The 129433-nt window shown below is 43.7% G+C and overlaps 1 protein-coding gene, 1 long non-coding RNA gene and 1 pseudogene across 5 annotated transcripts; 2 read left to right on the top strand and 1 right to left on the bottom strand.

The window, feature by feature from the left end:
• Window positions 1–39169: 39169 nt before the first annotated feature.
• AGPAT5 (1-acylglycerol-3-phosphate O-acyltransferase 5) lies at window positions 39170–101773 on the bottom strand. 4 transcript variants are annotated; one of them, XM_067721998.1, is made up of 8 exons: window positions 101177–101765; window positions 83737–83806; window positions 78237–78352; window positions 75003–75092; window positions 64731–64821; window positions 50476–50637; window positions 44094–44217; window positions 39170–41699 (listed from the first exon to the last, which is right to left on the bottom strand). In XM_067721998.1, the coding sequence occupies exons 1-8, from the start codon at window positions 101393–101395 to the stop codon at window positions 41474–41476; spliced, it is 1098 nt and encodes a 365-aa protein (XP_067578099.1). In that variant the 5' UTR covers window positions 101396–101765; the 3' UTR covers window positions 39170–41473. The 4 variants fall into 4 exon arrangements, with proteins under 4 accessions (XP_067578099.1, XP_067578102.1, XP_067578101.1 ...); XM_067722001.1 differs by lacking the exon at window positions 50476–50637 and having other exon boundaries at window positions 101177–101768; XM_067722000.1 differs by lacking the exon at window positions 75003–75092 and having other exon boundaries at window positions 101177–101767.
• On the top strand, window positions 67307–69407 carry LOC137216189 (protein SEC13 homolog pseudogene; annotated as a pseudogene).
• Window positions 75725–100508, top strand: LOC137216128 (uncharacterized). Its single transcript, XR_010939601.1, has 3 exons — window positions 75725–75827; window positions 99562–99689; window positions 100090–100508. It is a non-coding gene; the product is annotated as an uncharacterized lncRNA (long non-coding RNA).
• Window positions 101774–129433: the final 27660 nt, after the last annotated feature.

Here is a 129433-nt window from a genome sequence, read left to right as displayed (position 1 = left end):
CGGCCTTTGCAGGCACAGTGACAAAGTTCATTGCAAGTTCTTCTGTTAATAAGTAGGAAAAGCAAGAGAAAAATGTGGAACTGTGTGTGGTGACGGGGGGGTATCACTGTGGTGGTCAGCTGGCAATATGTACAAATAGCGAATCGTGATGTTGTACACCTGAAACGAATATAACGTTATATGTCAGTTATACCTCAATAAAAAAAACAGAAGCAGATAAATAAGAATGGAAGCTTTACATCTCCTGCCACCTCTGACATTAGAAGAGACCCTAGAATGAAGACAGCTTTGAAGACCTGACACACACGGGCTGGTCCGAGGGGAAGAGAATCAGACGTGACGTAATGAGGCAACACCTCCTTTAAAAGCAGGTGTATTCGTCAGCTTTGGATGCAAAGCAAACAGCATAACATCTCAGTGGCATAAAACAACAAGCACTTATCTGTCACTCAGGTCTGTGGGTCATCTATGGGTCCCCCCTTCAGGCTGCAGGTCAAGGTCACGTGTGCTCCACATCCTGGGGTTGAGGGGCAGTGGGCACACCGGCCAGGAACTCCCAGAGGGGCAGGGCCTCCACAGGCCACACGGCCAAACCCAAGTTCTGTGGGGCGAGGGTTGAGTAGCCATCTCCCCAGTAGGTCAAAACCCTCCCTACACTCCTGTCCCGTTTCTCCATCTCACGATCCTGGACCTCATAGCTACAGAATCTGTAACAGCAGAAAGAGTTAACACACACCTTCCAAAGGCTCTGAAATGATAAATCCAGAAACAGCTTCTATTCATAGAAGTCTTGGCACTTATAACTCCAAAGATGGATTTAATATTCGTGCCCTGAGACATCTGTTTTTACAAGTCCAAAAAGAGCTTTGACGCACACTTCCCCTCACCCCTGTGCAGAAGTGTCTAATGTTTGGGGGTTTTGTGTTGGCCATTTTTGCCTTAGTTTTGATTCCATACTCATTCCTTTCTTCCTACCGCAGTCAGCCTACCAGTTCCTGAAAGTCGGAGGTTTCCACTCTGATGGCCATCAGAGTGACCAAAGAGAAGACCTAGAAAACCACCCTCTGGGGCAGGGCACTGTCACCCCAGCTCACATCTTGGCCCCTGTGCTCCTCTCCTGCATCTTTTTTGTCTTCCAGCAGAGAGAAGGGTGTTTGCCAAGCAGTTGAGGGCCTTCAGGACAGGCTTAGAGGAGAGGGGCCCCAGCAGCAGCTCCTGGGAAAGCCTGCACACCAGGAACTGCCTTGTTCTGTTCACGCCTCAAGAGACCTGAGGATAGACTAGCGTAAGAAATTGCTAGACAGAGCAGCAGTGTCTTTGGTTTTTCATATTATATTCTGCTATGCCAAGCGTGAGATTTCTACATTCCTTCTGAGACTGCCCTGAATCAGTTCTCAAGCTAAAGGCTGATGACACTGAAGTGTTTTCTTTTTTTTTATGGTTTATACTTTTGTTTTTTAAAACATCTTTATTGGAGTCTAATTGCTTTGCAATGGTGTGTTAGTTTCTGCTGTATAACAAAGTGAATCAGCTATACGTATACATATATCCCCATATCCCCTCCCTCTTGCATCTCCCTCCCACCCTCCCAATCCCACCCCTCTAGGGGTTAAGTTCTTTTAAGCACCAAGAAAGGACTTTACTTTAAAACTCAGTCTGGTTGTTCTCTTTAAAATAGACTATAGGGACTTCCCTGGTTGTCCAGTGGTTAAAACTCCACCCTTCCGCTGCAGGGGGTGCGGGCTCGTTCCTTGGTTGGAGGACGAAGGTCCCACATGCTGCGCGGCGCGGCTAAAGACTAAAAAAGTTAAAAAATAAAATAGGCTGTTAACTTTTCTGTCCTCCAGAGTTTGATTCAATTTTCCATACTTTTTAAGATGACCAACCATCCTTGTTTCCCTAAGACAGGGAGTTTCCTGGGATCTGAGATTTTAGGGCTAAAACCCGATAGTCCCAGGCTGACCAGGATGGCTGGTCACCCTGATACCTGTTCACCCTAGTCACTTTTTCTATTTTATGTAGCCACTCAGAGAGCAGAGAAAACATTCCCTGGTGAAAAATCTGGGCGACAATGCAAGTTTGCCGAAATAAGGTCCTCCAGCACCAAACCCCTAACCCACACCCCCATCAATCTTGCAAAAATCAATTTGACTACTGTCCCCCTTGCTCATCATGAGTACCAAAGCCAACATAATGGTCAACTTTAATCTCTACCAATGCCAGGAGACGTCCTGCTCTGAGGTCAAAGCTCTAATCCAGATTTTAATTTAACATCTCTCAGGAAGGAAATCTCCAGTGGAAAAATACTATGGAAAAATCCATTGACTTTGACCACTTCATTATGGCAAGACTATACTTACAACACTGCCCATCAGGGTTTCCATCATAAATGGGGTCTAAATCTTGGTGGAACGCAAAGCCTTCTAGCTGGAGCAAACCGTGGACAGGTTTCCAGCCCATTGGGGATTTTTCTGATTTGTTTACAAATTGGCTGGGGATGGGGGAAGGGAGAGAGAGGAACAGAATAAGCAACATGGATTTGTGTTTTTAGTGTGTCCTTTCAGCTGAAACTAGGAGAACAGAGACCAACGAGGAAATAACCACCCAGTGTCAACTGAGGAGGTCATCCAGATCTGAAAATTCTGGATTTCAAGGTGACATTTTGTCTTTAGTTCACCTTAAAAGATGGAGCATTCGATAAGAGAATAGAGATTTGCTTTTTTTTTTCTTCTTATACCTGAAGTTTGGTCAGTCGCTGAAGAGACGCGCTTTGGCCGACTGTGCCTTTGAGGGAAGCATTGAGCTGGGGAGATGGCGGTGGGGGCATGAGACCTGGCTCTCTTTCCAGCTAACTCTCTGACTGTACGGAAATCAGTTCATCATTCTGAGGCTTAGCTTCCTCTTCTGTAAATCGGGGATACTGTCTGTTGGTCTGGCTAACTTACAGAGTTCTTGTGTATGGCCTCAAAGCCAATGGGAGATGAACTCTCTTACCCAAGGGACAGGGTCCTTCTGTTTGCTTGTCCCATTTCCCAAGCCGAGTGTCCCAGCCACCCTCCAGAGAGAGTGGAGCCTGAGTCACCCTGTGTGGGTGGAGGTCCTCTGTCCCTCAGACCGTGGAAGGAGGGAGACACCACCACCCCTGGGATACTGTGTTACCCCAGAGCCAATGCATCCCGGATCCTGATGGAGGCTTACGCTTGTTTTTACTAAAAAGTTTTGCAGTACTTGCTCCAAAGCCATAAACTCATCTCGGGGCATCTTGCCACGGTTTTGTGACCTTGCAAGGCACAAGGGGCAAAAATTTCCTCCACAGAGTCCTGCTGGTTGGGGGCCGAGACCCTTCTCAGGCCTTGTAGGCTCATAGGGTTATCGTCAGGACCAATGATAAAATGGCCCTTAGGAAACGACTAACAAACAAAACAGGAATTCCCAAAATGTTAGGTCCCAGCCTTCCCCTCTTATAACCCCAGAACTTCTAGGAATACTGGAGGGAAAGAGATTGATTCTGGCTTCCAATCCTGTGTTTGCTTTAAATCACAGCGATGGCAAAGTGAAAAAGTTTTCCTTAGATATTCAGACCCTACCTTCCTTTCTCAAACGTCTGAAGAATTTGGAGGTCAATATTTTTTTTCCCCAACAGTCAGGAAGCAATGTGATTAATCTGAGTAACGGAGTGAGGTGGACAGAGGTCCAAGTTGCATTTTGTAAGGTTATAAAAACTTGCAGGATCTGGGTCATTTATTTTAAATAACTATCAGCTAAAAGGCTTAATTTGGCTTAGTTTTGACTTGGGTTTGAAATAAATGGCCAACTGCCTTCTTCTCTCACTTAATTCATGACAAAGCTTACCCATAATTCTAAGTTGCAAGCAGCCCGTTCTATGCAGAGATCAACATCCCATGACATGTTAATGCATTAAGCGGCCATAGATCTTACCGACTTTTGCAATGAACGCGTGCTGTGCCGGGCTGTTTCAATAGGTGTATGTTATGAATTTAAGCATACTGTACATCCATGTTCTGTTTTAAGAGTGAACGCTCTTGTAATCTCACATGATCCTCAACGCTGGGTAGAAGGGGCAGCGGACAGAGGACATGTTAACTGCAGCTGCAGGCTGGCTCCCCGCACCTGCAGGGCAGCCTGGGCTCAGTAGGTGGCGCCCTTGCCCCTCCATCAGCCCGCATCCTGGCCTGGAGACCCTGTTCTGTTTAATGCTCCATCTTTCATCCCTTAAGGATAAGGTTAGTTGGTTGATTTTTTAATCCATTGCTTTCAGTCAGGCACACAAACGCCCCGCCTGGATGGTACCAGCAGCTCTGAAAGGCTATGCGGGACCTTTGCATTTCCCAGCCGGCTGGGGCCCTGCCCTTGTAAGTTGTAGGCCTGAGGGTTTATTGAGATAATTGAGTGTTAAGGGCAGAGCCATTCCCCATAGAAGGAGTACAATAAATGTCCATTGTCAATAGCAAGTGGTCTTAACTTAGAAGTCAGCACTTACGAAATGACTTATTCACGGAGTTCATTCATGGGACAGACGTACACAATTCCCCACCCGCATTTCATATAACAGGGCCAAAGGGGTGGTTTTTTTATCATGGGGACCCATGAGTCAGGCTCCCACTGCTACGGTCATTAAGGAAAAAGAAGTCATTTCTGTGTCTCTTCAGGGACAGTGAGTTCTGTGGCATGCCATCGGTTCTGTGGTGTCCCCAGCTCCCAGGTTCAGGCTGAATCCCATGGACCTAGAAAGGACATTTCATTTCTATGCAGTGAAAAGTATGCTTTTCTCAGGCAATGGAATACTGTTCAGCACTAAAAAGAAATGAGCTATCAAGCCATGAAAAGACACGGAGGAACCTTAAATGCGGATGACTAAGTGAAAGAAGCCAGCCTGAAAAGGGTACCTACTGTGTGATTCCAACTACGTGACATTCTCGAAAAGGCAAAACTACGGAGACAGTAAAACCATGGAGATCAGTGGTTGCCAAGGGAGGGGGGCAGAGGGAGGGATGGATAGGTGGAGCGCAGAGGATTTTTAGGGCAGTGAAACTATTCTGCATGATATCATGATGATGGATACACGTCACTATACATTTGTCCAAACCCATAGAATGTACAAGACCAAGAGTGAACCTAATGGAAACTATAGACTTTGATTATAATGTGCCCGCGTAGTTGTAACAAACGTATCATCTGGTGGGGATGTTGATAACACGGGGGGCTGTACATGGGTGGGGGCCGGAGTTAAATAGAAACTCTCTATACCTTCTTCTCAGTTTTGTTGTGAATCTAAAACTGCTCTTTAAAAGAAGTCTATCTTTTTCAGTTTTAATACTTTTTATCTACAAAAGTTGATTTACAATGTTGCAGTAATTTATACTGCACAGCAAAGTGATTCAGTTATACGTACATAGACATTCTTTCTTTACATTCTTTTCCATGATGGTTTATCACAGGATATTGAATATAGTGCCCTGTGCTCTACAGTAGGACCTTGTCGTTTATCCATTCCGTATATAAAAGCTCACATCTGCTGACCCCAAACTCCCAGTCCATCTCTCCAAGTCTACATTTTAAAAATTCTTAATTATTCTCTCTTCTCAGCCATGAAGCAGAACCTATTTTTATCTCTCGAAACGTTTCCTCAAGTACCTGTATGTGCCAGGCCCTCCACCAAGTGCTCGAGTACTGGAGTCAGGCGAAGAGGGTCACCAAAAAGGCGGAGGGCTTGTCTCCTTTGCAGGCTGTGAGCATCACACGCAGCCCACCCGTGGATAGGTCAGCAACATTTTTAACCGATTACAGATGCTTTGCAACTGTTAGATCTGAAAACCTGCCGGTTTGTTTAAAGAGGACCTTGGGACAAGTAGGATAAAACCTGGAAAGTGTCCCAGGAGTCATGCCATCTCCTTGGTGGGCATCCCCCCCAAGTCCAGTCTGGTGGTTAGCGGTCAGCGTTGCAGTCAGCCTAGCTGGGTTCTAGTCTCTGCTCCATCCCAGAGAGCGTGTGATCCCTGCAACGTAACCTTTCTGTGTGACGTTCCCTCGCTCTGAAACGAGGGTGATAGTAACAGCCCGTGTTAAAGGATCGTGTGTAGAATCGGGTGGGGTAAGACCCGTCAAGCTTCTGGCCGAGTATTTGGCACAGATGAAAAACACAAGGTTATTAAAGATTACTTTCCCAGGTGGTAGGCATGTGGGGAGAGCTGAGTAAGCTACGAACTCATTATTTTCTTGCCTACGTTTAAAATTACATCTTTTCTCTGAGACGTTTGAAATCCCTAGAAATGTGCAATATCCACTTGGCAGACTTTGTCTGCCGTGTGCTCCCAGGAGGGGTGCCCTGGAGGGATGCCCCAGGAAGGAAGCCCCAGGAGAGGTGACCCAGGAGGGATGCCCCAGGATGGGTGGCCCACGAGGGATGCCCCATGGTAGGGAAAGGACACCAAGACTCCACCTTGTGCCTTGCAGGCTCCCTGTCAACCATTCAGACTCCCATAAGGCCAAGGTGAAACTCCTACAAGGTCTCTTGGGCCAAAGATAAAGGCCAGGAGTAGCTCACATAGAACTTTCTTTAGGGGGAAAAGAAAGATTACAATTTTTTCATGGTTCAGAGTTTTTGACGTGCTTCTTCTTGTTTTTCTTCATACTTGGGGACAGCAGAAATGACACACGGCCACCCCATAACCGTGGTGTGCTCTCCAGTGGACCATGATATATTTACTGAGAAATTTTTAATAAATAAACCACAGGCTTGAACCCATGTGCCCTTATAAACCAGCTGGTTCTCATGGGGAGAGTTCAGGAGTTTTTATGGAGCGATACTATGTTCTCATGAGAATTTTATTAGAAATCAGAGACTTGAAATGCATCAGGCAGGGAATTTATGAGGTTACATGGGAACCATCCTTTCATTTTGTCATTCTGGGTTAATTTACTTCTTTGCAGTGTGTTGATTTACTTTGTAAATTTCAGTCATGAATTCTGAACTTTTCAGCAACTTTAAGCCAGCTCGTTGATTTCTTGAACTTTTCAATTCCCATTTTTATCCTTAAAATAAGATAGGTAATTATTGATAGCCTATATAAGAAAGTCCCAGCATCTATGGGAAACACATATTCCTGGTCAGAAGTATGTCCAAGCAGGTCTTTCCAGACGCCAAGAAATAAACAGAGCTTAGAGAAAAACATTTTTATAACTGCATGCAATTCTTTACGTCTCGAACTTTTCCACTTCATAGTTTCTCCAAATAATTTTTTAAATTGTGTTTTGCAAAGTACCCAGTTAAAGTTTCACTCACCAAAAAAAAAAAAAAAAACTTGTTTATTATCATGTAACCTAACTTGGAAAATAGCCCATACCCAGAATAGATGTTTGTACTGGTGAAGTGGGGAGGAAGTGTTCTAAACAAGTTTTTGTCTGGGCCTGTTCCAGCATTTCATTAATTGCGTGTTGATGGTGTGAGGAAAGACGCCAGGCCAGGACTGGCCTTGGCTGGAGTCGAGAAAGTGAGCGAGGGATGCGGGAACTAGTCTTCTATTAACCAGCTATTAACCCCTTCTATTAGCCCCTTTACTGATATCTGAGCTTGACTCCTGGGTGAAGTCCCCAATAGGTATTTTCTCTTAATCTCTAGCTTTCATTCTCAAGTCATAACTGTGTTTTTCCATCCAAATATGTGCTTCAGGAGTTGGAGTTTACTGAGCTGTGGCCACGGCATAACTATGCTTTGTCTTAACCTTTTCTATCTACTCATCACCCCCAAACTCCTAGGCACACATTTTAGAACAAAATATTCATAATGAAACAACACAAGAAGACACCCTGGTTTCTGGCTTCAGATTTCCTGGAAAATGATTTCAGCTCCCTTATCGCAGCTCAGCTATTATTTGGACTAATGGAATCCGGTCATTCCTCCAAAATGCAAACTGAACAATCCTCATCACCGTCCACTGATCTTTCCTAGGGTCGCCCATGTGCCAGGCTCCGAGCTACGCTACATACATCAGCAGGTTTACCACTGGAAACAACCCTCTAAAGAAGGTCCTAGGGGTTTCCCTGGTGGCGCAGTGGTTCAGAATCTGCCTGCCAATGCAGGGGGCACAGGTTCGAGCCCTGGTCTGGGAATATCCCACATGCCGTGGAGCAACTAAGCCCGTGCGCCACAACTACTGAGCTTGCGCTCTAGAGCGCGCGAGCCACAACTACTGAAGCCCTTGTGCCACAACTACTGAAGCCCGTGTGCCTAGAGCCCATGCTCTGCAACAAGAGAAGCCGCTGCAATGAGAAGCCCGCGCACCGCAACGAAGAGTAGCCCCCACTCACCGCAACTAGAGAAAGCCCACGCGCAGCAAAAAAAAAGGAAAAAAAAGAAGGTCCTAGGCTTCTCCCAGGCTCAGGTGGGTGAAGTAGCTTCTCTGTGATCACACAAGCAGACATGCTCTTACTTGCCCTGAGGTGCCTAGACTCTTCGGGACCAAGCTCCGACCTAGGAGACGTAGACTCTGCCCTCAGTCAGCTCTCTTCCTAATTTCAGGAACAAGGAACATGAGACCAAGGCCAGTGCTCAGATCCCAGTGACTGCCCAGTACGATGCTGTCATTGTGTGGGAGAAACGAAGCTCTGATGGCAAATAAGCACATGAAAGAAGATGCTCTGCACATCATATGGGAAGTGCAAGTTAAAACAGCAGCGAGAGACCCCACACACCCATGAAAATGGCCGGATCCAGACACTGGCATCACCACATGCTGACGGGGATGCGAAGCGGCAGGAACTCTCATTCATTGCCGGTGGGAATGCAACATTTCTTTCTTACAAATTAAACACACTCTTACCTTGTGATCCAGCAGTCACACTCCTTGGTATCTACCCAAAGGAGTTGAAAACTTACATCCACCCAAAAATCTGCACGTAGATGTTTATATCAGCTTGTTCATAGTTGCCCAAACTTGGAAGCAACCGAGATGTCTCTCAGTATGTGAATGGATACATAAACCGTGGTCCATCCAGACAACGGGATATTATTTAGTGATAAAAAGAAATGAGCCGTCAAGCCATGAAAAGGCATGGGGAACCTTAAATGCATAGGACAGAGTGAAAGAAGCCAATCTGAAAAGGGTTCATACCGTCTGGTTCCACCTCTGTGACATTCTGGAAAAGGCCAAACTATAGAGATGGTAAAGATCCTCACAGGTTGGGGGTTGGAAAGGATGAAGGGGTGAAACATAGAGGGTTTTAGGGTGATGAAAACACTCTGTAGGATGCTATGGTGGTGGAAACGCAGCGTCATCTATTTGTCCGAACCTATAGGATGTACAACCCCAAGAGTGAAGCCTAATGTAAACTATGGACTCTGGGTCATGGTGATCTATCTGTCAGTGGAGGCTCATTGATTGAAACAAGGGTAGCACGTGGCTCAGGGTGTAGCTGGTGAGAAAGGCTGTGTGTGGTTGGGGCAGGGGATCTGGGGGGAATCTCTGCACCTTCCACTCAATTTTGCTGTGAACTTAAAACTGCTCTCAAAAAATAAAGACTATTAAGAAAAAGAAAACAAATGATCAAAGGTGCCCTGGACTCAGGGAACGGTGACCCCAGTGGCCTGAGAGCAGGCACCCTGAAGCAGGGTTTCACCATCTTAACAAGCATCAAAGTACATCAAAATGAGCAATCCGGCTCATTGCTGTGGAGGACGCGTCCGGCAGGGCAAAGAGTGTTGGTCACAAGATGGAGACAGGCAGGAAGCCTTCCTGGTGGAGGAGGCCTTGCAGGGCGTGAGGGCCCATGGCTGGATAGGAGGGAAAAGCCAGGCCTGGACCAGGGCCTCTCACTCATCTGGCTGTGGTCTTTGCCCTGGGATTTTGCCTTGAGATTCCTCTGCTATCTGCCCTGGCCTCTTTTTTTCTGAGAATTGTTAACAAATTGGTTTCTTCCACCTCCAGGCAAGCTGTGTTTTGGAGACGAGCCAAGGAAAATACCCACTGAATACAAACCAGTCTCACAGAACATGCCCAGCACAGTGCACAGGAAACGCTTTGTTCTCAGCCAGCACTGCAGATGGTCTCTCCTCCCTCCTTCCTCAGAGGCCTGAGGGCCTGGGTGGCAGGTATCGAGGGACCACACTCTCCACGGGTCTGCAAGGAAGGACAAACGGGCCCTGGGGGGGGACTCCTCCCGCCTCAGTTGGGATGTTTCCAGCATCACACACAGAGGAAAGTCTTCCAGCCCTGGGAGAAAGCTCGGTCTCCTGGGAGCTGCTCCAGAGAGCACAGCCTGCAGATTACAGGCTTCCAGGGGTGGGGACCACAGCGGGGTTAGAGGAAAACATGATAAGTCCAAGTGGCCCCGGCTGGGGCTGCAGCCTACCCCGTGTCCCCGCTCCCAGCTTGGCTGGCACTGCTGCTGCCCAGACAAAGGGGTCTCGGGCATCACAGTTGAGATTCCAAACCGGCTTCCACCGGGGCTCTCTCTGCGGCCCGTCCCCAAGGCCCTGCTCCAGTCTGGGCGGGAAGGTGACCCCCTGTCCACTGTCTCCTGCTTTTAACCAATTGCCCTGTCAGGGGTTATGGTGATGAGGGTGCCTGGTGTCTTCCTTTCTTTCCTCCTCCAGAGAGTTCCCCAGCATTTGGAGAGGCTCTGCGCCCGAAGCAAAGGCACTGAGGCCGGGCAATGGTCCCCTTTCTTCAAGGGAAGGCGTGGACACCCCCGGTGGCGTGTCTGTGCCAACAGCTGTGACCCACCACCTGCCTGTCGTCCTCACCTACAAGGCTGAGCTCAAAGCAGGACGCAGGGCAAAGCCGCTGCACCTGCACGTTCGGGAGCCCCACCCGCCGGGAAACAGCTTCGCCTGGGGTGAGAGCAGAGCCTGGCCAGAGCCCAGCTGCCGAGCGAGGGACCTGCTGGCCTCCTGGAATCTGTTCCTCCTGCACACGGAACGGTAACCAGCTCTCAGTGCAGGGCCGGGGGGCGCGGCGGGTGAAGGAGATCCGCTGGAGGTTCTCCTTCCTGTGAGCTGTTTCCCTGCACAGGTGGTGACCGTGGCCTCTGATCGCTCCCATCAGACGTCGGCCCGGGGTGGCTTCGCCCAGCACTGCACCCCGGGGCTTAGAACCCTGCCTGGCTCTAATACCTTAAGTACTCAATATGCATTTATTGAATAAATGACTTTTCGATGTCTTTGTCTGTGCAGTGAAATAGCAAGGAGACCCTAGCTGGTCCTCTTTGGCGTGGTGAGTCTGGAGTGAGGGGCATCTCCAGAGCCTGAGGAGACAAGGCCCTCATCAGCAGCTGTTGAGGGGCCCCTGTGCTCCCCTCTCCAGAGGATGCGTGTGCAGCTGCTGAGGGCCCCGAGCCCCTCCCCTTGGTCCCCACAGGCCGGACCGTCGCCCAGAAGTTCGAGAGGTTTGACGGCAACTTTAACTCACCCTCCAACACTGATAGCCGTTACCCAGGCTCTGGGAGGAAACCCGCAAAGCAGGAAACCAGCTTCACTGTAAATCCCCCCTCTTCACTCTGAGGGGGGCTCTTTGTGCTTCTTCTTCGGAAATGCGTGACCCACCTCCCCTTCTCCCCTGCGACGTCACCCACGGCACTGACACTGACACCCTCCCCTGTGCCTCAATCTAACCGAGCTGGGAAGATGGACCCCATCAGGGGAGGCTCTTAACTTCGCATATTTTCCCCTGGAAAGTGGTTGGGTGTTTCACGCACCCTCTCTTCTATCTCCTGTCCTCTTCCTTATAGGATCCCGTCTCCCACCCTGGCACCTCCATCCCTTCCTGTTTCCCCCGACCTCCCTCCATGAGTTATCCTCACCACCTCTCTCTCTAGATGCTTCTGCTAAGACTCAAAACACACCTGAGTGTCCACACAAAGAAATACTGCTTCTAACCCTTCCCCGGCCCTGCCGCCTCCTCAGGCCACCTTCTCTCCCTTCCCTGCTGTGTCTCCAAGTCCAGCTCAGCCCCTGAGGCTGCCCCCATCCTCAGGCTCTCCCTGAGGCTAACCCTAACCCTAACCCTAACCCTAACCCTAACCCATCCTCGGGCTCTCCCTGAGGCTAACCCTAACCCTAACCCTAACCCTAACTCTAACACTAACCCTAACCCTAACCCTAACCCTAACCCTATCCCTAACCCTAACCCTAACTCTAAACCTAACCCTAACCCTAACCCTAACCCTAACCCTAACTCTAAACCTAACCCTAACCCTAACCCTAGCCCCCATCCTCGGTACCTCCCTGAGGCTAACCCTAACCCTAACCCTAACTCTAACCCTAACCCTAACCCTAACTCTAAACCTAACCCTAACCTTAACCCTAACCCTAACCCTAACCCTAACCCTAACTCTAACCCTAACCCTAACCCTAACCCTAACCCTAACCGTAGCTCCCATCCTCGGGATCTCCCTGAGGCTAACCCTAACCCTAACCCTAACCCTAACCCTAACCCTAAACCTAACCGTAGCTCCCATCCTCGGGATCTCCCTGAGGCTAACCCTAACCCTAACCCTAACCCTAACCCTAACCCTAACCGTAGCTCCCATCCTCGGGATCTCCCTGAGGCTAACCCTAACCCTAACCCGATGCATGGCCTCCAGCTGACACAGAGAAAGTATTTGGTCTCGAAGAAGCCTCAGGGGCCATCGAACCTGACCCTCTCCTTTCAAGGCTGAAAGACAACAGAGGTGACGTTACTGGCCCAGAGTCGCAGGAGTTAAGGTGGACTCAGGAGCTGGACCCTGACCTCCCCTTTTCCGTTCGGAGCGCTCTCCACTCTCACTCAGCTCCGCATCCCGGGACCGCGCACATTTCAGCACAGCAGACTTCCCACTCCACAGCTCACCGGCTTCTCTTCCTGCCTCTCCGAAGGCTCCTGCTTGGGCTGGTTCCCTCCCCCGCCTGCCCCTCCCCCACTGGCCCACAGATGCTGCCATCTGGACACTAACTCTTCCCTAACCTCCTAGCTCCCCCTTAGCCAGCCCTTCCAACCCTACACTTCATCCTGATGCCAGCACTCCTCTCCTCCTGTGATTTAACACAGGGAACCAATTCTCTGCATTTACTTCTCCAGGCTCTGCTCTTGAGGTGGGGAGTCTCTCCCATCTCATTGCGTTTCTGCAATAATGATGAAGACAGTGTACACAGACAGAGCCCGTGTTCCTTGAACAGTGGGGAAAAGGGTTGAGGCAAAAGACATTTTAAAATAATTTACTATCCAATGATCAGTTTGTTAAGTGTGAATATTTTCATAATTTCCTTTAAACAGAACATAGTTCCCTTTCCAGAGGGCAGATTTACATCCTCAACAAATTCTTTTCGCATCTGTCTCAAGTCCTGAGTTAAAGCACCACCGTACGTTTGTCCGGTAGAAGATATGCTGGATGCAGTACCACTGTACCTGCTGCATAAGACTTCGACATCCTCTGTTTAGAGAGCTAATCAGGGAAATGTTTGTTTTATTTTTTTCTTTCCCTCCCCACATATCCCCAAGACAGTCCTGCTGAAAAAAAAAAGAAAGAAGAATTCTAGAACTTGTCCACTGCACCCTAATAATAGAAACAATAACACTTTGTGCAGAAATGTATAATGAGGTTGTTTAAAATACCTTCTTTGTAACACTTGGCAATTTTCAAGATACTTTCTCATCATGCTTTGGCCATCTCCCAGAAAGATTCTATTTTTATCTGAAAATGTACACAACATCTATAAACTCAGGGTGGAAAATAAATGCATCATTGAGCAGCAAGACCTGGACCTCCAGGAGGGGCAGGCAAATGCAAAGGGCAGTGCTCGGCTCTGTGTCAAGCGGGCCTGCCGTGACCTCAGCCGGGGTCCCTGCCTCCTGCCTCAGTCTGCTCCTCCAGGAAGTGGGCTGAACGCTAGTGCCTGTTTTGCAGGGAGGTTGTAAGCCGTTTTGAGGTCACACAAGGAATGGGCCTACCGTGGTGTTTGGCATGTGAGGCTCTCAATACATACTAATTACCAAAAAAAGGAAGCAAGAGAGAACCTAAATTGAAATACTGTAGCGTAAACCTCCACGAGGTTAGTTTCTTCCTCTCTCTGGATTGTCAGCCCTTAACTTGGTTCCATGTCCCCCGCGCTCACCGCCACCAGCTCCCGTCGCCCCGTCCTACACGGCAGGAAAGTCTGCCCTGTCTGGTTGGGTTTTAGCTTGTCCTTCACCCCAGCCAGACGCTTGCTGCAAAACACAGCTTCCACAGTGATGCCCGCCCCAGCGGCCCTGACTGCTGCAGCCCCACCTGGTCAGCATCAAGACCAGGTGTAAATGGATTTGTATGTTTCGTTCTCTAATCAACTGGTCTCACTCTCTGCCAGTAGGTAATTGCTTTCAGTGCTTCATTTCCCGCCAAGTCCCCAGTTTAAAAGGCCTCCCTGGGGCCTGGGATCTTTGCCAGAGAACCACACAGACAGGCCTTCGAATTCGCCTCACAAAACCTAACCAAAAATTCCTGCTGGTGGGGGTCTGTGTGTCTGCTGGAGCACAGCCCTGCATGAGCTGGGAACATGGCAGCTTCTAGAAAGAATGGCATCAGCTGGAGGGGCCGTCGCGTTGCCTGCATTAAAACCTTACAGCAGTTTTTATCATAAATGGGGGTTGAATTTTGTCAAAAGCTTTTTCTGCATCTACTGAGATTATCGTATGGTTTTTTATCCTTCAATTTGTTAGTATGGTGTATCACATTGATTGATCGAGATATACTGCAGAATCCTAAAGTAGGCATAGAGGGAAACTACCTCAACATAATAAAGGCCATATATAACAAACCCACAGCCAACATCGTCCTCAATGGTGAAAAACCGAAACCATTTCCTCTAAGATCAGGAATGAGACAAGGTTGCTCACTCTCACCACTATTATTTAACATAGTTTTGGAAGTTTTTGCTATGGCAATCAGAGAAGAAAAAGAAATAAAAGGAATCCAAATCTGAAAAGAAGTAAAACGGTCACTGTTTGCAGATGACATGATACTATACATAGAGAATCCTAAAGATGCTATCAGAAAACTACTAGAGCTAATCAGTGAATTTGGTAGAGTAGCAGGATACAAAATTAATGCACAGAAATCTCTTGCATTCCTATACACTTATGATAAAAAATCTGAAAGGGAAATTAAGGAAACACTCCCATTTACCATTGCAACAAAAAGAATACAATACCTAGGAATAAACCTACCTAAGGAGGCAAAAGACCTGTATGCAGAAAACTATAAGACACTGATGAAAGAAATTAAAGATGATACAGAGAGATATACCATGTTCTTGGATTGGAAGAATCAACATTGTGAAAATGACTATACTACCCAAAGCAATCTACAGATTCAATGCAATCCCTATGAAACTACCAATGGCATTTTTCACAGAACTAGAACAAAAAATTTCACAATTTGTATGGAAACACAAAAGACCCCAAATAGCCAAAGCAGTCTTGAGAAAGAAAAACAGAGCTGGAGGAATCAGGCTCCCTGACTTCAGAGTACACAACAAAGCTACAGTAATCAAGACAGTATGGTACTGGCACAAAAACAGAAATATAGATCAATGGAACAGGATAAAAATCCCAGAGATAAACCCATGCACATATGGTCGCCCTATCTTTGATAAAGGAGGTAAGAGTATACAATGGTGAAAAGACAGCCTCTTCAATAAGTGGTGCTGGGAAAACTGGACAGCTATATGTAAAAGAATGAAATTAGAACATTTCCTAACACTATACACAAAATAAACTCAAAATGGATTAAAGAGCTAAATGTAAGGCTAGACACTATAAAACTCTTAGAGGAAAACATAGGCAGATCACTTAATGACATAAATCACAGCAAGATCTTTTTTGACCCACCTCCTAGAGAAAGGGAAATAAAAACAAAAATAAACAAATGGGACCTAATGAAACTTAAAAGCTTTTGCATAGCAAAGGAAACCATAAACAAAATGAAAAACAACACTCAGAATGGGAGAAAATATTTGCAAATGAAGCAACTGACAAAGGATTAATCTCCAAAATTTATAAGCAGCTCATGCAGCTCAATATCAAAAACAAACAAACAAACAACCCAATCCAAAGACGGGCAGAAGACCTAAATAGACATTTCTCCAAAGAAGATATATAGATTGCCAACAAACACATGAAAGGATGCTCAATGTCACTAATCATTAGAGAAATGCAAATCAAAACTACAATGAGGTATCACCTCACACCAGTCAGAATGGCCATCACCAAAAAATCTACAAACAAGAAATGCTGGAGAGGGTGTGGAGAAAAGGGAACCCTCTTGCACTGCTGGTGGGAATGTAAATTGATACAAACACTATGGAGAAGTGTATAGAGGTCCCTTAAAAAACTAAAAATAGAACTACCACATGACCCAGCAATCCCACTACTGGGCATATACGCTGAGAAAACCATAATTCAAAAAGAGTCATGTACCACAATGTTCATTGCAGCTCTATTTACAATAGCCAGGACATGGAAGCAACCAAAGTGTCCATCGACAGATGAATGGATAAAGAAGATGTGGCACATATATACAATGGAGTATTACTCAGCCATAAAAAGGAATGAAATTGAGTTATTTGTAGTGAGGTGGATGGACCTAGAGTCTGTCATACAGAGTGAAGTAAATTAGAAAGAGAAAAACAAATACCGTATGCTAACACATATATATGGAATCTAAAAAAAAAAAAGGCTCTGATGAACCCAGGGGCAGGACAGGAATAAAGGCACAGACGTAGAGAATGGACTTGAGGACACGGGGTGGGGGAAGGGTAAGCTGGGACGAAGTGAGAGAGTGGCATGGACATATATACACTACCAAATGTAAAATAGATAGCTAGTGGGAAGCAGCCGCATAGCACAGGGAGATTGACTCCGTGCTTTGTGTCCACCTAGAGGGGTGCGATAGGGAGGGTTGGAGGGAGACGCAAGAAAGAGGGGATATAAGGATATATGTATACGTATAGCTGATTCACTTTGTTATATAGCAGAAACTAACACAACGTTGTAAAGCAATTATACTCCAATAAAGATGTTTAAGAAAAAAAACCTTACGGCAGGAGAAGTGAGGAAGCAGCCGCTCGGAACTCGCTGAGTCCAGGGGCAGGGGATGTATGGAAACCCTCTGCACCTTCCCCTCAATTTCGCTGTGAATCTAAAGCTGCTCTAAAATATAAAGTCTATTTAAAAGGGGAAGAAAGGCTGGAGATGGATGGTGGTCATTGAAGTAGAACAACGTGAATGTATTTAATGCCACTGAACTGTACCCTTAAAATGTTTGAGAGGGAACTCATACAACTCAATAGCAAAAAAACCAGACAATCTGATTTTTAAAATGGGCAGAGGACCTGAATAGACATTTTTCCAATGAAGACATACAGATATCCAACATGTGTAAAAAAGGTGCTCAATATCACTAATCATCAGGGAAACGCAAATCAAATTCACAACGATATCACCTCACACCTGTCAGAATGGGGATCATCAAAGAGACAAGGGAGAACAAGCATTGGTGAGGATGTGTAGAAAAGCGAACCTTGTACGCTGTTGCTGGAAATGGAAATTGGTGCGTCCACTATGGAGAACGGTATGGAGTTCCCTCAAAAAACTAAATACAGCACCATACGTACCAGCAATCCCACTTCTGGGTATTTCTCCCAAGGAAAGGAAAACACGACCTTGAAAAGATACACGCACCCCCATGTTCATTGCAACATTCAAGACGTGGAAACAACCTAAGGGTCCGTCAGTGGATGAATGGAGGAAGAAACGTATCTATCCTTCTATCTATAGATATGTACAGAGATGGTACCCAACTCTACTTAAAAGGTTTTGACTTTACGATGATGCAATAGCCATAGGTATTGAGCACAAACCGCGCCTCGTATTTTGAACTGTAGTCTTTTCCCAGGCGAATGATAAGCTGTCCGATAACCTCTTATGACCCCCGGCATCACCAATTAGTCACTAGGAATAACTATTTCGTCCTAATGATGACAGCATCTGTGAGAATAAAGGAGTTAAGGCATCAGACTGAATTGTGGTTTTAAAAATCTGTTTGATGACAGCATCTGTGAGAATAAAGGAGTTAAGGCATCAGACTGAATTGTGGTTTTAAAAATCTGTTTGACGAGAAGAGTTCTAGCGGGATTGGCAAATCACAGTTTTCCCGGCAGGTGAGGGACATGTGTTGACTCTGAAACAGGGAGAGAAGAGTGTGTGAAGAAGTGAGGTAATGGTTAGTGCGTGTGAGAGTGACTGGGAGTGTGTCTGTGTGTGTACATGTTAGTGTGTGCATGAGAGAGTGTGTGTGTGTGTGAGTGTGCATGGCGGAGATAGTCCAAAGCACAGCCCAACGATGAGTGAAGAGGAGGGACTGATTTTTTTTTAACTTTTATTTTATATTGGGATAGAGGTGATTAACAATGTTGTGTTAGTTTCAGGTGTATAGCAAAGTGATTCAGTTATACATATACATGTATCTATTCTTTTTCAGATTCGTTTGCCATTTAGGTTATTACAGAATATTGAGCAGAGTCCCCTGTGCTACATAACCAACAAGGAGGGACTGATTTTTTTTATTTTTTAAAATGTATTGGAATAGAGTTGATTTACAATGTTGTGTTAGTTTCAGGCATACAGCAAAATGAATCAGTTATACATAAACATATATCTGCTCTTTTTTAGATTCTTTTCCCATATAGGCCATTACAGAGTATTGAGTAGAGTTCCCTGTGTTATGCAGCAGGTCCTTATTAGTTATCTATTTTGTATATAGTAGTGTGTATGTGTCAATCCCAATCTAAGGAGGGACTGGTTTTTGAAGGAAGACGGAGTGACTAGATCTGCAGAATTTCACTACACTGGGACTGAGGGGGCAGGGCATGTGCTAACAGCCCACAGATATGGGAAAGGTATAGCAAGCAGGAGGCATCACTGTACAAGGAGCTGGAAGCAGGAGTAAAGAGTGTCCTCAAGGAGAAAACTTCCTGCCAGCATCACACCTGCCCACTGGCCGGCACGTGAGCTGCAGAGGAAGACAGGGCTGGAGACCATGTGCTCATCCCAGCACTACCCAGGGCCATGGCGGTCCCGCTTGTCTCCTGAGGCCAAGAACACAGGGTGAGAGGGATGGGACTGAGGGATGCCGGGGCCGTGCGGACGCTCATGAGGTGGGCGCTGGTGACCCCAGAGGCCACCCTCCGGAGCCAACAGAGACTGGAGCTGACCTTCCGGAGGACTCCAGCCTACGACTGAACCTGAACCTGGCCACACGGGTCCTGGAGGCTCAACGGTCCCCAGGGGAGAGACAGCTGGGAGGGAAGAGACCCCACAGACCTCCCTGCTCCACCCACCTGCCACTGAACTCGGGGTGGTCCCTTCCCGAAGCAAAACTAGGTGAACTTCAGCCAAGTCCGCCAGTCATCTGTACCATTTACATCTCACCTCAGAGCCAATGTGGAAAATTACTAGGCTGGAGAAAAATTTCCTATATTACTGCTTTTGTGTTTGATAGCGAAGACAAGGGTGTGCACATAATAGCGATCGTGGGGAGACCACTGCTTCACCTGAGAACTAGGTCATCACTACCCACTAACACCCATCCCACTGCCCCCCACCCACACAGGACTCCACTCACAAATGCTGGGTTTATCATTCTCTTGCTTTGCATCTGTTTCTAGTTTCACGAGCTAAAGTCATTTCTAAGGAAAAAGCATTGTTTATAAATGGCAAGTTGACTAGTAACTATACGTGATGATTTGTGAAAAGGATGACATACCCTAGAGCCCTTGGTCCTGGGGTGAGTGAGGTCTTTAAGGAAGATACACCACAGCCAAGAGGTGGAAACAACTCAAGCGTCCACCAAACGATGGGCAGATGAACGAATATGGTCTATCCATACACTGCAATATTAATGAGGCTTAAAGAGGAAGAAGATTCTCACCCACGCTACAACACGGATGAACCTCGAGGGCATTAAGCTAAATGAAATAAGCCAGACAGAAAAGGACAAATACTGTATGATGCTACTTACGAGAGGTCCCGAGAGGAATCAGATGCACAGGGACAGGAAGCAGAGTGGTGGGGGCCAGGGGCTGGGGGGGGGGGAGGGCAGTTCGTGTTTCATGGGGACAGAGATTCTGTTCGGGAAGATGAAAAAGTTCTGGAGAGGGATGGTGGTGGTGATGGTCGCACAACAATGTGAATCTAACTGATGCCACTGAGCTGTACACTTAGAAATGGTTAAAAGAGTGAATCTTATGTTATGTATGTCTTACCATAATTTCTTTCAAGTAAGTAAGGAAAGAAAGGTACATGGTTACTGGTCTTTGGGGAAGGCCTCCTCCCATTCCCAGAGCAGGTACCACAGGCGGAAGGCTGTGCAAAGTTCAAAGTGGTACCAGCCCCAGCTCACCTCACACCACCCTCTACCTGGCTCTGGGTACCACGCCTCCCCCGGGCGGGTGTATGCCCTGTGGTCCCTCCCCTCCCAACCCCCTTCCTCCCTACTGAGCCATTCCTCCCCGCCCCGGGAAACGGAGCAAAGAGGGGGACACTGGAAGTTTTATTCAGGGTATGCACTAGATGCCAGCCGGCTCTGCACACCGCTGCCTGAGGTCTGTGCAGCAGTGGTTTCTGAGTCCTTTCTACCACCCTCTCCGGACAAATGCTTTTAGGTATATGGTTGGATGTGAGTTGGGGTAAAAACTGGGAAATTGTTTCACCTGTTACCCTCCCTTTACACTAAAATGCAAAGGGCTTTGGCAGCTCCAAGAGTTGGTAACAGTGTGATTCTGTGCAAGGTCTTTAATCTCTCACAGCTTCTCTGATGTCATTTACTTAAAACAATGGGGGGAGGGGGAAATGAGGTGCTGGCCAAGGGGTACAAAGTTTCAGTTATGCAGGGGGAAGGAGTTATGCAGGGGGAAGGAGTTCTTGAGATCCTCCAGCATGGTGACAATGGTTAGGATGGACCTTACATCATCTCTCCTCACGCGCACACACACACGGTAACTATGCAGAGGTGATGGATAAATTATTTAGCCAATTTCGAACGTTTTCAAAATTCATACATATGTCAAAACATCAAGTTGTACACCTTAAATATTCACAATTTTTATATGTAAATGACATGTCAATAAAGTTATTTAACAATAAAGTAATAAAATAAAAACGATGGGGGAAAGAGTAGCAAATACTAAGATAATTGAATGAGATAACCTATACCACTTGCGGGGAGCGCTAAAGAAATGAGTTTTTAAAAAAGTTTCTGCTGTTGTGTGAAGTCCAGTCTATCCTCTGTACACTGGCTTATATCATAAGAAAATATGATCTCCTTTGGGTCAAAACAGCAGCATCAAAAGGCACATCAAGAGGGTCCTGGAAGCAACATGGCAGGGTCTCTATAGCACTCAAGACACCAGGAGACCTGCTTCCAAGAGAGCTGGACCCCAGCCTTGTCTCAGCTTCCATCAGCTTCTCTCTGAGAAAGTTTCCTGCACGGAGCAACACTCCTGTCACGCTCCAGGATGGCACTATCTCTCTGATCTTCCTCTAGACCATCTTTCCATAACAGTTGCATCTCCTCCTGAGCCGCCTCATAAAAAATGTTGTGGCCTTTGGTGCCTTCCTTGGGAGACAAGTAGTCTGGAAGCAGTTTGACAAGCCTCTTCCGACACTTAGAGAACCTTGCCAGACACCTTTGGAGGACCCCGTAAGGGGTTCCATTTTTCTTCATCCAGACAGAATTATTTAAGGTGGTGAGTGGAGAACTTGAGGAAAAAACATCTCTGCTGAAGCTGGCTGGTCCAGAGTGGGCAGGCAACTCAGTGGCCAAAAGACAGTTCACTCTTGTCCACAGGTGCCCAGCAAGGACTTCCTCCATGCTGACGAAGAGAAAGAAATCATCTGATGGTAAGAAAGTACCAGGCACAATAGAGAAATTGCTTAAGAAATGCCAACTGGATGGATGAATGGATGGATGGATGGATGGATGGATGGGTGGATGGATGGATGGATGGATGGATGAATGGATGGTCAGATGAATGGATGGATGGATGGATGGATGAGTGAATGGATAGATGGATGGATGAATGATTGGATGAGTGGATGAATGTCAGGTGAACATATCAATAGACTCACATCATTAGCAACTTCCCAAAGCAGAGACAGTACGGCTTTCCACCCCAAATCCTCTCCTAGTGTTTGCTCAGTTATCAGCACATGACGCAGGTGGAAAGAGCAGACATCTGGCTTCATAATCTTCTCTTTCAACTTTTCTCTCCACATGGACACAGATAAGAACAGGCAAGGCTGAGTCTCCTCAGTTTGCTTTAGACGACGAAAAAGAAATGGACGCATCGTGATCACTTTTGTCTCCAGGTATGGAACCACTTCACAGCCTGTACAAAGCACGCTTGAGATCTGGGGGCGGGGGGGCTACTTCCAAGGGGTTTCCTGCTACACATTGGCAAATTCTGGTCTAGCACAAGGATCCTGTGTTCACAGAAAAAGTCATAACTGGGTGATAAAGCGTTCTGTTCTCTGCGATTTATAGGAAAGGATTCAACACGCCAGCTGGAAGTTCAAGCAGTTCTACTGCCTGTCCTAATGTAATTTCTTCTCAGGCTGTATCAAATGCTTTTAAAAATGAAGTTTTATGATTATTGGTACTCGTAATAACTGGCACAATTACATGTTTCCTGAGATAAACACTTAATAGATACAGAAAAATTTAGAGTTACCATATTGAGTGAATTCTGCTTTTTTCTCTAGATGAGAGCAGGTGGAAGAGTCCCCAGACACATTTGAGGGCTACAACAGATCCCTGCTGCACTGAATCACTGATATCCAGCACTTAATATACTAGACATGTACCACAATGTCCATTGCAGCTCTATTTACAATAGCCAGGACATGGAAGCAACCTAAGTGCCCATCGACAGCTGAATGGATAAAGAAGATGTGGCACATATATACAGTGGGATATTACTCAGCCATAAAAAGGAACGAAATTGAGTTATTTGTAATGAGGTAGATGGACCTAGAGTCTGTCATACAGAGTGAGGTTAAGTTAGAAAGAGAAAAACAAATACCGTATGCTAACACATATATATGGAATCTAAAAAACAAAGAAAAAAAACAGGTTCTGAAGAACCTAAGGGCAGGACAGGAATAAAGATGCAGACGTAGAGAATGGACTCGAGGACACTCAAGTGTATGGGGAGGGGAAAGGGTAAGCTGGGACGAAGTGAGAGAGTGGCATGGACATATACACACTACCAAACGTAAAATCAATAGCTAGTGGGAAGCAGCCGCATAGCACAGGGAGATCAGCTCGGTGCTTTGTGACCACCTAGAGGGGTGGGATAGGGAGGGTGGGAGGGAGACGCAAGAGGGAGGGGATATGGAGATATATGTATATGTATAGCTGATTCACTTTGTTATACAGCAGAGACTAACACACCACTGTAAAGCAATTATACTCCAATAAAGATGTTAAAAAAATATACTAGACATGCAACCCAAATATTGTATAAAGATAAAATACTATTTGTAACAAGGTAATATTGATTCTTTAGCAAACTTATGTCTAAAGGCATCCTTTATATCTTTTAAGCGGGCTGGCTAGTATTTTGAAAGCAAACAATAATTTTCTAATTTATCAGTTTTACTTCATCTAGAAAACTATGTATGTTCTAATCCTGTCCCCTCATAGATATTGGTCTGCCCAGCCAGCTTGCATGTTTATCTGCGTTTGGAAACTTCACCTGCAAGTAGGGTTAACTGTGTTTGGCAGTAGGTTTTTTCTTTGGTCCAACAACTTTGCTACGTATAAGAATGGTTGATCAGACCCAAGGGAACCTCAACTTCTCCACCTAATTTTATTCTGAGTTAGAATTCCTCATTAAATCAGTTAAACCTCCCACCCCAAACCTGTATGCATTTCCTAGGGCTCCCATAACCAAGAACCACAGACTGGGGGCTTAACCAGGAGAAATGTAGTGTCTCTCAGCTCTGGAGGCTGGACATCCAAACTCAAGGTGTCAGCAGGGCCACGTCCCCTCTGAAACCCCTCCTGATGGTTTGCTGGTGAGCTCTGGCGTCCCTTGGCTTGTGGATGCCAGTCTCCAACCCTCCGGCTTCACGTGGAGGATCGTGTGTGTCTCCTGTCTGTCTTCACTTCACCCTCCTGCTGCACGTGTTTATCATTATGTACGTGAAATACAATTAGGACTTACATATTTTTCATATATAACACGCATCTAATGTTGCAGAGACTTTTCTGGAAGTCTCCAGGAAACAGACTTCCTCCTCCTGGACCCATACGGACCATGTTGTCTGGTGCTGACCTGTCTTACTGGAAAAATGACTATATGCCTTTGACCTCTAGTTATGAACGTTCTACAAGCTTTTGCTCTTACGGTTTCCACAACCCTCTTAACCTGAGCCCTTCCCCTCCCACATACTCATATTCAACTAATATCTATGCATCGAGCATTGTATAACAAAATGTCACTTCCCTCGGTTTTATTCTGTTAGATGGTTTAATCACCTCCTTTACCGATGAATACACGGGAGCTGAAAAAGAAGAATTTCTCAAGATCATACAGTTTGTAAGTAACCGTTAGGATTTAAGACTGGATTCGCTGGATCCAGCCCTCTTTCAACGAGCGGCCTGTGCGAAGGCCATTCCTGTTCATACCCTGGGCAGCAGCCCCTGTAGGAATAACGTTAAGGACGCTTCCCAACTTGAGGCAGATGGCTGTGGCTTGGGGAAAACTCTCGTTATATCAGGTGGACTTTCGTGTCTGCAATGGGGTCAATGCCTTCTGGCGGTCGGACTCCAGGGAAATGAGCTAGGAAATGCTTCTGTCCATTGTGAGGTGCAAAGGATTCCGCGACCGTGATGTGATCTCTCCCATTAAATGCGGTTTTTCCATGCGGAAGGAAAGCCATCACCTAGTCACAGGCCTGGTCAGTGGCCGGTGGGAACTGTCCTCACAGCACTGCAGCTGGAAAATTGGCCTGCATCATTCTGTCCAGTCCCGGGAAGGGCATTCTCCAATGATTCCATGAGCTGGAGCAATGGAGCAATGGCTTCTCCCCGGCCCCCAGGGAGGGCCTGAAAGTTAATGGCTCATGCAGTTGTAAATTTCCTTCAGTTCATTGGCTCATTTAAGTTTGGGGAGAGCTTTTTTTTTACTTTTTTTTCATGAAAAACCAAACCAAAAAAGAAAAATAACACGGTTGTTTTTTTTAGCCTAAAGATGATAGCTTCCCAGTCACCGAAAAACACACCAGCTTAAAATTTACTTTGATTTCCATGAACTTCTTTTAATGTTATACTGTCTTCAGGTCATAATTGCAAACATTTATCAAGCACTTATATGCCAGCCCTGATGCACCGTTTCATCTGATTCTCCCAACAAGCCAACGGGGAAGGAACTGTTACCTTCTGCGGTTGCAAATGAGGAAACCAGGCCTCAGAGAGACTCTTCCCCGGAGCCACTCAGTAAGGGCAGGGGGCCCAGGCTTATATGACCACCGGACACTAGACATGGGAGCAAAAGCCCGCACGTCATGACCCTCCTGTCTACGCCAGCTTCATTCAATCTGGAAAGGAACGCATTTCAATAGTAACCCCAAGAATTAGGATCTGTTGCAGATTAGACATGGGGCCCTAAGTATTTTAATAACATTCCACAATGCATTTCTTCCCAAGACCTTCTTCAGACCTTGCCGTGTGCATTTAGGGGCAGGATTTTCCACTAGTCTGTGGAAGGGGAATTACCGAGGGGTGTTTCCTCTGTGTCTCCTGGCCTCTGAAATCCCCGAGCACCACAGGCCTCTGAGGCCAGGCTCTCTGTGATTCCCCTCTCTGCAGCTCTTGGAAGCTGTCCCCTTGCTCTATGCTTGCAGTGAATATCTTTCCTCTGGTGTCCAAAGAGAAAGCAGATATCCCTACTTATAGGTATTCTGCACAGAAGGAAAACCAGTCTCCCCAGCACGTGTTAGCTGGGCCTCCACCACTTACCAGCAACAGCAGCTCTCCTCCTGGGAGAAGGAAGCCCCCAGCCACCCAAAGGTGGGGTTGTATCCTAACTGAAGTGCGGGGCCCGCGTTACTGGTGTGTGAGACTGTGAAAGTGGGAGGTTCCGGCCCAAGGTATGTGGTCCACAGTACACAGGGGAACTTCTGTCCTCGGCGTTTATCATATGAGCCATTTCCCCTCCTCCACGGGCCGCATTCCTACATCCAAAGGCCACCTGTGTCAGAATCGCCCGACAGGTGGTGATCAGAGTGAATTTCTGGGCTTATCTCAGACCTGCTGACCCCGTCTCTGGAGGATGGGCCTGGGAGCTTAAGGACCAGACCTCCCGGGTCCCACCCCACCTCTCCCCACACTGCGAGGCAGGGGTGACTGCTAAGGGCTGGGGAGCTGTCCTGCCAGAAGGTCAGTTCTGTCCTCCCAGCAACTGGGAGGCAGGAGGGAGACGGCGAAAGGACCAGGTCACCCTTGGGGCAAGCGAGGGCCCAGGAGAGAACCCAAGACCTGGGGCGGCTACAGGGTCGCTCCGTGTTAACAGGATGGCCTCTTGTTGTCACTGCTGTTGTTTTGTCCTCTGCATCTTCGTATTTACCTCACGACTTGGATTCGGGCAGACCTTCCGCCTCGAGGGGCTGAACAGTCGTCTCTCCGCTCGCCACTAGATGGCGCCCCACCCCGGTCTCTGCCCCTCGCCGGCCGGGAGCTGCGGGCCAGCGCCCACCCTGGCTGGGAAGGCAGGTTAGAGGAGAGAAACGGGCAGGGGAGTGAAATCCAGGAGAGAATTTCGAAAGCATCCAGGAAAAAAAGAGACAAAGGCAAATGTGCTGCATCTGGAAGCCCGTCTGGGAAAGAGTATGGAGCCAAAATAATTCCTGGGTCACAGAGGCCGGGATGCTCTCTCCATGGGAAGCATCGTCTCAGGCCCCCAAAGGTGAAAATCTTACATGAAACGGGGGCCCCCCACCGCCAGGAAGCCGCGGGGCCGCCCACGGGCCTCCCTGGCTCCCTGTCTCCACCGCAGTTGCGTTCTCCCGGGCTCCGCTCGGAAGCAGGCGGTTGGTTTTGTTTTCCCATCAGCCTGGTCCTTCTAGCCGCTCCATCCCCCGCAGGAAACCCGAGCTGTCGGTGCCTCTGCGTCCACAGGACAGGCTCCGGCCTCCAGTGTTCGCCAGGCTGGTTGCGAATCCCTTAGCACCTAGGGCAGGCTCATCCCCTGATGAGCAGAAAGCTACCACCTTTGTGGCCCGTCCTGTGGAAACTGCCTTTCTGGGCCGTGACTTTTGAGTAGGGCCCTTGGGAGCGGCAGGCGGCAGGGGAACTGGCTCAGGCAGCTGTGACTCCTGCATCCGGTGCCGTCAGCGCCCGCAGGATGCTGCCGTCCCAGGAGAAACAGGAAGGCCTGGGCAGAGGTCTGAAGAAGCAACATTCCCAGCTTCCCTGAACTTCACCTTGATCACCTTTGAGAGTGGTCTTCTTATCACGGAGGGGATAGAGGCTTTTCCTCGCCTCCTAAAACATCACCAGTTTGTTTGCTTCTGCCTCTGAAGTAAAATGAACAGAAACAATGAGGCCCTAAGTTTATATAACATCACCTCCTAAGTTGCTCCAGGCTCACGGGCGGGATCCCTAGTCCTGGTGATTCATTAATTCACTTCGTTTTAATGGAAATCCTTCCAAGGCCTGTGCCCCATGCAGAGAGGAAAACTGCTTCCCCCCAGGGGTCCCCGTAGACCATCTCAGTCAGCCTGGGCTGCTGTAACAAAATGCAACAACGCATGTTTGTTTCTCTGGGTTCTGGAGGATGGAAGTCTGAGATCAGGTGTCTGGTGAGGCCCTGCTTCCTGGTTCACAGACGGCCGCCTTCTCGCTGTACCCTCACATGGTAGAGATCGCGCCTGCTCCGGTCTCTTCCTTTAAAGGCACTAATTCCATTTTGAGAGCCCACCCTCTTGACCTCATCTAACCTAATTACCTCCCAAAGGCCCCACCTCCAAATACCATCACATTTCGGGGGGTAGGGGTTTAACATATGAATTTTGGGGGGGACACAAACATTCAGTCCAGAGCAACCCGGACCTGGTTTAACAAGGAGGGATAGTTTTAAGAGGTTTAACAAGGAGGGATAGTTTTAAGAAGGTACTAGTCAACTCAACTTGGGGGAGACAAACCCCTGAGTTGGGTTTTGAGAGACGTGTAGGAGTTTGCCAGGGACATTACAGACCAGGGGACAGGGGATCCCATCCAAGGGTGTAAGTAGTATCAATCTCTCTCAATTGTTCAAAGAGTGAAACAATGAACAAATCCATCCAATAAATCACTCCTCCAAAAAGCATTTGCCTCAGCTCCTATGGGTGTCCCTCAGAGACCAGCACAGAAGTCAGTCCTTGGAGAACCTCCAGACTGACTGTTCCCCTATAATGGACCTTAAGAGATCTCAAGACTGAGAGTTGCTGAGTTGCTTTTAGAATGTCAACAATAAGAAGTTTATAGATCTCAGCAATTTTAGGATGGAAGGGAGACGGAAAAGCCTCAAGGGCATCTCAGTTCACTTCTGTCTAGACAGTTTCTGTGTATTCTTGACCCATCTGAGAGAGTATTCCGGCCCCAGCAGCCGGGTTCGAGCCCTGGTCCAGGAAGATCCCACATGCCGCGGAGCAGCTAAGCCCGTGCGCCACAACTACTAAGCCTGCACTCTAGAGCCCACGAGCCACAGCTACTGAGCTCGCGAGCCACAACTACTGAAGCCCACGCACCTAGAGCCCGTGCTCCGCAACAAGAGAAGCCAGCGCGATGAGAAGCCCGTGCACGGCAACAAAGAGCAGCCCCTGCTCGCCGTAACTAGAGAAAGCCCGCACGCAGCAATGAAGACCCAACGCAGTGAAAAATAAATAAAAAAACCAAAAAGACAAAACTGCTCCACAATAGCACGCGGGCTATGACTCAGGTCACCTGCCCAGGCTCGCGCTATGGGCAGAGTGCAGTCCACAGCCAAAGAGCTTCTCAATTAGGCATCGGTTGGGATGACTTTTCTAGAAAACTGACCTTTTCCAGAGTCTAAAGTGAAAGTGACCTTGCGGATGATCTCAAGCCACCAACTTTCCCATGGACGAGGGAAACAGCCCAGAGCCACGGGTGCCGGGCCAAGCAGAGCAAAGGCCAGGGCCACAGCAGAGCTGCTTCTCCTCATTTCCAGCCGGTGATGGTTCTGGAGGCCTCACAACGGAGCTTCATCAGAGGCTTTGGGGGTGGGGGGAAGCCCTGGTGTTGGGGTCAGACACACCGATTTGGACCTGGCTCAGCCCCTGACTCTTTCAGGAACTTTGCATAAGTTATTTAATCTGTGTGAGCTTCACTTGCCTCAGCTGTTAAAACAGGACAAACTTCTGTGTCACTGGGGTTTTGTAAGGAATGAGTGGGACAGTGCACAATTAAGTCCCCAGCGCGGCACCGCTGTGTCCCAGGCGTGAGCCGTACATCCTCTCCGTCCCCACAGCCCCACGTGGTGTCACCGCTACACATGCTGTCCCCACCGGCAGGCCCGGGCCCGACCTCACGTGCTCTCCTTGCTGGAAACGACCTTCCCTTTCCACCTCTCTGCCTCCTAGGGCTTTTCATCTATGACCAGGTCTACAGCCTCGGGCGTGTCCCTTCCCGGCTCTGAGACTTAGTTTTCTCATCTGTAAAGTGGGAACAGTGATGCCTGCTTTATAAAACGGTGAGGATGAAACATGTCAAACAACAGACGTGCGGCTGGCACTTGAGATACGACAGACGCGAGTCGTTTTTGCTGTAATTCCTCGAGTTTAGCTCAAGACCCGGCTGCTCTGCCAGGCCTAAGTGCCCCCTGGAAATGAGAAACACTTGACACCTCACAGGTCTCGGGTCATTTCCAGGGCTGGTCATGTGTCACCCCCGGGCTGTGTGGTGATGGCACCCGTGGGCCAGAGGTGGCCCAGCGGGACCCGGGAGGACCGAGTGTGACCCTCACTGCTGAGCTGTCGCGGCCACCGGCCGCCAGCCCATTCTCCAGCAGTGTCACCAGAGGCGTCACTATCCCTTCCAGTGAGATTGAAGTCTCGTGAGGGGCCACCACCCTGTCCCTCCTGTTATTCAGGAACGTGCCTAACACCTGTTCAGCTGCAAACTGGCAGGAGTCTTGCCTGAGGTCCTCCCTCGGGGGGGTGGGGGGACGCGGGCGAGGTCCAGGCTGAGGGCCGCGGAGAATTAGGCAGAACGCACCGTCTCCCCCCTTGCTCTCTCCCCATGGAGACGGAGGCGGGGCCACAGCCTCGGGCCAGGGGCCCGGGGTCCTGCCGCGGAGCGAGGCGCCCCGGGGGGTTCCACGCCTCTGGTCGCTCGATGCAAAGCGGGAACCGAGGCGCGAGCGCGGGAAGGGCCGGGCTTTGGGCTCAGCGCCCGAACGTTCCCCATCGCTCCTGGGGGCCGAGCCCTCCCGCCGGGAACACAGGATCTCACCCGCCGCCCGCCGGGGCCGCCGAGGAGAGCGGGCCGGCCCTGCTGCCACCCTGGCGTCCAGGACCCTCGGGCTGAGCGGCTGCCGGCCAGGGCGGCCCAGGGCCAAGGCGACGGCGGCGCCCCAGGCCGAGGGGCCCGGAGCCGGCAGACGGAGCCCGAGGGTGCCCCCGGCCCAGGCCCGAGCAGGGCCACAGGTGGGGGTCGTGCTGGGACGCCCTCGCTGTGCCCCTCACCCTGCCACCTGGGTCCAGGAGGACCACTGCCCCGGGATGGCTGTCCCTCGGCCGCTGCGGCATCTGGGGAGACCTGATCGCGGGCCCCTGCCGGCCAGGCTGAGGCCTCTGTGCCCTCGTCACCGTCCCCGTGGCACACGGGGCGCAGGACAGTCAGGGACGCGGGGTCCAGGGCCCCCGGAGGAGGTGAGCCGGGGAAGGGTCTCACCCACGTGGCCTCCGGCTCTCACCTGAGAGGCACCTCCACTCCGTCTGCCCGGCTCGGAGGCGGCCCCGCGGGGTCCCCGAAGCCTTGGCGGCCGAGTCTATCCACTGGCCGCAGGAGATCACCCCTATCCTAACAGGACCCCAGGTGCTGTCCAAGGCACCCCGACCAAGGCACGGGGCCGCCGCCATTCCTGCCCCGACGTCAGCGTGAATGAGGATGAGGCAAATGCCTCCCCCGAGGCTCCTGCCGGCAAGTGGCCACCAAGGTGGGGGTCGAACAGTCATGGAAAAGGGGCTGGAATACAAAGGCCCGAGGGCGGGTTCCTGCTCACCCTGTCTACACTTGATGCCCGCCTTTTACCCCAAAGTCCGTGAACCTAGAGGAACCCACCACTACCCACAGGGTATCTGGAAGTAGGCTTCAAAGTAACTTGTATCGTGAAAATCTAAGCTATTGTGCAATACTGTCTATGAACTAGGCCATTTCTTTTCTTACATGTTCACGGTTCCAAAAGAAATTATTGGTGACTTCTTTTACCCTGTAAACCCCTGCCCTCCCAGAGGCAGGGGAGGTGTTTTTCCAGCTGGCCTTGTCTCTGCAGACCTGTTTCATCCTCTATGGACATAAGAGCAAATGTCAGGCATCTCTTAGGACCCAGCTCTGCTTTTGGATGAGATTTTTCAAAGGTAATAAATATTCATTCTTATGACTAGGACATTTTAGGGACCCCTATCTACTTCCCAAGGTTACTGTGAGAATTTAAGTAGAATGTATGAAAAGCACTTAGCACGTTGTCTATCAGATAGTAAATAACGGAGCTATTCTAATTATTATGAATGGGGCTTTTATTTGAATATGGGTGTGGCTAATAATTTCAGAATTTTGTCAGCTGTGAAACCCTTTATTGATTAAACATTTTTGCCCTAGTTTAGCGAAGACAGATACACATGGCATGACTATACATATAAATGTAGTATGTTTTAGGAAAGAAAGATTTCTACGAGGTAAGAGAGACAGTAACAGGGCATGGATGGATATCAGAGAACACAAGAAGTCATGTATCAAAGTCAGCCGTCTCTGGGACGAAGTGAGAGAGTGGCATGGACATATATACACTACCATGTGTAAAATAGATAGCTAGTGGGAAGCAGCCGCATAGCACAGGGAGATCAGCTCGGTGCTTTGTGATCGCCTGGAGGGGTGGGATAGGGAGGGTGGGAGGGAGACGCAAGAGCGAGGGGATATGGGGATATATGTATATGTATAGCTGATTCACTTTGTTATATAGCAGAAACTAACACACCATTGTAAAGCAATTATGCTCCAATAAAGATGTAAAAAAAAAAACCAAAGTCAGCTGTCTCCAAATTAACTAGGAGGCTTCAGGACAGAGGTTGGTTAAACAGTTTATTATGCCATTGAATAGGAGGTCACCAGCTCAAAAAGTGTGAAAGGACTCTTCAGAGAAGGTCCCCAAGATTCTGGATTCAACATTAAAGATGTGAAGAGAGGTAATTCAGTATTGCCTGAGAATCCTGACCATCAATTGTAAATCATATTTTTTATACATGTGCACATATATACACACATACATCTCATTAATATGAACTCAGGTTTCTACATCCTATCCATTCTTTTGAACATATTATACTCCTAATAAAGTCCCACCAACATTGATGATTACAGTTCAAACTGGCTCTGGTTGGCATCACCACTCGCCCCTCTGCCTGTGAGATCTGAATCCAGTCCCCATGCTTCCTTGGTCATCACAGTCATTTCTGGAAAGTGAGCCAGAGTGCTTGACTCTCTCTCTCTCCTTGGTTTTTCCAACTCAAGCTTCCCTATTGTATCACTGCCTTGAGCTATTTAGAAACTGATCTGATACTGGAACTATTAGTCTTAACCTACAGTGGAACATTATTCAGGAGATTACAAGATTGTTCTAACAACTCAGGGGGAATGATCTTGTTTCCTATACACTGCTGGAAATTAACTGCAACCTTCTTAAAAAGTCTCATTCTTTTGCTGTCAGCATTTTTAATGTGTCTTCTGAGGCCATTATAAACACACTGCCTTTCAACACAATTTATCCCAAGTAATTCCCTCTGGGAAGAATGAAAGGAGCAGACAGAAGTGACAAGATTTTAGCTCTTCATTAGAAGCCGACGCAACAGCACACACCTATTTCCAATAACTACTTGGAAATGCTGTACCACATAACATTAACCGATGACATTCTTAGATCCACCAGATAGAGGATTTTTCAATCCCTGCAGATTTTAAGACTTTACTGATTAGTAATGATGAAAAAGTGTTGACATTTAACTAGTCATCATGATACCATATGGAATCATGTTCAGATAACATTGCTAAACAAAATAACCTATGTGCCTAGTATTGATAAAATTTAACATTTTTTAATTTGGAAAAACTTATAGATTAAAAAAAAAAATCCCCCTCTCCCTGCACAGAAAATGGTTTGATGTAGCATCCGCTCTAAGCCCAACCCATAATGAACACATTTCAACATTGTCCTATTTGCCTCAGATTGTTGTTCCTTGGTTGTGCTTTACTGTCTTGAACATCAATTCCTGGATGGTCCTTCCAAATAGTAACTTCCCTATCACTTTTTTTTTTTTCTTCTTATTTATTTATTTTTTTTGGCGGTACGCGGGCCTCTCACTGTTGTGGCCTCTCCCGTTGCGGAGCACAGGCTCCGGACGCGCAGGCTCAGCGGCCATGGCTCACGGGCCCAGCCGCTCCGCGGCACGTGGGATCTTCCCGGACCGGGGCACGAACCCGTGTCCCCTGCATCGGCAGACGGACTCTCAACCACTGCACCACCAGGGAAACCCCCTATCACTTATTGAATGTTGGTTATACCATTTACTTTTAAAAAAGAATTTGTTGACTTCAGACTATAAAATTAAGACACAATTGCTTTAAAAAACCTTCAGTTGATATTCAATCTGATGTCACGATGATTAACCGTAAACTGTCGAGCCTCGGATGTGTACCTATTGAGTGAGTTTAGCAAACCTTGCTGGGTACCTAACGTGCTGGGAACTGGGGTGGGGTCTCAGGACCCACAAGCCCCGGCCTCTGTCATCTTGTAGACCAGTCTGTCCAAAAGAAACCAACGCCAGACACATACGCACGTTAGAGTGAGGCCGGCAGTCAGTAATAAAATATATCTGGAAAAAAGTTCCACAATTGATAAAGTTAGAGGACCAGCAGGTAACCAGAGTGAGCGCAGGAAGAAGAGTGTCAAAGACAACCTCAGAGCCAGGAGGTACCCGAGAAAAGGACACATGGAGGGATGCTCTGTACTGGATTTATTTCGGATCTAAAATCCTTTATTTATCTCAACTTCTAGAAAGAGAATGGGGAAGGAATACAGAGACCAAAAAAAAAGAATAAAGACATTAGTGCACAAGAAGAGAGGGATACACTTTCGGGCTGACCTTTTCGATATCCTTTATTTCATTTCACAATGTGAAGTTTGTGTCTGTCACAGGGCAAATTACACCAACATACCAAAAACCTGAAACAAGAATGCTATTAGTTCTAGTATAAGGCAGAGCCAGTTATGGACATATATATATGGACAAAGAATTCGAGGTAGTTTACAATAAAAGGCACAGGTACACCAGACTTGTATGTAGTTTAGCTACCAATTTAATACTGGGATTCCTGGGTGGAAGGGTGGCTGCCAACCTCATGGCTCTGAATTTTCAGAACACTAGTAATAACAACAGCTAACATCGAGCGCTTAGAACATGACAGGCGTACTTTATCATCCAGGAACTTCATTAATCATTAATTATTCATTAATCCTCACAACCACTCTATGAGGTAGGGACCATTCTCATCATAGCCATTTTATAAGTGAGGAAATGGGGGCACAGAGACTAGGCAGCGAACCAAGGTCGCCCAGCTGGTGCGGAGCTGGAGGGTTCAAACCCCAGAGGCCTGGCTCCGGAGTCCATGCTCTTACGCCGGCCTCTCCACTCACTCCCCCCCACCCCCACTCCTCCCCAAATCTCCCCAAACAAAAAGCATTAAAAGACAGAATGGATGATAAAGAGCTACACGAAGCCACTCTCTGAAGAGACACGAAGTGTGTAACTGACAGCGCTGGGTGCTGTGACCCCCCCCGAGGTGCCAGCATCCTCAAGATCCTCGAGGTCAGAGCAGCAACGGAGCGCAGGCTCCGGACGCGCAGGCGCAGCGGCTATGGCTCACGGGCCCAGCCGCTCCGTGGCATGCGGGATCCTCCCGGACCGGGGCACGAACCCGCGTCCCCTGCATCGGCAGGCGGACTCTCAACCACTGCGCCACCAGGGAAGCCCGCAGCGACTGCTTTTACTCTTCCTGGTTCCAGGTGAGTTGCCTCTCGGAAGAACATGCCAGCAATGGATGGCGTCACCAACAGCTGTCATCTGTGTAGGTCCTCGAAGCATCATCAAGCTCTGCGAAAACCTGAACGAGGGACGTGGCAGGGTGGCCGTGTCCAGTAGTATCCCCTACTTCCTAAGATGTCTTTGGCTTTGCCGGATTCTTCACCATCTCTCCTTGCACCCTAAGTAGGCTCCTTTGGAAAGAGCTGTGTCAGCTCAGCCCTCGCAGGTGCTCCGTGATATTTTGTGAGGTGAATGTGCAATGCTGGCTGCAGCTGTAGAAAATCTGGGGAACAACAATCACACCCCCGAAATCTTTAAGTGACAGTAACTGTGCTGCTAGCTCTTGAGATCGCCTTTCAGCTAGAAGGTCAAACTGTAACCACCACCACCAAGAATAAGATCAAATCAGCCAAAGCACGCACGGGACAAAGCCCCGTAGATATTCTTCAGACACCTTCCAGGGTTCCAGAATGTTCTCCGTCAGCTCCCACACCCCATACACAGCAGCTCGACAGGGACATGCTCCTTTACTTCTAGTTCTCTTCAGCGGGTCCTCAATTTGAAACTGCTCTTTCTTCTAAGTTGGGTTCTTTCTTCCTTCATCCTGGTTTCCATTATACACAGCAAGAAATGATCTCCAAATGTGCTTACTGGTATTTCCCATTCTGAGCAGCGATAAGACACTGGGACGGGGTGGGGAGTGGGAAAAACACAACTTGCTCTGGCACCTTCCCCGAAACGAACTTCCAAAGACCTCGTAAAAGATGGAGACAGTCGTGAACACATGAAAACTGGCTAATCGTCCTGTGATGCAGATGGAAAGTAACTCCAGGATGCATGGACAGAACACAACATAAACAGGATCCTGAATGACTCAAAAATGTTTAGTGATAGATATTCCTATGTGCTTCAGAAAATCATTATTTAGTCACACATTATACAGCAGGTAAAGCTGAAGTAATTTAGGAAGAACTATAGTAATCTCACTCATGAACTTTATGTAAGAATGTATTTTTTTTTGGCCGCGCCGTGCAGCAATGCAGGATCTTAGCTCCCTGACCAGGGATTGAACCCGGGCTCCCTGTAGTGGAAGCAGAGTCTTAACCACTGAACCGCCAGGGAAGTCCCTGTAAGGATGCATTTTTACAACTATTATCCCATTTGACTCTTACTAAACTCTGTGAGGTAAGTAAGTATTCTCTTCATTTTATAGATAAAGGAGGGCTCGAACAGGGAAGGTAATTTTTCTAACATTATAAACATGTAGTGATAAAGCCCAGATTATTGTACAGTTTGTGATTTCCCTTAGTAAGGGGACTTAGGTGGGATAATTTCAAACATTACGCTCCTCTGTGCCACTGTAAGGAAAGCCCTCTGAACCTGCTGTTACACCTCCCCTTTACCAACGTGGGAAGGATGCTGTGCTACCAACCTGAAGGACAGGCACCTCCTTGGCTCTCAGGACCAACGTGGAGTCAGTTTGGAGAGACCATGAGACTTTCCTATGAAAATATGGAGAACCTTTCCTTTTATGATCTCTGGATTATTTGATCTAGATTTAAAACAAAACCTGTTATCTTTAAATAACTATGATCGTAGTTACGATCGTCCACCTTTAAAGGCACTTAAGTAGCTTGAAGTACTGTGTTACATCGTCACTAAGCAGAAAAGAATGGGAGAGCTTTTTTCTGCCCGAATTATTAGTTATGTGACTTTGTATTATTTTATTCAAACTCTGAGCTTCAGTTTCCTCATCTGTAAAACCGGAGGCAGGAGGAACCTTCCAAGAACAAGACTTATTTAGCACCGGCTACATTCCATGCACTACATATCGTGCTTCAGATGCACTGACTTACTGAGTCCTCAGCAACTCTTTGAGGTAAACACGATTAGTATCGCTGTTTTACAGATGAAAAAATCGGGTCACAGAAACTTTAACTTGCCCAAGGTCAGATATCAAGTGGTAAAACCAGGACCCAAAACCTGGCAGTCCGCCTACAGACTTGTTACCCTCAAAGGCCAACAGATCCCCACTGCTCGGGATCTATTATGAGGATTAGAGATCACGCCTGTGGGTAAGCACAGCGCCCAACGCACAGTAAGCACTCAACAAGTCTTGGCAAGTATAAAAGCAAAATGAGCTTTTAAAGCAATATACAGTATTCTATCGCTACAGGTGTCAATGAAACAGACTTACATATCACATATACATGAAGTAACGGTAACCAAATATATCCTTTACCACCCCATATATCACCAGATAACTTTTGAGATTTATATTTCCCTTTTTGTTGAAATAAGGAAACACCAATAAGCCCAAGAATATAAGTCAGAATTTATTCTGAACATACCGTAAGGAGACAAGGCTGTTAGTAAATATTCTCTCCCGCTGGACACGTGGAGAACATCCACAGCAACTTCTTCCACTTTTTTTTTCAGATGTAAAGATTAATAAAACTAAAATTTGAGAACATGTCTCTCTTACATATTCACATATAAGATCATGAATTGTCACTAATTTGGATGAATGACTGACCCGTCTCGTCCTCATCAGTAAACATTTATTGAGAGTTTGCCGCCCACATCAGATTTTCTCCCACACGGTAGAAGGTACCGAGCTTTCCATTTACAGTGTCCTTCTGAAAAAGTTTTTTGTTTTTTTTTTCTTTCTACTCAGGATAAAAACCAGGAATCTGTCTCTTTGACCTCAGGCATGAATGAGGTCAAAAATGACCCCCCCGTTGGTAGAAGTAATGGATTTACTTTATCATCCACAAATTGGAAAAGGTGTCAATGAAATCTTAGGGATAATGTCAAATCATAACTACTCTAAACTGACATAAATTAGTGACTGCAAACATGGCGCTCCAAAATATCTGAATGAAAAGTTTTAGATTCCGTCAATGCAGATTTTACCTATATAACATCAATTATCTGAGTATTTCCAATTATCAGTTTGGCCAAGTACCAATTTTCAGTCTAATGCTTGGGTGTTAGGTTAAGTTAGTGTGTTTATAATGCCAGTTATGCCAAATGGTAACATAATATTCCAAGTTAGCTAATCTTCAATCTAAAAATATGTGTAATTCATAATAAAAACACGTCCCTACCCAAAAAAGAAAACCTACTTATAAGCAAAGACGACATCTGGAACAGGGGCCAAGGAAACCTCTTCCCCACCTGACGCTTCAAGAACAAATATGATTAAGGTTACAGTTTAATTTTACTTGATGGGCAAATTTTTTATATTATTTCTTTGTTTTAATGGTCAATTTATTCAGATCATTTTATTGACATGGACCTATTCAGTGAACACTAAGTATAAACCACACAATATTACTAAGGAAACGATAAAGTTTACATAATCTGGCTATAAAGGAGAACTGTACCATTCTAAATGAGAAAAAAAATCACACGGAAATGATACATATGAAAGAAATCACTGGTATGTGTGATGTAAGGATTAGTCAGGTTCACACTGGACTCACCAACCTGGCTAATTTTAGGCATCTGACATGTTTCTGTGAGGTATCCTAATTATCACAGAATTGTTAAGTAATTAATATTTGCCATACATCTTATAAAGTATATGGATGAGTTAACCAAATATACTGCTTCACAATTTTGAAGATTTTAATGTATTAAAAAAACACTTGCCCAATACTTAAGAAAAATTATTATAGTTTTATATATTCAGAACACAAGGCCAGCCATGAAGCCTATTTTATGGAATAAGAGACTGTTGGTGAATTTTTGGGTCACAAAATAGCACAGACATTAGAGACAGTGAAAGATTTTATTTTTTCTTTTACTTTCATCCCAACACACCCTTCTGCGAAAAACATAAAAGCATGCACATTGATTGCATTCTTTTAAAGATAAACCAAGTACCAACTAAGCTGTAAATCAACAGTAGCACAAACAGAAGCTTAAATGATATTACGTGAAAAGATTTACAGGTATACAGGGCTCTTAATTTCATAAAATAATTCAAGTCATATCAATACATGTTAAAAAGAAGCTTCTAATTTTCCAAATATTTTGATACAAAAAAAATTTTAAACAAATATTTTATAGACCTTTTGCGAGAATATAAGGATAGTTACAAGAAACATGCTGTTCAAGTGATCTTATGCAGGTCACCTGGCCTTCTTCAAATCAGTTATAATCAGCATGATTCCAATGGTATTGCTTCTTAAAATTTAAATTGAGAACATATCCATGACATTCAAAGTAAGTTACACAACTTACATTTATTGTGATCTAATTAGAAATAGTTTCTAAGTTTAGGACTGTTAAAAAGAGTATTTAACGAAGACATGGGGTTGATCTAAATTGCACTTTACAGGGTAAGAGAAAATTGCAGTTTGGCATGAGAACAAGTTTTACCTGCACCCCCATTCATAATGAAGCCAACTGTGTCCTGTGGGAATGTGTGTATCAATACATACACACATACTAACGTACACAAACCAATTCACACCACCCAACTCTTCAGAGGGGTTACTTGAAATGGCTTACTCTGGTTCTGGAAAATCAGACCAAATTTCCCTTAATTTGTGTTTCCATTTTGTTTATCATGATTTAAATGGTGATAAAAATCCATTACTCGGAAGCAGAACTGGTATCTTAAATGACCAGCAGGCAATCAAGCTTGAATTGTAACATTAAAAATAGAGCAGATCACACTTTAAAAAAGGTCCTCTTCTAGGGGATTTATCGTTCCATGACTGAAAATAGTGTGATTTGGTTCCTGAAACAAAGCTCTTCTTTTCAGGTGATACAGATGAATTGTGTGGCCCCATTAATACCAATGGGAATGAAACAAATTCACTCCGTCCTGATGGATTAAGCCTGTACTTCACTGGCTTGAGGAAGGTGATTTCTTGACATAAGACGAACGCAAAATGCCTTTGCTGTGGATGGTGGGCTGCTCACGAGAGCTTACAAGGCTCAACTCCGCATCAGGACCAACGCTGGCTGGCGACACAGCGCTTTCCCGTGAGCCCCTGGGCCAGCCCTGAGCAGCACCCCTGCCAGTGATCCAAAGGAAAAGAACACGAATACAGTGGAAACCGACCATGATGACATAAACAAAATGATTTGGGGATTAAACAGTTTGCTAAACCCAAGAGTAACAGGCAAAAGGCACATGCTAATAAACCTAGTCAGGTGTTTGAGAGCTCCCACCATCTCAAATATCTATGGACTCAGGTCCAACAAAGGTTCACACTGATTATTTCGATATAAAAAATAACAGGAAATCTTAAGGTTTTCAAGTACTTATGGCACAAATGTCATGAAGTGCTAGGAGCTTAGCTTAAATCTTCAAAAAGCTGAGCAATTTAAAGTTCTGCTACAATGAATCAGGATCACAATTTTAACTTAAACTTAATTCTCGTATTTTTATACATTATTCTTTCGTATAGAGTACAGGGTGTGCAAATGAAGCTGTTTCAGTAAATACCAGAGATGCTAATCACTTTGCCAACATAAAGTGAACTCGGCTAACAACACAATACAAGTCCTCGCTAACCAGAGCTCCCCTCACCAGCATTCCTCAGCCTCTCCTCGTGTCCTTCTCCATACTTAACTACAATTTCTTTCATCGACTTGGAGAAATTAAACACAAGGCAGAATATTACACAGCTGCAAGACACTAAATATTTCAGTGATAAGAGTTTGGACCAGTCAAGTTGTAAAAAACTGAAGATAACAAATACAGTGACATGTACTGCAAATTAACGTTCATGAATGCAGCTATCGGAATTACAAAACAGTAACAAAATAGATAATCCTAACAGTCTTCTGGAGTTGACATTAGTTCATAGGAAATGCCAACTATAACATAAACTCTGTTTATCTTTTCCCTTTCCAGCAGCTTCTGGACTAAAGTTGTAAAACCATGTATGTTTGCCCAAGACCAACTGCATATCGGCTTTAGTCAGAAATTCTGTTTCATCCAATGTTCAATCAACAAGGCTTTATTTACACTTCTTATTAAATTCAGGAACAATCGGATGTAATGTGCAGCCGCCAGTAATAAACAACGTAGCACATCCCACTGCCTGGAGACAGCTATGCGTTTACGCTTTAATACTAACCCACAAGCAGCCAATTAAGGTTCCATAAATCCACGTTTTTACATATAGTTTCCTTCCAGCCTCGGTCATAAGCATTCCAGCAGTCAAACCACTTAAGATCAAGAATGATGGTAAGGTCTTCTTGAGACTTAGTTTAGAATTAACACTTTCTCCGGGAAATTTGTTTCTTCTTTCTGGATCCAGTGAATCATAGAATTCTATAAGCAATCTATGGCCAGAATGAAAAAAAAGAAGTGTTAACTTTCAGGTTTAGCCATTTCAATATTGTAATTCAACAAATATTTATTGGCTGCCTATTATATGCTGGAGAAGTTATAGGTCCTTATAGGAAACACCCAGAGAGTTGGTTTAATTGGAGTTTCTAGAAACTAAAAATATCTTTAATATGCTCTATGATTAATGTATAGGAATTATATGTAATATGTAAAGACAGATGGTTTCAAGTAACTTTATGGGGATGTTTTTAAACTTTAGATCTTTAAAACTTCACAGGGACCTGACACGCACACGGGCTTTTTCTCTGCCTCCCCCGTCTTTACCCCTCCAGACACTCCTCAGCGCAGCTCCTATTCTACCACAAGTCAGAGAAAAGACCAGCAGCTCTTATAGATGGAGAGTTACCCCCCAGCGCCCCTATTCGCATGGAATTACAACAGCAGGTAAAAGAAGGAAAAGTAGCATAGCTAATGCAGTTTCCTTATTTTAAAAATGTAAAGTTATAATAGCAGAATACACTCAACATAAAAATCTGAAACACAAAGTACAAAAAGGGAAAGTCTTTCTGTTGCCTTTCAACTCACACTCCCTAGAGAAAATCACTGTTTTAAAACGTCCAGACTCATTCTAAATATACATATAAACACCTATAACACAAAATACATAGGATATTAATCATATTGTTCAGGGTTTTTTTTTCTGATAACAGATTTTCATGTCAAAACACATAAATCGTACTTTTAAAATTTCTTCCATATCCAAAGTGGGTAGCGCTGATTAATTGGTTTAACACATTGTCATGCACAATTGAGAGTCAATGAAATACAGAAATTTGTTTATAAACTTCATATAGTTTCATTTTCAACACAGTACATTTTTAATAGCTTTCACTTGTTAAAGTTAATCTAGGAGGGTTAATTAGGAAATATTTTACTGCCATACAACAAGGAGAGGAGAAACAATGGCAGTTTCCTGAGAAGAAGCATTTTAGGAGACTAAAACACAGGTAAAATTTCTGAACATAAACAGAATTTTGGAAGTATTTTTTTCTTGCGGCTGCATTGGGTCTCTGTAGCTGCACGCGGGCTTTCTCTAGTTGCAGCGAGCGGGGGCTACTCTTTGTTGCGATGCATGGGCTTCTCATTGCGGTGGCTTCTCTTGTTGGGGAGCATGGGCTCTAGGTGCGTGGGCTTCAGTAGCTGTGGCTCGTGGGCTCAGTAGTTGTGGCTTGCAGGATCTAGAGCGCAGGCTCAGTAGTTGTGGCGCACGGGCTTAGTTGCTCCGCGGCATGTGGGATCTTCTCAGAACAGGGCTCAAACCCGAGTCCCCTGCATTAGCAGGCGGATTCTTAACCACTGCGCCACCAGGGAAGCCCTGGAAGTATTTTCTAAAGCCTTTAAAAACCATTCTTTTCAATGTGGTCTTAATAAATTTAAATGGTGCATCCTATAACTCACAGAGCCATTTTTTTCAGAAGAGGAAAAAAAGTATAGATGTTTAAAACACATCTTTCAAAAAACAAAAAGGATAAAATTTCCACTGAAAACAAAACGAATAGTAAATAAATAATATATGCTGAAATTTTCATCCACGGAAATTCAATTTCTAAGTATTATGTCTAAACCTAAGAACCCAGTTTTTATCTTCCTGAAAAGAGAAGAAAATTCTAAAATTTCTACCTTTAGAAATCTGTGTAAATCACAGGGAGACTAACAGGCGCACCCTCATCTGACCTCGAGCTCCGCCTTTGCCAGAGGCATCCAGAGGCCCCGCCTGGAACTTAACTCACAGCAACTCTCAGCCAGGGGCCAACACTGCACTAGCTCCCAAGTCATGTTATTGGTGGGAGAAACACAAGGCCAACCCCAGAAACGGTTTAGGCCCCAAAATACTAAAAGCAAAAGGACACTTTTTTCGTGAAAATGTCAACCGCCCCTTCTTCTTCCAACAAATACACTGGAGTCAGTTCCACATACACGTGAGACACCATCCTCCACCCCACAGCCCGATTCTCTACACACCGCTGGCCTGCCGGCCTGCCCTCAGCACACACACACTCCCCTGGACCCGGGAGGGCGGGCCTGGGGCAGCTCAACAGTACAAAGCTTTCTGTGTGTCTCTCTCTTCTTTAAAAAATTTTATATCTTTATACACAAATTACTGAAATGCAGTAAATAACAAAGGACAGCCCCCATAACAAGATCTTTCACAGTGACCTGTAACAGTCAAGTTTAAAACATGGACAGAGGAGGCATGGAATGAGATCTGACTTGAGTTCATAAAAGGCTTTTTTAAGATAATAAAACTGTTTACATTCGTCTCACGCTGTTTACTATAGTGACTGTTGAGCCACTGTTTCTGAAGGGCTAGAACTGTCGTTACTCACTTATCTTTTATTTCAAAACGTTCATGAAGCCATCTTTTCATGTATACTTGTTCTTCTGGGACATCTTTTTTGTCTATACGATCGATGTGAATATGAATTTTTGGACATTCTTTGCAGAGAAATTCTAACAAGAAACAAAAATATTTCATTTTTATTATTTTAGAATTCACAGTTACATAAAACGATAAAAATGAGCTTTAAAAAAGTTTAAAAACAATGAAGACCAGATTTTTTCTTTAGCCAAAAAAAAAAAAAAAGAAGAAGAAAACAAAGATCATAAACTGGTGGTTTTGGGTTTCAAGCTGAAGTAGCAATAACTTCCAAGTCTTCCACAGTTAACTAGGTCACGAGTTAAATCAACCAAATGTGACTTTCCATACAACAACCTTTAGGGTCAGGAGGCTGGCCTCTACTAGAAGCACGGACCCACCCTCCGAAGGGATCCCCAGATGCCAACCACCATCAGACCCACCAATCCCCTTCACGGGGCCACCAGCCTCCAGTCCCAAGCTTAGGGCTTGTCGCGCGTCCCCGCTGCTCCCACTGGGCGGTGAGCCCCACAGGGCAGGGATGGGTGTCGCTGGCAGCACTGGGCGCACAGGGGCATTTAACCCCTCGGTCCTAGTGCTGGGCCGGCCCGGGCCCTGCCTCCACGGCTCCACAGTCCTCCCCGCTCCTCTGTGACCTGCCAGTGGTTTCTACTCACTGGTACTCCTTGCTTTCCTGATCCTTGCTGTATTTTAACGTATTCTACGTGGTTCGGGAACCAAATTTCTTTCCGTGGAATAACTATGAGCCCTTCAATAATTACAGCTCCCAAAACATGCTAATTTGAAAAAAGCAGATGGTCCTTTTTGCAGCCCACATGGCACAAGGGACAAGGTCAGGATTTATTCCAAGATAAGACAGAACTTTGAGTCCGGAAATACCCTTTTCTGCAGGTGGCTTTCTGTGGAGACATGAGCATATTAACATACTTAAATTCCTGGAGAACAAGGAAATATTGCTACGAGATTTAAGAGAAGGCTATGTTCCCTGGGTGGGTACGCAAGTAGGAGGCCGAGCCCTTTTATCTCAAGCCGATATGCGTCCAAAGACGTGTTCTGAGAAGCGGTGACTAGTGTGCTGCAGAGTTTGCGGAAGACTTTAAGCTAACCCTTAAAGAGGGTTCCGCCTCTGGACCACACACACCTCTTTCTGCTAAGTGCTCGCTACAACTGCTCTGAGTAACATGCTGCACTTAGGTCATCAAAAATTCTCATTTTTTCTACACTTTTAGGAATGAATTGGCTTTGATGATAAATGTGCAAAAACACTGCCACAGGGAAGATTTTACTTTTTCAATATTTTTCTCTTAATTTTCCTCAAGTTCCATTTCCCTTTAAATCAAAGACTGGCTTAAGAAGTGCTTTCAGGAGCTGAACTGGGCATGGGCCAAGAGCACAGCCAGTGAGCCAGCGGCCTGGGTTCTGAGCCCTCACCAGCCCTGCGCATACCTGTCAGCCCTGCGCATACCTGTCAGCCTCTCTGTGCCTGTTTCCACGTCCGTACGAGGGAGGTGACAGCAGCAGCCCCTGCCTGAGAGGTTGTCATGAGCTACGCTATTATGAAGGGAAACAAGACGTAGCCGACCACCGAAAGCCACCTCCTCTGATTCCTCTTTGCAACGTGAGGGTGTTGGGAGCACGTGGGACAGGACCCCACACATGCGTGCGCTGCAGGTGACTGACCAGAATCTGTTGGCTGCACGTGACTTCTCACCTCACCTTCCTATTTCTATTTCTGATACATAAAAACACGGATGCCGACACCAACTTTCCTACCTTCACTTAATTACCTACGCCTGCCCCTCAACACTTCTGTTAATTAAGTGGTCATCCAACTGACACTGCGTTTATCCTTGATATTCCAAGTCCCGTGCACAGACGTACAGAGTCCGCAAGGAAACGAAACCGACTGCACTTCCAGCGTCAGGAACGAATGCTTGTGAACTCAAGTGTTTGGGACGTGTCAGCAAGGCCTCTAGTAAGATGCTGGCGTGAGGACAGGGCCCTGAAGTTCGCATGGGTGCTTTTAGGTTTTCCCACCTAAAATGTACACGGTACTGTGGTATTTACACCACGCTTTCGTGCACGTCACTTCATTGGACCTTCGTGCACCTCTCTAGGCAAGGACTGCTGTCTCCCCGTGGGGATGAACAAACCAAGGCCCAGTGTCGTCAGCAGTGGAGACAGGCTGGCCCAGTCCCTGTGGTCAGGCGTCCAGATACAGACCATACAAGCACCAGATCAACTCTCAGCGCACCCAGGAGGTTCTCCCACCAAAGATAAGAAATGAGTAACGAATACTTTCCTCGATAGTCAATAAAGCTTTTGTGTCTATATTAGTAAAAACGCTTTTAGTTGGGGCACATTTCATAGGGCATGAGCAACAATTATCCATAATATTTAGGGAATGTAGGAAAGTACTCAAATTAAGGTGTAATTGTTTTCTAACTACAGCTTTTCCAGCAGGTCCCTAGAGTATATTGATACGCTAGGGCCAAACAGAAAGTCTTCCAAGTATCCACACATGTCACAAGGTCTAGTCTCTCAGAGACCGAGTGCTCTGTGCCTGGGGAACCTAGCGAGAAAGGCAGAGCACAGACAGCGGGGCCCAGGATGTGTGCGGGCTGAGCTGTGCGCCTCTGCACGCCGGGCCCGCAGGTGGTGCCCATACTGCTTACCGTCTGCCTTACAACCTGCCCCCTTCCCTCTGAAAACAAAAACAAAAAACCAATGTGACCTAAATCCAACAAAAACTGGATAGATACATTGTTGTATATTCACACCAATGAACACTACGTAGCCTTATACAAAAATTACATAAGTGTATATACTGACATGTAAAGATGTTCATGACACACTATTAAGGGGGAAAAAAGCAGGATATGAAGATATATATACATATATAAAATCTCATTTAAAAAAATACATAAAGGCACATCACGCCAACATACAGACATTACAGAAAAGAAGACTTCGAGGGAAACATCTGAACTGTTGTCTGGGGCTGCATCTGGACAGGTGAGTTTGTAGAGTTTTTTCCCTTCTTTCCCTCTGAATATGTTTTCTTTTCGTATAAGAAAATATTAAGACAAAAAAGTTACCTAGAACCATATAAAACGCTTAAACAGAATATCAATTGTTGCCCTTTAGCTCACAATTTCTTCTGGTACACCACCCATTTTAAAAACAGGATTTATAAATCAATTACAATCAAACTGCCCTGTCTCACCTCTGCCCAATGGACGCTGTCCATGAAAGCGTTCAGACTTTGCTGAAAAGACCAGATGAACCACAAGAGGACGCCCAGATGGCTCTGAGCCATACCCACATTCTAATGAAACAGACCACGAAACGGGAAGGACACGGTTCACTACCTGCAGTCGCCCTCTCTGACACGAGGCCTCCTGAGACCCACGCTACTAGACGCTGGCCACCGCAAGGACCCCTGCAGGGCCACCAGCACGCAGCTTCAGCCCCACTGCAGCGAGCCCGTCAGCAGTCTGCAGTGCAGCTGAGGCCACCCAGGTAACTCTGATGGAACCTCGATCCTCCTACAGGGCTTTGAGAAACACCAGTCTACGGCATATCTATGAACAATCTAGCAACTTTATGGAAAAAAATTTTTAATTGGGCTATCAAATATGAATATTAAATAACAGCCCACTGTGTATGGAGATAACATTTAATACTTATTCAACTCAGCCACAAGGTACCTACAATATTCCAAGTTATGGAATTTTATACTTAACCCTACTTACATCTAAATTTAAAGTGAATCTTAATTTATACTAGACTAAGTAGAGCAGCGTATCAATCAGTTTATGTAATAATGAGAGTTTTTCAAGCTACAGGTCTCAACTCACAATCAAAATCAACACACAACAGATGTCATCTCTTACGTGCACAGGTATATCTGTAGAATAATGTCTCAGCAGTGGGAATGTAAATGCTTTTGTAACTTTGATAGACATTGTCTGGCCAACTTCTACAGAGGTTGTACTGTATTGCACTCCTATCAGCAAAGTATGAAAGTCTCTGACATACTTTAATCTCACCCACAGGGCCTGTTATCTAACCTGTTAATGGGGATTTTTGCCAGTCTGATAGTAAAAAAATGGTATCTCATTATACGTTTTAATTTGAATTTTTCTTATTATGAATGAGGTTGAACAATTTTTTTCTGTGAACTGTCTGTTCTTGCCCTTTACCCATTTTTCTACTGAGTTACTACTGATCATATCAATTTATAGGAACACTTTGTACATTAAGGAAATCAGCCTTTTTCTCTGCAACCCTCCGTTTGTCTTTTGCTTTTACTCTGCTGTAGTCTTCCTTGCGGAAATATTTACTCTTAATTGACGAAATGACACATTTTGTTTTCCACATGGCTTCTGAGTGTGACAGCTAGGAAAGCCAGCCTTTTCAAAAACAGAGACCCTCCGTCATGAATACACAAAGCCCCGTCGGCTACGGTGCAGAGCAAGTGGAGCAACGAGATGGGGCGCTGGGTCTGGAGCCCGGGAGACACAGCTGAAAACGGTTTGCCTCCAAAGGCACTTCTGATCTACCTGGGCGGGGGCAGATTAGTCACATGCCAAGTGCTAACCTTACGTGCACTTTGTGCCACGGGAGTGGAGAGCAAGAGGAAGCTTCGTGAGCTAGCAAGCAGAGGAGCGAGGGAAGCCTTCATGGGGACAAGGTTGCAGACTTGGATGAGAGCAACAGAGGGGAAGGTGGCCTGGCCTACACACGGCCCTTGGTCAGAGCCCGCATGGAGGTGCATGAGGGTTTCAGTGACAGCGAGGAAAGCGGTCCCACCCAGCGAGCAGCACAGAGTAGGAGGAAACGATGTGAAGGAGGGGCTTAGGGACCAGGATGCTGAGTCCCGGGACGCCAGCGCTGATCCCGTGGGCGCGGCCCAGCCCACGAGTTCCTAGGACTGGATGGTGACATGATAAAGCAGCATTTTTAAAAGGTTATTATGGGAATTAGATCTGGTCTTCATAAACAATAAAAATGTGTTTAATCTTACTTTTTGAACAACGTTTGATAAACGGGTGGCAATACTGCTGAATAACTAAATGCACTGTCCTCAAATGGAGAACTGGGTGAATGACTCCTTCCACGGTTAAAAAAGAAAAAAAAGTATTATACGTTGCCTTTTCTGTAAGAGGGATGGACAGTAAATTTGTACACACGATACACAAGAAAGGAAGAAAAGTGGTTACCACTGCGGAGGGGAAGGGGGAGACCAGGTGGATGGGGACAGGGTGGAAACAGGCCGTTTCACTGTACACTTTATATACTTTTGATTTTTAAACTGTATGATGTATAATATATGCCAAAGAATTACACTTAAAATAAAATTTAAAAAGCGTGAGCTTCCGGCTTTCCTCGGAGTTGAAGGCGGTCACGAGAGTGATCGGTCGGTCTTGCTTTAGGTGCAGCCGCCCCAGGTCTGACCTCCTCCCGCCACTATCAAATTTGCCACCTTTTAGTCCCTTCCTGCCTCAGCCGTCTGTCCTCTCTCCCAACGTCCGGGAGCTACCCTCTGTGCCCCTGAACACTTTCTGAACAGCCGCCTTCAAGAGCTGCTACGGAGAGAAGCACCTGACAAGCAAGCTAGTCGCACGGCCGCCAGCTGCCAAGGCGAAGCGTGAGGCCCCAGCCTGACACCCCGAGGAGGGGACGGCGGCTCCACACGCGTCCTGTGCCCACCCCACGTCCCAACGGCGACAGCAATCACGAGTGCCTGTGGGTATGTCTAACTAAAACATTCTGCTTGCTTACAATTCTAGTTTTTTTCTGGTTATTCTGACATAAACAGTAGCTCAAAGGTCCCCAATACCTAGCACATGGCTGAAAAAAAGAAAAAGTCACATAACTGTCAGTGACACTAGATGTCACCGATGTCATATGAAAAACACATACAAAGATAGACACTGAGCATCAGTGCACACCTCAGCGCTGCTAGGTTGCACTCTCCTGCCTCACTCCTTCCTTAGATTCACCTCGGCGCCGCTAGGTTCCACTCTCCTGCCTCACTCCTTCCTTAGATTTATGTAACTTTTCCATTTCTTGGTGTAAACCTTGGGAGGAAAGAGGCTGAGTTAATGATATTGGGCAAGTTCAAGGACTAACAGGACAGCCAAGAAGTACCAAACTTAGCAGGACTAATGAAATTTCAACTGTTACAGATTAATAAAAAATACGTGAGAAATACAAGTGTATATACTTGGAAACCATATCAATGTAACGTAGTAGAACACACCTACCTTTTTACAAGATAAACTCTACCTGGGTGAACATACACGACTCGCTCGAAACCAACTTACCAGCCATGGACGGCGCTTCTTTCCGCTGCCCTTTATCATCCACAGTCCCCTCAAAAGCCACTGTAACATCATAAATTGCATCTAAGTAATTCTTCATAGAATCAAAAGCAACATGAGTTGCCTTTATTCTTGGTGTCAGCACATGTTTTAATACTGGAAGGCCTAGAAAAGAAGTTGATTCAGTGTGGCCATACATTAGTCACAGAACACCCTCGAAATAGAACATAACATCTACACTGGTTTTAAGTTTCCACGAATAGACCAGTATACACTTTCGGTTAAACCGCATACCTACAGGGCGCTGGAAGTTTAGACAGCTCTCCCATGACCTCCTCAATTTAAATCAACAGTCATTTAATACACATTTATTAAATATCTACATGTATAAGACCCGGTGGGAAGCTGTTGGAAACCTGCCCTCAAGAAGCTTATGGCCTCTCAGAAACCCTTTGATTTGGAAAACTCTGACAAGAGTAAACATATGATCCTCATTTCTGGCAACAGAATAAAGGTGGTAGCACCTTGCCCATGGTCACTCAAGACTCAGGAACAATTCCCTAATTTCTGACTCCAAGTCCCTGATGCTTTCAGTTCTATTTCTACTCAAATAGAGATGCGGTGGGAACCTAAATGACCCCCACTGTGTACAATATTTGAACTAAGAGCTGATGTGGTCTATATAACATGAAATACTGGCCTGACTTTTAGGGTAACCAAAGAATCTAATTCCTCGGTAAACTTTTTAAAAAATCTGAACTCTAATTCACATACCATAAAATTCACCATTGTAAAGCATACAATTCAATGGTTTTAGTTTATTCAAAGAGCTTTACAACCCTCACCACTAACAAATCCCAGACCATTTTCACCACTCCAAAGACACCTTTCAGCCACGGCAGACACTGCACACTATCCTCCCGGCACACACTCACCCCACTACCACAAATCTACTCTCAGTCTCTATGGATTTCCCGATTATGAACATTTCACGTAAATGAAATCACAGCATGTGGACGTTTGTGTCCGGCACATACATCAGTACTTCATTACTTTTTCTGGCTGAATAATGTTCCATCGTATGGATATGCCACATTTTGTAAATCCACTGACCAGCTGACAGACATGTGGGTTGTTTTCACCCTCTGGCTATTGTGAGCAACGCAGCTATGAACATTCATATAAAATGCATATGAATGCTGCACGTGGACAAGTCTTGGTATGAACATACGATTTCAATTCTCTTGAGTATATTATTTATATATATACACACACATATACTTTTATTTTTTTAAATTTTTATTGGACTATAGTTGATTCACAATGTTGTGTTAGTTTCAGGGGTACAGCAAACTGAATCAGTTATATACCACACCTATACTTTCAAAAGCTTCTTTAAGTGAGACAATATTGCAATTTATATAGAATAATTCATGACACATTCATTAGTGTGCCTGCTAATGCTAAGAATTTGTTCCTTTCCCCGTCCTATTTCCTACTGTCCCCCTTTTCCTGGATTAGAATATTTATTGACAATTTAACAGAAAAGTGTAGCTCTCCGAAGAAGTGACATGAAAATAGACTAGAAAAAAACTTGATTTGGATTTTCTATGGCTTCTCTCCAGGGAAAATTAGCTGCATAAGAAAGAACAGCTATAGTATGTTGGGATCTTCCCGCAGAAGAATTTTTAAAATGCAGAGTGGTGTGGGAAAGACAAAGATTCCCACAACCACATGTCTGACTTGAGTCCCTAGGGCAGAAACAGTTTAATTTATTCACAAACTTATAACAAAAATCTGAATAGTATACCAGGCTGGGAAACACTGGTTTGTCAATTAAATTAGTTAATACTTCCTTCTTTGCTATTGGAACTCACCCAGTTTTATTACGTCCATAGTTCTACAGAATCACACTGTGGTATGCAGTAAGAACAATTATTAGAATCTAAGTTAAATCAGTAAGAAGATAAGAAGACAGAAAAGTAATACTTCCCTAAAAATGAGTTATAGTGAAGGTTTGGAAAAATCAACTTTGTGGCAGATGAATAAGAAATACCTATCACTAGTATGTAGACAAAGTGAAGGCAAGGCCTTCTCACTGAGGAATGTACTAGGGGCTGCTCCAAACCTTGGCTCATTATCATAAAAGCAATTTCATAGGGGCTTCCCTGGGGCGCAGTGGTTAAGAATCCGCCTGCCAATGCAGGGGACACGGGTTCCAGCCCTGGTCTGGGAAGATCCCACATGCCAAGGAGCAACTAAGCCCGTGCGCCACAACTACTGAGCCTGCGCTCTAGAGCATGTGAGCCACAACTACTAAGCCCGCATGCCACAACTACTGAAGCCCACGTGCCTAGAGCCTGTGCTCCGCAGCAAGAGAAGCCACCGCAGTGAGAAGCCCGCACACCGCAACGAAGGGTAGCCCCCGCTCACCACAGCTAGAGAAAATCCGCGCATAGCAATGAAGACCCAACGCGACCAAAAATAAATAAATATAAAATAAAAAATAAAACCAATTTCATAATAACACTATAGAGACCAATCAGAGTCTCAGTACAGAGAGAGCCAGATAACAGGCATTTATAATTAACTGCTTGAGCTCGAGCTCACCATACTGAGGACTGCCTCTGCCTCTACGGAAGAGAAAACCCCTGAGCCCTAAATAGGAAAATGGTAGCTAATTAAATTGCTTCTGGTCAATATCTAGCCTGTTCTAGTATCTGCTGTGCCTTGTTTCCATCTCTAGATCTCCTGAACTTCTAGTTGGTACTAACGATACTCTACCTTACCTTTTGACCAAGCTTCTCCCCGAGGGCCATTATAGTGATGCTTGGTATAACTGAAATTGTGTTGTTAGTATTATATATTGCAAACATAAATGAATGATACTCATTGGACAGAAAATCTTTATTGATCCATGCAGGGGATTCTACATTTTACATATATATATCTATATCTATATAATATGTATGTACATGCACACACACATACGTATTATCATCTCACTTTACTGCCACAAATTAAGTAACCAAGGTTCAGAGGGATAAAATCATTTGCTCAAAGTCACACAGCTCACAAGACTTTATAATGTCTTGTTCAGTACTTTCTAATTCAGTAATTATTAACAAGATACTACTCTAAAATTATAAACATGTAGGTTAGAGGTTAATGAGACAATAAAATAAATAGCTATAGTACACGGTAGAATGTCTTAAGAGATTAAAAATATCCTCAGAATATAAAAATATTATTCACACTTAAAGATACTGTCACTCACTCATAACTTACTGGTAAAGGCTTCAGGAAAAACAGCACGTTGGAGTGAGGCCAGGATGGAGGCTAGTAGGGTAGAAAGTGGGGGAAAGCCTAGCGGATGAATGAAGGAAGAGAGGCAGGATGTGGAAGGTCTGTGGAGCACATGTCCAGAGCCAGTAAGGAGTTAAGACTGCTAAGTGCACCGGGCGACACCGCTGAAGGCTTTAGAACGATGGGCGGATGTACTTATGTTGGTCTGTGGGACTCCATGGATTTTAGGCCAAAGGAGAAATAATATCTAGGTGCTAAGAAGCACGGTTTAGGTTTCAGAAATAGTTTAGGACATCAGGTCATAGGCAATGAGGTCCTGAATTAGGACTGAAGTAGTGCAACTGGAAAGAGAAAATGTAGTCAAGTGATGTTCAAAAAACCAAATATACATCGATTCAGCAAAAATTAAATGTGGCAGTTAAAAAAAAAAACCGAGTAAAAAGTAACGAGGCTTCTGCCCTAGCAGACATGGACGAGGCTGGGCCATCAATAGGAAGAGATGGGCATGAGGAAGCGCGGCGGAGGGTGTGTGCGTGTCAGCGTGTGTGCGGATACCCATCGTGCAGAAAGAGCACAAGTGGCAGAACACGAGGCAGCTAACAAGGAAAAGGTGAGTCCAGTTGGGGCGCTGAAGCTGAAGTTGGAGAGAACCCTCTACAAGTAGTTGAAAATATGGTCTATAAAATGGCAGAAGTAAACATTTGGGAATCATCTGACTAGACATGACAACTGAAGTAACGGCAGCGACTGAGAATACTAAAGGGAGAGATGACAAGGCGAGCATAAGTAATGACTTTGTATGTTACGTGCACATTAACAAATACGACAAGTGACCAAAGTGACGTGACACTCCGTTGAGTCAGAGCTCACTGGGATTAGCTCCTGGAGGCTGGGTGGAGTAAATGTGAGCATGCACGGGGCCCACACTTCTCTAGCGCCAAAGAAAAGGACAGAGACAACAGCAAAGCCTTAGGTGGGGTATACGTGCACACTCTCACACACACACACGATCCATCCATGTGAGAAACAGGCTGTGCTTGTGAACCGGGGGAACAGTGTGGAGGTAATGCGAGCAAAAGGCAACTGCTGAAGCAGCAACATTAAGATTTTGAAACAGAGATAAATATGATTGTATGATACAATCTTGTCAGAGAAACATAACTTCTTCAAGGCAGAGAAACCTTGAGATGTGAGGGGGGAAATCTGAAAAACAGAACAGATAGTCAAAAAGCGAAAAATAAAGAATCGCTAAACACAGCGTAATTGGCTCAGCTGAGATTTGATGGTGTGGATTGGTTGCAGACGGCAATCAGCATGGATTTTTATCACGTTCCCAGTTGCTGAGAAGGTAGAAAAAGCCGGGTTACTGACAGCTAAGGACTGTCAAAAGGCCAGGGGACGGGAAGTACAAGGTGGGGGGAGCAGAGTGCAGGGCCAGGAGACACAGGAGAGCTCCCGAAGGCCTTCAGAGTTACAGCAGGGCCAAGGAAAGACAGGTCAGAATTAAGCCAAAAAAGAAAAAGCTTCAGAGGAAGGAACAGCAAGGAAGAGGTAGAGGCAGAACCAGCTACATAATCTGCAGGACCCAGTGCAATTTCAAGACTATAAACGCAGAGCATTAAACCATCACTGGATCCTGTGCAAGAAAACGGACTTTCACTGAGAGCCTACGAACAGAACTAGTTATGCCCACACTGATTTCAGCCCATGAGACCATTTCACACTCCCGGCTGCCGGCACTGTAAGAGGACACATCTGTGGCAATCTGTCACAGCACCACGGGAAACAAGTATGTCGTCTTAGCGCCCAGCAGAAAGAGAAGTGTGTCTTTTCCACCAAACCTGGGCCAATACTGGGCAGTAACTTTCTTTTTTAATGTTTGCCAGGTTGGCCTTCAAAAGCTGGTCTCACAATGCGCATTTAATTTGTATTACCTTGATTATTAGGGAGGAAGGACATTTGTTCACTGGTGTGGATCATTCATATCTCTTAAATTTCCTATTCATGTCCTTTTCCCCATTATTTCATTTGTCTTTTTCTTACTAATTAGCAAGATCTCTTTCTATACTAAGTTTATTAATATGCCTTATATTACAAATATTAGCTTGCCATTTGCCACTTAAATTTGTTTATATGATGTTCCAGACATACTAATAACTTCTACTGAGTGAAGTCTACCAAAAAAAATCCTTTTGCTTTTATGTTTTGAAAGGACCCTTAAACCTATACAATAGGCAGTGTTATTCAAAGGATGAAAGCTGAATTCCACAAATCCTAAAGAGTTTTAAAACTACAAAGATCTTGATCAATAATATAACTTGCTCAATAACATGAAAATTCTAGGTATCCGTTTTGCCATTATAGGTGTGTCACTAAAATTTCTGTCTTCTACTACTAGAGTTCTAAAAGTTTATGTCTATCATCCTGCTGGCTGCTGTGGTAAAAACCACTTCTGAGCTCACTTTAATAGCTGCAGGGGGAAGATTAAGATACATAAGATGCCAATTTTCCTAGCCAAATATCTAAAACGCTTCTAAGGAAAATGAGTTCAAATGAAACACCTCACATAACTGAGAAAGATTTAAATTAGGAAAGCAGTACCTGAAGTTTACAGGACCCAGATGGAAAGCCCCTTCCCTATTCCCCATGTCTGTTCCCTACAATGGGTAAGTAACTGCTATTATTTTTTTTCTTTTTCTTAATGAAACAAGAATAAAATGAAAGTTTACCAATAAATAATAGATCCACATGTTCTAGTTAAAACACCAGAATCTGACCCAACTAGCCTGTTGAGCACACAACTAATCTCGCTTGGACCAGTGGTTCTAAAACTTTGGGATGCCTCAGGGTCATCTGCAAGGCTGAGCCTCAGCCCCAGAGCTTCTGAGGCAGTGGGTCTGGGGTGGATCCTGAGAATCTGGATTTCATGGCAGTTTCTGGACAATGCTGATGTTGCTGGTTCCGGCACCAATCTGGGAACTGCTGACTGAGAGTTCAGACCAGGCTTGAGTGGATCAAGAATTCGCAAAAGGGCAGCTGAAAGGACTGTGAAAAGGCAGGAGGAGTAAACAGCAGTATTTATTCTGGTAAAATTTTTAAGTAGGGCTTCCCTGGTGGCGCAGTGGTTGAGAGTCCGCCTGCCGATGCAGGGGACACAGGTTCGTGCCCCAGTCCAGGAAGATCCCACGTGCCATGGAGCAGCTGGGCCCATGAGCCATGGCCGCTGAGCCTGCGTGTCCGGAGCCTGTGCTCCGCAATGGGAGAGGCCACAACAGTGAGAGGCCCGCGTATCGCAAAAAAAAAAAAAAAAAAAATTTTTTAAGTAAATGGTATGGAAATGACCTCAAAGAGGCAAACCAAAGCTCTCAAAATCCCTGAATGTTTGCGATGTCCAAAGCCCCACAGGAATGTTGTGACAGGTGACCTGGTCTCCCCCACCGAGTTCTTCCAGATCTACAAGCACTGCTCCCTGCTGCCGCCGTTCCCCTGAGACTGCAACCTGAGCGGTGCCAGCGGGAGCCACGCTACAGAAAAAGGAAGCAAGAGGCCAGAGGATCGAGAAGTGAAATAACTACGGCTGCGATTTAGACGGTGGAGGAGGATGGTGACTATATCACTACAAATATAATTTGAAAGCCTTCTCAACTCCCTTTGTTCACTCCTGTTCTTTTTCAAAAATGACCAGCATACAAGAACAAAACATTCTAGACTGGGAATATAAGGTTCGAGTGTGGTTTTCCAATATAATTCTTTTCTGTTTGTATATCCCGAACCATCTATGATCTCTGACTCAACAGTAATTGAGATCCATGAGATTTACTTTGTGGCCTTTCTAGGAACAAGAGCATTCTACAAATCGCTGCAAAGATTAACAGACGCGCAACGACACAAAACAGCAATAACGCTCAACAACGGGCCGAAAATGAACTTCCTCGGGACGTCAGAAGAGGAAGAGGTCACTGTGTGATAGGCTGTTGGATTTAAATTAAAATAATCTAATTGGTTACTTAACAAAATAAACAATTTAGAAACACAAAAAGATCATTTTTACCTGCCATATTATTTTCTTTATATTTATTTAATACTATTATACTGTATAGTACTCTTTTATACTATTTTATTTACATTTCTATAATACTGTTATACCATATAATTCTATTATATTTACATATTATGTTGAAGCTTTCCTTACTAAATGTTTTACCATAGTTTTCTGAAATGACAAGTTCTACGTTAGCATTTCTGAAAAAACAACTCTCTTTTCCCTAAATGTAGGGGATTGAGGGATTGCTCAATTCCCAAAATTGAGCAGCCTTCAATATATACCTTGCTTAGTAGTTTCTTGAAGACTCTACCGATATTTCAAACTTCTCAAAATCTTAATGTTTGTCCTGGAGAGGTTGGTTGTAGTTAAACAAAATCTTGACTAATTTATTTGGAAATATGAGTAAGTCTTTTTTAAAGGAATGACTAACATTTAGTTTCAAGTGAGAATGGAATTTAGAGATCATTAATCTGACAACCTTTGAAGTGGACAATATTAAGAATTCATGACGCTCTAACACAGACGTACCTTAAACAACAACTCTAATAATAAATGAACATATTTTGTGGTTAATATTTTTTTGAAGCAACATATACTTCTAGGAAATAGTGTTATCCAGGGGCTTGAAATATTTAGGGTTTATAAGACAGACAAACAGACACACCCACACCCACCACTCCTCCCTCTTAAACCGGCCATCACCGTCAATGGTATATGGTATAATGACTTAACATGTAAACAAGTATCAAATTTTAAAAATCTAAATTAAAAAGGTTCATTTTGGTTTGTTTTTCTATTTGTTTATCAAGTCAGATTCAAATGAAGGTGTACTTTAGGAGCAAAATTAATAATGTTTTGAAGCAAAACATATCACAGACTAACAAGTCCTACTAAGTTTCAATTTTCCTGAAGAAAAATTAGCTTAGCAGCTGGATAAACAAGTTCATTTGTTTTTATTTTCAAGCAATGTCATTTAGTTGTGACCTAAGAGGAAAGAAAACAGGAAACACTTTTTCTGCCTATACTGTTCACAAATCAATTTCCTTTATGTGTGGTGGGAAATAATTACCTTTATAGTTACAAGAAAATATATTTCTAATAGATAGCAAGTTTTCCCAGTTACAGAATTTAAAGAAAGAATACTTAGCAGTTAAAAATTATATCCATGAGACAAATTATTCATTCTTTTTCCCCTTTTGGTAACTTTGAGAAAGATCTACAACTCATAGAAAAATGACAGACCAATAATGGTCAGTTACTGGTGACTAGGGTACTATTAGATTTAAAAACCTACAGTATATATCATTATTATGCTATTTTAAGAATTACTTAAAAGTACTTGTTTTAGGGCTTCCCTGGTGGCACAGCGGTTGAGAGTCCGCCTGCCGATGCAGGGGACATGGGTTTATGCCCTGGTCCGGGAGGATCCCACATGCCGTGGAGTGGCTGGGCCCGTGAGCCATGGCCATGGCCGCTGAGCCTGCGCATCCGGAGCCTGTGCTCCGCAACGGGAGAGGCCACAACAGTGAGAGGCCCGCATACAGCAAAAAAAAAAAAAAAAAAAAAAAAAAGCACTTGTTTTAGCATTACAAAATTAGTGTGCATTTTAAAAAATAAGTAACTTTTAGTAGCTATATATAAGCTATTAAATTTAAAAGGTAATAATATTTATATACATTGTTTTTAAAATGATAAATTAAGAAATATTAGTATTAAATGTAATTACATATAGAAAAATAATTTAAGGCCCTGTTATGGACTGAAGTGTCTGTCCCTGTCCCCACCCCACCCCTGCCCCACTAATTCATTTTGAAGCCCTAACCCCAAAGGGTCTTTAGGGAGGTAATTCAGGTTAAATGAGGTCATAAAGGTGGGGCTCTAGTCCAACAGGACTGATGTCCTTATAAAAAGAGGAAGGGATGCCTGAGACCTCGCTCTGTGAGCGAGCCCACAGAGGAAAGGTCATGTGAGGACACAGCAAGAAGGTGGTTGCCTACAAGCCAGGAAGAGAGGCCTCAAGAGAAACCAACCCTGCTGGTACCTTGGTCTTGGACATCCAGCCTCCAGAACTGGGAGAAAATAAATGCCTGCTGTTTAAGCCACTCAGTCTGTGGTGGCTTGTTACGGCAGCCCGAGGTGACTAACACAGGCCCTAAAACCTGGACTGAAACGACAAATCTGCGTAAACATAACACAGTAAATAAATCTATTTGCAAATAACCATTTGTCTTACCCAACTGAAAAAAGTACACCAATATTTAAATAGCAGGACACACACACACACACACACACACACACATACATTGTACAAAAGAAATCATTAGTCCTTCAAAGCCAAAACACACAATAATCCTATGTTATTCTCCACACAGACAGTAATCTGGGATTATACTCATTCCATCATGCAAACTTATTATACCTCAACAACAACTAGTGATCTGACCCGATGACAAGATACAATAAAATGTCCAGGGCTAATTCTGACTTGCTTAATATATTTAATGAATTAGTCCATCACACATTATAAAAGGGTTGTAAGAGACGAAGGTGTTGAAAACAGCGTACTAGTTTCTGGACATCTGGTTACTACTGTGAGGACCTCAACTGCCCCTGCGGAGCCGCGCTCAGGCCTTCCTGCCAGTAGCGGGAACCCCCCAGGCTCTCACTCTGCCCTATGCCCCACACACTGACTGTGCTTTGAGACAGCAGAGAGCTCTCAGCGCTCCTGGGCTCGTGCCACCCTTTCCTACTGAAAGGCAGCCTCCCCACGACCAACGCCTCTTCCAGCAAGGCTCTTTACAGCCGCCCAGATGCTTCCTCTCCCAGGAAGCCTCACCGAACCCGCATCTGGAACTGAGTTAACCTCAAGTGCACTCTGCTCATCGGTGTCTCATCACAGTGTAGCGCGATGTCACTATTTACGCAAAACTCCTACTTGAGCACCACTGGGGTCGGCAGCCTCTAGCACGGCCCTTTTTGTAGTCACACCCCTGTACAGTCTCCCCTGGGGTGTGGGCTGGACCCAGTGAACTGTTTCTAACGAAGAGAATATGGCAAAAGCGACGGGGTGTCACTTCTGAGGTTAGGTTCTGAGAAGACCATGCTTGTCTCGCTCACCCTCCCCTATGCTCCCACTGTCACTACCTCTCCCTCTTCCTGTCCCCGCCCCTCCCTGATCCATCGCTCTAGAGGAGCAAGCTGTCCTGTTGTGAGGAGCTCTGTGAAGAGGCTCAAGTGTCAAGAAACGGACTCTGCAGCCAACAGCCACAGAGGACCCGAGGCCTGTTGACAGCCGTGTGATGAGCGCGGGGGCAGCTCCTCCCCAGGGAAGCCAGGATGTGACCACGGCCCCGGCGGACACCTTGACTGCAGCCTCAGACCGACCCTGAGCGCGAAGCCACCAGCTAAACACATCTGACCCACAGAGACCGTGAGATAATAAATGTTTGTCATTTTAAGCCATTAAGGTACGGAATAATATGTTACACCTCAATAGATAACAAATACAATCATGTTTTTCTCTATTAAATTATAAACTCCTAGAAGACATTATGGCTAGTTGTACCACCTTAGCAGAATGTGTTACATGTTAGAAATCAAAAATGAAATCAGCACAGTCTGTGAGGACTTAAAGCACTCTAGGTCAACTTCTCCAGAGTTCAGCTCTCTGTTCAACTCATTGAAAACACGTGTTCCAAGATGTAGTTGATTATTTAATGACAACAAAATGCATCAGATTTTACAAGACACATGAAAAGTAACAGGAAAAAAATCCCCAAATATTAAGTTTATTGTTTCCCTTTCATCTCATCTAACATAAAATTGTAATTCCTAAACAGAATTAAAGTGGATATAAGAGGTGACACACAAGTGTAACTGAAAATTTATATAGTTTATAGCCTTCATAACTCAAGTTTTTATGAAGAGTCTCAAACTAATTCATCTATAAACTATTTTAAGCTTCAAAGAGTAAAATACATATTTTGTTAAAGTCAGGGCTCAGCAACCTAGAATCATTAGAGAAGGAATAATTCAGGAGAGCCACAATTTTCTGAAACCATAAAAATTTACTTCATGAAAACCCCAAATTTTGTGTAACCATTTTAGATCATTGTTTTCTTATACAAATCTAGAAAACGGTTCCTTAAACAAAATAAGACATTTTCACAACAGTACTTTTCTGAGACTAATACACAAACGTGAACTATAACTCCCTAAGGAAAGGATATAAAATGCAACATTTTCTAAACCCGTTTGGACATGAAACCCTTTTTTTCCCCAAAATATCTTGTGGGCTCAGTTATAGAACATGCTTTTAGAAAAATGGAATTAAGACTGTGATTTCTTAAAGAAAACATAATGAACTAATTACAAAGAATACTGTTCAATGACTTCCATTCAACTCTGCAGTGACGTCCAGACCACGAAGCCTAAAATTCGCCGCCTTCCATGACTGATACTCACGCCAGCCTGATGCACTGAACTCACACAGCTCTCCTTCACTCATCTTTTGCTTGAAGACATCAAACTCTTTGCTCTTAACTCCATGTCTTTGCTATTGTTATTTCTTATATCTAGAATTCCCTCCCTTCCCCATACGTGTCGGCCCTAATTCTACATTTCCGACGTCACCTCCTCTTGGCAGTCGTCCAGACACCCTGTGTGTCACTAGTTCTCTTTTCCTTCAACTCCCATGGAGTGTTATCTGTACTTCTCACATCTCATCTCTTTGTACATCATATACGTGTGTTCTTATCTATCCTCGATTGGATAATGACTCATATCTGCTTTGTAATAACTATTTCTTAAAGGAATGTGGTTACAAGACATAGCCTTGCTTGCCTTTTCCATAATAGCTCCAAATGGTAATGACTGGAGTTCTTACATCCAATTTTATTAGCCCTTCTGTTTTATCCCTCAGGATCGGCTATCAATTTTTGCCATTATTAATAGATTTACCTGTGGTGGTACCTCTCCTCCATTTTCTAAGTTAGCAGTAATGACTTAGTAAATATATATTACATACCAGGCTTTCTATAAACATTATGTCACTGAATCTCACAAAAGCCCTATGAAGGAGATATTATGATTCCTGATTTACAAATAAGGAAATAGACCAAAAAAAATAAAGTAACCTGCCTAAGGTTATATGAATTAATATGTGCTTGGGAATGCAGCCCAAAACTAGTGGTAATGTTCATCTAAGACTAAATACTAGTTCAAGAGGGATACGTGTACATTCTGTAAAGAAAAGCGGAAGGAACCTTGAAGAGAGAGGCCCAGCTGACAGAGCGTATGAGTGGAAAGGTAAATACTGTATCTGACACACCAAGTTTGGGACATGCCTTTGAGTCAATCAGGTGAAGCTCTCCACTGGGCCACTGTGAATACAGGTCTTGAGTCAGGCAGAGAGGTGCGGATGGGAGAAAGCTTTTTGTGAGTCATCTGCAGTGAAATAAATGGTGGCGACAGCTCTGGACTTTAGATGAAGGCCACCATGAAAAACACAGAAAGTGAAATAAATGAAAAAGACCAAAGTCAGACACCAGAAATAACATGAAACAGGAAAGAATGAAGCAGAAGAGGAGGCTAGAAAGGAGACTAAGCGGGAAGCACCAGAGGGTAGGAGGAAAATGGAGACTAGCCAGATGGAAGTCTAGGGGGAGAATTCCGTCTCAGATCATGATGAATTGACTCAAACCAGCTAGAATTAAACATGCATTTCCTCTGATGCACCAGCCACATTTCGAATGATCACTACCACATGGGTCAGAGCAGACACAGAACAGTACCACCCTTGCAGCAGGCTCTCATAACCTCAGAGGCCCTGGCAGAGCGCTGCAACAAGGCATCTGTTCAGGTAGCGCTGCTGATCAAAGTAGGCAGACCACATGCTAATCCACGGTCAATCTTTAGAGACACCTTTGAGAACACAGCCAATTTGGTTAAATTGTATAGCTTATTGGTGTATCAGTTATCCAATTTTCTAAAATATGATGTTAAGAACATTCTCATTATTGGGGACATTAATAGCTTTTAAGACTGTGAACTAACTGTGTGTAATATTCTCCAGTAGGAACTTCACGTATCTTCTACTTTAATTCTTACACAGACTGAGGCATACCCCTTGGTATCCACAGGGGATTGCTTCTAAGACTAGCCCCAATCCCAACTCCACCACTTGGATACCAAAATCCACAGATGCTCAAGCCCCTTCTATAAAACGGCCTAGTATTTGCACATATCCTCCTGTATGCTTTAAATCAGCTCTGGATTTCTTCTAATAACCGATACAACACAAATGCTACGTAAATAGTTGTAAGTGCAACGTAAATGCTTTGTAAATAGTTGCCAGCATGGCAATTTCAAGTTTTGCTTTTTGGAACTTCCTGAAAAAAATGTATTTCAGATATTTTCCATCTGTGGTTGATTGAATCCATGGATGCAGAATCCACAGATCTTTTTTAAGAGACGAGCAAACTCATGCTCAGTCACATCAGGCAGCTTGCAGCCACACTGCTAATAAATGTCAGAATCTGGATTCCAATCTAGGTCTGTCAACCTACAAAATAGAAACTCTGTCCATCACACAGAACCCAGACTGCAGAAAAAGGTTCCATCTAAATAATCACGTGCCCAGATAGATTTTGCCTAAATCCACGGCACCAAAATACGTACTGTAGGAAGCACTTGAATTTAATCTCTCAGACATATGGAATAATATACATATGAATTAATGAGAAGAAACTTCATTTCCTAAGAAATAATACAGACATTCATTCAAGGAATAAAAACATTCATTCATTTCATCTGTCGTAAAACATAAATATCTTCTCTAGGAACAAAAATTTAAAATGTCATTATCTTTAAAATTTTTATTTTCAAATACAGGTAATGTTTTACTTACCTTCTTGAGCAGCAAACGTCTGACTAGCTGAAATGACCTTTGTTAGTTCTGGATTATACCTTGTTCCCTCTGGAAAAATCACAAGATACATCTGTGAAGCCATAAAGAAAATTTGGTTTGTTTTATGTGAGTGTTTTTATTGTTGCTGTTAACTTATCAATGCTAACCCTATTAATTCTAAGAGTATTTCCCATGGTGGGGAAAAAAAAAGTATATTCAATTACCTATGACCTTCATTTCAAGCAGAACAACCAAAATGCACAAATTCAATTGAGTCTTAATATTAACATAGACTATATGTGAAATACAGTCCTACATTCATTTGTAGGTCAGTCATTAAGAATCCAACATTTCTAATTACATGCAAATATTCACTAATTTAAAAAGTGGCCATAAATGACTCATACAAAGCCTCAATTCATCAACGAAAGAGGTTTTCTTCCCCCTAAGATTCTGCAAAATGACTTTTGAAAAGGTGTACATTTTAGGGCTTCCCTGGTGGCGCAGTGGTTAAGAATCCGCCTGCCAATGCATGGGACATGGGTTCAAGCCCTGGTCCAGGAAGATCCCACATGCTGCGGAGCAACTAAGCCCGTGCGCCACAACTACTGAGCCTGCGCTCTAGAGCCCACGAGCAACAACTACTGAGCCCATGCGCCACAACTACTGAAGCCCATGTGCCTAGAGCCCGTGCTCTGCAACAAGAGAAGCCACCGCGATGAGAAGCTTGCACACCGCAACGAAGAGTAGCCCCTGCTCGCCGCAACTAGAGAAAAGCCCACACGTGGCAACGAAGACCCAGAGCAGCCAAAATAAATAAATAAAATGAATAAATAAATAAAAAGAAAACGTGTAAATTTTAGACATCAGGGTCCCTAAGTACATCTCATTTGAGGGATGAGATATATAGTTATATACATAACTATATAAATTTCCACAATATAAAAGGTAATAGATGTTCATATTTCAAAAGATTCACACAGTATTCTTATTTTATAAGACTCCCTTAATGCATTTAAATGACTCAATTTACAAGTGGCCTCATAAATTAAAACAATGCAATTATAAATGAGTTATAAATCAAGCTGGATGTTTACTAAGTAATCAATTAGTCTAAACTTAAGGAGCTCATGAGAGAAAAGTATGCTCATTTTATCCATCCTTACCAGATCCCAGGTAAGACCATCTACCTAGATGTCCAGCACAGAAATATTCTTTTATCTGAATGATCTATGATTTTCACATAGATATAAATGAACCTATGTGAAAATCTGAATTTTTTCATTAGATAAACATATGATCATTCTCTTCCAAAGTTTAACCTGAAAAGCTGGTATAATGGTGGCTCTGCAATTTTGTGTTTTCAACTTCCATGCAAATGCAGAAGCTTTTTATCCATCTGCATATATAATTTTTAGAAGCTACTATCTTTGCCTAACTTAGAAATTAATAGGTTGTGTTTGGTTATCTTCTCAGAGTGGTCAAAAAATGTAGAAAACTGGGTAAAAAAATTTTTTTAATTAAGAATTCCTTATGATGTTCCAGGAACCAGAAGAAAAATACTAAAATTAGTTCCCAAAACCACAAATTCATTCTCATGAGAAAACATTTTAAATTAGTGAAGTTTGTATTCAAAGCCATGAAAGCAATTAGTGAAGGTTATTAGCTTTTCACTCAATCATTTATAAATAAAACAATTCATGATTGGAATGGTTAATAACTCATGTGGTATTATTTTCTGTCTCTCAAATGTTTTACTTAAAAAACACTGACGGGGGCTTCCCTGGTGGCGCAGTGGTTGAGAGTCCGCCTGCTGATGCAGGGGACACGGGTTCGTGCCCCGGTCCGGGAAGATCCCACATGCCGTGGAGCGGCTGGGCCCGTGAGCCATGGCCGCTGAGGCTGCGCGTCTGGAGCCTGTGCTCCGCAGCAGGACAGGCCACAGCAGTGAGAGGCCCGCGTACCGCAAAAAAAAAAAACAACAAAACACTGACGGTTAGCAAGAAAGTAAGAAAGAACTATTCATGCAGGGTTCATTCAAGAAATATTTCTTGTACACCTATTATGTGCCAGGTGCTATATACAGAGTAACAAAACAATATGGTCTTTGGAGACAAGTGAGAAAAAAGTACACTAAACAAATACAAATATATAATTACACACTATGTGACTACGAAGAAAAAGAACAAGGTGATATGAAAGAAAATGACACGAGGGAAACTAGAATGGATGATGGGTCTAAGGCCTGAAGAATGATAAAAGAACAGGTGCTTTCCCCAGCAGACAAGGAACAAGGCAAGGACGCCCACCCTCACCAGTTCTATTCAAGGCTGCTCAGCAGCGGTAAAAAGAAACAAGCTATTGATACATACAATGACTGGAGGAATCTCAAAATGATTATGCTAAGTGGAAGAAGCCAAACTCACTCCCAAACAAAGAGTACAAACTGTATGGTTCCATTTATATAAAATTCTAAAAAGTACAAACTAATCCATAGTGACAGAAAGCAGCTCAGTGACTGCCTTGAGACGGAGCAGGCACAAAGAGGCACAAGGACACCTTTGGAGCTTGTGGATATGGGCAGTATCTCGACTGTGGCAATGGTTTGTATACAGACACCAAAACTCATCAAATTCTGCACAGTAACCGTCTGCAGCCTACTGCACGTCAATCACACCTCACCAACAGTACTTCAGTAAAAGAGAGCGAGGGAGCCACCAGACAGAAGACGCACTGTGTGCAGACTCTCAGGTGGGGAAGAGCTGGGGCGCTGCAGGACTAAGAAAAAGCCAATGTAACTCAATGTGGAAGTGGAAGAATGGCATGAAGCAAAATTAGACCACACAAGTTGTACAGATTTTCTAGGCGCAGGATGGGAAGAGGAGCAAGCAGGGAGCGACTGCTAAGAGGCACAGGCTCCTTGGGGTGATGAAGATGTTCTGGAATTACATAGTGGTGACGGCTGCACAACTTGGCCAATACGTGGAAAACCACTGAATGCCATGCTTTAGGATGGTGAATTTCACAGTATGTGAATTACATCTCAATAAACAAATAAACAGGCCAAAGCCCATTACTATCTTCCACAAGTCAGCGAATGGGTTCCAAACTTTAAAAGAAACTAATCATTACACAGAATAAAAGTTACATTAAAAAAGTAAAATATAACAGTCACACAATGAATTATTATTAAATTATTAAGGTCACTGGCTAAACAATAAATAAAGCTATTTTATGGCCATTACGCCACAGAGTAGGTGGTCTTCTATGGGAAATTGTATTTACAAAGACTGTCACTAGAGAAAGCACAGAGCAGTATGAATAACTGACTTCAATCCCGACTCTCCCCTCACAGGCCCTGTGGCCCTGGATGACCTCCTCCTCTCTGCACCTAAGTTTCCTCATCTATAAAATGAAGCAACAGTGGCACCTACGCCTCACTGGGATGTTACAACGACAGAAGGTGGTAAGTCGACGCGCCGCCGGGACCTGCCACGTCCAAGGCCTGGAGCTGCCGTGACCGTGGCGTCAGTCATTACCACTGCGGACACGCCCCATGAGGGCGTGATTTCCGCAGGCTTCCGGAGCAGCCCTCCCTCTGCAGCGAGATGCCCAGGCGGACCACCGCGGCACCCGCCGGGCAACCTGCTCATCTGACGACAGGCCCGTCAAGACCTTCGACGTGCTCAGCGGAGGAAAGATCCTCGTCGCCGACCTCAGGCGTCATGAGGGTCCTGTGTGGCGAGTGGCCTGGGCCCACCCCATGCATGGCAATGTCCTGGCATCCTGCTCCTACGACCGGAAAGAGGAAAATGGCACCTGGGAGAAGACGCATGAGCTCACGGGACACAACTCCTCAGTAAACTCTGTGTGCTGGGCCCCCCATGACTACGGCCCGATCCTAGCCTGTGGGAGCTCGGATGGGGCCATTTCTCTGCTGACTTACACCAGGTTGGGCCGGTGGGAAGTGAAGAAGACCAACAGTGCTCACACTATTGGCTGCAATGCCGTCAGCTGGGCCCCTGCTGTCGGACCTGGAAGCCTCACAGACCAGCCATCTGGGCAGAAGCCCAACTACATCAAGAAGTTTGCATTAGCTGGCTGTGACAACCTCATCAAACCGTGGACGGAGGAGGAGGGCGGCAGTGGAAGGAAGGGCAGAAGTTGGAAGCGCACACTGACTGGGTTTGAGATGTGGCCTGGGCCCCCTCCATCGGCCTGCCCACCAGCACCATTGCCAGCTGCTCCCAGGATGGTCCAGTGTTCATCTGGGCCTGTGATGGTGCCTCGGGCAGTGCGTGGTCCCCTAAACTGCTGCACAAGTTCACTGATGTTGTATGGCACGGGAGTCAGCCCATCACAGCCAACATCCTGGCCGCCTCAAGGGGAGACAACAGGGTGACCCTGTGGAAGGAGTCGGTCGACGGGCAGTGGGTGTGCATCAGTGATGTCAACAAGGGCCAGGGCGCTGTGTCCACTTCAGTCACAGACGGTCAGCAGGACGAGCAGTGGCCAGACAGGCAGGGCCTGGTCTCCACCTGCTGCCTCCAGGGCTGCCCCGTCCTGGGCCGACTGACCACACAGCTGGGAGGAAGAACGCCCCGCTCCCACAAGGTCACTTGCCCGGGAGTCATAACAAATGCAACCAGATTTATCATCTGCCTTAACATGGTTTGACATGGTTTGTAATTTACTGTCCAGCTGAACACACACTTGCTCTGAGGGAAAAACGACAATTAACCTTCAGCTCTATTATTTTAAGATATTTTTGGTCATTTTTATGTACCTTTCAGGTTCAGGCATCATTTGGGGGGTGACTGTTTCCAGAGTAATTAAACTCATATCGCTTCTTAAGAAAAAAAAAAAAAAGGTGGTAAGTCATATAGTCTACTCAGTACGGTGCCTGGTGCAAAATAACGTTGCAATTTGCTGTTACAGTGAAAACAGATCTGCTTTAGAAATCTGCGATGGTGCATCTGGTGGGAAGAAGAACAACGTGACATGAGTAGCTAATCACCCTGACCGAGGGGACCTGCCTTCCCTGCCACCAGCTTGGTGTGTTGCCTTCTCAATAACTCCCTCCAAAGGCCATGAGACAAAGCAGTTCTGCTTCTCTCAGGAATGAGAGCCCAGGACAACAGAGGTGTTCTCATCTGATAACTTCCTTGCTACGGCTTTCAAATTGCTGACCAAAAGGCTGCTCCCTTCTTTAGTTCCCCTGGAAATAGAGAAGGTGACAGCAGAGGAAGTGGAGGGACTAAAAGTAGAGCACTAGGGCAAGAGAAGAATGGCCACAGGGACTGGCATTTCTGGACCTGCTTCTCAATTAAGGAAAATATAAGTGAAATCCCCGCTCAAGGACAGGGGAGCAATGAGGAGGACAGGAAAAAACTGACAAACTGTCACAAACCAATCAAATTATGCAAAAGATTTTTGCTACTGTTCATATAACTCTTTTATTCTGCTAAATTTTCATTTGGAAGGAAGCAGAGTCTGTTTTTCTTTAGTGATGACCTTCCACATAAGAAAAATCTATATTCAAGGTGTGACATACCACTTTAAACACACGCACTTTGGCCCCTACCGGAAAATTAGCAGGCTATATTTCACATTAACAGTCTACTCGAAAAGAAAAGAGCTATTTAAGAGTTTAAAATATATTCAAATTGTAACCAACTATTGAACTGATGATTTTCTACTAAAAACAGCCTTTTCTCCATGCTTAGGAAAAGTTAATTTACTTTTTAAGTGAACCTCAGTTTCTCACTCCCAAATGAAGACTCAGGGTTGCTGTGAGGATTAAAGGAAATATGTGAGAATATCAAGCCCTGTGTGGCAGCTCTTCAAACATATTGTTTCCTCTCCCGCTGGTTTTTAAAAATTCTACTAGCTTACTGAAGAGTTCCAAAGCAGGCGCATTTATACAGAAATAATATCTCAGAACGTAATAAGTTTTGATTAGCTAGACATCTTTTAATTACTTGCTTTCTCTTTAAATAAAAAGCTATTTCATACTGAGATGCACAGAATATAAATAAGATGGTTCCTCTCTGCCTTCTGTCTCCCAAATTAAACCAATCTAGCACAGTATAACTTCTTTACAAAGTTTTCTACATTTATAATCAGAAACATTCAACCCATTAAAAATTCCATTGCACATTTACAGAGGAAAGAATACAAAAATGTGGAAGATACAAAGTATCTCTTTCCTCAAAGAGTATATTATTTAATTATGCAAGTGCCCTATGTATGATCAGAAAACAGTGATAAAATCACACAGATGAACACGGGCGTGGCAGGCAGAATAACAGCCCCTCCCCCAAACGTCCAGCTCCTAATGCTCGGAACCTGTGAATAGGGCAGGTTACGGCAAAGGGGGATTTAAGACTACCGGCCACTGGACCTCAGGGTAAGGGCTGATCATAGAACGCCAGGTGGGGGGGTGGGGGCAATGCGATCACGTGATCATAAGGACAGGAAAGAGGGAGGCAGAAGAGTCAGAACCACAGACACGGCCAGCACGAAGGAGACAGACCGGCCACTGCTGGCCTTGCAGACAGAAAGAAGTCGTGAGCTAGGAGGGCAGTAAACCTCCAGAAACTGGAAAAGGCAAGAGAATGGATTCTCCCTCGGAATCTCCCTAAGGACCTCAGTGCACTGCCACCTTGACTTTAGTCCAGTGAGACCCATTTTGAACTGCTGGCCTCCAGAATGATTTAGATAATAAATTAGTATTATTTTGTTTTCTGGCTTTATTGAGGTATGATTGACAAATAAAAACTGTATATATTTAAGGTGTACAATGCGATGCCTTACTATACGTGTACACCACATAGTTACCGTACTTTTTTTATGGTAGAACACTTAAAATCTACTCTTCCAGCAAATTTCAAGTATGCAATATGTTATTATTAAGTATAGTCACCATACTGTACACTACATCTCCAGAATTTATTCATCTTGTAACTGAATCTCCCCATTTCCCCCAACTCCCAGCCCTGGGAACTACCATTCTACCCTCTGGTTCTATGAGTTCAGCCTTTTTAGATTCCACATATAAGTGAGACCATGCAGTGTTTGTCTTTCTGTGTCAAGCGTATTTCACTTAGCATAATGCCCTTGAGGTTCATCCATGTTGTTGCAAAGAACAGGATTTCCTTCTTTTTTAAGGCTGAAAAAATTCCATTTTGTGTGTGTGTGTCTGTGTACACCACATTTTCTTTATCTATTCACCTGTCAACGCACACTTAGGTTGTTTCCATATCTTGGCTGCTGTGAATGAACATGGGAATGCAGATGTCTCCTCAAGACAGTAATTTTATTTTTTTGGATATATACCCAGGAGTGGAATTGCTCGATCATACGGTAGTTCTTTTTTTAATCTTTTGAGGTACCTCCATTCTGTTTTCCATAATGTCTGTACCACTATGGAATTCTTATATTCCCACCAACATCGGCTAACTTTTCTATATCCTTACAAACACTTCCATCTTCTGACTTTGTGATAACAGCCATCCTAACAGGTGTGAGGTGATAACTCACTGTGGTTGTGACTGGCGTTTTCCTGATGATAAGCGATGCTGAGCACCTTTCATGCACCTGTTGGCTATTTGTATGTCTTCTTTGGAGAAATGTCTTTTCAAGTCCCTTGCCCATCTTCAATTGAGTTATTTGTTTTTTTGCTAGTGAGTTGCATGAGTTCCTCAAATATTTTGGAAATTAGCGCTTTATTGGATAGGATATGTGGTTTGCAAGTATTCTCTCCCATTCTGTAGGCTGCTTTTTCATTTTGTTGATTATTTCCTTTGCTGTGCAGAAACTTTTTAGTTTGATGTAGTCCCATTTGTTTATCTTTGTTACCTGTGCTTTTGCTGCTACATCCAATGTCTGTGTTATTTTAAGCTGGTAAGTTTGTGGTACTTTGTTACAGCAGCAATAGGAAAATACAATAAGCATAATTTTCAAACATGTTATTTAATCCTATCTACCAAATTAAGTAAATATTAACAAATTTACCATATAAGGAAACTAAAGCTTAGAGAAGTGAAGTGATGTACAAAGTAACAAAGTTTAAATGGCAGATCTGGAATTTAAACTCAAATCTGATGTCAAAGCCAATACTCTTATGCACTAGGTTGCCTCACATTTGAAAAGGAACTTGAGTTAAATTTGGGAAGAAACAAAGCCGAAGATTCCATATTTGTGCTGTAAACTGCATGGCTCCAATGCTGACTAAGTGACTTCTATAGATGAAGTAGTTATTTTTGTCATAAATGTTTCATTTGCACCCCCAACTGATAAGTACCTTATAAAAATATTGTCTCAGCAATATTTATTGAGAAGATGTATTTCTTAGTAATTGATAATTCAGACATATTTTTGGAAACAAAATTCTGCAGTCTCTCAAATAATACTAGTAGTGAATAATAAGAGCTGATTTAATAATTAACCATAGATTTCTGTGAGGAAAATTAAGCCATATGGAAGTTGACTTGATAAATATATTCCACCCTGTCAATTATGTGATTAACTTTCAGAAACAAAAGAGCATAATGAAGAGTCTGAGATTATGTATGTTTCATAGCCTTTAATATTAAAAAATGAAGGGCTTCCCTGGTGGCGCAGTGGTTGAGAGTCCGCCTGCTGATGCAGGGGACACAGGTTCGTGCCCCGGTCCGGGAAGATCCCACATACCACGGAGCGGCTGGGCCCGTGAGCCATGGCCTCTGAGCCTGTGCGTCCGGTGCCTGTGCTCCACAACAGGAGAGGCCACAACAGTGAGAGGCCCGCGTACCGCAAAAATAAAAAAAAAAAAAGACGATTCATCCAGACTCTAAGAAACCGGCCTCAGACCTGTAGTGACCTGAAGTGACAGCGGCTCACAGCACTGCCTCACGAGCCTGCCATTCAGCATCACTGCATGAACATCAAAACACTAGACTCTTGCCCTTGAAAAACAGAAACGTTCTCCGGTAGCCCAAGATTAGGTTATTTGAACTGATTTTCCTACTGAAAACAACTTAAAAAGCTGGATATAACATCATCTTAAAAGTATCCAAGAGCTGACAAGATGGTAAGACCAAGATTAAAGCAAACACAGTAAGGCAGAAGTAAGCCCAGAAAAGAACTTTCGTTCTAAGAGATTCAAAAGGTGAGGGGAACGGAAATCGAAGGCCACAGACCTCCTGTTGGAAACAGTGAGAGTGAACCAGAAGCGGAGAGAGCGCCACAGGCTTCACTCCTGGTGCAAAAGTAATGCAGGCAATCCAGGCCTCACGTGCACTTGCCACCTTGGTTGCGTCGCCTGGGTGGTCCAGTCAGCCTCAAGCTCAGCATTTGGTTTGGGAGGGCCCGGACGAGAGGCACCTCGAGGGGCCCAGCTAAAACAAATGCCACTGTTCTCTGGGGGAAGGCAGTTTCATCTTACGCTTGAGCTGATTTCTGCAAATAATTTTCCAGGTACAATCAGGAGCAGACAAAGATCACCAAGCACACAAGGAAAGAAGGCACCATGAGCAAGAAGAGAAGACGCGGAAGGTGGAGAGAGGGGGCAACTGGGCGGGGAGCAGGAGAGCGGGAAGGAAAGAAGAAAGAAGAAAAGAACTGGTAACTGGGAGCTAAGCCCCTGAGCACCAGGACAGAAAAGCATGCCATGCACTGGGGAATAAAGCTCAGGAGGTCACTGCAGTCATGGTGCTCTGTCCTCGGAGAGCGCGGGGGAAAAGCTATAGGGCAGCAATCGGCATTCTTCAAAGAGAATATTGAGATTCCTTCTGGGCGGAGCAAGGTTTTATAAGTAACATTTACACTCAATGATTCTTCATTTGTAGATGTTCATACTTTTCCTGACTTTTCAAATAACTCAACAGATACAAGAAATCCAAATTTATACCGACAGAAAACAGCTGTTCTAAAACTCCATGTGACTGAAGAAGCGGAGTTGGAGGAGCTCTGAAGTGGCTGAAGCTAAGGTTACAAGCGCAGTTCTGTTTTCTATTTATAGACTGAAGACAGCAAATGTTCTTGTTACTCTTCTTTAAGGTCAATACTGACAACTACCAGCAAAGGATCCAATCGCCTGCCGCAATCTTTCGGGTGGCCAAAAATAACTGCTTACCTATATTTAGAGGGTTTTTGTTGCCTCGAAAACTCTGAATTATTTATTACACACGGGATACCATATTTTCAAAACAATTCTTAAATGCTAATTTAATGTTTAAGTTAAAGAATGAGAGATGGTAAGAAAATTAATGAAAATGAGCGTAATCTTACTGGAGCTCCTGCATTGATGTAGCTCTGCAGCTTTTTTCTCATCTCCTTTTCATTGAATTTGGCACTTCTCTTTACATAGATCCCTCCATGCTGCCACATAAAAAAGGAAAAAAGGAAAAAAGAGGGGAAAAACGTATTTACTATTAAAATATCCAACGGCCAGTCATCAAAAGGGTTAACTTTATTCCCAAAGAGTGAAGAATAAAATTACATTTTAGGAATTAAATTATATTTAATACATTCATCTGTTAGCATCTAGAGAACACTAGCTGAAAATTCTCCTACGTTTTTAATACAATTCAAATAAAACTGTGTGCGACATTTTACTGGAAAACACATGAATATTTAGGTCTGTTGGCAGTTAAAAATGCTTTCTTTCTTAAAAATACATTTTTTTAAAATCAAAAATTCAATCAGATGGATCTTAGCTCAATTTCTCCAATGACTTATTATGGAATAACTAAAAATTCTCCTTTCAACAAATACTATCTTCGAAATTTTAGAAACCGACCCTGCTACATATTTATGTTGTACTGTCATTGACCGAATTCTGTTCTCCCCCCCGAGATTCTTATGTTGAAGCCCTAACCCCCAATGTGACTGTATTTGGAGATGGGGCTTTTAGGAAAATAAATGAGGTCGTAAGAGTGGGCCCTGATCCAACAGAAATGGAGCCTTATAAGGAGAGATTAGGACACAGACAAGTGCATGCAAAGGAGAGACACAGGGAGAAGGCAGCTGTCTACAAGCCAAAGAAAGAGACCTCAAGAGAAACCAACCCCGCTGACACCAGGACTTGATCTTGGACTTCCAGCCTCCAGAACTGTGAGCAAATGAATTCCTGTTGTTTAAGCCACACAGTGTGATACTTTATTATGAGAGCCCTAGCAGGCTAATACAGGCACCTTCACAAAAATTAAGGTAGCCTTAATTAAACCTCATAAGTGCACTTCACTGAAACTTTGCATCAGGTCAGCTATTTTTTTGTACTCCTTTCTACTAATTTGAACGCATCTGTAAAATTAACCGACTGGATGAATTTGATTTTGTCTTAATCAAGAATATGAGTCAAAGGAAATAAAGAGAAGCAAGGAGGGGATAGGATAAAGAGGAGAGGAAAGGTGGTCTTAGATTCTGGTCATGGTTCCTTCCACATGTGAACTGGCTTGCCTGAGTACGGAGAAGAAACTCAAAATGCTCTACAGAATGTATGTCACTATTTACCCAAACTAAGAGGACTGATGAGAATAAATTCATTCTTCACTAACTCTTTAGAATTAAAGCCAAAGAATGCATACATTGCAGTGTGAAACTTTCCCAAGCTTTCAATGCCATGACGTCTATTCTTCACATACTATTTCTTCCCAGTCATTTAATTTGCTTATTGACTTTTGTTCTTTTTTTTAATATACATATTTATTTATTTATTTTTGGCTGTGTTGGGTCTTCATTGCTGCACGCAGGCTTTCTCTAGTTGCGGTGAGCGGGGGCTACTCTTCACTGCGGTGCGCAGGCTTCTCATTGCAGTGCCTTCTCTTGTTGCAGAGCACAGGCTCTAGGTGCACAGGCTTCAGTAGTTGTGGCTCGTGGGCTCAGCAGTTGTGGCGCACGGGCTTAGTTGCTCCGCGGCATGTGGGATCTTCCCAGACCAGAGATCAAACCCATGTCCCCTGCACTGGCAGGCGGATTCCCAACCACTGCGCCACCAGGGAAGTCCCTTAAAGTCTATTTTAATTAAAAAACATCTGAGTTCTTTCCCAGGTATATGGAAGCCACAGAAGTGAAGACCAGGTATCTTTCCTTAGGAACTCCCTGATTAGTGAGGAAGCAAAATATGTATACGTATGTGATATAAAGAGAATTGATAAGTGTTATAATAAAGATAGCCAGAAACGAAAGCAGAGTGGAGGAAAGAGAGTGGGGGTCAATCACAGCTGTCATACATATCTCTAGTTATACTCGCAGGGCTTAAATGAGCAAAAGCTCGCTATTGCCCTTTTTATTTATTTATTTTTTAATTTAACCCAACAGTAAGGTTCCCAAAACACCTGCTTTTGGTTGGGATGAGGGAGCAAAGAGATCTCTGTTCTGAATGCTACAGTTAATCTGCATCTTATAATGCTCACAAGTTGGCAGTTTGGAAATATTTAGTTTTCTGAATGTCTATATATTAATATGCATTTTTCTACACATATAAAATACTTAATATTTTATAAATATAATAATTATAAGAAATATAAAACTGGAGAGTCTGTTTCCTCGTATTTTGCTTGTAAATAACTATTTTTGAATAGCATTATTTCTGTTTCATACAAACTGTAAAAAAAAAATCCTTTTAAAAGAAAATTTTACTTCGTGGCATAAATTCCACTACTTATTAATCTATTCCCGTTTATACATGCACCCAATAGTTTAAAATACTTTTTGTCAAAATATATATGAATTTTATTTCCCTTTAAAAGACTCAGGAAAAGAGGAAAGGAGACGGGTAGTAAGTACACTAACCTCCAACACCACAGGGTCACTGATCATGGGACTTGGGGCAGCACAGATCGGTGGTACCACTGTCTTGTGTCCAACAGATGACTTTCAGATTTATATATTTTCAGAGCTCACCATAACTTTAGCTTTTCTTCTTTAATCGATTAGTAAAGTCTTATTAACAAGTCTGTCTTCCATACAAATTTCATTCTTAATATTTAGAAAATTACATATCAAATAATATATTCAGAAAAGGCATAGAAAAATGCTAGTAATCCCCTTCTGAATATCAAAGAGCCTGTTATATAGTTCCATGACCTGATGGTTATTATGTAATTTTAAAGGATTTGCATAAAGTAACATATATTGAATATTTATTATGTACTTGACACTCACGCTAGGCACTTTACATATATAGCTCACTATTTTTTTATATCCTACAGATAATTACTTTTTAGTTTCTTAAGGTAAGTGTCCATCAAGTTCTAGGTCTTTCAATTTTTCTATTTATTTGGTTTTTGTACATTGGCATTTTTTTCTATTTAATTTAACAATCTGGGTAACCATATATATATATATAAACACACACCATTAAAAATGCCAGACAAAATCATGTTAATTTAGAATAAACTATTAAACCCATAAAAATAAACCAAAAAAACTCATACATTCATATTAAATGTATGTAAAATTTTAAAATCTAAAATTTTCGTAAGCTACATATATGTAAAGAAAGAAGCATGGGAAAGTTACCTGAGAAAAATAACACCCATACAATGGAAGCCATTTGAGCCCATCTTTCAGCACATAGCGCACGTGTCCGAGAGCGTTCTGCCTGATGGCCAACATATCAGCAACGATCCAGTCAACTGCAAAGACAGAATCAATTAGTGCATAAGCGGCCCTGGCTGAACGCCAGCATCCCCTCCACAGAAACACAAAATGCCTCTTCACAAGACTGTATGAGGATATGCTTTGAAAAATATTAGGGTTGGAATTGTTAAATTACTTTAAAACAACCTCAGACATTTGCAAAATATAAATTCTGTGGAGTTTTTTTAGTTGTTTTTTGTTTTTACGGTTCTTGAAAAGCTTCTCGTCTCAGGGATAAAATGCAAAAGTCACAAACCATCAGAGTAATCCAAAAGCAGCATGAACAAAATAAAATATTTTGGCTTCTCTCATTCTTGACGTCTAGAAAACATGAAATTATAAGCAAAAAAATGGCTAAATGAAGCTGTCATGTGCAAGTAAATATTCTGTATATACCAATATGTTCAACAAGAGGCAAGGACATTTTATCTTGACCAATGACTTTCAGGACACAATAACAGGTTATAATGGAATTCAAAACAAAGATCTCTCAAAGCTTACAACTATGCTGGGCACATATGTGTTCTTTACATAATCAAAGGACACGTAGCCAGGCTGCTAATGACTCTAATTCCATAGATATGTTATGACTAAAAGTTCAAAAAAAACAAAAATAAGAAGGCACGAGTGAGGTGCCAACAAAGAACTAAAAAAACCTATAGGAAGAGACAGGTTGTTAATTGATCTTTCAAGCAGAGCAAATTCTGAACAGAAGTAGCCCTTCCTTGGGACTAGCCTTCCTGCCAAAGCAAAGAACCGGAGACCAGCAAACTGTACAGAAGATGGCAAACAGAAGAGATGATTTAAAGAGATCAAGAGGAAATAAAATGAAGTTAAGCCAGCAAATGGTAAAGGGTCTGGAGGACCAGAGAGATCTGGATTTGAAAAAAAATGGCTGCCAACTACCCTATTTCTTCATAAGAATGAAAATGACAAAAATGAAATGTGAGGGCTTCCCTGGTGGTGCAGTGGTTGAGAGTCCGCCTGCCAATGCAGGGGATACGGGTTCGTGCCCTGGTCCGGGAAGATCCCACATGCCGTGGAGCGGCTGGGCCCGTGAGCCATGGCCGCTGGGCCTGTGCGTCCGGAGCCTGTGCTCCGCAACGGGAGAGGCCACAGCAGTGAGAGGCCCGCGTACCGCAAAAAAAAAAAAGAAATGTGAGGGAGACTTTTCTCGTATCTACAGATGAACTGGAAGATGGGATACTTGGAAAAAAAATTAATAAGAATCTGTGAAAGGATTCAGTCATCGGATCACAAGTGTATTCAGGGCCAGGGAAATGAAAACAAAAGGAGCAAATTCGAGAGGAATTTTTTTTTTTTTTAATAAAAACCCGGTAGGAAATAAAAACCAAGAAAATAACGGAGTAACAATAAAATTTCAACCAAAAGTGACAGTTTTCCACAGGATTACAGGAAGATTAACTCTTAGCTGTGTGATATTCTTTAGGCAATGCACCATACTGGACAGAATATCCTAAACAAGTATATTAGCCAAGTTAAACATTAAAAATTATCCTTTTGCAAAAATGTTTTATCAATTATTATAAATCTTTCTTTTCAATCTTTTTTATCATTCATAATTAACTCTTTCTTGATGATTTAAGAGGTACAATGATTACATCTATAATTCCTATTATGGCTCCTTTAAATAGAGTGATGCAAAGATTTTCCCCTGTAGTAAATGATCCCCAGCAGTGGTATCTACCAGTTGGTGACGCCTACTCTATGGAACTATCAATTATCACTTTTCTCTAAAGTATGTACCTCCCTATAGAAGCCCTCTCCCTATCCCCTTCCCTGTAATTCAGATCAATTAAACAGTCACTGATAAACACATTTCTTTCTAACCATGTCTTGGAAACTAAATAATCAAGCTAATGTTATAACTATACCTAATGTAAAAGTAAACAGACTCAGAATAAATTCAGAGAACTTAGCGTATGGTTTCCAGGCTACAGTATATTCTGGAACATATTTGGGATACAAGGCTAAAAACAAGATTTGGTATCTTTTCCTGAAACAATCATTTTTTAAAATGTGGAAGAATTTGAAAATTCATTTTTATATTAAAACACACATGGCTATATGGTAGGCTAGGATACATCTTCCAATAACTATTAAGAGAAAGTGTAAAATTTACAAAGCATGTCATGTTGTAACGGACTGTCCTGGCTATACCCTTAGATTTCTGAACTATTTAGTAGAAAAATTTTAAGAACTAATTTAGCAGTCAAGAGACACAAGCTTTGTGCCATCATTTTTTGCTACTCAATTATCTTTTTTACTTTTTTAAATTCTCAACTAGGTTTCAGATAGGAGACACTAGACTACAGCTGAGTTACTGACGGCTGAGATGCTAATGTATTACCTTTATAATAACTATTCACACATTTTGTGTTCTGGCATGAGATCAAGAAATGCAGCTGCGTAAGAATTCTTCTATGGTGATCCGGCCCAAGCCGTTGTTCCCATTAACTGGGAAGAGAGGAGGGGAGGGCAGTGAGGAGAGGCAGCAAGAGAAGATGACAGCTTTTTCATCTGTGTTATCAGGTGACAACAGCTCCCAACTCATAAGGGCATAGCGCGGTCTGAAGGAGATCCTGCATGTGAGCACTCGCCTAACACGGATCCGGCGTGCCCTCGGGATTAGCTGTCATCATCATCACCCCTACTGTTCGCTGCCCGTGTAAGCCGGGCTCTCTGTGAGATTACGAGCTAGCCTATGGAAACTGCCTAAAAGCCTTGACCAGTAGACATGACTCACACCTCACCAATAAGGCTCAGAGAGGCTAAGTCATTTGCCCACAGTCACACAGCCTATTGCAGAATAGCTTATGAATTGGGGTCTGACTCCACAGCCCAGACCTCCCCATACATGTTGTTAGTCAAGACAAATGTCACCTAAACCAAGAAAAGGGAACCTTCATGAGATTAAAAAGGTACAGAGTGTCCAAAGCAGAGAGTTAAAGAAGGCCGAGAGGAAGGAATAGTGGTCACTGCAGCCTTGCTGACTCTGGACATAAATAAGTTAACAGAGACTAAGAATGCAGAGACAGCAGGGGCACATCAAGTGAAAACGGGACCAGAGGGACGAATTCAAATGCCAATTCTTTGGCTGCCCGGCCAAGGAAAGACTCTTGTATTCTGGCAGGCCTCGCAGAGGGAGAGCAAGGAAGCCTAAGCTGAACAGCAGTCCTTGACGTGTTCTTTCTGCTACTGACATTTTCAGATTACTCGGTTGTGGTTTTTAATACCTCAAAAGGGTTTTAAAAGCGGTACCTAGACATAGCAGGCCAACGAGCCATGTCCCTGGATAAGCTTTAGGGACCTCTGGAACCTCAAACTCTAGGCAAAGTTTTATGTGCCCATTTTTCTGGGAAAAGGCTACGTATCTTCTATCATATTCTAACTGAAGCCTATAATTCTAAAGTAATTTAAAGTCACTATCTAGTTATGTTCCTAAATTATGGATTTTTTAAAGCATTCAAAAAGCAACCTTCTTAACCCCGAATGACGGACTGGTATGGGGCCGGTACTAAAAGTCCAGGCACTCAGAGGTCGGGTGAGAGGACGGGAATGCAGACTGGTTCTCTGTGATGAGACAGGTAACGTTTTCACGTCAGCCGTGGGCTGCCTAAGGAGCTCACACTTCCCATTTTACCCTTCCAGGTCCAAACACAGAATCGTGAAAACTCTGTGTCCTTCCAAATGTTTTCCCAGAAGTCCTCACTCTGAAGTAATGGATATAAAGGCCAACACATAGTAAGCAGACAAATGACAGCAGTGGCTATAATTTTTGTATTATTATTTTTATTGCTACTACTCCCACCTCCAGGAATGTTCAGGGAGTACTTATTCCACAGGTTTGTGCTAGTACCAAAGCTCTGTTAGCAGAACACTATTTCCATTGAAACCTGGAAAAAGGAAAGTTGGCATGGAACCTGAACAAGGAATTTTAAGAGAGAATTCTTTAAACAGAAAGAAAACTCTAAATGAAATTAACCAGGGGCTCAATATAAAGGAAATTGGGCTATCATGAGCCACTCCCTGCCCTAGACCCACAAATGCTTTTTATTTGGATATTGGAACCCTGGTAGACATATGCCATCAGCAGCAGAACAGGAATAGCAAGACTGTGTTAGCAGTAAAAAGCCCGATATGACTGGAGAAACAGTCAAAATAAAGAGGAAGTCAGGCTGCTTTATAGGTCAGAGTTAGAAGCAGACCCTGACCACAGGGCTGGTTGCTTTGCTAAAGTCAAATGTAATTAAATCAAATAGTCTTAGCAGTCATGGTAATAAAGCCAGGGAAATACAGATATATCAAATTCCTATTCACCCTTCAGAGCATCAGCTCTTGACCTAGAAAACTGAGTGTAATCAGTAACAAGATAAGTTGAGAAAGATGCACCTCAACTTCTTTACCTTTCTTTACCTTCCAGAAGGTATACGTAGTAGTAAAAGTAACCGTGAAGAAACACAGCTGACAGGAGGAAGATAAAGGACAGCCACAGCCATTAGTGATTTCTCAATCAGGTGTTATCATTCATCAGCTTGTTTTTAGCTTTGAACTTCTGGGTACTACATTTTTTAAAGTAATAAAAATAGAATTTAGGAAGTGTGTATCAAAAGCAGTTACAGCTTTGAAAAAATATGAAGTGGGATGTTTCTTGGACTGAATTATTTGGAGAACTGAAAAGTACCTTAACCACTGTTAATTTCTTAGTTTGGTTACTGTATAAGATGCCATCACTGGGACAAACTTGGTGGAGTCAATGGACTCTACATAGTATTTTTGTAAATCCTTGTGAATCTACAATTATTTCAATATAAAAAGTGTTTTTTTTAAGTACCTTGAGCTAATTTAACGTATATACTGCGCTACACTGGAGAGCAGAGTCTTCTGTGATTCCTCTGATAGAAGAGCAAGATATAATTAAACCCAAACATTTGAAGAAGCAAAAGGAACTGCAGACATTAGTAATTAATACTGTGTTTAAGGAAATGAGTACTCACAAATCAGTACAACCTTTCTGCAGCTTAACAATCAAAAATATAAAATGTTTATACAGTATGATCCACAAATTCCACTTCCAAGAACAAAACTTAAAAAGGAAGAATATTCAAAGAAAGAGAAAAAAAGGAAAGAAAATAGCTTATATACACCCAGCAGAGGGAAAAGGAAAATTCACAGCTTTCACATTCCTGATTTTCCAAAAAACTAACATCACAAAAATACGAGGTCACATATAATATCTGCATTGAAAATTCATGTTTTACCAACAACAACAAATCCATTTAAAAATATCAGAACATTACTTTGAATTACTTTCCTACTGTGCGTAGAGAAACCTGTTTCATGCAAATGAAATACAAACCTGTGCTTTGATGATTTGCCAAATATATTATATTTTCTTTGTTTTTTGGCAAATCTCCATACAGCAATATCTAAAAGATAAAATAAAGAGAGACATTACTTTGATATTTTTAAACATGTACTACTGTAACATACAAAATATGACAATGTCAAAAAAATTGACAAATACGCGATGTCATGAATAGTCCCACCCATGATTAACAACTATTAGACTTCTCTTAGGAGTCTCAGGGACCATAAGCAGCACATGTCTATAAAGCAGTTGAGCACAGGGCAGGTTAATGGTCATAAAGTAAAGCAATGATCAGTATCCTCCTGAGTTTTTACTGACTGCTCACATCTGAAACACTGTTCATAAGGTACGGCGTCCTTCAAAGAGTCTACAGTGCAGTGGAAGAGACAGGAGTGCATACAATAACTGTGATGAGACATAATGCAGATATTATGAAAATACAGTCTATTTTAAAGAACTGTCAACTGCAGGCAGTAGTAGCATTCATTAGGTGTGGTTTCAGCAGAGAAGGTTCATGAAGAGAGGAACAAAGGAATGGAAGCAGCAGCATCTGAGGCCAGTAAGGGTGCACCTGGCAGGGTGCCGGCACACCCAGGCTGCACCTAGAGACGGTGAGGGGTGCAGGCGGACCGGAGGAGATCTGAACCAGAACGTACAGTCTTCTGAATACCAAGCTAAAGATGAAAACTTTATTCTGTAAGTAATGGGGAAACTTGGTCCCACGATTGGGACTCTTTACATCTCTATACAGAGCACAGGGAGTTCAGGATCAGTGGCTTCTAGGAAGGGGAAGCTGCACAACAGGGCGGGGTGTACACAGCAGGCTGCAACTCCAGCTGTCGTGCTTCCTTTCTTTAGCTGGGTGGTGGGTACACAGGTGCTCCTTATGAGTCTTTCTGTAGTTCTCTCTGTCTCAAATATTTCATAATAAATTATTTAAAGAAATTGGAAGTACATTTTTAAAGACTTCGAACGAAATGACTCCTAACAGTGGTATTTTTTTATTCAGGGCGTTTTTGTTTCTGTATCTTGTCATCACAGATTATTCAAGATTATGAATTAGCTACAGATCTATCTTTTTAGATAGCCACAGAGATTATCTTTTGATCACACCACTACTCATTTATATCTTAACAACAGAACAAAGAAAAAGACATTAAGCCAACCTCTCTGTAGATAAACGGAGTTAGATGACAAAGTTCTGGAGACCAGGGACTCAGACTGAGATTTCTTATATCTTCCCCAGAAAACTATACAGTGCGATGCAGGTAATATGAGTTTAGATTTCTCCTCAATAGTTTTTCATTAAGAAAGCTTATCAGTGCCAAAACAAAAGGACGAAATCAATCACTTGATCCACGCAGGGTTAAAAGTGGAGTCCTGGTGTGTGAGCAATGCCCCTTCCTACCAACGAGCCAGAATTGCTTTGAGACCATTGGGTGGCACGTACTGGGTTTAAAGTACTGCAGCTACACGACAGAGTATTTCTGGCTTGACTTCCGTGGATGAGACATTCACAATGGAAGGCTGTGGTTTAACGGATTCAATCTGAATACCACTCTTTGGAGACCTGCCTGCCCCCAGGCTGAAGACAGAACTTGAACCACTAGGAGACTCTCCTTCCCTTTTCTTGCTCTGAGCTTCATTTAGAGACTACAGCCTTTTAAGGTAAATGGCATACAAGCTATTAAAAGGCATTTTTTTTAGTTTCATTGTGGTAATCATTTCATAATGCATACGTATATCAAAACATCACATTGAACACCTTAAATATGTATAATTTTATATTTTTGAAAAATAAACTAAAAATCTAAACAATGGGTGAGCTCCCAGGCCGATCCCCTGCCCTCCAAAGCCCCCTCCAGGCTGCGTAGGTCCCTGGGGGCACAGGATGGAGGCCGGGCAGATCAGGAGAGGCAGGTGGAAGGGGCCCTCCCAGACCGCAGGAGCAGGAGAGGAGAGGAGGGTGTTTGCCCCGCCCACTGGAGCCCAGGAAGCCTGCTGGGCTCCCGGGTGAGGTCCCCTGCCCTCTGAGACCAGGGATGGGGGGCACGCCTGGGCCCCTTTGTTCCTTGAGCTCAAGCCCCACTGCCCACAGCCCCCAGGGCCTTTTCCAGCCCTGTGGGTCCTGAGCATTGACCCCGCCCACCACCCAAAGCTTGCCCCTGCTTAGGCCCCGCCCTCCACAGTCAAGGCCTCCCCCCGCCCCCATTTTTTCTTTTCCCTCCTCCTCTTTTTTACTATTGTGGTACTAATGTACCTTCCAGTTGTTGATTCAGCTATATTTTTATTTTTATATTCTTCCTAACATACCTGTTAGTTTCCTAGTCTAATTTTATTTTTTACTTTGCTATTTTTTTTATTGTTTTTTTTGTTTTTTGGGTTTTTTTGCTGCCTCAGATGCCTTGCGGGATCTTGGTTCACGAGCCCCTTGTCGGACCAGAGCTCCTGCGGTGGGAGCTCCGAGTCTGAACCACTGGACTAACAGAGAACCTCAGACGCCAGGGAATATTCATCAGAGTGAGGTCTCATGGAGGTCCTCATCTCAGCACCAAGACCCAGCCCTACCCAACAGCCTACAAACCCCAGTGTAGGAAACCTCAGGTCAAACAACCAGTAAGACAGGAACACAGCCCCACTCATTAAAAAAAAAAAAAGAGAGATGGCAAAAAAAATATGTCACAGATGAAGGAGCAGGGTAAAAACCTACAAGACCAAATAAATGAAGAGGAAATAGGCAATCTACAAAAAAGAATTCAGAGTAATGATAGTAAAGATGATCCAGAATCTCTGAAACAGAATGGAGGCACAGATTGAGAAAATACAAGAAATGTTTAACAAAGATCTAGAAGAACTAAAGAACAAAAAGACAGATATGAAGAACACAATAACTGAAATGAAAAATACACTAGAAAGAATCAATAACAGAATAACTGAAACAGAAGACAAATAAGCGAGCTGGAACACAGAATGGTGGAAATAACTCCCGAGGAGCAGAATAAAGAAAAAAGAATGAAAAGAATTGAGGACAGTCTCAGAGACCCATGGGACAACACTAAATGTGCCAACATTCGAATTATAGGGGTCCCAGAAGAAGAAGAGAAAAAGAAAGGATCTGAGAAAATATTTGAAGAGATTATAGTTGAAAACATCCCTAACGTGGGAAAGGAAACAGTCACCCAAGGCCAGAAAGCACAGAGAGTCCCATACAGGATAAACCCTAGGAAAAACACACCAAGACACATATTAATCAAAATAACAAAAATTAAATTCCAAGAAAAAATATTAAAAGCAGCAAGGGAAAGACAAAAAATACCATACAAAGGAATCCCCATAAGGTTATCAGCTGATTTTTCAGTGGAAACTCTGCAGGCCAGAAGGGAGTGGCAGGATACACTTTAGGTGATGAAAGAGAAAAACCTACAACCAAGATTACTCTACCCAGCAAGGATCTCATTCATATTCGATGGAGGAGTCAAAAGCTTTTCAGACGAGCAAAAACTAAGAGAATTCAGCACCACCAAACCAGCTTTACAAGAAATGCTAAAGAAACTTCTCTAAGCCAGGAAACACAAGAGAAGAAAAAGACCCACAAAAACAAACCCAAAACAACTAAGAAAATGGTAATAGGAACACACATATCGATAATAACCTTGAATGTAAATGGACTAAATGCCCCAACCAAAAGACACAGACTGGCTGAATGGTTACAAAAACAAGACCCATCTGTATGCTGTGTACAAGAGACCCACTTCAGACCTAGGGACTCATACAGACTGAAAGTGAGGGGATGGAAAAAGATATTCCATGTAAATGGAAATCAAAAGAAAACTGGAATAGCAATAGTCATATCAGATAAAACAGACTTTAAAATAAAGACTGTTAAAAGAGGTAAGGAGGGACACTATATAATGATCAAAGGATCAACCCAAGAAGAAGATATAACAATTATAAATGTTTATGCACCCAACATACGAGCACCTCAATACATAAGGCAAATGCTAACAACCATGAAAGAAGAAATCGACAGTAACACAATAATAGTAGGGGACTTTAACACCCCACTTACACCAACGGACAGATCATCCAAACAGAAAATAAATAAAGAAACACAAGCTTTAAATGACACAATAGACCAGATAGATCTAATTGATATTTATAGAACATTCCACCCAAAAGTGGCAGAATACACTTTCTTCTCAAGTGCACATGGAACATTCTCCAGGACAGATCACATCCTGGGTCATAAATCAAGCCTTAGAAAATTTAAGAAAATTGAAATCATATCAAGCATCTTTTCTGACCACAATGCTATGAGACTGGAAATCAGTTTACAGGAAAAAAACCGTAAAAAACCACAAATACACGGAGGCTAAACAGTGCACTACTAAATAACCAGGAGATCACTGAAGAAATCAAAGAAGAAATTAAAAAATACATAGAAACAAATGACAACGAAACCACGACAACCCAAAACTGATGGGACACAGCAAAAGCAGTTCTAAGAGGGAAGTTTATAGCAATACAATCTCACCTCAAGAAACAAGAAAAGTCTCAAAGAAACAATCTAACCCTACATTTAAAACAACTAGAAAAAGAACAAAGAAAACCCAAAGTCAATAGAAGGAAAGAAATCATAAAGATCAGAGCAGAAATAAATGAAATAGAAATGAAGAAAACAATAGCAAAGATCAATAAAAGCTGGTTATTTGAGAAGATAAAGCCAGACTCATCAAGAAAAAAGGGAGACGACGCAAATCAATCAAATTAGAAATGAAAACAGAGAAATCGCACTTGACACTGCAGAAATACAAAGGATTATACGAGACTGCTACAAACAACTATATACCAATAAAATGGACAACCATGAAGAAATGCACAAATTCTTGGAAAGGCACAACTTTCCAAGACTGAACCAGGAAGAATTAGAAAATATAAACAGACCTATCGCAAGTAATGAAATTGAAACCGTAATTAAAAATCTTCCAACAAACAGAAGTCCCGGACCAGATGGCTTCACAGGTGAATTCTATCAAACACTTAGAGAAGAGCTAACACCTATCCTTCTCAAACTCTCCCAAAAAATTGCAAAGGGAGAAACACTCCCAAATTCATTCTATGAAGCCACCATCACCCTGCTACCAAAACCAGAAAAAGATATCACAAAAAAAGAAAATTATAGACCAATATCACTGATGAACATAGATGCAAAAATCCTGAACAAAATACTAGCAAACAGAATCCAACAGCACACTGTAAGGATCATACACCATGATCAAGTGGGATTTATCCCAGGGATGCAAGGATTCTTCAATATATGCAAATCAATCAATGTGATACACCATATTAACAAATCAAGGAATAAAAACCATATGATCATCTCAATAGATGCAGAAAAAACTTCTGACAAAATTCAACACCCATTTATGAAACAAACTCTCCAGAAAATGGGCATAGAGGGAACCTACCTCAACATAATAAAGGCCATATATGACAAACCCACAGGAAGCATCATACTCAATGGTGAAAAACTGAAAGCATTTCCACTAAGATCAGGAACAAGACAAGGATGTCCACTCTCACCACTCTTATTCAACATAGTTTTGGAAGTCCTAACCACAGCAATCAGAGAAGAAAAAGAAATAAAAGGAATACAAATTGTAAAAGAAGAAGTAAAACTGTACTGTTTGCCTATGACATGATACTATACATAGAGAATCCTAAAGATACCACCAGAAAACTACTAGAACTAATCAATGAATTTGGTAAGGCTGCAGGATACCAAATTAATGCACAGAAATCTCTAGCATTCCTATACACCAACAACGAAAAATCAGAAGGAGAAATTAAGGAAACACTCCCATTTACCACTGCAACAAAAAGAATAAAATACCTAGGAATAAACCTGCCTAAGGAGGCGAAAGACTTGTACTCAGAAAACTATAAAACACTGATGAAAGAAATCAAAGATGACATAAACAGATGGAAAAATTTATCATGCTCTTGGATTGGAAGAATCAATATCGTGAAAATGACTATACTAACCAAAGCAATATACAGGTTCAATGCAATCCCCATCAAACTATCAATGGCATTCTTCACAGAATTAGAACAAAAAATTTAACAATTCGTATGGAAACACAAAAGACCCCGAATAGCCAAAGCAATTTTGAGAAAGAAAAAGGGAGCTAGAGGAATCAGGTTCCCCAACTTCAAACTACACCAGAAAGCTACAGCAATCAAGACAGTACAGTACTAGCACAAAAACAGAAATACAGATCAGTGTACAGGATAGAATGGCCAGAGATAAACCCACGCACATATGGGCACCTAATTTACGACAAAGGAGGCAAGAACATACAGTGGAGAAAAGACAGCCTCTTCAATAAGTGGTGCTGGGAAAACTGGACAGTTACATGTCAAAGAATGAAATTAGAACACTACCTAACACCATACACAAACATAAACTCCAAATGGATTAAAGACTTAAATGTAAGACCAGACACTATAAAACTTTTAGAGGAAAACACTCTGTGACATAAACCACAGCAAGATCTTCTTTGACCCACCTCCTAGAGTAGGAAATAAAAACAAAAATAAACAAATGGGACTTAATTAAACTTAAAAGCTCTTGTACAGCAAAGGAAACCATAAACAAGACAAAAAGACAACCTTCAGAATGGGAGAAAACATTTGCAAATGAAACAACAAAGGATTAATCTCCAAAATATACAAACAGCTCATGGAGCTCAATATCAAAAAAACAAACAATCCAGTTAAAAAATGGGCGGAAGATCAACATCACTAATTATTAGAGAAATGCAAGTCAAAACTACAATGAGGTATCACCTCACATCAGTCAGAATGGCCACTGTCAAAAAATCTAGAAACAATAAATGACGGAAAGGGTGTGGTGAAAAGGGAACCCTCCTGCACTGTTGGTGGGAATGTAAACTGATACAGCCACTATGGAGAACAGTATGGAGGTTCCTTAAAAAACTAAAAATAGAACTACCATATGACCCAGCAATCCCACTACTGGGCATACACCCTGAGAAAACCGTAATCCAAAAAGAGTCATGTACCACAATGTTCACTGCAGCACTATTTACAATAGCCCGGACATGGAACCAACCTAAGTGTCCATTGACAGATGAATGGATAAAGAAGATGTGGCACATATATACAATGGAATATTACTCAGCCATAAAAAGAAACGAAATTGAGTTATTTGTAGTGAGGTGGATGGACCTCGAGTCTGTCATACAGAGTGAAGTAAGTCAGAAAGAGAAAACAAATACCATATGCTAACACATATATATGGAATCTAAAAAAAGATGGTATTGATGAACCTAGTTGCAGGGCAGGAATAAAGAGGTAGACATAGAGAATGGACTTGAGGACACGGGGAGGGAGGGCGAAGCTGGGGAGAAGCGAGAGTAGCATGGACATATATACACTACCGAATGTAAAACAGTTGGCTGGTGGGAAGCAGCAGCATAGCTCAGGGAGATCAGCTCGGTGCTTTGTGATGACCTACGCGGGTGGGAAATGGAGAATGGGAGGGAGGCTCAAGAGGGAGGGGATATGGGGACATGTGTGTGCATATGGGTGATTCGCTTTGTTGTGCAACAGAAACCAACACAGTACTGTGAAGCAATTATACTCCAATAAAGATCTATTTTTAAAAAAATTTAAATAATGGGCATGTCTCACAAGATTTACAGTGTCAATCATACAGAAAACATAGCACTGCAAACTTTATCTCCTATAAAACCCAATATATCCCACTTTAAAATAAAACAAGCATGTTGAGGGTGAAAAGGAAACCACAAAAATAAGCACAGTCATCTAATGTCATGACAAACAATTCCCAACAGTGAATATAGTCAGTACATGCATTGCCACCAGAACAACGTCTGGCCGCTATCTGGTCCAGCTCTCTGATTTCACGCTTTAGCAGGCTGAGGCACAGAACCCCCAAGTTGCTTTGTTCAGTGACCCATGATCAGTTAATGGGCACCACCAGTTTAAGATGCCACACCTCCACTACTTGGGCTTAGTCCATATACTATATACCAAGCTGGCCTTAAAATGCCACAGTTTTCCACTTTGTTTACAGACACAAACATGAACTGAAAAGCTTTGCAGGAAAGCCATCTCTGCAATCCCTGTAAAACTCACTAATTTTCCCCATCCCTAAATGGCTTCCAAACAATCGACATTTTCTATATTTAGCTTATCTCAGTAACAAAGTTAAACATGCCCAGTGTTTAAAAATAGATCTTCAGTGGTTATCTAGAGAAAGTAAGATAAGTAATGAATTCTGGTGGGCAAAACAGATGGGCGAAATGTGAAAGGAACAAAATCTTAATTCCTAGCCATTGAAGGGAAAATAATAAATACATAGTTCATACTTACTAAAGTTTATTTTTCAGTATGCATCTCACTGAAATAAAAGCTATTTCCAATTAAGATGCAAAAGAAGATGGTAAGCCTCTGACATAACATAATTTAGGATCTCAAAGTAGATATTTGGATTGACTGCCTCTTGTTTCTTTTTTATTTGTCATTATCACTTGTTTGGAATTCAACAGAAATAAAAAGTTACAAAGAATAGCCCTTCAGATTTAAAAATTTACAAGCTCTAAAAGCAAAGTAAATGAAATGATGAACTGCAAATCTTATTGCAATAGAGGCAAATTATTAAGTACTTCAAATAAATGTTGATTATCCAAAGAAAGGAATACATGGTTACAATGTTTATGTACCACATATATGCAGTTTTTAAGGCCCTTCACTTAATTTATTTCCGAGGCTTCAATGAAAAAGCATTTCACTCCAACTTAAAATTATCAAACTTCTTCTGTTCATTGAAGTGAAAAGGTTATTTGCTTTTAAATTTACTAACATGGAGGGCAAGTAAAAGTTTTCATTTAAGAGTACAGATTCTCAAAATACTTAATAAGACAGTTACTACTATCTTACTAACAAGTATATAATTAATAAGATAACTGTAGTGTTTTCTGAATTTAAAATTTAATAATAACTTACAAAATGCCCCTACAAATAAATTCTTAAATGACTCTCTGATTACCTAAAAGCCCCCTGCGCTCTCTCATTGTAGTCATCTTAGATCAGCTTTTCCGCTTGTTTACCTCCTCACGAAGCCCCCCTGCCTTCTAACCCAGACCTCAGAATTAATCTCTCCCCCTTTTGCATTACAACGAACCCGGTCACGCTGTGCATCCTTATTTCCAACTCACATCACATCCCCCTCAAGGCCCACAGCCTCCTCAGGGGCAAGGACTGCATCCTTGTTCGACCCAGAGCCCAGCACTCAAATGCTTTTCAACAGATGTTCACTGAATCAAGAAGCTGCACGTTTATTTTTCACAAGTGGATAAGCTAAACCTCATTTTCAACAGTAAAGAGGGGGGGAATAAACAAATACTTTAAATGCACCAGTGATGTTTTAAAGGCACCATTCTGTGAATCTTCTAGTACATGTATTTCAAATTACAATCACTTTCTGGCAGGTAATTTGTTCCTTCGAACAAGCCGTGTGAAAAACACGGCTTTTTGGTTCTTCCTCATTCTCTAAGTAATTTTAAGTCATCATAATTGTTCAAGTTGGGGGTCCTCCATTTTTAAAACACTCATGTAAAGTCCCTCTAGAGAAAAATAACAATGTTCTCTCTGCATTTTATTAATTCAGTAAAAATGCTCTTTGAATGATTATCTTCATTGCGACTGACACACTAGTTACAATGCTGCTTTAGTCAAACAAGCTTGTTTATCTTGGACAAAGCGCCTTTCAGAAGACTTGGATTTAAATGCAGACACTCTCCTCTCACGGGGCTCGCCTCTTCACCTTGTTTTTGATTTGCTCCCATGATCTGATAAACTCCCGCTTTTGTATCCTGAAGAGGTGGTAAAATGGACTCTGCAGTAACCACGTGTCTAACGCGGTGGAATATCTAAGCAACACCGCCTTGGGCACATAAGGCACAGCATTCTTCCTCTTCAAAAAAGGAAAAAAAAATTGATATTATTTATCTCAATAATATTCATTTCCTTTCCACATGCACATTGAAATTTTTTTAAAAAAACTTCTTTCACTGTCCTTAGATACAGATGATGCTGTAGAAGGGGATCAGAACACGCCGCCCCAAAACATGCCACTTTGACATGAGGATTATTCTGAGCTGAGGGCAACTGAGAAGCAGCACACACAGCTCTCTGCCCTCCCCTTTTCCGCCTAAAGGAGGCCTAAACTTCACTTTGTAACAGTGACATCAAAAACACTCGTAAAGCTTTTCCTTCCTAGAGGACCCGGAAGATCAGAGACAGCACGGAGATGAGTCAGCAAGCCTTACTTAACAGTCCTTATCTACCATACATTTCCTAGGGACCTTCCCACAATGCACCAGCCCTAGGAGCCCAAACCCACCTTTCCTGCACCTAGCTGTGCCTCCACAGGTTACTGCCTTGCGCTGACTCTAACCGCCTCTTTTAGTTTCCCCTTCTTTTCTGAGAGGGGCCAGTAAAAACCCTAGCGTGTAAAATATTAAACTACATGTAAAGTATCAACGCCCGTTAAATCTGTGTGCCTCTTCTCCTGCGGATCTGGCCTTGTCAGTTTGATCTGCGGGCCCAGCTACAGACAGCTCTATCTCCTCTATGCACAGCACACCAGTCACTAAGGGCCCGGGCAGAAACCCTGGGTTTAAACTGAGCCTCGGACCTGAGCACTAGCCCATCCCCTCACCAACTACGTGAACTGCAGCAGAAGTCCCTAACCTCCCCATGCCTATTTTTCCTTACCTGTAGAGTGAATGTAATAATGGTAACTACTCACCACAGGTGTGGTGAGGTAAACAAGACCATGTAAGCTACCTGCCACAACTCCTGGATCATAGGAACTGTCCCTCAAAATGTTAGCTGTTGCTCTTATTATTATCCAACAAAGTCAGATTGTTTACTCAAAATCGTGTTAAATGATGAATGGATAGGAGAAACATCTATATAATTTCTCTTCCTTAAAAAAAGGTCTCTGATTACATACAAATGCAGCCATAAAGAAATGCAGCATAAATAAGTTTGCAGATATAACTTACACTCTATGACGTTTATAATTATTTGAAATGATTTTTAAATGTATTTCTGTGCCAATGAAATACATCATTTCAAGATCAAGTACAAGACTTCTACCGTAATACACACAAAACTATGGTCTTTTTCTGCCCAATTTGAAACCTTTCCCTGAATAGGAAAAGTATGACGCCCCTCCGAAACAATGTTAAAATATAAACATAGTCATTTGTCTAATAATCAGTACACAAAAATAATTATTATGCAACATTTAAATGGAACCATACAAATCACAAACTTCCTTTTATACATTCATCATATCTGTCTCTCTGTATTGTCCTCATTTACAGGGCGTGTTTTTCCTGAGCATCTATGATGTCACTGAGCTCAGCAGTTTCACATATTATCTCATTTAGTCTTCACAAAATAACATGACAATAAGTATTCCATTTAAGAATGAGAATGCTGAGTTGAAAAGTTGATTTATTCAAGCTGACAGAGAATAGCAAAGAACTAGGAATTACACCCAGGTTTCTCACCCCAGATCCAAAAATCTTTTGACTACAACAAAATTATTATCTGCAAAAATTCCAAATAAAAAATGTCAAATGAGGCTTCCCATAAATTAGAAGCTTATGCAATTCTTTCACTTTGAACATTAACCACAAGGAGATAAGAAACTCAAGAAAAACTGACATAAAATACTTTCCTACAGAAAAATACAAATTAAGAATGAGAGCAAAGCAACACGTAAGCACACAAAGAGCTGGCATTCAGTGCATCGCATCTAACGTGGAAGAATCATTTCCTTATATTCACACACCTCCCCTCAGTTAAGCAACCACTTGCATTCAGTTGTAGTACTCCTGTATTTCCTCAGCTCTTTGCTCATTTTGTCATTTCGTAACATCTCATTATACCTTCAGTTAAAAAAAAAAAAGGGTACTTCCCTGGTGGTGCAATGGTTAAGACTCAGCGCTCCCAATGCAGGGGGCCCGGGTTCGATCCCTGGCTAGGGAACTAGATCTCACATGCATGCCGCAACTAAGGAGCCCATGTGCCGCAACTAAGGAGCCCGCGAGCCACAACTAAAGGAGCCCACGAGCAGCAACTAAGACCTGGCACAACCAAATAAATAAATAAATAAATATATATATTTTTAAAAACTGATCTCTTTCTAACTGCTAAACTGTGCGCTGAGCGTAGAGACTAATTTATCAATGTAAATGCTAGTGCCTCACATGTGGTTAGCACTTAACATAACTCCCCTTTCCAGGTACCACCCGCCTCATTTCTTTCTGCCTCCAACTATCACTTACACTTACACACACATACAGCCCTCTAAATCCCCATGCAACACTGCTTATTTGGGGTTTTCACTGCTAGACCATGCAAAGAAGCAGAGGAAACAAAGCTTACAGAATTGCTTACCTTTAAAACTTGCAAAAAGTACAGGTTTTTACTGACAAGTAAACAAAGCCTTCTCTGCATTGCTAGCTGTTCCAGAATCCCCTCTTTTATAAGCTCTCTGACCTTATTCTCAGTCTTACTTCTGTGGGTGGAGTGCATGTTTTCTCCCCCCATCTATTAAGTAAAGAAAGCAAATTGACTCAGTCCACCTGTTGACCCTGTTAGATCAAAACTTGTCAACTAGAGGGCCATTCAAGAGCCCCCATGCCTTAAAAGTGAGATTCTCTTCCACATTTCCACAGAAACACAGACCACTGTTCCCTGCAGAGTGCTCTGCCCTTTTGTTAAAAGGGAACAATCAAGGCAAGTCACTCTCCACTTTATTGCCACCTCCGTGGGGCTACAATCTTGTAAAGGGGATAACATATATATTAAAATAAGCTAATGCTATGTTAATATGACATATAAGTGATCCTGACATGGAGATGGGGTGAGATCATGACAGATGAGGAAAAGCTGCCCGAGTTGGAAGGAAGTGTACAGAGGAGTCCAAAAGCACATTCTTGAGAATGCACTGGTAATTTAGGGGAGGGACTGGTGAGGAAGCAGTAGTTGGGCTACAGTGAAATCAGTGAATGGGAAAGCTGGCCAGGGAAGAATTCAGACAGCCTTGAATGCCATGCTTAGGAGTATTCATCTTCATTCAGTTATCAGTTGAGAATCTCTTTTCCCTTAACACACCATGCTACTCCTGCTTGAAGTAAAAACTCACAGAGGTTCATAACAATTGATATGGCTTCTTGAATAACCCAGCAGAGTCACATTCCCTTTGCAGCACAAAGCTAATAAACACAAAAACTCTACTTTCAGTATTATCCTCTACTGTAACTGTTTGCCAGTTACAGTAGAAGGCACTCCTAGAAGGCACACCTTGAGAGTGGGGCTGTTCTCTCAACAAATATAACCACACCACCTAGCAAAGCATCTTTGGAAAATGGACCCTGAAGCTAGACTGCCTTGGACTAAATCCTGGCTTGACCATTATAAGTGTGAACTCCGGGTGCCTTAGTTGTCTAATCTGTAAAATGGGAAAAACAGCACCTATCTGGTAAGGATGAGACGACTCACATAAGACAACAGTACCTGGCACACAGTCAGCGCTCACTAAATGCTAGGTGTGTTGCTAACACAATCCTCTCCTTTCCACTCCGTATCCAATTACAAAGCCCCATCAGCTACCTTAAAATACTTCTGGGATTTTTTCCATTCTCTCCGTGCCCACTCTTTCCACGACTCTGACCATAATCTCTCACCTAGATTACTACAATACTTCCCAAACTGGCCCTTTTCAGAGCTCAATGCATATGTTACTTGCTCAGGGACATTTCCCCAAACCCCCAACCTCTACCCACTAGGTTAACAAAGTCACAGAATACAGTGCATTTTAACTTTCTTCTTATATTTCGTGTCCCACTAGAATGTGAGTTCCATGAGGGCAGGGACCTTGTCTGTGTTTTTCTTCATTCCATCCCATATAGTCCAGCACAGGACCTGGAATTCAGGGCACACTCCAATATCAGATGAATGAATAAAGAGCGGGTTCTGAGACGTTACTACTTAGTTTTGGATCGTCTAACTACTAATATTAACCTCTGTTTAAAAAACCATAATAAAATGAGAAAATATCAAAGGAAAAATTAACTTATAATTCCATTTAAGAAGAGCCCACTCTCAGTGTATTCAGTTCTACAAAATTAGACAAATTTACGAAAGAGGGAAAGTAAATTGTGTATAGAGAGTCATATTTTCTTTTGCTTTCCATAACAATGGCACAGAGGTGTCCCCATAGGTTATGGTATATTTAGTGTTACTATAAAACCCATCCAAGAAGTTAATTTAATGGAGAAGGAGTCTTCCCACAATTCACACATTTATATAAAAGCTCTTGGCAGAAATCCAAAGTTACACACCGAACTGTTGCAGGCCTAGGAAAGGTGTGTGTAGGTAAGGAGAACTTTAACTTTCTCAATATATTTTTGCAGTGTTTGAATATTTTATTGTACCTGTGACTCATAACAGAAAAACAAGGTATTTTAAAAAATCTTGCACAAATGCAAAGTAAAATAACTGTCTTGCGCAGTCCAGGATTTATGTTTATAGAAAGTATAGAAACAAGGTTCTAATTACATTTCTCTAAGAGTTTCTTATAAGTCTATTCCCTGGCCAGACTTAAATTGTGTTAGACTGGAATCACATTTGATTGAGAAATGTTTAATTTCCTCTTAAAGGTTTGTGTCATTCTACTTAAGCAAACCCAGAAGCACATCCAGATCTCCCTGGCTCTGTTACTCCCAGGTAAACTGTAGGAAGGTCTTTAAAGGTCTTAACATGAATGATAAATAAGCAGAGAAAAAAAAATTAAGGACACAAGCAACAATTTATATTCTATCTAGAACTACTGATATTTGAGAAGAATCTGGGCAACATTTTAGCAGAAATGCAGAAAGAATCCAGACTTGAAAAAAAAAGGTGTTGGACTTGTGAGGTCCCTTCTCTGATTCTAAATAAACATGTTTCATTCAAATACAACAGTTTAGCTGCTTTTTCAACAAGATACAGAATACAAATTTAATTCATTAAGAGTTTAGGACTATTTTTGAGGACACAGTGCTACCAAAAGAAAGAACTAGTTATAAATGGCCTCTAGACATGCAGGCCTTGAGGGTTTCTGAGGAAACTGAAACAATCTTTCAAGTAAATGTATAAATTATTAGAGAAGTTAAGGGTATTCTAACTGAACACATTATATATATAAAACGTTAAAATCTTAGACTTAAATTCTATGTTTTTCTTCCAGTGTTATTTGAACTAATTTATACTTGAAGCAGGTCAGCTGAAAAACTAAATTTATTTTATATCAAATTTTACTTTTGATTGTTATAATGTATCATGTTAGCATTTGGGGAAGTGGGGATTAGCAGACAGAGCCATTAGTGTAAAATATATTTTAAAGTACTGATTTCAGCAGGAAGAAAATGGTGACTAAAATATTTAGAGGGTGTTAATGACGAGGCATGTTGCATATGCCTAGAAATAAATATCACTAGATATTTTGGCCTGCAAATATCAATGATCAGTTTTTGGTGTATTCCAGTAGAAGGAGGGGAAAGAGCAACAACAAAATATTTTTTAATAAAGAAAAATGAATTCTGACATTTAGAAGATTATAACTGAATACTGGTTCTTCATGTATTTATAAAAGGATGTCTGATGGCCCTCAATTATAATTCAAAATTTTATTTCACGCAGGTTCCCTGATGAAGTTTGTTAGGAATCCTAGAACTGAGTGTCCGTTGATCAATCAGATTAAACTTTTTAAAAACCATGTGCTGAGAACTCAAACAATAAATTGGAGGTCTATACGGAACAAATATAAGGTAAGATATACAATTTGAGAAATACTGTGAAATTTTACAGTCATTTTTTTAAAATAAGAAACTCGCTAAACACAAATTACTTCAATGGTATATGTTACGTTGCATGGGACATATTATATGTTTTAACGAAAATTTTAAAACCCGCCATAGGTAGAATTACTTTTCTAAGAGGTAAATGTCGTATATTCTGATCCTGTATCCTAGCCCAGGCCAGTTGTCATATGATGTGAAATTGAATACTTATCATGATAAAACCATACATTTAGACAAACGTGGTGAGGTAAGAACAGAGTGGGGAAATGACTGGTCTGAATTAGTGAAAATTTTAAATGTGGCCCATTGAAAAAGTCAATTATCAGGAAACCAGTATCTGGAAAAGCGATCTTTCTTTCTTTCCTAGGAAACACTTATAGATACTGATTTAAACACAGTCCCTGGCTTCTAGTTCCCTTCCCCCAAACCTCCAACTGGGGCAAACGCACAGAGTCATCAGGAATCAACAGCAATGCAACTATAAATTCAAAATGGTAGCTGGTGGACAAAAGGGTGAAAGCAGCTGCTCTAGGGGGAAAAAAAAAGACAAAAAGACAAAATAATGCCACCCCATTCACTCCAACCCATCCCCACCAAGAAAAGAAAAGAAGAGGACTAACTGAATATAAGGAAAACCAAGAATTAAGCTCTCTTTTTTTTTTTTTTCCAAATTGGGGAACAGAAGAAAAACACAACTGTTATTCCTGTGTAAGAGACTTCAAATAATTAAATAGAGTTAAAAGGGCCTTCTACTTTTGTTTGTTTTACAAATTTAATCTACAAATCCAATCTCTACAGAGAAAGAAAATAACAGAAAGTAAGCAGACAAAAGATTAGCCACACATGTAAGCCTAGTCAAAGTTGGCAAGAATTTTATCTCCGGTAAGGCTTCTACAGTAACAAATGGATTAATTTCCTTGCCCAGCTTTCACTTGTACTGCGGACGAATGCAAAACAAAGTTGTACTTCTCGCCCAAACAGTAACACCAATCTGTTTCAAGAAAAGGTCTCCGATTTTTAAAAGCGCACTGTTGAGTTCAACCATTACCATCTTCTTAGACCAAACGCCAGAAGCTGTCAACTGCTTGCCCTATTTAAACGTTAATCTGCACCTACTTCTCCCAGCATCAAGACAGGCAGTTGCAAGAGAGGGGGAGGGCGGGCGGTGGATCCCGCTTGGGGCCGCAGAGCAGCGTTACCGCAGCTACCTAGTAATCCTGGAGTACCCGCAAGGAAGCACCTGGCCAAACCCTAAGCGAGAACGTGAAGCTGCCCCCACGGTGGGAGGACGGCGTAATGGCACGTGTTCCCGGGGCCGGATCTGCCCGCCACGGCGGGGCGAGCCTACACTAGCTGGACGGACGCTGGGTGGGTGGCAGCTGGGGGATGCGCCTGCGACCCCCCAGGGCCCCAGATGCAGGGAGGGGCTGCAGGTGCGGCGGGCGGGGCCTCACCTGCACGCCGGTGCAGTTCTCGAAGAAGAAGAGCACCATGCTCTGATAGATGCAGTAGAGCCGGTCGTCCACCGCCTGGTAGAAGCGCGAGGGCAGGAACGCGGAGAGCAGCCGCCAGGCCCCCCAGGCCAGCACGTAGGTGGGAGCCGTGCCCAGGAGCACGGCGGCCGGCAGCACGCAGCACATCGAGTACATGTGGAGCACCAGGGACAGCAGCATCTTCCCGGCTCCGCACGAGGAAAGCTCCGCCGGCTCTTCCCCGCACCGCCGCCGCCGGCCGCCCGGCGGCCCTCAGTCGGCGGCCAATCACCGGGCTGGGCCGGGCCCCGCCGCCGCCCCCTCACCTCGCCGGGCCGCCGGCCGCCCCTGAGACGCCCAGCCCGCGCCGGATCCGGCCTCCGCCCCCAGCCGCATGGGCCGCGCCGCCGCTGGACGGTGGGCGGGCTGGCGAATGAGGGGCCCGGCGCGCTGCTCCAGGCCACGGGGCAAGAGGAAGACGCGGCCCTCGGGGGGTCGAGAGCTCAGGATCACTCACACCCCATGACCCTCGCCCGTCACCCTATGCCCCTGCCGGGGGCGGGGCTCCGCGCCAACAACACGACTCCTGATTGGCCGCCCGTTACCATAGTCCCCCTCCGCGGGCGGGGCTCAGCGGCAAGAACTCGTCTCCCGATTGGTCGAGTCGTGCTGACAGTCGACACGCAACTGCCGCCCGGACGCGTGGACTGCCCGCTCTGGCTACTGCGCATGCTCCAAAGCTTGCCCTCCCCCCGGCCCCTCCCCAAAGGGAAGCGGCGACTTCCGGGCGGAGCGGGTTGAAGGTGGGTGTCGGCCGAGGAGGGGCCCGGGCGGCCTTGTGCCCCTTGGTCCGGCTCTGGGCGCAGATTGGCTTGAGGGAACGCCCCACTTCCTGCTTGCACACCGGAGGGCCCCTGGACCCCGGGATGGACCCTTAAGCCGAGATGTCCCCTTCCGAGGGGCGCACCGGTGACCAGCGGTACCTCGCAGGTGCTGCAGACCTTGGCTTCGGGCGGCTAAGAGGACTCCTGGTGGCAACGGAGACTGGTCAGGCCTGCTGTGGGAAGGCCCGCAGTGACAGCAGTGCGATAAGCGCTGTCAAGGCGTCAGCCCTGGGTTATCGGGCCAGGCTCACCTTCCTCTCCACGGTGGCTCTCACCCCCTCCGCCTTCCTGGCTTCCTCCTCTTCTCCCAGCCGGGTGCACAGAATCTCCTCTCCTGCCCTTCACTCGCCCACCTGCATGTTTCTGCGTCAGGCCCCTGCCTTCCCATCGCTACAAGTTTACGCACAGCTGGACAGCCTGTTTACAAGGTTCTTGACACACTGGTTTGTTTTATCAGGCCTTATATCAAATTCACTCTTGCTTCACCTCCCCAGGCCTGGCGCTTTAACTTCTGATAGTTTATGATGAGCCTCAGTTTTTGAGTAGTTCTTGAAGGTACTTGAGTGCACATGTGGGATAAAGTACTAACATACTTCTGTGACCTTCACAAAAATCTGGGAAATCAGGGCAGCCGTTTTATTGATGTCAAAACAGACTCTGAGGCCTTCTGAATCCTTCTACTGCCCTTTGGCTACAGTGAGTGTGGTTTACTGTGTAATCCTTTCCAGGGATATTTGCACTTCAGAAGAATGCCGAATGATTTAAGTGGAAAAAAAAAATATTTTTTTGCCTGAATGCAAGCCTGTGCGTAGCTTTATGCAGGAAGACATTTTAGCGGAAAATTCTAATCAGGGCCAGGACGGTGGCTGCTTGATTTGACTGTCTCTACATGATTGACATCATGTAACGTGATTGGTAAATGGTGACCTTGAGGGACAAGTCCAGGTGGATAGAGATTGCTCAAGGAACAATTATTTGGACAGGTATATTGCCACCAGGAAGCATTAAACACTCAAAAGATTTTCAACGCGGTTTCCCCTCTTTCTGTGGAAAGTAATGCCCTGTGAGAGCTAGACTCATTCCGGAGGGAAAAAGTCAGGTATGGATACTGTGCACAGCCAATGCTAATCACGCTTCCTTTAACTAACTGAGACCAGACATCCCTACAATTAGGAAAATGTATGAAGAGATAAAGCTGGTTCAGTGTTAAATGTTACAATCTGTACACGTGCAGTCAGTAAATGTTGTGATATGTAAGTATGTTACTTCCTGTGAATTGCCCCCATATTACTGTTAGTCACCTGGTTGTAGAGTTTTGTGCCAGGTTCTGACATGGGGACACTGAGAACGTGAGCCTCCCTCGTCCCCTGTTTATATCCAAACCCAGCCCGACACACTCACTTATCCCCTGTGCTCTTCAGCCTCCTCTCTCCCTGCTGGTCACAGATTTACCCTCCTTTCTGCCTTCCCCTCTCTCAAGCTGTACTCAGCATGCACCCTCTGCCTCTACTTCCTTACGGTGTACATTTTTTAACCCCTTGCAGTCTGACTTCCTTTTCCACCACTCTACTGAAACGGTTCCTTGTAAAGAGCGCGTCTAACCCAGTCTGCATACAGTGGCTCTGGGATATAACAGTGAAAAGACTGATTGCATTTAGCAGGGACTTAGGTGTGGGGTGAGCTTTACGTAAAGGGGGATATTTAGGATACACTGGGGACGTATACCAACGAGATCTCATTTAGTCGGGGCACATAGAAGGCTTCTCAGGTAGAGAGAGATTTGAGATGAAGTTTGAGGGTGGAGTTAGATGAGAGCTAGGGAAGGGAAGGAAGGTGAACGAGCCTTCCAAGTGAGAGCAGCGAGTCTCAAGGACTGAAGCTAAGAGCCCACAGGTTCTCAAGGCTGAAGAGACCTGTGTGCAGCATGGTAATGAGCCGCTCTTCTCTGTTTTTTATTCGGATGCCCCCTAGAAGTGTGCTGTGTATTTCCCTCACACATTTGTAAGTTAATAGCTAAAATTATTTTATCATAAGTTTAATTAGTTACAAAAGAAATAAGTTATGATGAGTTATAAGTGAAATTTTAAAATTAATTACAGAATTAAAAAATAGTTAAAATTACAGAAATCTTTTAAGTGGACCCCATGGGTTATAAATACCATAGTGATTTAATACCAACGTTCTCCATGTAAAAAAGATTTTTACCAATTAGAATTTTACATTGATCCTTTGTCTCCTTGAAAACATTTTCATTCCACTTCTGCCACATAATTTTATCTTAATGGAATATATTTTATGCTTCCAAGTCTTTTATTGATCAGACTATGTCATCAGGGTCCTAAGAGTTAAAATTTCTTCTGGATTGAGCTATGACTCTTGTTAGCAATATACAATTTAATCAATGTATATCACAAAATCTGATAATTATTGTAAATAAAGGTAAAGTTTGATTGGAAATGCTTGTCTTAATGGTACCTTAATTAAAAGAAATTGGCGAATTATCCTCTGGTGTCCTAAAGTTATTACACCTTTCCCACCTCACTGCAGAACAGTGTGGTAAGGTTGGGGGCTGGGGAGCAAGTGGGCAGGACGGTTGTGACATGCAAGGCGGTCTGTACTCCATGAATCTTCTCAGGCATGTCAAACGGACAGATACTTTGGAATCAAGAAATCTACTTAAGTGAACAGTCAGTAGCAGAGTGGTTACACGAATACACAAAGATGACACATGAAATGTTATGCAGCAGTTAGAAAAAGACCAAGTAGACCCAAATGTACCTAAATGTACCCAAGTGATCTGCGCGTTAGGTGAAAAAAGCAAGTTGCTGGATAATACATGCACTATTACCTCATTTCTGTAAAAAATAAAACAATATATTTCTAGATGCAAATGTCTAAAAACCGATGACGGCGGCCTTCTCAGGGGAGGGGAAGTAAGATTAGATGAAGTTCAGCTGGACTTCCTGTATTGTTTCAAGTTTTTACAAAGAAATATTGATTCAACAAATATGTATCCAGTTTTCCATATCCCACTTCATGATGGGTGTCAGGTAAAGAGAGAGAACAGATAAAGGCCCTGAGGTCATGACCCTTGCGGTCTGGGGTGGGGCAGTGGGATTAATTTATTTCAGAGGCAAATAAAAATAAAGGAGAAAAATAAGAGATGACTTTTGCAGGAGATAACTAGAAGGTGGGATCCACGGGAGTCTTGACCTTGGTGATAAGGAGGGGCAGGGAGGGTGAAGAATGCCTCCCCAGTTGCAGACTTGAGTAACCGGGTGGCATTTGCTTTCATCTACGAGGAGTGGAAACAGGTTCTGCGGAGCACAGAGCTTCCAATCAGCCTGTGCGGCAGAGAGCACTTCAAGGAAAAGAACACAAGTTTACAAATAAAAAATTGGATTTGAACATGGATATTTATTTAGAATGAGAAAAATAATTTTTAAGTATATAAATTTTTACAAGCTGACATCACAAAAATAAAATATTCAGAAAAATAACTTTTATTATGTAACTATCATAGATCAGTGATAAAATATACCTTTTTTTTGACGTGAAAACCATTTTGCATTTTCTCTACAGAAAAGTAATTGCCTTTCTAGCATGATAAATGTAAACTTGGTTTTTATCATTCATTGTCAGGATGCATGATATTCAACCGCACACTATGACTTTAGTACATTTTCAGTAAAACTAGGTTTATTTCGTGAAGAGGGGGAGGTGCGAAGGAGAGGGAACTTGACAAACGCATTGTAAAATTCATGTAGGGAAACAACTCAAAAATTTTTGAAGAGGAGGGCTACCGAGCATGGCAGTCGGAGTGACGGCCATCCGAAGACATCCCTGTAATTTCTGGAACCCATGAATACGTTAATTTGCTTGGCAAAGGAGAATTTAGGGCACAGGTGGATTTAGGATTGCCAATGCATGACCTTACGGAGCGAACGCCGGGTTTTCCAGGTGGGCCCAATGTAGTCACGAGGGGCCTTAAAAGTGGGAGGGGGCAGTTAAGGAGCTGAGAGCGACGTGCTGGGGGCAGGGCTCGCTCGCTCGCCCTCGCTGGCTTCCTAGACGGAGGAAGGGGGCCGGCGAGGGAAGGCAGGCTCCAGAGCCTGGAAGGGACGCGGGCGCGGACTGTCCCCCGGAGCCCCAGGAGGACACAGCCCTGCTCGGTACCTTGCCGACTCCAGTGACACCTGCTTTGAGCTTCTGACCTCAAAACCGTAAGATACGTTGGTTTTATTTAAGTTTCTAAGTAGGTGGTGATTTTCGATAGCAACAATAGGAAGCGGGTCCACGGAGGGAGGGATTTTTCCGGCAGGTACCGACACATAGTGTAACGCTACAATAACAGTGTCTTGCTAGTGTGGAAGCGGACGGCTCAGCGGGGCAAAAGGAAGAGTCTAGAGACACAGGTGCTGCTGTGTATGTGTGTTTTGTATTGTGTCTCATGAAAGTGGCGTTTAAAATCTGAGGGAAAAGAATGAATTAGTCAAAAAATGCTAGTACCTCTGTACATTTGGGGAAAATGTTATATAAACAAACTCGACAACCTACACCCAAATGAAAGCCAGACGGGAGGATTTAAACATAAAACTTCATCTAAAAAGTTAAAAACAGGCTTCCCTGGTGGTGCAGTAGTTAAGAATCTGCCTGCCAGTGCAGGGGACACGAGTTCGAGCCCTGGTCCGGGAAGATCCCATATGCCGCGGAGCAGCTAAGCCCGTGCGCCACAGCTACTGAGCCTGCGCTCTAGAGCCCACAAGCCACAGTTACTGAAGCCCACACGCCTAAAGCCCGTGCTCCGCAACAAGAGAAGCCACCGCAATGAGAAGCCCACGCACCGCAACGAAGAGTAGCCCCCGCTCGCAGCAACCAGAGAAAGCCCTCACGCAGCAACGAAGACCCAACGCAGCCAAAAATAAATAAATAAATTTTGAAACTAAAATACTAGAAAAGATACAGGGTAATCGTTTGATAAACTTCACGAGGAGGAGATTTTACTTGGCATGATACTAAGACAAAGTATTGAGTCTCATGTGATCTTGGCGTCTCCACGGAGCAATCTGACAGCAGAATTGAATAAACTTGTGTCTCTGAAAAACCACGAACGTTCACCCTGAATGCTGTGAGGTCTTAGTGTGTGTGAGGGCCTTGGAACACCCAAATTGATCCTACCTGAACGCAGGTGTGGAATGTAATTAAAGAAAGCTGTAACATGATCAGCTGTACTGTAAACTGACTACCGTTAAGTGGGAACAGAAGGGTGCTATCTGAATGTAGAAGCAGAGGGAAGCTTGCCTCGGTGTGAAGGAAGGGCTCAAGAGTACCTTCTCTTCACTAACAACTTAGAATGTAGCCCAGCACTGCCTGTGTTTGTTCAGCCTCCATTCGAGCTTTCATTTACTTTTATCTGTAAAACTAAAACGAAAAGGCATTCTTTTTTTTTTTTTTTTTTTTTTTTGCGGTACGCGGGCCTCTCACTGTTGTGGCCTCTCCCGTTGCGGAGCACAGGCTCCAGACGCGCAGGCTCAGCGGCCATGGTTCATGGGCCCAGCCACTCCGCAGCATGTGGGATCTTCCCGGACCGCGGCACAAACCCGTGTCCCCTGCATCGGCAGGCGGACTCTCAACCACTGCGCCACCAGGGAAGCCCAAGAGAAGGCATTCTTGTTCTAAAAGATTTAAACACTGTTTTGAATATTGAATGAAGTTCTTGCTGCTGTCTCGAATCCGACTTACTCACCTAGAGGTTATGGTTGTAATGAACACCTGGAGGTTATGGTTGTAATAAACATAACTTTCTAGTTATTTTCTTGTGTTTCTGTCATTGGATGTTTGTGCATGCCCTGCCCTGTTCCACTCTTGAGAGCCCTAAGATTTCCATTTGGATCAGATATCCACCGCTCCCCAACAGAACTCATGTGCTTTGGGGAAAGTTGATTCCATCCACTGTCTCAGGAGAGGCCATGATCCATGTAAGGCAGTGGTTTCTTGTGGGTTTTCTTGTTTTCATTTTGAAGTCTGGACATTGATCCCTTGAAGCTCCTGAAGACCTTTTCAGGTGGTCCAAAGTCAAAAGTATATTTACAATGACACTGAAACAGTATTTGCATTGAATTTGGAGTAATGTTGGTGGGTAAACCTGCTAGCACCTTGGCATCAAGGCAGTGATACCAAAGTGCATGGTGGCCACGCATTCATCGCCATGGACTCCCGGTGAAAAACCACTCATTTCACTTAAGAATACCCTTGACAAAACAATAAACATGAATTCTATTAAATCCTGACCCTTGAGTACACATCCTTTTAACATGTGTGAGTAAAAGGTAAGTATGTGTGAAGCATGTTTGCACCCTGATTAATGTATAGTAGTTCTCTAGAGGAAAAACATGGATTTGTGAGCTCAACTAGCTAGTTTTTTCACAGAACATAATTTTACTTGAATAACAGATAAGCTATGGTTATTCTGGTAGATATTTTATCAAAAATGAATAAACCGTCTCTGTCACTTCAAAGAAAAACAACTGATAGTATTGCTGATAATAACCTCGAGCTTTTCAATGCACATTAGAATTTTGGAAAACCTAGATTTGCTCTCATGGACTTGGCATGTTCTCAGTAGCTGGACTTCTTTAGTTCTGTGGTGATATTACTTATTGTGCTTTCAGTATTGTATGTCAACATTTAGAAGATCTGCATAACTCAGTGAACCAATATTTTATAAATCAGTGCTTGGACTCTAAAAATCACGTGTGGGTAAATGGTTATTTCAAAGTGCAAGACAGACCAATGGATTTTAATGTAACAGGGTACAAAAATACGATATGTCAAATTCCACATTGCTAACAACCTTTAAGAAATGACCAGTTCCTGAGTTTTAGTATAATACGAAATAATATTCACATTATCTGAAGGCTATTAAAACTCCTTCCCTTTTCTAATCACATATCTGATTGAGGCTGGATTTTCTTCAGATGCCTCAACCAAAAAATCATGGCAGCAGATGGAATGCAGAGAATCCAGCTGTATTCAATTAAGCCAGACATTAAAGAGATTTAACAAAAAATGTAAAACAATGCCACTCCTCTAAATTCTTTGTTTTGAATTTTTTCCATAAATATTAGCATACAATGGACTTTACTGTTCTCTAAAAGGACTTACTAAATATTTTAAACTTTCCACTTCAATTTCCAGTATAGTAAATAGCAGTAAGTATAACCTGGGTTTAAAAAAACAAGGTAAAAAACGGGTAGTGGGTTCCTGAACCACTCCTCTAGGACAATCAAAGCAGCCCTACTTCTGTTTCCACACAAAAATTGTTTAGGGATGAACTTAACCCCCTTAGGGGTTCTGAGACTCAAGTGGAGGTTATTGTGGGTCCTGGAAATGAAGCTTGTTGATTCTGCCAAAGATGCTACCAGAAATGTTCCTTCCTCTCTTTGAGCTGATGAATTAATATTAGGGTGAAACTTGGCACTCCACAGCCAGGAAGTCGGCTTCAACCTGAAGGCAAAGCTAAGAAATAGGACATGAAGGCTTTGAAATCCTTAGGGTGTGTTTCACAGCTGATCTGATTCAACAGCCCATCTCTCAGCGTTCTAGTTAACGAACAAAGAAGCCTCTATTAAACCCAGGTTGAGGTGGGTTTCGTCTCTCATCTGCTCAGTCCTCCCTGCTGGAAACCTAGAGGTTATTCTGTTTCCCTGCTCCTCTCCTGCTACACCCATTGGCACTAGGTCATTCATTCATTTGCTCACTCATTCAATCAATTATTGAGTGCTTGTTATGTACCAGGCCCTGGTCTAGGACCTGGTCATATAGGCAGATAAGGTCCCTGTCTCAATGTCAGCAGTGAGAGATGGATCCAGTTACAAGGGCAAGCAGTGAATTAAAATAGGGAGGTGTGAGAGAGAGTTGTGAAGTAGTTCCTTTAAATCATAAGGTCAGGAAATGCCTCTGTACGGGGGAGACATTTAAGTTAAAACTGGAATGATGAGCAGAAGGAAGATGAGAGCATTTCAGGCTGAGGGAACAAGTGCAAAGGTCCTGAGGCAGGAAGGAAGGAGCTCAGTAAGCAGCAGTTCTAGTCTACTGGTGGCTAAAATCCTCAGTCATTCTTTTTCTTTTTTTGGCTGCGTTGCGTCTTCCTCGCTGTGTGCAGGCTTTCTGTAGTTGCAGCGAGAGGGGCTTCTCATTGCGGTGGCTTCTCTTGTTGCGGAACATGGGCTCTAGGCATGCGGGCTTCAGTAGTTGTGACTCGCAGGCTCTAGAGCGCAGGCTCAGTAGTTGTGGCACACAGGCTTAGTTGCTCCGTGACATGTGGGATCTTCCCAGACCAGGGACCGAACCAGTGTCTCCGGCATTGGCAGGCAGATTCTTAACCACCGTGCCACCAGGGAAGTCCCCTTAGTCATTCTTAACTCTGCTCTATCCACCCCACATCCAATCCCTCAGTAAACTATTAGTTTGACCATCACAGTCACCCAGACCCCCCCCCATCTCATCCAGGTGCTGTCATGTCTCACCTGTACGAATGTAGCCTCCCTATTTCCATCCTCGAGCCCCCTCCCCCTTCCCAGTCACTGTATCTTCTGCAAGCAGCTGTTGTGGGTGAACTTTGTCCCCTTGAAAATCCATGTGGCGAAGTCCTAGCCGCCCCCCACCTCGGGATGTGACTGTATTTGGAGATAAGGTCTTAAAAGTGGCGGGTGGGGTAAGATGAGGTCCTGAGGGTGGGCTTTAATCCAGCATGACTGGCATCCTTGGAAGAAGGGGAAACTGGGACACAGACACACAAAGGGAAGATGATGGGAAGGAACACAGGGAGGAGACGGCCATCTCCAAGCCCAGGAGAGAGGCCTGGGGCAGATCCTTCCTCACAGCTCTCAGGGGGACCCAACCCTGCCAACATCTTGCTTTTGGATTTCTAGCCCCCAGAACTGAGGGACAATTTCTGTTTAAGCCCTCGGTCTGTGGGGCTTTTTTAGAGCAAACTGAGCGAACAAAAACGGCAGCCAAGGCCATCTTTCTGTTAATTCTCTGCTCAAGGTGGTTGACCTTAAACCACTTGGGGCTGGGGGCTTTGGGGCTCCACACCATCAAAAATTCGAGTGTAACGTAAAGGTGGTTCCTCCAGTACTGTAGTGTTTACCATTGAAAAAAGTCCAAGAACAAGTGGACCCTTGCAGTTCAAACCTGTGCTGTTCAAGGGTCAACTGCACTCGCATCTCGGAGTCAAATCCAAATTAAGCCCTGCCTATGATGCTTCCCCGACTCCAGGCCTTACCGGGAACACCCTCCCCACTGTGTGCACCACAGCTGTGCCTGGGACTCCCAGCTTCAGCTGCGCAGTGGCCGTCAGGACGGAGCCCTCCTCAAACCCAGACCCCCCCAAACCCATAAATGCTCTCTCTTCTCCCATCTGGGTGACATTCTTTACTGCAGTAAGGAACTGGTTTCAGTTGATCCGTGAGTTACCCTGGTCATTCTAAAGCGTCAGCCACCCTGACCTCTTGCTGTCTTTCCTGTGCATCGAGCAGGACAGGCCTTCCCAGAACCTGGAATTTTCCTCCCCATATATGGACATGCTTGTCGTCTCTCTGCCAGTCTCGGTTAAATGTCATCAAAGAAACTCTTAACCACGTGTGCCCTTTTGTTATTACTTGTTTACCTTGCAACAGACATTGCTAGTTTTTCCCCAATACCCACCTCCCATTTTATAATCATTAGATCCCTCATTTTTACCTAGGTACATGGCTGCCTAAAATAAAGACTGTTTCCCAGCTTTTCTTCCTCCTAGATGGTTTGACTATCCAATGAAAGGTAAAAGGAAGTGGTGTGTGTGTGTGGTATAAGATGCGCTGTGTACTCTTCTTTCTTACTGAGTAAAATCGGGTGTAATGGCTGGAGCGTCAGCCACGTTGGCAGGCACACATGGCAGAACAACCATATGAAAATAGCTTGAATTCCTGACACTATGGCGCATCATACCAGCATTGAGTTTATTACCTCCAGACTTCTTGAAAGCAAAAAAAACCAAAACTACAAAAACCTTTTAACTTGTTTAAGCTTGTTTTAGGTTTTTGTTATTTGCAGCAAATCTGATCCTAATGTAATCCCTCTTACTCCGCTTGATGTTGTATTACATTTATTTCTATGTGACACAGTATGCATTACCTGTGTCCCCCTTGCTGTAATAAGGTAGGCTCCTGGAGAGGTAGGACTTTGTGTTTTTACTTTATTCGCTAGGCATTGATCAGGCTATAGAAATAATCAAAAGCTGATGAATTAAACAGGAAATCTGCACTCCAGGAAGACGTGCCGTGTGTTTTCTCTAGGATTTACTGAATACCCCCAGCACACTCCTGCTACGTAGAAACATGGGGGGTGCTTTCCTACTCTATGCCCCCTTCTTTGCAGTGCTCCCCAGAGGCAAGACTAAGTGAGACAGATCTATAAGATCAGGTTTGTACAAGGGAATCCCTCTCTCCAGCCTCCAGTGTTGGATCCTAGGTCATGAAGTTACAGACCATCAGGTACAGATTACGAGCCAGACAGGACTAAACACTAGAGCATAGGAGTCCTGAGGAATTGCAGTCATAATTGGTGCTATGGAAACCCCAAACACACGTGTTGATGCTTTGGGAGAAGAACAAATGAACGTGCAGAGATTTGAGTGCAAGTTGCACGCAGCTCCTGTGCCTTGAAAGAAGGGGAGAGAAGGAAGGCAAGCTGCCCACGGACTCTCCCATGATCTCCAGCTGACTTCCAGCACCTGGCTTCATGCAAGTTCCTTGATTCTTCGTGATAAATTCCCTTTTACCTAATCCACTCTGAGTAGGTTTGCGTTCGTTGTTTAGGAACAATCCTGCTAAGACTTCTTACGTCTCTTTGGGGTACGTGCTCTTAAGGACACCTGTAAAGCTCTTCCCAGTCTGGTCCAGACCTGCCTTTCTGCCAATGTTTACCATTGCTTGCCGCCTTCTAAACTAAGCTGCATTCCCACAGACCCCTTTCATGGTTTAAAACAGCCATGCTGTTTGGTATCTTAGCATTTTTGTAAGCACCATTGTTTCTGCTGGAATGTTCTTCCTCTCTAATTTACCCATCCGGACCTAGCTCAAGTTTTCTTTCTGCTGAAAGAGCCCCCAGACCGTAGTAAATGCCCCTTGACCTTCAACACTCCCTTGAAGGTGCCTCTATTACAGAAGTTACCCTAAGTTATTGCAATTTGTTGAAATACCCGTTGGTGCTTCTCTTACCCGAGAAGGTGCTTTTGACACCATCTCTTCCTCCTCTTTGTGGCCTCCGCCCAGACCCTTGTCCCCGTATCAGATGCTCAGTCCTTCACTCAACCTTTTGAAGCCTGTCTGTGATCAGCCTTTGCCTACTGAAAATGCCTCTCCGCACTCAACCACTCTAGTTCCCCAGACGTCCTTGAGTTTCCATCTATGCGTTTGGCTCATCCACTCTTTGCTAATGGCCCCCAAATCCACAGATTACTTCTCCCGAGCTACAATCATTTTTTTAAAAATCTGCTTTCTTGGACTTCCCTGGTAGCCCAGTGGTTAAGAATCCGTCTGCCAATGCAGGAGACACGGGTTCGAGCCCTGGTCCGGGAAGATCCCACATGCCACAGAGCGACTAAACCCATGCGCCCCAACTACTGAGCCTGTGCTCTAGAGCCTGCGAGCCACAACTACTGAGCCCATGTGCCACAACTACTGAACCCGCGCACCTAGAACCCGTGCTCTGCAACGAGAGAAGCCACCGCAAGGAGAAGGCCATGCACCGCAATGAAGAGAAGCCCCCGCTCGCCGCAACTAGAGAAAACCGACACGCAGCAACACAGACCCAACGCAGCCAAAAATAAAATTTTTTAAAAATCTGCTTTCTCGACATCCGAGCCTAAAAATTCTACAAGAATTTTAAATGTTCTTAGCAGAAAGTATCTCCACCACCACCACCCCACTCTTTTCCCTGAATCCTCTCAGTTTGCTGCTAAAAGACTTGACGTCACCCTTCCATCTTCCCTCAGCTTCATCCGTGCACACCCTACCCTATATATTATCCAGCTGGCTGGCGGGCTTCCTTTATCCCAGTTCCTTTTTTAGGAGATGCCTTTTGACTTCTCCTGTCTTCTGGTAGCAGGGACTTTGCTGAGCCCTTGACCTCCTCTCATCTGGACCACTGTGCTGCCGCCCTACTTCAAATCCTCCCCACGCTGCTGCCAGTGCCACCTCGCTAAAACAGTCTGATCTCACTCTTCCCCCTCTGGAAAACCTTCAGTGACTCCTCTTTTCTAAGCTTAAAATCACACTCTTCATGGGCTCCTAGGCCTTTCGCAGTCTGGCCCCGCCTGCTCTGCAGCTGTACCAAGCACCATGTAAGTCGCTGGCTCTACACCCAAGCGCTGGCCTGACTTACAGCCACCTTCCAGCTGCCCTGCTAGCAGCAACCCTTCTGCAGACGCTAACGTCCGGCCACCTGTTTCTCCTGGACCCTGTTTCAGATATGACTCATGCTTTTGGCGGGACGCTGCAGTCGTGACTTTTCTAATTTTGTCTGTTAGTGAAATATTTAAACTTGACATATGGTGATAACTTTTCATTAGTTGTGTGTACATTTCAGTCTGTTACAAATAAACTATGCGGCAGCTTACAATGATGTCTGTAGAACAGAACAAGTAATAAAATGAGAACACTGAGGAGAGGTGGGTACCTGATAGCAAGACGAGGTTGGCGCCCTGCAGACCTCTTCGTGATGAGACGACAGCTTTATCCTGAAGTAGGCTCTCAGCTTTTGGAGCCAAGAGTACAGAGAAGTACAAGTCGTTTTTACGTTTAACACTAGAGAATGACAATAATAAATATGTAACAAGTAACACAGCAACAGTTGCCCTTGATATACACAGTTTATGGTCACCATGCACAGCACAGGGTGGTGACTGAGTAGAAGGCTTTTTAATGGTCTTGCCAAATCCAGGTGTACAGTAAGTCCCCTACAGGCGAACCTTCAAGTTGCAAACTTTCAAAGATGCAAACGTGCGTGCTAGTCCCTGTATATCAGCTGTTGTACTGTACTACTGTACTTTTCAAGGTACTGTACTGTTAGATTAAAAGTGTTTTCTTTATTTTTTGTTTGTTTTTTATGTATGTATTTGTGTGAAAAGTATTATAAACCTATCACAGTACCGTATTATATAGCCAATTGTGTTAGTTGGGTACCTAGGTTAACGTTGTGGGACTTATAAACAAATTGGACTTACTAACACCCTCTCAGAACGGAACTCGTTTGTATGTAGGGGACTTGTAACTAGGCATCTGAGCCAGCTGAACTGTGATTTACACATCGATAAAGTAGACAACCATTTTTCTTCTCCCACTGCCAGGAAGAGGAAACACACACACGCACGCACACACACAAGCAGCTGCAGTATAACAATTGCTGGCATCTACTGATAGGCTTGGAAACATTATTTTTGGGTTAGAGGTAGTAGCGGAGAGCCCTGATATCAGTTCTCCTTTTCTTTATAGAAAGAATCGAGAGTCAATCTAGGAAGATTGCCATGCAGCTAGATGACTGCCTTTCCTAACTTCCACTTGTAGCCAAGTGTGGCCACGTTGACTACATTTCGGTCAATGAGACATAAGCATAGTTGTTGTGAGACCACTGGGAAATGGTCTTAGAAAAAAAGGGGTGTTTTCCTTCTCTCCCACTTATCTCTTCTGGGTGGTGGAATGAAAAAGTGATGGCTGGAGCTTGAAGAGCTACTTTGGGCCATGTGGCAGAGGAGTAAGATAGAAAGAGCTGGGATCTTGGAGCTTCTAGGGCCATTGCTGAGTGTGAGTGTGTATGAGAATTATAGCTAAAGCTAATCTTAACTGAGAAAAGGGGGATGTTGTTTGGAAGCTGGAGTCCATGGCCCCCAGTGGGTGACTGTGAAAGATTACGGTCAGTGGAGGGGGATGATTTGACATGTTTCCCACCTGGCACCTTGGAGGAAGTTGAGTCCTCAAACTTAGAATTCTCTCAGAAGCTAAAAGAACCTTTTTAGTGAGAGACTTTATAAAAGTTTGGGCTAAATCAGAGGTCTTTTGGTTCCTGAGAGATGGTGTCACACATCTAGGGGAGAACCGCTCTCTGCATCCTCAGAACTATTAGATGGAGAGAGGCCAGAGTAAGTACCCTTCACACAGATGTTGTTGCTCTCCTGGTGGGGACATTCTCATTCTATGGATCAGTACTTCTTTCATTTTAATTGTGGTGTAGTAATTTATTATATGCGTAGAGTACAATTTATTTACCTATTGTGTGGATGGGCATTTGTATTGTGTCCAGATCTGAACTGTCATGAATACAGTTGAACAGTCTTATACTTGCCCTCTGGTGGACGTATACAATACCATTTTGTTCACTGTTTACTGGCTGTTCTATAATTCCTTTGTTCCTTTCTTCTCTTGCTCTCTTTCTTTGTGATGTGATGATTTTCTGTAGTGGTATGCTTAGGTTCCTTTCTGTTCAGCTTTTGTGTATCTATTATGGATTTTTGTTTTGTGGTTACCATGAGGTTTATATAAAATATCGTATATCTATAATCGTTTATTTTCAGCTAACAATCTAAATTTGAACACATACTAAAGCTCTACATTTTTACTCTAATCCATTTTCTTTTTGATATCCCAATTTACATCTTATTTTATTGTGTGTCCCTTAACAAGTTGTTTATAGTTATTTTTAAGACATTTTTGTCTTTTAACTTTTATTCTCACTTTGAGTAATTTACCCACTACCATTAAAACATTAGAGTATTCTGAATTTAACTATACATTTGCCTTTACCTGTGAGATTTATACTTTCATAGTAATTGGCACCTTTAACTGCAGCTTGAAGAAGTCCATTTACCATTTCTTGTAAGGCAGGTCTAACGGTAATGAACTCCTTCAGCTTTTGCTTTTCTGGAAAACACTGTACCTCTCCATTTCTGAAGGACAGCCCTGCCGGGTGGAGTATTCTTGATTGGCAGTATTTTTCTTTCAGCACTTTACATACATCATGCTACTCACTTCTGGCCTGCAAAGTTTCTCCTGAAAACTCTGCTGGTGGTCTTACGGAGGTCCCCTTATATGTAACACGTTGTTTTCCTGCTTTTAAGATTTCTCTCCTTGTCTTTAACTTTTGACATTTTAATTATAACGTGTCTCAGTATGAGTCTCTTTGGATTCATCTTCTTTGGAACTCTAGAATTCCTGGATGTAGATGTCTGTTTCTTTTCCCAGTTTAGAGAAGTTTTCAGCCATTATTTCTCTGAATAATCTTTCTATTCCTTTCTCTCTTCGCTTCTGATATCTCTGCGATGCAAATGTGGGTGCCCTTGGTGAAGTTCTGTAAGCTGTCTTCATTGTTTTTCTTTTCTTTTCTTTTTGCTCTTTGGACAAATTCTACTGCCCTTTCTTGGAGTTTGCTGACTGATTCTTCCTTTGCTTCATCTATTCGGCTATTGAACCCCTCTGTGGACTTTTTCAGTTCAGTTATTGAATTCTTCAATTCTGTGATTTCTGTTTGGTACTTTCTTGTATTTTCTATCTCTTTGTTGAAATTCTCACTTTGTTCATGCATTTTTTTCCCTCCTGACCTCGGTGAGGACAATTTTGAACTGTTTACCAGGTAAATGACTTATCTGTTTCATGAAGTTCTGTGCTGGAGTTTTATCTTTTTGTTTGGAACATAGTCCTCTGTTTCTTCATCCTTCTTGACCATCTGTTTTAGTTTCTGTGCATTAGATAAACAGCCACCTCTCTCAGTCTTGAGGGAGTGGTCTTGTGTAAGAAATGAAACTTATCCTTCCTCCCAACCCCACCTCTTGATTCCTTCATACCTGTGTGAGTGACCAAGCTTTCTTCTTTGTGTTTGGGGGCATGGGGGGAGAGGGTGTTGTTTGTTGTTTCTGGCTCCCAGTAGTTGAGGGTTTTTGAAGAACTGTAAGCGTCCCAAAGGAGAAGCTAGCCCCTCAGGCAGCAGCTTTTAAAGAATGCAGATAGACCTCTTTAAGGGAAAGACCGGGAAGTGGGCCTTTCCGTCTCCTCCCTCTGGACTGAGCCCTGGGGAATACCCGGTTAAGAACTGCTTTGTCGTTTGTTACAGTCCTGTGGGACCGGTGAACAGTAAGCTCTCTTGGCCACCACAGCCAGGGGGCGTGACCCCTGGGTGGCAGCTGCAGAAGCCAGCGCATCAGACATGTGCACAAGCTCCTTTCAGGGAGACACTGGTGACCTGGATTCGGGAGAAGGGGAGTGGCAAGATGGTGCCGTCAGCCTTGCTGGTCTGCAGAGAAGGGCCCATTCAGCCCCTACATGTGTGTTAAATAGAAGCCTGACCGTCAGACTGCGGCTTTTAGGATACATAAATAGGCCTAGCTCACGGAAGGACCGCGAGATGGACGTGCCAGTCTGCGGCCTCTGTGCTGAGACTTGGGGGTTCACCACTGAGTCCTGCGAGCCCATTGGTTTCCCATACGTTGTGGGTCTCGTGCATGCAAGCCCCGTTGGCCTTCAGAGCTAGGTATTTGGGGGCTTGTCCCTTGGGTGGAAATTTAAAAGCTGGGCTGCGAAATTTTGAGTTCAGACTGAACCCACACTCCTCCTTGGATGGGACTTGAACCCACCATCCCTGACTTAGGAGGGGACTCAAAACCACTGTCTTTTAATTAAAACCATTCGCCTGGTCTGAAACCGCAGAACTCAACTCAGGACTTAATGAAGTCCAGGTTCTTCTGTCTCAGTGCAGAAAGAATTCACCAAGAGGCAAATTGACAGGCAACAGAAGTCATTTATTAGTATAGGATGCTTGTGAGAGATACAAGTGGGCAGGCAAGAGGGTACCGTCCTGAGAACTTAGTGGGCTACAGTTTTAGAACCGAAGGAAAAGTGGGGAGGGGGAAAAGACCACCTTCTTCCTTGTTCTTTGAGTCTTCCATCATTAACTCCTCCTACACTTTGGGCTGGGGAGTTTTTGACCCTATATGGCCCAACCGGGACAGTCATGGTGCTATGGAAATAAGCAAAAGGTGGTAACATATACTAAAATATGGTAAATCATCTCAGGTTTCAGTATAATGTCACCTTTCCCCTGTATTTTTATTTTTAGTGTGCATAGAGTGACCTCAACCAGCAGGGTGCAGGTGTCATTGCCTTGATTTACAGTTTTGTTAGTTTTGTTGTTAAGCAAGCCTGCTTTCTTGAGTGATCATTAACTTACAGGGGTCTCCCAAAGTTCCCTCTCTACTTATGATCCCCTCATGGGATTAAGTATTTAATCACCTACTTTGTCCCTTTACTCCGTCCCTCTCAGAGCCCTTCACTTTTCAGAAAGGAGCTGGGAGTTGTGAGTTCCTCCTGAATGTATGTCACTGTGCAAGGGCATTTCTGGACTTCTTTCAGAGGGAATTCTTTTCATTTGTAGCTGTAGATTCAGTGTGTCCCCGGGAGAGAGTGAGTTCAGGAGTCTCCTACGTGACCATCTTGAACCAGAATCCACCTACGTTTAATTTTTCAAGGAAACTCCATATTGTCTTTCATAGCGGCTGTACCAATTTACATCCCCCAAAACAGTGCATGAGGGTTCCCTTTTCTCCACATCCTTACTAGCATTTCTTACGTTTTATCTTTTTAAAGATAGTCACTCATGGAAATTCCCTGGCGGTCCAGTGGTTAGCACTCTGCGCTTCCACTGCAGGGGCACAGGTTGGATTCCTGGTTGGGAAACTGAGATCCTGCATGCCGTGTGGTGAAGCCAAAAATGAAAACAAAAAATATAGTCATTCAGCAGGTCGAAGGTGATGTCTCATTCTGGTTTTGATTTGGAGACTTTAGGAATATGAATATATGTATGCATATGTATATAAAATTATGTTATCAAATATAGAAAACTTAAATTATTTCTTTCCAATTCTTATGCCTTTCATTATTCTTTTTTTTTTTTCTTGTGGTACGAGGGCCTCTCACTGTTGTGGCCTCTCCCGTTGCGGAGCACAGGCTCCAGACGCGCAGGCTCAGCGGCCATGGCTCACGGGCCCAGCCGCTCCGCGGCATGTGGGATCTTCCCGGACCGGGGCACGAACCCGTGTCCCCTGCAATGGCAGGCAGACTCTCAACCACTGCGCCACCAGGGAAACCCTTTTATTCTTTTTTTTTAACCTCATTACTCTGGTTAGGACTTTCGATACTATGATGAACAGCAGTGGTAGGGGTGAGCATCATTGTCGTGTTCCTGATCTTAGGGGAAAGGCTTTCGGCTTTCCATTGAGTATGGTGTTAGCTATGGGTTGTCATGTATGGTTTTATTATGTCGAGGTACATTCCGTCAATACCCACTTGTTGAGACTTGTTATTATAAACATATGTTGAATTTTGTCAATTGATTTTCAGCATCTATTAAAATGATCATATGATTTTTTTTCTGGTGCACAACAGTGATTTGGTATCTCTATACATTACAAAATCATCGCCACAATAAATCTAGTTACCGTCTGTCACCACACAGACATATTACATTATCATTGACTGTATCCTACAACTGTACATTACACCCCCATGACTCGTTTATTTTGTATCTCTAATCTCCCTCACTTATTTCATTCATCTCCCCTCTGGCAACCGCCTGTTCTATGTATCTATGAGTCTGTTTCTGTTTTGTTATGTTTGTTTACTTGTGTTTTTAGATTCCACTTGTAAGTGAAATCATACAGTATTTGTCTTTCTGTCTCTGACTTATTTCACTTAACATAATACCATCGAGATCCAGTCATGTTGTTGCCAATGGCTTTTTATGGCTGAGTAATATCCCATTGTATATACATAAATATATATATCACATCTTCTTTATCCATTCATCTGCTGATGGACACTTCAGATTGTTTCCGTATCTGGGCTATCGTAAATAATGCTGCAATGAGCCTAACGGTGCAGGTACCTTTTCAAATTAGTGTCTGCGTTTTTTGTTTTTTTTTTTCAGAAAAATATCCAGAAGTGGAATTGCTGGATCATATAGTAGTTCTATTTTTAATTTTTTAAGGAGCCTCCCTACGGTTTTCCATAGTGACTGCACCAATTTTACATTAATTTTGTAAATCATATTGATCATATAACTTTTATCCTTCATTTTTTTTTAATGAAGTTGTATATCACCGTGATTTCACAGATATTGAACCATCATTGTATCCCTTGAGTAAATTACACTGACAATGGTGTATGATCCTTTTAATGTTGAGTTTGGTAATATTTTGTTGAGGATTTTACCAACTATGTTTATCAGGGATATTGGCCTGTAATTTGCTAGTGTCATCCTTGTCTGGTTTTGGTATCAGGGTGATGCTGGCCTTGAAGATGAACTTAGAAGTGTTCCCTCCTCTTCCATTTTTTGGATGAGTTTTAGAGGATTGATTGGTATTAATCCTCCTTTTAATGTTTGGTAGAATTTGCCAGTAAAGACTGAACTTTGTTTGGAGGTTTTGTTACTGATTCAATTCTCCTTACCAGTAATCTTCTTGTTCATACTTTATATTTCTTTCTAATTCAGTCTTCGTAAGTCATATGTTTCTAGGAATTCTCCAATTTCTTCTAAATATCAAACTTGTTGGCATATAACGCTTTTTATAGTAGTCTCTTAATCTTTTGCATTTTAATGTTATCAATAGTAACATCTCCTCTCTCAGGTCTGTTTTTTTCATTTAAGTCCTCTCTATTTTTCTTGGTGAGTACAGCTACTCATTTGTCAATTTTATCTTTTCAAGGAACCAGTTTTCAGTTTCATTGATGTTTTCTATCGTCTTTTAGAACACTGTTTTATTTATTTCCTCTCTGATCTTTGTTATTTCCTCCCTTATAACTTTGGCCTTTGTTTAATCTTCTTTTTGCCTTGTTCCTGAGGTATAAAGTTAATTTCAAATTGTTTCCTGACATAGGTATTTTTGCTATGAACTTCCATCTTAGAACTTGTTTTGTTGCATCACAAAAGTTTCGAAATGCTGTATTTCTAATTTCATTTGTCCCAAGGTATTTTTTTTATTCTTTTGATTTCTTCTTAGACCCACTGATTTTTCAAGGAGCTTGTTGTATAATCACATATCGTGAATTTTCCTGTTTCTTTCTGTAATTGATTTCTAGTTTTATACCATTGTAGTTAGACAAGATGCTTGATATGACATGTCTTCTTAAATGTATTAAGACTGGCTTGTCTCCAAACATATGATCTATCCTGGAGAATGTTCCATGTACGCTTGAGAAGAATGTGTATGCTGCTTTTGGATGGACTGTTCTGTATCTATGTGTTAAGTCTAGTCTATTGTGTCAGTTAAGGCTAATGTTTACTTATTCTCCACTGATGAAAGTGGGGCATTAAACTCACCTACTATTATTGTGTTGCTGTCTGTTTCTCCCTTCTGGTCTGTTAATGTTTGCTTTATATATTTAGATGCTGCTCTGCTGGGTGCCTAAGTATTTACAGTTATATCCTCTTGTTGGATTGACCCTTGTATTATTTTGTAATGCCCTTTTTTGTATCTTATTACAGTCTTTATTTGAAAGTCTATTTTGTCTGATATAAGTATAGCTACTCCAGCTTTCTTTTGGTTTCCATTTGAAAGGAATGTCTTTTTCTGTCCCTTCACTTTCAGTTTGTGTGTGTTCTTACATCTGAAGTGAGTCTCTTGTAGGCAGCATAGAGTCTTGTTTTTTATTTTTAATCATTTTTTAAAATTTTTAATTAAATTTTTAAATTAAATTTTTAATATTTTTTAATCACTTTTTTTCATTCTTCTTTTTGCTGCTCTGAGTTCCACTGCTCTTTGAGTTCACCGATCATTTTTTCTGCCTCATGTAGTTTGCTCTTAAACCCCTCTAGTGTATTTTTCAGTGCAGTCATTGTGTTCTTTAGCTCTTTGACATCTATTTGGTACTTGCTTATATTTTCTCTCTCTTTGCTGAAGTTCTCATGGTGTTCATCCACTCTTCTCCTGAGTTTGGTGAGCACCTCTGTGACCATTACTTTGAACTCTTTATCAGGTAAATTACTTCTCTCCATTTCATAAAGGTTTTGTTTTTTTTTTAGTGAGATTTTATTATGTTCTTTTGCTTGGAACACACCCTGTGTTTCTTCATTTTTTTCTTGACTCTGTTTTGGTTTCTGTGCATTAGATAAAACAGCTCCCTTTCCCAGTCTTGCAGGAGTGGCTTCATATAGAGATACACCTTATCGTTCAACACTACCCTCACACTTGGTTGTCTCTCAAACCTTTTGAGTGTCCAACATTCTTTTATTTCTGATGGTTCACTCTGTTTTATTTTCATTTGAGGCTATGCCAAGACCTGTCAGTGTCCCAGGATCTCAGTCAGCACCTAGATTCAGGCTGATTGTAAGCCAGACCCTCTAGCAGCAGTTCTTTAAATATACAATATATACAGTCCTGTGGGACCACAACTCTGGCCACCAGTGCCAGATGAACTAGAAGTGTCCCCTGGGCAGCAGTCACAAAAGTCAGGGCTCTGGTCTGGGGGTACCAATGAGCTGTAGTGAGAGGGAGTGCACAGATGGCATGTACTGGTCTACATCCCCTGAAAACACATCTGCAGTCCCCTGGATGTGTGCTAAACTGGAAGCCTGCCCTGTATTCAGAAGCTCCAAGATAAGCAAATAGGCCTCTTTTAAAGAGAGACCAAGGATGTGTTTCAGTCTTGTTTTTATACAGCGCCCTGGTGGTGGTAGCATGCCAAGAACTATCTTTCAGGTTGTTACAGTCCCATGGGACCCAGGATCACAAGGTTCCCTGGCCACCAGTGCCAAAAGATGCTGGGGCGTCCTCGGGTAGCAGCTGCAAAGACTGAGGCACCAGATGTAAAAGCCAGGGCACCATATTAGTGTAAATGCTTCTTTTTAGGAGATATCGGTATTCTGCAGCACAACAGAGAGAGTGTGAAGATAGCACCTGGTCTCTGGGAAGGATTATAGTTAGATGTGTGTTTAATTAATCTAATTAATGCATCTATGATGATAAGCTAATAATCTTTCACAGAAAGACTGAGCTCCTGGGTCTGTTCACTCCTGCCGTGCCACAGAAGTGGTAGCCTTTAAAGAATCCTTTCTCTGTTGGTTACAGTTCTGTGGGACCCCTGAGTGTAAGCCCCGTTGACAAATCAGAGCCAGGCAAAATAGAGATGTCCCATGGTGGCAGCTGCAAAAACTAGGCACCAGGCATAAAACCAGCCCACTAGGTTCACGTAAAAGGTCCCCTCTGGGAGTAACTGGTGCTCTGGAGTGCAAAGATGATACCACTGGGTGGAGCAGAGGGTGAGCAACACGATGGCATCTGCTGGGAAACAGAAATGAAAAAAAGAAAAGAGGCCTCCAGCTAGTGCACGAGGCAGGGTGATTGTGAAGATGGTGCCCACTGGCTGGAGGAAGTCAAAGAAAGAGTATAGAGATGGTGCCCCCAGGAAAGAAAAGCCTAGAGTTAAAAGACAATAGCACCCACAGCTATAGCAAGGCAGAGGGAGAGCCAGAGACGGCGCCCAAGAGTCCTCTGTCCCCAGGCAGCCCCCAGGTGTACGTCAGATCAGAAGCCGGCCCTGGGCTGATGCTCCCAGACAAGCAGATGGGTCTCCCCAACACAAAGTCTGGGCACCCCTCGATCAGCCACTTCCACGCTGGGCCCTAGGGCACATGAGTCCAGGTGTGTATGCCCTTTAAGAGCTGTTTCTCAGGTTGTCTATAGCCTTGTTGGGGACACAAGCCCCATTGGTTTTGAAAGCTAGATGGTTTGGGGGCTTGCCTCTCGGGGGCAGGTCTTAAAAGTTGGAGTCCTGATGTGGGGTTTAAACCCTTCACTCCTCAGGGGTTGCTGAGTTCCCTCCTGACCGGGGGTTTCGGCTCTGGAGGTAGGGCTTTACGGCGAGATCGTGTCCCAGCCCCTCTCACCTGCTTCAGGGTGGGCTGTCTCATTTGTGCAGTGTGTAGGAGTCACTCAGCCAGGTGTTAGGCTTTTTCAGAGGAAGTTGTTCAATAGGTAGCCATAGATTTTGTGTGTTTGTGAGAGGGGGTGAGTTCAGAATCCTCTTACGTCACCATCTTGAAATGGAACTGTCCAGATGATCTTTTTTACATGGAGATAATAAGATGTTCTACCAGCTTTGTGGATTTGAATGTCCAACTCCTTCCCCAGGTTTGGGAAGTTCTCAGCTATTATTTCTTTAAATAAACTCTCTGCCCTCTTCTCCTTCTGGTACATCAATTATTCTTAGATTTGCTTTTCTGATTGAATCCCGTCACTCTCAAAGGGTTTCTTCACTTTAAAAAAAATCTTAGTTCTCTTTTCTCTTTTAACTGAATCATTTCTAACTTCACATCCTCTGAGTCTCTCATTCTTTTTTCCATCTGATCTGCACTCTTACCTATGCTGTCTAATGAATTCTTCTTCTCATTCGTTGATTTCTTCGGCTCCAGGATTTGTTGGTTTATTTTTATAATTTTAATGTCTTTGGTAAAGAACTCCTTCTGTACATTTATTTTTGAGTTCATTGAATTGCATTTCTGAGTTTCTTGTAGCTTGTTGCATTTCTTTATGATAGCTATTTTGAACATCTGCTAGATCTCAACGTTCTGTGCCTTTGAGTTCAGTTGCTGTAGAATTATTTTCTTTTTATGATGCCATAATACCATGATGTTTCAAAATGTTTGATGAAATAGTACCTTTGCCTTCACGTTTGATGTAGCAAACACTTTTCTTCATTAAGGAATTATTTGTTTACTTTGGCTTTTTGCAGTTCAGCATGCTGGCGCTATATGTATATAGTTTGTGTGTGGTGTCCAGAAAGTTCCATAGGCTTTCTTCACTCTTTTTTTCTTTTTGCTCTTCTGACTGAATAATTTTACATGACATACATTCAATATTTGAGTTTGATTCTTTTCTCTACGTGGTTGAATCTTCCTTTGAAGCTCTCTGTTGAATTCTTCAGTTCAGTCATTGAATTCTTCATCTCTATAATTTCTGATTTTGTTTCTGTTTCATTGTTGAAATTCTCATTTTGTTCATGCATTGTTTAATTTCTTTTATTTGTGTGTCTCTGTGTTCCTGTATTTTACTAAAGTAGGAAGATTATTTTGAGTTCTTAGGCAGTTCATAGATCTCAGTTTCTTCAGGGTCAGTTACGGGCGCTTTGTTAGTTTCATTTGGGGGTGTCATCTTTACCTGATATTGTATGTGTGTGATTCCTGATTCCTTACATTGGTATCTAAGCATCTGAGTAAGCAGTCTCCTCTTCCAGACTTCACAGGTTCACTTGGGCAGAGACAGTTCTTCTCCAGTCCACTCTGCTTGGGTTTTTGAACGGGGCAGCTGGTAGCATCCTCGGGCACATGGCATTGGCTGTTGGGACCTATTTTTAGGTGAAGCTGCTGCCTGAGCTCTGAGGTCTGGGGGCCGGGGTGGGTGGGGCTGACTGAGCACCGGTAGATAGCACTGCTGGCTTGGTTCCCTGCCCACACACAGGGTGTGGATGGGCCCTGCAGTTGTCTGGATTCTCTGGTCAGGCTTCCTAGTTGGGTGGGTGTGAATTAGCGTCACTGTTTGGGGGAGGGTGGTAGAAAGGGCCCCAAGGCCAGCATGGCTCATTGTCTGGGGACTCAGATCCGGCAGAACGGCACACTGAGCTGCCTGGCCAGATGGGGCTGCCGACTTTGCTCTGCAGACAGACAGAGCTGCTGGCTGGTCTTTGCTCATTTGCCACTTTAAGTGGGGCTGAAGGATGGGCGACTCAGCTTCCTGGGTGCACTGGCTAGGTTTCCTTATCAGGCAGGTCTGGGGACAGCAGCAAGCAATAAGTTGGGCTATGAATGAGTTTTCCTGCCTGGGGCGGGCCGGCAGAACAGGCCCCAAGACGGCAGTGGCAATGAACATGCTCCAGGGCTGGCCATGCTCATCGTTTGAAGTCTCAAATGAGGCAGAACCGTGCGCTGAGTTCCCTTGCCAGCCAGGGCCACCATCTTGGCTTTGCTGCCCTGCAGAGCAGCTGGCCGGGCTCTCAGCTTGAGTGCGCTGGGTTACGTAGCTTCTCAGGTGCTCCACCCAGGCTTCCTGGTCGTGGGGGACAGGGAGTGTATAGTTAGCGGTAGATGGGGCTATGAATTAAGTTTCCCTACCTGGGAAAGTCAGCGGAACAGCCTCCAAGGCTGGCAAGGCTAGCCATTTGGGGTCCTAAACCAGGCAGGACTGAAGTTCCCTGGTCAGACTGAGGCCCTACTTGGGCTGTGTAGATGTGCGGAGCTGCTGGTACACACGACTGCTTGGGCACAGTGCGTAGGTACTCATTCTGTCAGGATCTGAGAGCCGGTGGCCGTAAAGCCCCATCTCCTTCTGCCACAATCCGATCTGCAGTCACCAGACCTCAAAGAACTCCCCTTGAGAGGTGGGCGTGAACGGGCTTCCTGGGAAGCAACACTTCCTGGGTGTCCAACTTGGGCTTTCTTTTTCCCACTGGGGAACCTGTAGGCCCAGGGATGCCCTCTCGGGGCAGTGCTGCAACGGCCTGGAGGAGGGGCGTCGTGGTCCGAATGTAGCTGCTCTTCTTACCCTTCTAATATGAGCCTTCTTGGTCTCCAGAATTTGTGTCGTTTTTTCCCCTATCTCTCTGTCAAACTTATTTTGTTCTTGTATTTCTAAAATTTAGACGGTTTATCTGTAGCTGTCTGAGCTTTGTTCGATGAATTGTTTTGAACTCTTTATCAGGCACTTGTGCAACTCCATTTTGGGGGGACGGTCAGTCACTGGTAGTTTATTGTGTTTCTTTGGAGGTGTGTTTCTGCGACTCCTAGGAGCCTGTAGCCCTCCATGGGTATCTGCGCATTTGAAGAAGCAGTCACCTCTTCCAGACTTCATGGGCTGAGTTTAGTGAGGAAAGACCTTCTTCTGCGGGTGGGGACGTGCTTTAGCGTACTGTGGCCCTGTGTCGAGCGGTGCAGGGCACCAACTGTGAGGGCACGCGACAGCGCTGAGTTGGGGGTGGGTGTGGTGTCGCGCTGGCTCAGGCCATCAGGGTCCACGACTTCAGTTGGGGTTTTCAGTGATGCCTCCGGATCAGTGGTGTGGGATCAGGGCAGGTGACTTGTCATGGCAAGGGCTGCTGGCACACAGGCTGTGGTGAGGGCCAGGTCCGGCGGTGAGGCCTGGGGCCAGCTGGGGATGTGAAAGCAGTTGCAGGGGCCGGGGCTGTGAGTGTGCGCTCACACAGCTGGAGGAGCTCGGTGTAGGAGTGTGCGTGACGGTGAGAAGTGGTGACGGGAATCGGGGCTTGCTGCACGCAGGCACAAAGACGCAAGGCTCAACTGGGCCCACGTGGCAGGGTAGGCCAGTGACAGGATTGCCACTGGGGCTGGATTCAGGTACACAGGCAGCTGCTGGGACGCAGGCTGTGCCAGTGTTCACTTGAGCAGCTGCAGGGCTAGCTGTGGGTATCTGTGCCAGACGCCAGGGCGGCTGCTTACAAACGGGCGACTGCAGGGCTTCGCCCTGTTCACTTGCCAGTGGTGGTGCGGGCGGAGTCTGGGTGCCGTAGCAGCGGTGGGAGCCTGCGCTGTTGGTGTGCGCTCGTGCAGTTACAGTGCGTGCACCGCTGTGAGGCGGCCACAGGGGACTAGACTGCTGTGAAGCATGCACTCCGCCAGAGGCCGGGGCTGCCTGCTGGATTGGAGCCTCGCACCCAGGGTGCCCCCCATGGTGCGAGCTGGGTCAGCTCAGGCAGCTGGAGTCTACACATGTGCAGTGCTGTGAGGCCCTCAGAAGCGGACCCTGCAGAGGGTCCACTGCAGTTACGCTGGCCCTTGGTCTCCTCTGCGGTGAAAGCTACTGGGTTTGGTTTTCTGCACAGCACTGCACTGGGGACTCCATCGCTTACACCGCACGGCTGGTAATGGATACCCCTGCCCTTCTTCCCTGTTCCTGGCCATCTCTAGATGTCTCAGCTATGCCAGTCTCTGGGTGGCGACACTGAAGCAGGTCCTTCATGAGGGGCCCTGAAAGGCGGGGAAGCTGGTCCCTGACCCAGCTCTCCCTTTCCCATAGAGGGGAAGCCTTTCCAGCCAGTGAGCTACCTCGTGGCACTGAGCAGTGACAGCCTGAGGGGTGGGATGATGCAGGCTAAAGAAACTGTTCCTCTTACCCTTTTTGTGCCGTTATTCTCAGGGTTTTTGCTCCACTGTATTGGTGAAGCTTCTTAAGTGAATCCCTGAGCTCTCCCCGAGCGATGTTCATTTGTGGAGAGCATCTAATTGTAGTTTGCTGTGGGAGGACAGAGATGGGGGTCTCCTA

Source organism: Pseudorca crassidens, chromosome 21 (genome assembly GCF_039906515.1).
Source record: "Pseudorca crassidens isolate mPseCra1 chromosome 21, mPseCra1.hap1, whole genome shotgun sequence".
Taxonomy (NCBI): Eukaryota; Metazoa; Chordata; class Mammalia; order Artiodactyla; family Delphinidae; genus Pseudorca; species Pseudorca crassidens.
Note: the sequence above shows the minus strand (reverse complement) of the source record. Positions and strands in the feature narration are given on the sequence as shown.

Coding starts and splice junctions, on each gene's coding strand:
- AGPAT5 (XM_067721998.1), bottom strand. CDS start 101,395: ATGCTGCTGTCCCTGGTGCTCCACATGTACTCGATGTGCTGCGTGCTG. Junction 75,093..78,236: donor ATGGGTGTTATTTTTCTCAG/GTAACTTTCCCA, acceptor TTTATGTGGCAG/CATGGAGGGATCTATGTAAA. Junction 50,638..64,730: donor GACGTTTGCTGCTCAAGAAG/GTAAGTAAAACA, acceptor CTTCTTTTCTAG/GCCTTCCAGTATTAAAACAT.